Consider the following 116,688-nt stretch of genomic DNA (forward strand, 5'->3'; position numbering starts at 1 on the left):
GCTACTTAGTAACGCTACTTAGTAACGCTACTTAGTAATGCTACTTAGTAATGCTACTTAATAACGCTACTTAGTAACGCTACTTAGTAATGCTACTTAGTAACGCTACTTAGTATCGCTACTTAGTAATGCTACTTAGTATCGCTACTTAGTAATGCTACTTAGTATCGCTACTTAGTAACGCTACTTAGTAACGCTACTTAGTAACGCTACTTAGTAATGCTACTTAGTATCGCTACTTAGTAACGCTACTTAGTAACGCTACTTAGTAACGCTACTTAGTAATGCTACTTAGTAATGCTACTTAGTAACGCTACTTAGTAACGCTACTTAGTAACGCTACTTAGTAACGCTACTTAGTAACGCTACTTAGTAACGCTACTTAGTAATGCTACTTAGTAATGCTACTTAGTAATGCTACTTAGTAATGCTACTTAGTAACGCTACTTAGTAACGCGTTACTGTAGTCGGACTCGTTACTTTTTTCAGTAACGAGTAGTCTAACGCAACTACTATTTCAAAACTAGTAGGCAGAATGAAGTTACTTATCTAAAACATCGTGCGTTAGTATTTCTGCATTTCGGGGGAACGTATACCCCGTAGCGGCCGTCGACAGCCGTCCTTTATTCTCCTGTAACGGCCGCCGCCGGCCGGCATGTTATAGTGACCATACAGAAGCTAACATGTTATTTCTGAATGTTACTTACAAGCCCAATACATATATTTGACTTGTAAACATATATTCATGATTATAACCATACATTTGTATTGAAATAATTTGGGATAATTTCGTTTTCTTATGAGTTATATCAGTGTCCGCGACGGGAGCGGGTTCGCCTGAAGTCACTCGTTGTTTTACATCTACCTACCCAGTAAAAGTGATCTGTCCCACTAACATGTGAAACACCAGCGATATCATTTGTTACATTTTACTCACTTTCCCTAATCATTTTAAATAAATACACCAATCTAAACCACAGTTTTCATCAGTGCCCGTCACAGACGATAGTTGATGGGTTTAGCTATTCGTGCTAACTTTATAACATATAGCCTACGTTTCAGGCGGTGCTATGGAGAGGGCTAGCTAGCTGTTTATCTTACCTGGTCGCAATTGATGACTCAAAGATGACTTGTTTACGTCTTTGTACTGTATTACATCTTCTAGTACCTACATACGATATCTGAATGAGTGTACGGGTGTTTATCTATATGTATACTTCGTCAGTTGTAGCTTTGGGTAATCCAGTAACAGCTGCAGTCAGGGGCGTCGCACCCGTGGGGGATGGGGGTGTTTCGACACCCCCACTTTTACAGCAAGGTGATTTCATCCCCCCCACATTTTCCAAAGGTAAACCCGTTTGCCCACCATCGTAGTGCACCAACATACGAAAAAAGGAGCGCACCTCAGCTCCCTTACGCTGCACGAAAAGGCATTGGTCAAACTGAACGGACATTCACCCAATCACAGACTGTTGTCTGCGACACGGCCCGGGAAATTTGATATTACGTCAGAGACGAACAGCCGGAGCTAGTGATGGGAAGCTCGGCTCCCAAAGAAGAGCCGGCTCCCGAACGGCCACCTCTGGAACCTGATTGGACACCTCAGGTGTCACTCCAGTTGATTGACAGGCAAGTCTCGCTGAAAGATGAGTGAGAAACGCGGCGTCTTTGAAATGAGTGGCAGGCATAGAGAGTGTCCTGTTGTACTGTCAGAGTGAACCTACTTTCCTGGAATACATCATTTTGAGTTAAGTTTGTATGTGATTTCCAAATGAGTCGTTGTTTTTAAAGACTGCACATTTAGAGAAGAGATTTTGTTGCCAATTGTTAGGCTAAACGAGTAGGCTAAAGTTATGAAAGGCTAATGTCACGTTAGCATGAAGCTATTATGTAGCACTTTAAAGTGGTACCTTGAGTTAAGAGTGTCCCGACATATGAGTTTTTTTAAGAGCCGTTATTCCGTCTATTTTTATTTCATGGAACGGATTAATGGCATTTCCATTCATTTCAATGGTGAATATTGATTGGACTACGAGCTATTTGACTTATGAGCTCTGTCACGGAACCAATTAAACTCGTAACTCAACGTACCACTGTTTTGGGATAGTGTGTGTGTGTGTGGGGGGGGGCCATGCGCGTAATTTGCACGGGGGTTACGGGGGTCATGACCCCCTCAAAAATCAGATCCAGCTCATTTAACCCCCCCAATATCATCAAATCAAATTATCAAAAAATATCATAAAATTCTGAATGAATAACTTTTGTTTGTTTTCTTTATTCATTCATTTCATTTCAAGATAGTATCATGTTTTAAATAATCTGTAATGTACCCCCCCTCCTCCCTCCCCCCAAACCGACTACTTGGTATTACCCAACCCGCTTTCTCTGGCGAAAGTTTGTTTAGGCTACTATTATGCGCAGCCGCTGGTGAGTGGTGCCAGAGGGTGCCAGGGATCACTGTGTAGAACCAATGTCACTGAACTGTATCTTAAGTTGCTGTTTGCTCCAATACAGTCACACTTTTTTGGGGTTTGTTGTGCTAAGAGGTGGATTAACGAGAGTTAAATTGATGGAAAAGGGCTGTGACGGCTGCTCAGAAAGTTCACAAAGCTAGCGCGAAAATCTTGAATGTTGTCTTGCACACACCAAGACGTTCACCTCATGTGTTCCTTATATGTGACCCTGCAAGGCAAACCAGTCGCTTTGGTAAAATTGACAAAACTAAGTTATTGTGCTCACATGAACGGCCATAAACTAAGCTTTCCAACGATATGTATATTGAGGCTATTGCTATCGCTAAGATAACTGCATCCAAAGTTGGCATGGTTCTCCTGTCAGGATAATGCTAGAAGAGGAGAAAATCACCTTTTTAAGTGGTGTTGACAACTGGAATGACTGCTAATGTGTTGAATCTTCACCGGGCTTAACAGTCAAAACATATGTTTCTCCGTGAAATTTGTTCAACCCGCCCAGTTTTCCAGGCGTTTCAGTAATATATTGTGGTCAACTGTATCAAATGCAGCACTGAGATCCAGTAAAACTAAGACTGACATTTTTCCACCGTCTGTATTCAGACATATGTTGTTAAACTCTTTGGTCAGAGCAGTCTCAGTGCTGTGGTTCTGTCTAAAACCTGACTGGAAGGTGTCATAGCAGTTATTTTGTTTTAAAAAGTAATTAAGTGGTTGAAAAACCACTTTTTCAATGATCTTACTTAAAAATGGGAGATTTGAGATAGGCCTGTGGTTGTTCATTTGTGTCTTGTCAAGATTGTCCTTTTTCAGCAGAGGTTTGATTACAGCTGTTTTTAGTGGCTCTGGAAACACACCCGACATTAAAGACAAGTTCACCATCAGTGACAGGTCTGAATGCAAGCTGCACTCCAGTGTGCCACCCTGTATGTGTGATGTATCGAGAGTTGCATTGTCCATAATACATTTGCTGCATGTAGGTGCCAATACAGTGATGAAATTGATTAATCTTTAAGTTCTTGTCAGCTGCCACTGTTGGCTAGTGCTTAAACACTGAATTTAACTACTGTGTCGTTATGGCATAAATAGTGAAGTGAACAGCTGCATTTACGTTAAGTAGCCTAAATCAGTAAAAGTATCACAATGTATTTCTAACACAGGAATGGCAAATTAGCGAGCAAGAAAATGAATACATAAATAAATACATAAATAAATATGCCGCGAGTTTAACCCCCCCAATGGTAGACCCAAAGTTACGCCCTTGGGGGGGGCATATCATTGTTGGTTTTCAGTAAGTGTATAATCAACACAGTTCATAAGGATTTCATAACTGTAACGTTAGATGAAACTGATGAAAAGCTTTTTTTTTATTAGAAAGGTCTAAAAGTGTAACTTTAGCCGGGGTACTTAAACTGACTGACCTACATGATCTGGTTTAATTTTATAGCAGCAAGGCTTGGAGTTGGTTTTAAAGTAAGTTAAAGCACAAGAATGGAGACAAATAGTTTAAGATTAACACAATATTGAGGTTTAACCAGGCTGTCTTATTTTGTGTAGGGATCTGTCCCTGGCCAGACCTGTGGACTGTCAAACAAAAAGAAGAATTTAAATCCAAGTTTTGTTGAATGATTTAAAATAACATTCATCCAAAAAAATGATATTCAATATTTGCAGTGATATTTATATACTGTATATCTAGTTTATCTGATTGGTTTTGATATCTGGAAGGGAATGATTTTTGGTGAAATATGAACAAGGATGCATTGTCACTGCACCTGATCAAGTCATAATAATTTTGTATTAGTGAGACCTGTTGGGGTCTAGAGGGTTATATTTATTTATTCTTATCTTAAACTCCACAGTTTCTCGCATAAATGCAACTAAAAGCCAAGTCATGAATGCAGATACGGGTTTTATTCTGATTTGTTTTGTAAAACCACTCCTTGCTGCTCTAATGCGGGACAACTACAGGTTCATTAAGATGTTCCATATAACTTAAGTGTTACCGTAATTCATATGGATACATGCAATCAGAGTTAAACGCAAGTCAAGAATGTCTATTGTATTTTGTTTTTTTTAAAGAAGTGTTTATGTTAAATTGAGTCAAGAAACGCTACTTTATTTTTTATAAGAAGTATTTAAGTTAGATTTAATGAAGTCAAAAAAGCATTTCATTTGTAATAAGTATTTCAGTAAAATGAAGTGAAGAAAGAGTATTTAGATTTTTTTTTTATACTGTTTTTGTTTCATAAAACCACTTCTTGCTGCTCTAATGTTAGACAACTACAGGCTCAATGGGATGTTCAGTATAGGCCGACATGTTCATTCATTTACACAGGCCTGAGTGCCGTTAGAGTCCGAGTATGTTATTTTATTGTTATAAGTATTTATGTTAAATGAAGTGAATTTTATTTCTGTTTTTTTTTTTGGGGGGGGGGATTATTATGTATTACTTTTTTACGTAAGAGGTTTTTTTTTATATTTTAAGTAAAGTCAAGAAAGACTGTCTTATTTATTTTTTATTTAAAAAAAAAAACCGTGTAAGCCTATTTCAAGAAAAAGTTTGCAAATGTCCCCACAAAAGCCGTGAATCGTCTTCAGTTTTGTTTTTACAGGTGTAGCAGCTGGTTGTCTGATTTTTCATTGTTTTCTATGTTTGTCTCTTCATGTTTCTCTTCCTTTTTTTCCCTTCTTCGCTCTCCCTCTCTCTCTGTCCCCCGGTCCGGTTCGGCACCATCACACCATCACATCATGTTAAGTATTGTAACAAAACTAAATAAATAAAAATAAGGAGTTAATGGGCATCAAGGGGAGCTTTACATTCATAAAGCTTCCCTTGGCATAGCAAATGTGTTTGGCATTAACGGTATTCAGATTACAATTCTGCTGCCATAATGCTGGGCAGGACAAGGGGTAAAAAAATAAGAAAATGAGACGGAGCGAGTTGCTTCTTTCAGACTGAGAGACCACACCTCAGATATCAGACACAAGAAGTTTTAATCACATCTGAGTTCAAACTTTACAATCAATGAGCCTCATTGTGAAGCCAGAGAGAAAAACAGTGAAGGCATCATTCAGAAGTAACTTCATATCTGAAGCAACACAACACATTCAATCATCTAAAGTCCAGAATGAGACAAAAATCTGCTTTTTTTAAGCACAACTCAGCAAAACATTTCCAAGATAAGAAGGTAAAATCCCTTTTTCCTGTATTTACATCATGTTATAGATTTTCTTCACTGTGTGACGACACAAACACAATCACTGCTGAGAAAGGCAACCAGAGACAAAAAAACTGCTTTTTTTCTGTGATTAAACAGTTTTGGTAAAGACGGTTGAAAGAAACTGAACCATCAACAGAACTACAAATCAAAAGATTCGGGAGATGAATCTAAATCACGTCGTCACCTTGAATCCAGACATTTGTTGTCAGCTGAGCGTCTGGACTCAACAGAAAGTCTTCCAACATGAAACTGAGCTGAAAGTCTTGGCTGTAAAAATCAGAACATAAAGAAATATCAGGGCCGTCGGTTTTAGTCAAAGAATATCGAGATATCCAACAAAAGAAAGTCGTCAACAGAACAACATCAACAAATCACTGATTCCCTGAAAGTCTCTGAACAGCTTAGAAATGACACCACGATGGGACTAAATGAGTCACAGAATGAGTCAAAATGAAAACTCACAGATTAAAACTCACTGCACCTTCAGCTGCTTCCTTTTTCAGCTGAGAAATTTGCAACTTGTTCCTGGAACTAACCAAGGAAACCAAACTCCAGCCCAGAGCGGCTGAGTGAATGTGGTCTGGACTCTGTGGAGGAGAGTCATGGTTCCAGAGACGCTGTAGAAGGACAGAATACCTGCTCTGTGATCCAGGTACACTCCCACTCTGGAGGCCCGAGGACCTGAGATGGAGGTTTCCTTGTTGTTGTACCTAAATGAATAACTGTTTTGGTCACATCTTAACGCCCAAGATTTGTCATTATAACCAAATACACATTCAATCCCTCCTGCTCTGCTGATGTTCTTGTATGCGACTGCTACATCAACTCTTCCTCCTCCTCCCGTCTCCACCTCCCAGTAACAACGTCCAGTCAGACTCTCTCTGCTCAGGACCTGCCACCAACAGCCAGTGAATCTGTCTGGATGATCAGAATAAGACTGAGGATGTTCCATATCTGTCACTTTTCTGTTCCCCTCTGACAGTAACAGATATGTGTTTGCTGTGTTTGGATCCAGTGTGATTTCACATGAATATCTTAAGAATCCAGCTCTGCTCTCTGGTTCTGGTTCTGGTTCTGGTTCAGGTTCAGGTTCTGGTCCTGGTTCTGGTCCTGGTTCTGGTTTTGGTTCTGGTTCAGGTTCTGGTCCTGGTTCTGGTTCTGGTCCTGGTCCTGGTCCTGGTTCAGGTTCTGGTTCTGGTTCTGGTTCTGGTTCTGGTTCTGGTTCTGGTCCTGGTTCTGGTTGTGGCAGTAAAACATCCACTTCAGCGACTCTCAGTGAGATGTTGGCCCATTCCTCTCTCAGGATGTCCTGTAGTTTATCTCTGAGCTCTGACACAGCTGCTGTCACATCCTCAAAGTGCCTCAGAGGACGGATCTGGATGCTGGATGAGTGTGTAGCCCCCCTGAGTGCTGCCACTGAGGGCCAGCTGTGCAGAAACTGGCTGTGATCCTCTGTGTGTGAGAGCTGCTGCAGCTCAGCATCTTTCCTCTTCAGCTCAGTGATCTCCTGCTCCAGCTTCTCCTGAAGCTCTTTGACTCGCCTCCCTTCGGCTTCCTGCTGGGATCTGATCTGCTGCTTCACATCGGAGCTTCTTTTCTGGAGGAGACGGATCAGCTGGCTGAAGATCTTCTGGCTGTGCTCCTCTGTTTTATCAGCAGAGCGATGGATGGCCTCCAGCTGCTGCTGAAGCAGCTTCACATCTTTCTCTGCGTCCTGGATTCTCTGCTGGATCTGCTGCCGACTCCCCTCCAGCTCTCTCTGCCTCTCAGTCCTTTCTGCTGCAGCTGACACTGTGTCGTGGCCTTTATGTTCCTCCACAGAGCAGAGATAACAGATGCACTTCTGATCCGTACGGCAGAACATCTTCATCACCTCATCGTGATCAGAGCAGATGTTCTCCTGCAGCTTCTTGGAGGGCTCCACCAGCTTGTGTTTCCTGAGTGGAGCTGAATCATAATGAGGCTGAAGGTGTTCCTCACAGTAAGAGGCCAGGCAGGATAAACAGGACTTGGTGGCTTTCAGCTTCCTCCCAGAGCAGACATCACAGGCCACATCTTCAGCTCCAGCATAGCAGTGGTCAGCAGGAGCAGCTTGGAGTCCAGTCTTCTTCAGCTGCTCCACTAAAGCTGCTAACATGGTGCTTTTCACAGGGACAGGCCTCGCTGTGAATGTCTGCCTGCACTGAGGGCAGCTGTGGATTCCCTTCTGATCCTCTCCATCCCAGAAGCCTTTAACACAGTGAAAGCAGTAGCTGTGTCCACAGGGAATAGTCACCGGATCCTTCAGCAGATCCAAACAGATCGAACACTGGAGCATTTCTCCTTCCAGCTGAACTCCTTTCTGCGCCATTTCACCGTTTAGCAGCAGCGACTGAGTGAGTTTCACTTCCTCAAAGCTGAAACTGCTCTGAGCTCTGAGCTATAAATGACGTGTCGGTGCAGAGAACAGAGCCGGTCGGTTCACTTCCTGTTGGTTACGCCCATCATGAGCTGCAGATCTGAAGGGGAGGGAACAAGGAAACATGTGGGCCGAGCAAGCTGCTGTGGGTGAGAGCAGGAGGAACAGGGAGGTTATCAGAGTTCAGTCCATTCAATTCTATCTGGGACTACTAATCAGTCCAAGACCAAAGATTAGTTTGAGCTCTTTTGAATCTCTGCTTCTCAGTTTTCCCCAAAGTGGAAACCACAGAAACCTCTTGTGTTTGTTGTTGTGTATCGTCCGCCTGGCCCTTATTCTGAGTTCCTGTCTGAGTTCTCAGAGTTTTTATCCCAGTTGGTGCTGAGTACAGATAAAGTCATTGTAGTGGGTGACTCTAATATTCATGTAGATGTTGGAAATGACAGCCTGAATATGAACTTTAATTCTATATGAGACTCTGTTGGATTTCCTCAGAGTGTTCACAGACCGACTCACTGCCTTAATCACACCCTTGATCTTGTGCTGACTTATGGCGGTGAGAGTGAACAGTTAACAGTGTTCCCTCATAACTCTCTCTTATCTGAACATTTCTTGATGACCTTTGAGTTTACAATACTTGACTAAACAGCTTCTGAGAAGGAATGTACATATTCTGACGTTATCTCACAAGTTAATATTATTAATTTAAAAATCCTAGAGGAAACAGTTCGGCATCTGAAATCAACAACTTGCATTCTGGACATAATACCATCCGACTTTTTAAAAACTGTTTTTACCTCAGTAGAAAGTTATCTCTACGAATAGTTAACAGCTCACAGGCATTTTTCCCAAGTCACTAAAGACAGCTGCCATTAAGCCACTCCTAAAGAAGAGAACTCCAGACGCCTCTATGATGAACAACTACAGACCTGTCTCTAATCTCTCTTTTATGTCCAAGATTATTGAGAAAGTGGTATTTAACCAGCTCAACGACCTTCTGAATGAAAGTGGAAGTCTTGATAACTTTCAATCAGGCTTCAGACGTCATCACAGCACTGAAACAGCTCTGGTCAAAGTGTTAAACGACATCAGGTTGAACACTGATTCTGGTAATGTTTCAGTCCTGGTTCTGTTGGACCTCAGCGCTGCGTTTGATACTGTAGATCACAGAATCCTGTTGCACAGGCTGGAAAACTGGGCTGGACTTTCTGGAGCGGTCCTTAACTGGTTCAGGTCCTACTTAGAAGGCCGGAGTTATTTTGTTACAGTTGGCAGCTATGAATCTGAGCGAGTGGCCATGACTCGTGGAGTCCCCCAGGGGTCAATTCTTGGACCTCTTCTGTTTAACTTGTATATCCTTTGGGTCAGATATTGCAGAACTTTAACATCAATTATCACAGTTATGCAGACGATACTGTAGCGATTTTACATGTGAAAATGGATTAATATGCTGGATATTAATAAAAGAAAGGGGCACCACCTGCCATATCCATAACCTTAATTTCGTTACAGTCCTGGGAGGAGAAACTGTTAAAAGTTATGAGGGAAAAGTCTCACTGAAGTCGAATTCTGTCTGAAGGGATATCCGACACTTAAGAATTTCTGTGACGCTCTGATCATTTACAAAACTTTTATTTAAACAGTCTTTCACAATTATATGCCAACAGTTGATAAAGAGGACAGAATAGAAATAATTTGCAGTCTTTATAATAAAATGCGGGTTAAGAGAGAGACGTAGCTTGGTTGGAATGGGATGAATGGGGAAAGTTTATTAAGTCTGGCCTCTCGCTACCCTGAGTTCAGTATCGGCTAATTAACTCTGACAGCATATTAAAGGGGCCAACACAGCACCATGTCTGAGAGGGAGAGACGAGACCTTACTTGGTGGCAGGGACCCGAAGCGCGTGATGTTTGTTCTTCTGGATAACCGTTTGTTATCGGAGGCTGGCGGGTTTCCATGGCAACAGCGGGCTGAAGTCGGGACGAGCTGTTATTCTCTGACCTGGGCTTCGATCAGGAGGAGTCCCACAGGCTTTTCTCTTCCCTTCTCTGCATGAAGGTGGTCTGAGCTTGGGCTGTCCAAGATTAACCAAACAACCGCGGGTGTCTGGACCTAAATAACAATAAGGGAAGTTCAAATTAAGAGGATGAATTGGAGTCAAGCGCGAAATTGCATTTTAAGTCAAAAAGGGAAAAAGGCTTGAAGTCATAAACGAAAGGCAAAATTTAAGAGAGCTAAGACAAAAGTAAGAGAACGCGGAGTTCAAAAAATAAGTTAAGAGGAAGTTATGAGTTAAGAGTTAAGACTCAAGCTAAGAGTAAGTCAAGAGTTTAAGTTAAGAGAGCCAACTGAGTGTCGCGCCTGTTCTTTTAAGCATGGTATGACGCTCAGATTTCAACCAATCAACGCTTAGTGACCAGTGATGCCGGTAACGCGTTACTTAGTAACGCTACTTAGTAACGCTACTCAGTAACGCTACTTAGTAACGCTACTTAGTAACGCTACTCAGTAACGCTACTTAGTAACGCTACTTAGTAACGCTACTTAGTAACGCTACTTAGTAACGCTACTTAGCATGCGCGTCGAGAGACCTGGTGATTCGGGGCTTCAGCCCCAAATCTCTCTGGACTGACATAAAGAAAAATATGTATAATAATAATAAGAAGAAGAACGAAGAAGAAGAAAAAGAAGGAGAGCTCCATCACGGGACCACACTTTGAGCGGTGATAGACTACCGCGGCGCTGCTGTCATCATGCAACTTTGTAACCAGCTCAGACCGCAGGATTCTGACATGCCCAAATATGGACATGTGTTGATTCATTTTGTCGCGAAAATAACAGCTCTGAGGAGGAGTGAGTGGGGTGGGGGCGGCGGGGGCGGGGGCAGCGCCAGCGCCAGACCAGCGATTTCTTCTCCTGCCTGGGGTTGAACGGAGGTTGATTTTACTCTATATCGCCACCTCCTGGCCAGAAAAACTGCCGGTCCGGCGCTATCAGTTAGCCTGCTAATTCTGCAGTAAAACTCAGCAATGCTGCGTATAAACTTTGGTTAGGACATGCCAGTAGGATTATTTCTGCACACTCTTATGGTATGTATAGGTGTTTTTTGTATGCAATACACTTCAAAATGACATAAAAATCGCACATTGTGCCTTTAATAGGAGTGTTTCACTTGACGTCACTTCCGTATTTTTCTACCCAGGTGGTGGGCAGCCTGAGCTGGAGCCCATTGAAAACACTGTGTTTTGTCGGCCACTTTTTGCCCAAAATACCTCAGTTTTGTGCCGTTTTTGGATGTAGCAATCGGTCTAACCGAGAGAAGGGAAAGGGTTACTATCGGGTACCGAAGGTAATCGCCCATAGAGGTGAGAAATGGAAAAAAACTCACAGAACAACGCCGCAAAAAGTGAATAGTTAACCTACGTTTACAGACTGGAGGAGCTGAATCTGCAAATGCTCGTGTCTGCGGTGACCACTTTTCAAAGGTATGTGGGAAATCTAACAGTTTTGTAGTAGTGCAGTAAAGTATTATGTTGCTAAATGCCAATCAACAGTAATGTAATACGGGCTACGTTTGGGCTTTGTTTTGAAGGCTGCCCCAGCGCGTTGTTGGCTACTGTCAGTGGACTGGGCTCCGACGGTCAAGCTGGGTTACCGAAACACAGAGCTAACACACCGTCATCGGTGTTTCATGCGATCTCTGAGAGTGGTTGATCTAAACAAAACAAATTTGTCACGTCGTCACAATCTTCACGTTTCAGTAGTATCCACGAAGTGCTTAAGTGCTAACAGCGCACATTAGCTCCCAGGTTCTTGACAACAGAATCGTTCGCTCTCTCTCTCTTGTGCATTAGGCTAACAAAGACACAATGTCAGCATTTGGATATATGGATCTCGGCATTTTATCAAAACATGAATGCCAACATTCACAGCTCGGCATTCAACATGTTAAGCAGCTGGTCATGAACTGTGTTAAATTTTCATTTTAACACCCCCTTTTTTTTTTAAAAATCCCGGGGGAAAAACCCCCTGACCCCCATTAAAAATTATTTTCATGTCTGGGCTACAGCCCCGAATGTTTGCTCAGGCTACAGACGCCCCTGCTACTTAGTAACGCGTTACTGTAGTCGGACTACTTTTTTCAGTAACGAGTAGTCTAACGCAACTACTATTTCAAAACTAGTAGTCAGATTGAAGTTACTTATCTAAAACATCGTGCGTTAGTATTTCTGCATTTCGGGGGAACGTATACCCCGTAGCGGCCGTCCTTTATTCTCCTGTAACGGCCGCCGCCGGCCGGCATGTTATAGTGACCAAACAGAAGCTAACATCTTATTTCTGAATGTTACTTACAAGCCCAATACATATATTTGACTTGTAAACATATATTCATGATTATAACCATACATTTGTATTGAAATAATTTGGGATAATTTCGTTTTCTTATGAGTTATATCAGTGTCCGCGACGGGAGCGGGTTCGCCTGAAGTCACTGGTTGTTTTACATCTACCTACCCAGTAAAAGTGATCTGTCCCACTAACATGTGAAACACCAGCGATATCATTTGTTACATTTTACTCACTTTCCCTAATCATTTTAAATAAATACACCAATCTAAACCACAGTTTTCATCAGTGCCCGTCACAGACGATAGTTGCTAGGTTTAGCTATTCGTGCTAACTTTATAACATATAGCCTACGTTTCAGGCAGTGCTATGGAGAGGGCTAGCTAGCTGTTTATCTTGCCTGGTCACAATTGATGACTCAAAGATGACTTGTTAACGTCTTTGTACTGTATTACATCTTCTAGCACCTATATACGATATCTGAATGAGTGTACGGGTGTTTATCTATATGTATACTTCGTCAGTTGTAGCTTTGGGTAATCCAGTAACAGCTGCAGTCAGGGGCGTTGCACCCGTGGGGGATGGGGGTGTTTCGACACCCCCACTTTTACAGCAAGGTGATTTCACCCCCCCCACGTTTTCCAAAGGTAAACCCGTTTGCCCACCCTCGTAGTGCACCAACATACGAAAAAAGGAGCGCACCTCAGCTCCCTTACGCTGCACGAAAAGGCATTGGTCAAACTGAACGGACATTCACCCAATCACAGACTGTTGTCCGCGACACGGCCCGGGAAATTTGATATTACGTCAGAGACAAACAGCCGGAGCTAGCGATGGGGAGCTCGGCTCTTTTGACTCGGCTCCCAAAGAAGAGCCGGCTCCCGAACGGCCACCTCTGGAACCTGATTGGACACCTCAGGTGTCACTCCAGTTGATTGACAGGCAAGTCTCGTTGAAAGATGAGTGAGAAACGCGGCGTCTTTGAAATGAGTGGCAGGCATAGAGAGTGTCCTGTTGTACTGTCAGAGTGAACCTACTTTCCTGGAATACATCATTTTGAGTTAAGTTTGAATGTGATTTCCAAATGAGTCAATAGGTGCGTTTATATGGACACGTTTCGTTTAAAGAGATTACATGTAATCGGTTTATTAGAATTCGACCGAACTGTATACATGAGCCACAAATAAAGAGATTAAATTTCTTCCGAGTTTACATGTTACAGCAATTTAATCCGATAGGACGATGTTTTAACAAATGTTGAAGTACTACAAATGTTGCAGTAAGTCTGAGCTGTTTCTTTGCTTTGTGTTACATGAAAAAATGAGGTGCTCTGTTTTTTTTTCTTTAAAAAAAATAAAATAACATTTAAAATCCCGACTAGAACTCGCACGCAAAGATGTCCATTTGGTCGCGCGAGGCTGTCGGTTTGTTTTTCTAACCGTTTTATACACTGGAGTACGGGAACCTATGAAGGAAGAAGAATGTGATGCTGATGCTGCCAGCCACGTATGACTCTGCCTGCCTGCCTGCCATTAATGTTAATGCCCTGTTTGATTTTAAATTGTGTTACACAACGCCTCTTCTTTACAAAACATAATACGCGTTAAAAATGACATCTGCCGAAGAAATGGATAAACTGAGAGGATTGTACACAACTGTTCAGTTGATGAGGATGCTAGCACGTCTGCAGTTGCTTCATCTTCGTAAACCAAGTGGATTAGTTTGACATAATTGTGAGCTTTCCTGTGACCGAGACACCGATTTCAGGTAGGACAGTTGGATTTAATGGGTTTGATTTTATTATTTGTATGGACAACTTAAAACATGTAGCGGGTTGTGGTGACACAGGCTAACTTCCACTCTTGGTCAGACAGGCTGTTATAGCCTACATACTGGTGCTACACACATGGAAAAAAGATCTTTGGCTACTTACTAGTAACATTTATCTCCTCCTCAAATCCGACATCGACACCATGGCTGACGTCCGAAAGGAGTCTGCCTCCCAGTATGTCGTCCATTTCCGTCTGGTACACGAAATTGGCCGGGCTTGATCCGTTTTTACCATTTTGCCTTTTGGCATTGGAGTAGGCGGCCTTCAGGGCTTTCCATCTTGACTTAATCTGGTCAACGGACCGGTCAAACCCTGCCTCTTTCAAGGCTGTGTGGACATCATTAAAGATTTCCGAGTTCCTCATCTTCCTCCCGTCCAGTTTTGACATTATATTTTGCTCTTGCAACGTTTTCAATAAAAACACTGTTTCCTCCCCCGACCAATTTTTGTTCTTCTTCACCGTCGCCGTCATTTTAACTTCGATATCTTCCGTTATCTGCCTTTTAACTAGAACTACACAGTCTTTATTAACTGTATCTCGCGCGCCCTTACACTTGCGCAGTAACATGAAACGTGTTCTAATAATCGTTTTATCCAGGTGCGCCTGTAAATATGGGGAGTTTCCTCCTTCAATCGGATTATATGAACGGTCCAAACCACCTATTGTAATCGGTTTAAATATTTAACCCGTTTATATTTAAAGAGATTATTTGACTGTTTACATGACGCATATTTAATCTCTTTGCACGTGTAATCGGTTTAAACGTGCATTTAATCAGATTAAACGTGTCCATATAAACGCACCTATTGTTTTTAAAGACTGCACATTTAGAGAAGAGATTTTGTTGCCAATTGTTAGGCTAAACGAGTAGGCTAAAGTTATGAAAGGCTAATGTCACGTTAGCATGAAGCTATTATGTAGCACTTTAAAGTGGTACCTTGAGTTAAGAGTGTCCCGACATATGAGTTTTTTTAAGAGCCGTTATTCCGTCTATTTTTATTTCATGGAACAGATTAATGGCATTTCCATTCATTTCAATGGTGAATATTGATTGGACTACGAGCTATTTGACTTATGAGCTCTGTCACGGAACCAATTAAACTCGTAACTCAACGTACCACTGTTTTGGGATAGTGTGTGTGTGGGGGGGGGGGCCATGCGCGTAATTTGCACGGGGGTTACGGGGGTCATGACCCCCTCAAAAATCAGATCCAGCTAATATAACCCCCCCAATATCATCAAATCAAATTATCAAAAAATATCATAAAATTCTGAATGAATAACTTTTGTTTGTTTTCTTTATTCATTCATTTCATTTCAAGATAGTATCATGTTTTAAATAATCTGTAATGTACCCCCCCTCCTCCCTCCCCCCAAACCGACTACTTGGTATTACCCAACCCGCTTTCTCTGGTGAAAGTTTGTTTAGGCTACTATTATGCGCAGCCGCTGGTGAGTGGTGCCAGAGGGTGCCAGGGATCACTGTGTGGAACCGATGTCACTGAACTGTATCTTAAGTTGCTGTTTGCTCCAATACAGTCACACGTTTTTGGGGTTTGTTGTGCTAAGAGGTGGATTAACGAGAGTTAAATTGATGGAAAAGGGCTGTGACGGCTGCTCAGAAAGTTCACAAAGCTAGCGCGAAAATCTTGAATGTTGTCTTGCACATACCAAGACGTTCACCTCATGTGTTCCTTATATGTGACCCTGCAAGGCGAAACCAGTCGCTTTGGTAAAATTGACAAAACTAAGTTATTGTGCTCACATGAACGGCCATAATCTAAGCTTTCCAACGATATGTATATTGAGGCTATTGCTATCGCTAAGATAACTGCATCCAAAGTTGGCATGGTTCTCCTGTCAGGATAATGCTAGAAGAGGAGAAAATCACCTTTTTAAGTGGCGTTGACAACTGGAATGACTGCTAATGTGTTGAATCTTCACCGGGCTTAACAGTCAAAACATATGTTTTTCCGTGAAATTTGTTCAACCCGCCCAGTTTTCCAGGCGTTTCAGTAATATTCAATTCAATTCATTTTTATTTATATAGCGCCAAATACAACAAATGTCATCTCAAGGCACTTAGATAGTAAGTCCAATTCAAGCCAATTGGAATTCAATTAATTAATAATAATCATAATTCATAAAATAATCCAATTCGTTCATATAGAGCCAATTCAAAAACAATTTCCCAGCTAAGAAAACCAACAGATTGCACTGAAAACTTTTTGTTTTTCGGTCCAATCTCCCGGCCTGAGCGGCGTGCCTGAGGCGACTGTGGAGAGGAACGACTCCCTTTTAACAGGAAGAAACCTCTGGCAGAACCAGACTCAGGAAGGGTGGCCATCCGCCTCCACCAGCTGGGGTTTGAGAAGACAGAAAGGGGGGGGGGGGCCGCAGCGGCGGCGGCACTGTAACACCATTCAAAGGATATCTGTTGGAACAGGGAAACACGAGTTAATGACCACAATAATGTCACATGTACATAAAGAGAGTAAAGTGAGGAAAGGTGTGACAGATGAGGCCTCCCAGCAGTCTAGGCCTATAGCAGCTTAACTATGGGATGTTTCAGGATTACCTGAGCCATCCCTATTCAAGGTAAACACAAGAAACTTGTGCTAACGAAAATAAATAAATAAATAAAGGACCAGACTCAGTGAGTAATTCCCTATACTCCCTATATAGATCCATATATAGAACCATCTTTTACAGCCACAAGCTACCTCAGCCTCTCACCAACTGCACACCAGTCACAGCGGGGTGGGGATCCAAACCCTGGTTCGGGTAGGGGGTAATGAAAGTATAGAGGGTGCCAGAGGTGGAGGCAGAACAAGACACACTAGCAGACACACTATCAGATTCAACAGACCTAACTATAAGCTTTATAAAAAAGGAAAGTTTTAAGCCTGGTCTTAAAAGTGGAAAGGGTGTCTGCTTCCCGGACATTTACTGGCAGCTTATTCCACAAGAGAGGGGCCTGATAACTGAAGGCTCTGCCTCCCATTCTACTTTTAGAAACTCTGGGAACCTCAAGTAAACCTGCAGTTTGGGAACGAAGTGCTCTGTTAGGAAAATATCTTACAATGAGATCTTTAAGATATGATGGAGCTCGGTCATTAAGAGCTTTATATGTGAGGAGAAGAATCTTAAAATCTATTCTGAATTTAACAGGGAGCCAATGAAGAGAGGCTAAAACTGGAGAAATATGATCTCTCCTGTTAGTTCTCATCAGAACTCTGGCTGCAGCACTTTGGATCAGCTGGAGGCTTTTCAGAGAATATGTGGGACAGCCCAATAATAAAGAATTACAGTAGTCCAATCTTGAAGTAACAAATGCATGGACTAGTTTTTCTGCATCACTCTGAGACAAGATGTTCCTGATTTTAACAATATTACGAAGATGAAAGAAGGCAGTCCTAGAAACCTGTTTTATATGCGAGTCAAATGATAAGTTCTGGTCAAAAATAACTCCAAGGTTCCTCACTGTAGAACTAGAAGCCAAGGAAATACCATCTAGAGTAACTATATAGCTAGACAATTTCTCCCTGAAACGCTCAGGTCCAAAGATAACGACTTCAGTTTTGTCTGAATTTAGAAGCAGACAGTTCTGAGTCATCCAGGTCTTTATGTCTTTAAGACATGCTTGTAGTCTGACCAACCTATTGGGTTCATCTGGTTTTATAGATAAGTACAGCTTATATAGTAATATATTGTGGTCAACTGTATCAAATGCAGCACTGAGATCCAGTAAAACTCAGACTGACATTTTTCCACCGTCTGTATTCAGACATATGTTGTTAAACTCTTTGGTCAGAGCAGTCTCAGTGCTGTGGTTCTGTCTAAAACCTGACTGGAAGGTGTCATAGCAGTTATTTTGTTTTAAAAAGTAATTAAGTGGTTGAAAAACCGCTTTTTCAATGATCTTACTTAAAAATGGGAGATTTGAGATAGGCCTGTGGTTGTTCATTTGTGTCTTGTCAAGATTGTCCTTTTTCAGCAGAGGTTTGATTACAGCTGTTTTTAGTGGCTCTGGAAACACACCCGACATTAAAGACAAGTTCACCATCAGTGACAGGTCTGAATGCAAGCTGCTCTCCAGTGTGCCACCCTGTATGTGTGATGTATCCAGAGTTGCATTGTCCATAATACATTTGCTGCATGTAGGTGCCAATACAGTGATGAAATTGATTAATCTTTAAGTTCTTGTCAGCTGCCACTGTTGGCTAGTGCTTAAACACTGAATTTAACTACTGTGTCGTTATGGCATAAATAGTCAAGTGAACAGCTGCATTTACGTTAAGTAGCCTAAATCAGTAAAAGTATCACAATGTATTTCTAACACAGGAATGGCAAATTAGCAAGCAAGAAAATGAATACATAAATAAATACATAAATAAAAATGCCGCGAGTTTAACCCCCCCAATGGTAGACCCAAAGTTACGCCCTTGGGGGGGGCATATCATTGTTGGTTTTCAGTAAGTGTATAATCAACACAGTTCATAAGGATTTCATAACTGTAACGTTAGATGAAACTGATGAAAAGCTTTTTTTTTTATTAGAAAGGTCTAATTTTGTGTAGGGATCTGTCCCTGGCCAGACCTGTGGACTGTCAAACAAAAAGAAGAATTTAAATCCAAGTTTTGTTGAATGATTTAAAATAACATTCATCCAAAAAAAATGATATTCAATATGTGCAGTGATATTTATATACTGTATATCTAGTTTATCTGATTGGTTTTGATATCTGGAAGGGAATGATTTTTGGTGAAATATGAACAAGGATGCATTGTCACTGCACCTGATCAAGTCATAATAATTTTGTATTAGTGAGACCTGTTGGGGTCTAGAGGGTTATATTTATTTATTCTTATCTTAAACTCCACAGTTTCTCGCATAAATGCAACTAAAAGCCAAGTCATGAATGCAGATACGGGTTTTGTTCTGATTTGTTTTGTAAAACCACTCCTTGCTGCTCTAATGCGGGACAACTACAGGTTCATTAAGATGTTCCATATAACTTAAGTGTTACCGTAATTCATATGGATAGATGCAATCAGAGTTAAATGCATGGAGTCAAGAATGTCTATTGTATTTTGTTTATTTAAAGAAGTGTTTATGTTAAATTGAGTCAAGAAACGCTACTTTATTTTTTATAAGAAGTATTTAAGTTAGATTTAATGAAGTCAAAAAAGCATTTCATTTGTAATAAGTATTTCAGTTAAATGAAGTGAAGAAAGAGTATTTTGATTTTTTTATACTGTTTTTGTTTCATTAAACCACTTCTTGCTGCTCTAATGTTAGACAACTACAGGTTCAATGGGATGTTCAGTATAGGCCTACATGTTCATTCATTTACACAGGCCTGAGTGCCGTTAGAGTCCGAGTATGTTATTTTATTGTTATAAGTATTTATGTTAAATGAAGTGAATTTTATTTCTGTTTTTTTGTTGTTGTTTTTTTTTGGGGGGGGGTATTATGTATTACTTTTTTACGTAAGAGGTTTTTTAATAATTTACGTAAAGTCAAGAAAGACTGTCTTGTTTATTTTTTATTTAAAAAAAAACGTGTAAGCCTATTTCAAGAAAAAGTTTGCAAATGTCCCCACAAAAGCCGTGAATCGTCTTCAGTTTTGTTTTTACAGGTGTAGCAGCTGGTTGTCTGATTTTTCATTGTTTTCTATGTTTGTCTCTTCATGTTTCTCTTCCTTTTTTTCCCTTCTTCGCTCTCCCTCTCTCTCTGTCCCCCGGTCCGGTTCGGCACCATCACACCATCACATCATGTTAAGTACTGTAACAAAACTAAATAAATAAAAATAAGGAGTTAATGGGCATCAAGGGGAGCTTTACATTCATAAAGCTTCCCTTGGCATAGCAAATGTGTTTGGCATTAACGGTATTCAGATTACAATTCTGCTGCCATAATGCTGGGCAGGACAAGGGGTAAAACAATAAGAAAATGAGACGGAGCGAGTTGCTTCTTTCAGACTGAGAGACCACACCTCAGATATCAGACACAAGAAGTTTTAATCACATCTGAGTTCAAACTTTACAATCAATGAGCCTCATTGTGAAGCCAGAGAGAAAAACAGTGAAGGCATCATTCAGAAGTAACTTCATATCTGAAGCAACACAACACATTCAATCATCTAAAGTCCAGAATGAGACAAAAATCTGCTTTTTTTAAGCACAACTCAGCAAAACATTTCCAAGATAAGAAGGTAAAATCCCTTTTTCCTGTATTTACATCATGTTATAGATTTTCTTCACTGTGTGACGACACAAACACAATCACTGCTGAGAAAGGCAACCAGAGACAAAGAAACTGCTTTTTTTCTGTGATTAAACAGTTTTGGTAAAGACGGTTGAAAGAAACTGAACCATCAACAGAACTACAAATCAAAAGATAAACTACTGCTGAATCACAGTTTGAATGACGGCCGATCTCTCTGCGGTTTAGAGATAAAACAATAATGAGCTCAAGGCAAAAGCTATGAAAGAAGTGCTCACTGCAGCTGGAGTTGCCTTTCTGTTTGATTTTATTTATTATTTATTTATTTATAAATAAGTTTTTATTTATTATCACCTTCGGGAGATGAATCTAAATCACGTCGTCACCTTGAATCCAGACATTTGTTGTCAGCTGAGCGTCTGGACTCAACAGAAAGTCTTCCAACATGAAACTGAGCTGAAAGTCTTGGCTGTAAAAATCAGAACATAAAGAAATATCAGGGCCGTCGGTTTTAGTCAAAGAATATCGAGATATCCAACAAAAGAAAGTCGTCAACAGAACAACATCAACAAATCACTGATTCCCTGAAAGTCTCTGAACAGCTTAGAAATGACACCACGATGGGACTAAATGAGTCACAGAATGAGTCAAAATGAAAACTCACAGATTAAAACTCACTGCACCTTCAGCTGCTTCCTTTTTCAGCTGACAAATTTGCAACTTATTCCTGGAACTAACACTAACAACCCAAGAATCCCAGGAATCCAAACTCCAGCCCAGAGCGGCTGAGTGAATGTGGTCTGGACTCTGTGGAGGAGAGTCATGGTTCCAGAGACGCTGTAGAAGGACAGAATACCTGCTCTGTGATCCAGGTACACTCCCACTCTGGAGGCCCGAGGACCTGAGATGGAGGTTTCCTTGTTGTTGTACCAAAATGAATATCTGCTTTGGTCACATCTTAACGCCCAAGATTTGTCATTAGAACCAAATACACATTCATTCCCTCCTCCTGCTCTGCTGATGTTCTTGTATGTGACTGCTACATAAACAACTCCTTCTCCCATCTCCACCTCCCAGTAACAACGTCCAGTCAGACTCTCTCTGCTCAGGACCTGATAACATCCAGTGAATCTGTCTGGATGAGCAGAATAAGACTGAGGATGACCCATATCTGTCACTTTTCTGTTCCCCTCTGACAGTATCAGCCCTCTGTGTGCTGTGTTTGGATCCAGTGTGATTTCACACGAATATCTTAAGAATCCAGCTCTGCTCTCAGGTTCAGGTTCTGGTCCTGGTTCTGGTTCAGGTTCTGGTTCTGGTTCTGGTTCTGGTTCTGGTTCTGGTTCTGGTTCTGGTTCTGGCTGTGACAGTAAAACATCCACTTCAGCGACTCTCAGTGAGATGTTGGCCCATTCCTCTCTCAGGATGTCCTGTAGTTTCTCTCTGAGCTCTGACACAGCTGCTGTCACATCCTCAAAGTGCCTCAGAGGACGGATCTGGATGCTGGATGAGTGTGTAGCCCCCCTGAGTGCTGCCACTGAGGGCCAGCTGTGCAGAAACTGGCTGTGATCCTCTGTGTGTGAGAGCTGCTGCAGCTCAGCATCTTTCCTCTTCAGCTCAGTGATCTCCTGCTCCAGCTTCTCCTGAAGCTCTTTGACTCGCCTCCCTTCGGCTTCCTGCTGGGATCTGATCTGCTGCTTCACATCAGAGCTTCTTTTCTGGAGGAGACGGATCAGCTGGCTGAAGATCTTCTGGCTGTGCTCCTCTGTTTTATCAGCAGAGCGATGGATGGCCTCCAGCTGCTGCTGAAGCAGCTTCACATCTTTCTCTGCGTCCTGGATTCTCTGCTGGATCTGCTGCCGACTCCCCTCCAGCTCTCTCTGCCTCTCAGTCCTTTCTGCTGCAGCTGACACTGTGTCGTGGCCTTTATGTTCCTCCACAGAGCAGAGATAACAGATGCACTTCTGATCCGTACGGCAGAACATCTTCATCACCTCATCGTGATCAGAGCAGATGTTCTCCTGGAGCTTCTTGGAGGGCTCCACCAGCTTGTGTTTCCTGAGTGGAGCTGAATCATAATGAGGCTGAAGGTGTTCCTCACAGTAAGAGGCCAGGCAGGATAAACAGGACTTAACGGCTTTCAGCTTCCTCCCAGAGCAGACATCACAGGCCACATCTTCAGCTCCAGCATAGCAGTGATCAGCAGGAGCAGCACGGAGTCCAGTCTTCTTCAGCTGCTCCACTAAAGCTGCTAACATGGTGCTTTTCCCCAGGACAGGCCTCGCTGTGAATGTCTGCCTGCACTGAGGGCAGCTGTGGACTCCCTTCTGATCCTCTCCATCCCAGAAGCCTTTAACACAGTGAAAGCAGTAGCTGTGTCCACAGGGAATAGTCACCGGATCCTTCAGCAGATCCAAACAGATCGAACAAGAGAAGATTTCTCGGTCCAGCTGAACTCCTTTCTGCGCCATTTCACCGTTTAGCAGCAGCGACTCAGTGAGTTTCACTTCCTCAAAGCTGAAACTGCTCTGAGCTCTGAGCTATAAATGACGTGTCGGTGCAGAGAACAGAGCCGGTCGGTTAACTTCCTGTTGGTTACGCCCATCATGAGCTGCAGATCTGAAGGGGAGGGAACAAGGAAACATGTGGGCCGAGCAGAGCCGCTGTGGGTGAGAGCAGGAGGAACAGGGAGGTTATCAGAGTTCAGTCCATTCAATTCTATCTGGGACTACTAATCAGTCCAAGAATAAAAGATTAGTTTGAGCTCTTTTGAATATCTGCTTCTCAGTTTTCCCCAAAGTGGAAACCACAGAAACCTCTTGTGTTTGTTGTTGTGTATCGTCCGCCTGGCCCTTATTCTGAGTTCCTGTCTGAGTTCTCAGAGTTTTTATCCCAGTTAGTGCTGAGTACAGATAAAGTCATTGTAGTGGGTGACTCTAATATTCATGTAGATGTTGGAAATGACGGCCTGAATATGAACTTTAATTCTATATGAGACTCTGTTGGATTTCCTCAGAGTGTTCACAGACCGACTCACTGCCTTAATCACACCCTTGATCTTGTGCTGACTTATGGCGGTGAGAGTGAACAGTTAACAGTGTTCCCTCATAACTCTCTCTTATCTGAACATTTCTTGATGACATTTGAGTTTACAATACTTAACTAAACAGCTTCTGAGAAGGAATGTACATATTCTGACGTTATCTCACAAGTTAATATTGTTAATTTTAAAATCCTAGAGGAAACAGTTCGGCATCTGAAATCAACAACTTGCACTCTGGACATAATACCATCCGACTTTTTAAAAACTGTTTTTACCTCAGTAGAAAGTGATCTCCTACGAATAGTTAACAGCTCACTGGCATCAGGCATTTTTCCCAAGTCACTAAAGACAGCTGCCATTAAGCCACTCCTAAAGAAGAGAACTCTAGACGCCTCTATGATGAACAGCTACAGACCTGTCTCTAATCTCTCTTTTATATCCAAGATTATTGAGAAAGTTGTATTTAACCAGCTCAACGACCTTCCGAATGAAAGTGGAAGTCTTGATAACTTTCAATCAGGCTTCAGACGTCATCACAGCACTGAAACGGCTCTGGTCAAAGTGTTAAACGACATCAGGTTGAACACTGATTCTGGTAATGTTTCAGTCCTGGTTCTGTTGGACCTCAGCGCTGCGTTTGATACTGTAGATCACAGAATCCTGTTGCACAGGCTGGAAAACTGGGCTGGACTTTCTGGAGCGGTCCATAACTGGTTCAGGTCCTACTTAGAAGGCCGGAGTTATTTTGTTACAATTGGCAGCTATGAATCTGAGCGAGTGGCCATGACTCGTGGAGTCCCCCAGGGGTCAATTCTTGGGCCTCTTCTGTTTAACTTGTATATGCTCCCTTTGGGTCAGATATTGCAGAACTTTAACATCAGTTATCACAGTTATGCAGACGATACTGTAGCGATTTTACACGTGAAAAAGGGAAAAGTCTCACTGAAGTCAAATTCTGTCTGAAGGGATATCCGACACTTAAGAATTTCTGTGACGCTCTGATCATTTACAAAACTTTGTTGCCTTGTTTACTCACCGACGCTACCAGTTTTCCCCAACATAAGTATTTATATATCCTATGCCATGCCAAGTGTTTTTGTTAGTTTTTTCCTCTGCTACGATTTTTTTATTCCGGCTCAGCCGCGTTTTATGTTGATACTTTGTTTTTGCTTTAATAAACCAAGCCTTCATTTTTTAAAAGTCCGCATCCGTGTCCTCCATCCTCACCCAACTTGACAAAAATGTGAAACAGCAGCGATATCATTTGTTAAATCTTAAAGAAGAGTTATTTGGTGTTCTTGATGGTTTGTGTCCAAGCTTGATGGAAATGTTCAAGAGGAAGACGGGTCGGATAGGCAAGCAGTTAGCTGACCTGTTACAACAGACAATGGTGGGTCTACATTTCGTTTTTTTCTTGTAATGATATTGATGGTTAGTTCATACATATTACAGAAACTAATACTTCTCCCACTTCCCCTTGTGGTATTTCTCTATATGAACAAATGAACTGATATATGATATATTTCTTGTGTTATATCTCTTTGCAGAGCACTGAGCCAACAGCCATCAGATGCCTTGTCCTGAGAGGACTGCCAGTGATTCTTGGGGATGATGCGTCTATGTTCTTTAAGAGCAGTTCGGTGAGTAAAGTTTTTTGATTGGTGATTGGTGTATTTCTAACATTGCCTTTAATGATCTACACACACTTATCCCAATAATAACTTGAATGGAGAATAAACTAAAAGGCTCAAATTAGGCCACTAATACTCAAAAAACTGTGTGCTTCTCCCTGGTCAGCAGCACACTTGAAGAGTAATTAAACCTTTCTCTATTCGTTATTTCTCTATCACATATCACATTGTCCCTAATACCACCTATTGTCAAAACATGGGATCTACACCACAACAGACACCTATACATGAACACACAAAAAATGCCTCTAATAGCTGGTTAAAACAACATTTTCTAAAATAAATCCACTGTGAATTATGAAAATCATAATATTTATGAAGACCACACAGCTGATTGCAGACAAATTGCTGTTAACCTGAATATCCTCCTTTTGTCTTGTTTCTTGCACTATAGAATCTTAATGAGGGAGACTCTGTGGACATTCCTGTGGGAATCCTCTGCTATGAGGACACCAGCGCTGCAAGCCCAGCATCGCCACAACTATTTCGCACAGCATCATTGTTAATACATATTTGTTGCTTTGATGTGTGTTTAAATAAAATGTACTGCATTGTGTGGTCATTGACAAAAGAATAATTTAATTGTAATTTATTATTCCATATATAAAATTTAATATAGTCATAGATTTAATAAAACTAAAATTTTAAGTGTATTAGACTTATGATATTAAGTTTTGACCATTGTACTTTTAAGTAGACTCCACTGTACTTTTCTATTGTGATTACTTAAACCATTTAAGTGTATGTAACTTTAAAAAACTATTTTACATTTAAGTTGACTATACTTAAACAGATTAAGTTTCTCTACTGTCAATAACTTAAACCATTTGAGGCAATCACTTGACACAAATGGTTTAAGTACAATCAACTTATCCGGGTTTACAGTGAAGTCAAGAAAGATTTATCTTTTATTTAAAAACATGTAATCCTGTTTCAAGAAAAAGTTTGCAAATGTCAGTGTCATTTTTGATGTTCCGGTTAAAATAAATGTCAATAAAGTGAGTATTGGCAGAACTGGTAGTCATTTTCATGTTATAGGGGCGGGGGATCAGCCTCTGCTGAGAGTAACTAAAAGTAATCTAACTTAGTTACTTTTAACAGCAAGTAGTCCGTAACTTAACTAAGTTACTTTTTAGAGAAGTAGTCAGATTACTGTTTCAAAGTAACTATGGCAACACTGCTGCTTCCAGGTGCTCCTGGTGCCTCTAAGGCTGGATTCCCCACAAAAGCCGTGAATCGTCTTCAGTTTTGTTTTTACAGGTGTAGCAGCTGGTTGTCTGATTTTTCATTGTTTTCTATGTTTGTCTCTTCATGTTTCTCTTCCTTTTTTTCCCTTCTTCGCTCTCCCTCTCTCTCTGTCCCCCGGTCCGGTTCGGCACCATCACACCATCACATCATGTTAAGTATTGTAACAAAACTAAATAAATAAAAATAAGGAGTTAATGGGCATCAAGGGGAGCTTTACATTCATAAAGCTTCCCTAGGCATAGCAAATGTGTTTGGCATTAACGGTATTCAGATTACAATTCTGCTGCCATAATGCTGGGCAGGACAAGGGTTAAAAAAATAAGAAAATGAGACGGAGCGAGTTGCTTCTTTCAGACTGAGAGACCACACCTCAGATATCAGACACAAGAAGTTTTAATCACATCTGAGTTCAAACTTTACAATCAATGAGCCTCATTGTGAAGCCAGAGAGAAAAACAGTGAAGGCATCATTCAGAAGTAACTTCATATCTGAAGCAACACAACACATTCAATCATCTAAAGTCCAGAATGAGACAAAAATCTGCTTTTTTTAAGCACAACTCAGCAAAACATTTTCAAGATAAGAAGGTAAAATCCCTTTTTCCTGTATTTACATCATGTTATAGATTTTCTTCACTGTGTGACGACACAAACACAATCACTGCTGAGAAAGGCAACCAGAGACAAAAAAACTGCTTTTTTTCTGTGATTAAACAGTTTTGGTAAAGACGGTTGAAAGAAACTGAACCATCAACAGAACTACAAATCAAAAGATTCGGGAGATGAATCTAAATCACGTCGTCACCTTGAATCCAGACATTTGTTGTCAGCTGAGCGTCTGGACTCAACAGAAAGTCTTCCAACATGAAACTGAGCTGAAAGTCTTGGCTGTAAAAATCAGAACATAAAGAAATATCAGGGCCGTCGGTTTTAGTCAAAGAATATCGAGATATCCAACAAAAGAAAGTCGTCAACAGAACAACATCAACAAATCACTGATTCCCTGAAAGTCTCTGAACAGCTTAGAAATGACACCACGATGGGACTAAATGAGTCACAGAATGAGTCAAAATGAAAACTCACAGATTAAAACTCACTGCACCTTCAGCTGCTTCCTTTTTCAGCTGAGAAATTTGCAACTTGTTCCTGGAACAAACACAAACAACCCAGGAAACCCAACTCCAGCCCAGAGCGGCTGAGTGAATGTGGTCTGGACTCTGTGGAGGAGAGTCATGGTTCCAGAGACGCTGTAGAAGGACAGAATACCTGCTCTGTGATCCAGGTACACTCCCACTCTGGAGGCCCGAGGACCTGAGATGGAGGTTTCCTTGCTGTTGTACCTAAATGAATATCTGTTTTGGTCACATCTTAACGCCCAAGATTTGTCATTAGAACCAAATACACATTCATTCCCCCATCCTGCTCTGCTGATGTTCTTGTATGCGACTGCTACATCAACTCCTCCTCCTCCCATCTCCACCTCCCAGTAACAACGTCCAGTCAGACTCTCTCTGCTCAGGACCTGAAACCTGTCAGTGAATCTGTCTGGATGATCAGAATAAGACTGAGGATGACCCATTCTTGTCACTTTTCTGTTCCCCTCTGACAGTAACAGCCATGTGTTTGCTGTGTTTGGATCCAGTGTGATTTCACATGAATATCTTAAGAATCCAGCTCTGCTCGTTGGTTCTGGTTCTGGTCCTGGTCCTGGTCCTGGTCCTGGTTCTGGTTCTGGTTCTGGTCCTGGTTCTGGTTCTGGTTCTGGTCCTGGTTCTGGTTCTGGTTCTGGTTCTGGTCCTGACAGTAAAACATCCACTTCAGCGACTCTCAGTGAGATGTTGGCCCATTCCTCTCTCAGGATGTCCTGTAGTTTATCTCTGAGCTCTGACACAGCTGCTGTCACATCCTCAAAGTGCCTCAGAGGACGGATCTGGATGCTGGATGAGTGTGTAGCCCCCCTGAGTGCTGCCACTGAGGGCCAGCTGTGCAGAAACTGGCTGTGATCCTCTGTGTGTGAGAGCTGCTTCAGCTCAGCATCTTTCCTCTTCAGCTCAGTGATCTCCTGCTCCAGCTTCTCCTGAAGCTCTTTGACTCGACTCCCTTCGGCTTCCTGCTGGGATCTGATCTGCTGCTTCACATCAGAGCTTCTTTTCTGGAGGAGACGGATCAGCTGGCTGAAGATCTTCTGGCTGTGCTCCTCTGTTTTATCAGCAGAGCGATGGATGGCCTCCAGCTGCTGCTGAAGCAGCTTCACATCTTTCTCTGCGTCCTGGATTCTCTGCTGGATCTGCTGCCGACTCCCCTCCAGCTCTCTCTGCCTCTCAGTCCTTTCTGCTGCAGCTGACACTGTGTCGTGGCCTTTATGTTCATCCACAGAGCAGAGATAACAGATGCACTTCTGATCCGTACGGCAGAACATCTTCATCACCTCATCGTGATCAGAGCAGATGTTCTCCTGGAGCTTCTTGGAGGGCTCCACCAGCTTGTGTTTCCTGAGTGGAGCTGAATCATAATGAGGCTGAAGGTGTTCCTCACAGTAAGAGGCCGGGCAGGATAAACAGGACTTGGTGGCTTTCAGCTTCCTCCCAGAGCAGACATCACAGGCCACATCTTCAGCTCCAGCATAGCAGTGATCAGCAGGAGCAGCTTGGAGTCCAGTCTTCTTCAGCTGCTCCACTAAAGCTGCTAACATGGTGCTTTTCCCCAGGACAGGCCTCGCTGTGAATGTCTGCCTGCACTGAGGGCAGCTGTGGATTCCCTTCTGATCCTCTCCATCCCAGAAGCCTTTAACACAGTGAAAGCAGTAGCTGTGTCCACAGGGAATAGTCACCGGATCCTTCAGCAGATCCAAACAGATCGAACAACAGAAGCTTTCTCGGTCCAGCTGAACTCCTTTCTGCGCCATTTCTCCTCTCAGATCAGCGACTGAGTCGTCTGTGTTCCTGCTATAAAGGACTCCTCACAGCTGGCGCTCTGAACACTTTGGACTTTAACGTGTGTCATCAGGCTCTAATCTTTCCAGGAGGAGGAGAAACTTGAGATAATATCCAGTAAGTAATAAAAACTGGGTGGTTTTATTCATCATAAAGACATAAAAACAGCTCAAAGTCCAACTCATCGAGTTGTTCGGATCTGATTTCAGAGAATGAACTGATGAACTTTTCTGAGATGATTAACAGACATTAAAGGTTTCTGCTGCATGTTTATTGTCTGTTTGGTTCTCTTCACTTTTTAGGCTTCAACGGTAATTTCTTTGTACTTTACCACCTGTTTGAGTCACAGAAAACGATCTTTAGAATGAAAAACCTTATAAAAAGGTTGCCTTTAGATCAACAAGGTTCAGTTATCAAAGTTAAAAAGATAAATTACAACTAACACATATCTTCTCTAAAAAAAGATATCTTGATAACTTTCAATCAGGCTTCAGACGTCATCACAGCACTGAAACAGCTCTGGTCAAAGTGTTAAACGACATCAGGTTGAACACTGATTCTGGTAATGTTTCAGTCCTGGTTCTGTTGGACCTCAGCGCTGCGTTTGATACTGTAGATCACAGAATCCTGTTGCACAGGCTGGAAAACTGGGCTGGACTTTCTGGAGCGGTCCTTAACTGGTTCAGGTCCTACTTAGAAGGCCGGAGTTATTTTGTTACTATTGGCAGCTATGAATCTGAGCGAGTGGCCATGACTCGTGGAGTCCCCCAGGGGTCAATTCTTGGGCCTCTTCTGTTTAACTTGTATATGCTCCCTTTGGGTCAGATATTGCAGAACTTTAACATCAGTTATCACAGTTATGCAGACGATACTGTAGCGATTTTACACGTGAAAATGGATTAATATGCTGGATATTAATAAAAGAAAGGGGCACCACCTGCCATATCCATAACCTTAATTTCGTTACAGTCCTGGGAGGAGAAACTGTTAAAAGTTATGAGGGAAAAGTCTCACTGAAGTCGAATTCTGTCTGAAGGGAAATCCGACACTTAAGAATTTCTGTGACGCTCTGATCATTTACAAAACTTTTATTTAAACAGTCTTTCACAATTATATGCCAACAGTTGATAAAGAGGACAGAATAGAAATAATTTGCAGTCTTTATAATAAAATACGGGTTAAGAGAGAGACGTAGCTAGGTTGGAATGGGGTGAATGGGGAAAGTTTATTAAGTCTGGCCTCTCGCCACCCTGAGTTCAGTATCGGCTAATTAACTCTGACAGCATATTAAAGGGGCCAACACAGCACCATGTCTGAGAAGGAGAGACGAGACCTTACTTGGTGGCAGGGACCCGAAGCACGTGATGTTTGTTCTTCTGGATAACCGTTTGTTATCGGAGGCTGGCGGGTTTCCATGGCAACAGCGGGCTGAAGTCGGGACGGGCTGTTATTCTCTGACCTGGGCTTCGATCAGGAGGAGTCCCACAGGCTTTTCTCTTCCCTTCTCTGCGTGAAGGTGGTCTGAGCTTGGGCTGTCCAAGATTAACCAAACAACCGCGGGTGTCTGGACCTAAATAACAATAAGGGAAGTTCAAATTAAGAGGATGAATTGGAGTCAAGCGCGAAATTGGATTTTAAGTCAAAAAGGGAAAAAGGCTTGAAGTCATAAACGAAAGGCAAAATTTAAGAGAGCTAAGACAAAAGTAAGAGAACACGGAGTCCAAAAAATAAGTTAAGAGGAAGTTAAGAGTTAAGACTCAAGCTGAGAGTAAGTCAAGAGTTTAAGTTAAGAGAGCCAACTGAGTGTCGCGCCTGTTCTTTTAAGCATGGTATGACGCTCAGATTTCACCCAATCAACGCTTAGTGACCAGTGATGCCGGTAACGCGTTACTGTAGTCGGACTACTTTTTTCAGTAACGAGTAGTCTAACGAAACTACTATTTCAAAACTAGTAGTCAGAATGAAGTTACTTATCTAAAACATTGTGCGTTACTATTTCTGCATTTCGGGGGAACGTATACCCCGTAGCGGCCGTCCTTTATTCTCCTGTAACGGCCGCCGCCGGCCGGCATGTTATAGTGACCATACAGAAGCTAACATGTTATTTCTGAATGTTACTTACAAGCCCAATACATATATTTTACTTGTAAACATATATTCATGATTATAACCATACATCTGTATTGAAATAATTTGGGATGATTTCGTTTTCTTATGAGTTATATCAGTGTCCACGACGGGAGCGGGTTCGCCTGAAGTCACTCGTTGTTTTACATCTACCTACCCAGTAAAAGTGATCTGTCCCACTAACATGTGAAACACCAGCGATATCATTTGTTACATTTTACTCACTTTCCCTAATCATTTTAAATAAATACACCAATCTAAACCACAGTTTTCATCAGTGCCCGTCACAGACGATAGTTGGTGGGTTTAGCTATTCGTGCTAACTTTATAACATATAGCCTACGTTTCAGGCGGTGCTATGGAGAGGGCTAGCTAGCTGTTTATCTTACCTGGTCGCAATTGATGACTCAAAGATGACTTGTTAACGTCTTTGTACTGTATTACATCTTCTAGTACCAATATACGATATCTGAATGAGTGTACGGGTGTTTATCTATATGTATACTTCGTCAGTTGTAGCTTTGGGTAATCCAGTAACAGCTGCAGTCAGGGGCGTCGCACCCGTGGGGGATGGGGGTGTTTCGACACCCCCACTTTTACAGCAAGGTGATTTCATCCCCCCCACATTTTCCAAAGGTAAACCCGTTTGCCCACCCTCGTAGTGCACCAACATACGAAAAAGGAGCGCACCTCAGCTCCCTTACGCTGCACGAAAAGGCATTGGTCAAACTGAACGGACATTCACCCAATCACAGACTGTTGTCCGCGACACGGCCCGGGAAATTTGATATTACGTCAGAGACGAACAGCCGGAGCTAGTGATGGGAAGCTCGGCTCCCAAAGAAGAGCCGGCTCCCGAACGGCCGCCTCTGGAACCTGATTGGACACCTCAGGTGTCACTCCAGTTGATTGACAGGCAAGTCTCGTTGAAAGATGAGTGAGAAACGCGGCGTCTTTGAAATGAGTGGCAGGCATAGAGAGTGTCCTGTTGTACTGTCAGAGTGAACCTACTTTCCTGGAATACATCATTTTGAGTTAAGTTTGAATGTGATTTCCAAATGAGTCAATAGGTGCGTTTATATGGACACGTTTCGTTTAAAGAGATTACATGTAATCGGTTTATTAGAATTCGACCGAACTGTATACATGAGCCACAAATAAAGAGATTAAATTTCTTCCGAGTTTACATGTTACAGCAATTTAATCCGATAGGACGATGTTTTAACAAATGTTGAAGTACTACAAATGAAGTATGTCTGAGCTGTTTCTTTGCTTTGTGTTACATGAAAAAATGAGGTGCTCTGTTTTTTTTTCTTTAAAAAAAATAAAATAACATTTAAAATCCCGACTAGAACTCGCACGCAAAGATGTCCATTTGGTCGCGCGAGGCTGTCGGTTTGTTTTTCTAACCGTTTTATACACTGGAGTACGGGAACCTATGAAGGAAGAAGAATGTGATGCTGATGCTGCCAGCCACGTATGACTCTGCCTGCCTGCCTGCCATTAATGTTAATGCCCTGTTTGATTTTAAATTATGTTACACAACGCCTCTTCTTTACAAAACATAATACGCGTTAAAAATGACATCTGCCGAAGAAACGGATAAACTGAGAGGATTGTACACAACTGTTCAGTTGATGAGGATGCTAGCACGTCTGCAGTTGCTTCATCTTCGTAAACCAAGTGGATTAGTTTGACATAATTGTGAGCTTTCCTGTGACCGAGACACCGATTTCAGGTAGGACAGTTGGATTTAATGGGTTTGATTTTATTAATTGTATGGACAACTTAAAACATGTAGCGGGTTGTGGTGACACAGGCTAACTTCCACTCTTGGTCAGACAGGCTGTTATAGCCTACATACTGGTGCTACACACATGGAAAAAAGATCTTTGGCTACTTACTAGTAACATTTATCTCCTCCTCAAATCCGACATCGACACCATGGCTGACGTCCGAAAGGAGTCTGCCTCCCAGTATGTCGTCCATTTCCGTCCGCGAAATTGGCCGGGCTTGATCCGCTTTTACCATTTTGCCTTTTGGCATTGGAGTAGGCGGCCTTCAGGGCTTCCATCTTGACTTAATCTGGTCAACGGAGCGGTCAAACCCTGCCTCTTTCAAGGCTGTGTGGACATCATTAAAGATTTCCGAGTTCCTCATCTTCCTCCCGTCCAGTTTTGACATTATATTTTGCTCTTGCAACGTTTTCAATAAAAACACCGTTTCCTCCCCCGACCGATTTTTGTTCTTCTTCACCGTCGCCGTCATTTTAACTTCGATATCTTCCGTTATCTGCCTTTTAACTAGAACTACACAGTCTTTATTAACTGTATCTCGCGCGCCCTTACACTTGCGCAGTAACATGAAACGTGTTCTAATAATCGTTTTATCCAGGTGCGCCTGTAAATATGGGGAGTTTGCTCCTTCAATCGGATTATATGAACGGTCCAAACCACCTATTGTAATCGGTTTAAATATTTAACTCGTTTATATTTAAAGAGATTATTTGACTGTTTACATGACGCATATTTAATCTCTTTGCACGTGTAATCGGTTTAAACGTGCATTTAATCAGATTAAACGTGTCCATATAAACGCACCTATTGTTTTTAAAGACTGCACATTTAGAGAAGAGATTTTGTTGCCAATTGTTAGGCTAAACGAGTGGGATAAAGTTATGAAAGGCTAATGTCACGTTAGCATGAAGCTATTATGTAGCACTTTAAAGTGGTACCTTGAGTTAAGAGTGTCCCGACATATGAGTTTTTTTAAGAGCCGTTATTCCGTCTATTTTTATTTCATGGAACGGATTAATGGCATTTCCATTCATTTCAATGGTGAATATTGATTGGACTACGAGCTATTTGACTTATGAGCTCTGTCACGGAACCAATTAAACTCTTAACTCAACGTACCACTGTTTTGGGATAGTGTGTGTGTGTGGGGGGGGGGGCCATGAGCGTAATTTGCACGGGGGTTACGGGGGTCATGACCCCCTCAAAAATCAGATCCAGCTCATTTAACCCCCCCAATATCATCAAATCAAATTATCAAAAAATATCATAAAATTCTGAATGAATAACTTTTGTTTGTTTTCTTTATTCATTTCATTTCAAGATAGTATCATGTTTTAAATAATCTGTAATGTACCCCCCCTCCTCCCTCCCCCCAAACCGACTACTTGGTATTACCCAACCCGCTTTCTCTGGCGAAAGTTTGTTTAGGCTACTATTATGCGCAGCCGCTGGTGAGTGGTGCCAGAGGGTGCCAGGGATCACTGTGTGGAACCGATGTCACTGAACTGTATCTTAAGTTGCTGTTTGCTCCAATACAGTCACACGTTTTTGGGGTTTGTTGTGCTAAGAGGTGGATTAACGAGAGTTAAATTGATGGAAAAGGGCTGTGACGGCTGCTCAGAAAGTTCACAAAGCTAGCGCGAAAATCTTGAATGTTGTCTTGCACACACCCAGACGTTCACCTCATGTGTTGCTTATATGTGACCCTGCAAGGCGAAACCAGTTGCTTTGGTAAAATTGACAAAACTAAGTTATTGTGCTCACATGAACGGCCATAAACTAAGTTTCCAACGATATGTATATTGAGGCTATTGCTATCGCTAAGATAACTGCATCCAAAGTTGGCATGGTTCTCCTGTCAGGATAATGCTAGAAGAGGAGAAAATCACCTTTTTAAGCGGCGTTGACAACTGGAATGACTGCTACTGTGTTGAATCTTCACCGGGCTTAACAGTCAAAACATATGTTTCTCCGTGAAATTTGTTCAACCCGCCCAGTTTTCCAGTCGTTTCAGTAATATATTGTGGTTAACTGTATCAAATGCAGCACTGAGATCCAGTAAAACTCAGACTGACATTTTTCCACCGTCTGTATTCAGACATATGTTGTTAAACTCTTTGGTCAGAGCAGTCTCAGTGCTGTGGTTCTGTCTAAAACCTGACTGGAAGGTGTCATAGCAGTTATTTTGTTTTAAAAAGTAATTAAGTGGTTGAAAAACCGCTTTTTCAATGATCTTACTTAAAAATGGGAGATTTGAGATAGGCCTGTGGTTGTTCATTTGTGTCTTGTCAAGATTGTCCTTTTTCAGCAGAGGTCTGATTACAGCTGTTTTTAGTGGCTCTGGAAACACACCCGACATTAAAGACATGTTCACCATCAGTGACAGGTCTGAATGCAAGCTGCTCTCCAGTGTGCCACCCTGTATGTGTGATGTATCCAGAGTTGCATTGTCCATAATACATTTGCTGCATGTAGGTGCCAATACAGTGATGAAATTGATTAATCTTTAAGTTCTTGTCAGCTGCCACTGTTGGCTAGTGCTTAAACACTGAATTTAACTACTGTGTCGTTATGGCATAAATAGTCAAGTGAACAGCTGCATTTACGTTAAGTAGCCTAAATCAGTAAAAGTATCACAATGTATTTCTAACACAGGAATGGCAAATTAGCAAGCAAGAAAATGAATACATAAATAAATACATAAATAAATATGCCGCGAGTTTAACCCCCCCAATGGTAGACCCAAAGTTACGCCCTTGGGGGGGGGCATATCATTGTTGGTTTTCAGTAAGTGTATAATCAACACAGTTCATAAGGATTTCATAACTGTAACGTTAGATGAAACTGATGAAAAGCTTTTTTTTTATTAGAAAGGTCTAAAAGTATAACTTTAGCCGGGGTACTTAAACTGACTGACCTACATGATCTGGTTTCATTTTATAGCAGCAAGGCTTGGAGTTGGTTTTAAAGTAAGTTAAAGCACAAGAATGGAGACAAATAGTTTAAGATTAACACAATATTGAGGTTTAACCAGGCTGTCTTATTTTGTGTAGGGATCTGTCCCTGGCCAGACCTGTGGACTGTCAAACAAAAAGAAGAATTTAAATCCAAGTTTTGTTGAATGATTTAAAATAACATTCATCCAAAAAAATGATATTCAATATTTGCAGTGATATTTATATACTGTATATCTAGTTTATCTGATTGGTTTTGATATCTGGAAGGGAATGATTTTTGGTGAAATATGAACAAGGATGCATTGTCACTGCACCTGATCAAGTCATAATAATTTTGTATTAGTGAGACCTGTTGGGGTCTAGAGGGTTATATTTATTTATTCTTATCTTAAACTCCACAGTTTCTCGCATAAATGCAACTAAAAGCCAAGTCATGAATGCAGATACGGGTTTTGTTCTGATTTGTTTTGTAAAACCACTCCTTGCTGCTCTAATGCGGGACAACTACAGGTTCATTAAGATGTTCCATATAACTTAAGTGTTACCGTAATTCATATGGATACATGCAATCAGAGTTAAATGCATGGAGTCAAGAATGTCTATTGTATTTTGTTTTTTTTAAAGAAGTGTTTATGTTAAATTGAGTCAAGAAACGCTACTTTATTTTTTATAAGAAGTATTTAAGTTAGATTTAATGAAGTCAAAAAAGCATTTCATTTGTAATAAGTATTTCAGTTAAATGAAGTGAAGAAAGAGTATTTTGATTTTTTTATACTGTTTTTGTTTCATTAAACCACTTCTTGCTGCTCTAATGTTAGACAACTACAGGTTCAATGTAGTATGTTATTTTATTGTTATAAGTATTTATGTTAAATGAAGTGAATTTTATTTCTGTTTTTTTGTTGTTGTTTTTTTTTTGGGGGGGGTATTATGTATTACTTTTTTACGTAAGAGGTTTTTTAATAATTTACGTAAAGTCAAGAAAGACTGTCTTATTTATTTTTTATTTAAAAAAAAACGTGTAAGCCTATTTCAAGAAAAAGTTTGCAAATGTCCCCACAAAAGCCGTGAATCGTCTTCAGTTTTGTTTCTACAGGTGTAGCAGCTGGTTGTCTGATTTTTCATTGTTTTCTATGTTTGTCTCTTCATGTTTCTCTTCCTTTTTTTCCCTTCTTCGCTCTCCCTCTCTCTCTGTCCCCCGGTCCGGTTCGGCACCATCACACCATCACATCATGTTAAGTACTGTAACTAAACTAAATAAATAAAAATAAGGAGTTAATGGGCATCAAGGGGAGCTTTACATTCATAAAGCTTCCCTTGGCATAGCAAATGTGTTTGGCATTAACGGTATTCAGATTACAATTCTGCTGCCATAATGCTGGGCAGGACAAGGGGTAAAAAAATAAGAAAATGAGACGGAGCGAGTTGCTTCTTTCAGACTGAGAGACCACACCTCAGATATCAGACACAAGAAGTTTTAATCACATCTGAGTTCAAACTTTACAATCAATGAGCCTCATTGTGAAGCCAGAGAGAAAAACAGTGAAGGCATCATTCAGAAGTAACTTCATATCTGAAGCAACACAACACATTCAATCATCTAAAGTCCAGAATGAGACAAAAATCTGCTTTTTTTAAGCACAACTCAGCAAAACATTTCCAAGATAAGAAGGTAAAATCCCTTTTTCCTGTATTTACATCATGTTATAGATTTTCTTCACTGTGTGACGACACAAACACAATCACTGCTGAGAAAGGCAACCAGAGGCAAAAAAACTGCTTTTTTTCTGTGATTAAACAGTTTTGGTAAAGACGGTTGAAAGAAACTGAACCATCAACAGAACTACAAATCAAAAGATTCGGGAGATGAATCTAAATCACGTCGTCACCTTGAATCCAGACATTTGTTGTCAGCTGAGCGTCTGGACTCAACAGAAAGTCTTCCAACATGAAACTGAGCTGAAAGTCTTGGCTGTAAAAATCAGAACATAAAGAAATATCAGGGCCGTCGGTTTTAGTCAAAGAATATCGAGATATCCAACAAAAGAAAGTCGTCAACAGAACAACATCAACAAATCACTGATTCCCTGAAAGTCTCTGAACAGCTTAGAAATGACACCACGATGGGACTAAATGAGTCACAGAATGAGTCAAAATGAAAACTCACAGATTAAAACTCACTGCACCTTCAGCTGCTTCCTTTTTCAGCTGAGAAATTTGCAACTTCTTCCTGAATCTAACGACCCAAAAATCCAAGGAAACCAAACTCCAGCCCAGAGCGGCTGAGTGAATGTGGTCTGGACTCTGTGGAGGAGAGTCATGGTTCCAGAGACGCTGTAGAAGGACAGAATACCTGCTCTGTGATCCAGGTACACTCCCACTCTGGAGGCCCGAGGACCTGAGATGGAGGTTTCCTTGTTGTTGTACCAAAATGAATAACTGCTTTGGTCACATCTTAACGCCCAAGATTTGTCATTAGAACCAAATCCACATTCATTCCCCCATCCTGCTCTGCTGATGTTCTTGTATGCGACTGCTACATAAACTCCTCCTCCCATCTCCACCTCCCAGTAACAACGTCCAGTCAGACTCTCTCTGCTCAGGACCTGAGACCTGTTAGTGAATCTGTCTGGATGATCAGAATAAGACTGAGGATGTTTCATTAATGTCACTTTTCTGTTCCCCTCTGACAGTAACAGATATCTGTGTGCTGTGTTTGGATCCAGTGTGATTTCACATGAATATCTTAAGAATCCAGCTCTGCTCTCTGGTCCTGTTTCAGGTTCTGGTTCTGGTTCTGGTTCTGGTTCTGGTTCTGGTTCTGGTTCTGGTTCTGGTTCTGGCTGTGACAGTAAAACATCCACTTCAGCGACTCTCAGTGAGATGTTGGCCCATTCCTCTCTCAGGATGTCCTGTAGTTTATCTCTGAGCTCTGACACAGCTGCTGTCACATCCTCAAAGTGCCTCAGAGGACGGATCTGGATGCTGGATGAGTGTGTAGCCCCCCTGAGTGCTGCCACTGAGGGCCAGCTGTGCAGAAACTGGCTGTGATCCTCTGTGTGTGAGAGCTGCTGCAGCTCAGCATCTTTCCTCTTCAGCTCAGTGATCTCCTGCTCCAGCTTCTCCTGAAGCTCTTTGACTCGCCTCCCTTCGGCTTCCTGCTGGGATCTGATCTGCTGCTTCACATCAGAGCTTCTTTTCTGGAGGAGACGGATCAGCTGGCTGAAGATCTTCTGGCTGTGCTCCTCTGTTTTATCAGCAGAGCGATGGATGGCCTCCAGCTCCTGCTGAAGCAGCTTCACATCTTTCTCTGCGTCCTGGATTCTCTGCTGGATCTGCTGCCGACTCCCCTCCAGCTCTCTCTGCCTCTCAGTCCTTTCTGCTGCAGCTGACACTGTGTCGTGGCCTTTATGTTCCTCCACAGAGCAGAGATAACAGATGCACTTCTGATCCGTACGGCAGAAAATCTTCATCACCTCATTGTGATCAGAGCAGATGTTCTCCTGGAGCTTCTTGGAGGGCTCCACCAGCTTGTGTTTCCTGAGTGGAGCTGAATCATAATGAGGCTGAAGGTGTTCCTCACAGTAAGAGGCCGGGCAGGATAAACAGGACTTGGTGGCTTTCAGCTTCCTCCCAGAGCAGACATCACAGGCCACATCTTCAGCTCCAGCATAGCAGTGATCAGCAGGAGCAGCTTGGAGTCCAGTCTTCTTCAGCTGCTCCACTAAAGCTGCTAACATGGTGCTTTTCCCCAGGACAGGCCTCGCTGTGAATGTCTGCCTGCACTGAGGGCAGCTGTGGATTCCCTTCTGATCCTCTCCATCCCAGAAGCCTTTAACACAGTGAAAGCAGTAGCTGTGTCCACAGGGAATAGTCACCGGATCCTTCAGCAGATCCAAACAGATCGAACAACAGAAGCTTTCTCGGTCCAGCTGAACTCCTTTCTGCGCCATTTCTCCTCTCAGATCAGCGACTGAGTCGTCTGTTCCTGCTATAAAGGACTCCTCACAGCTGGCGCTCTGAACACTTTGGACTTTAACGTGTGTCATCAGGCTCTAATCTTTCCAGGAGGAGGAGAAACTTGAGATAATATCCAGTAAGTAATAAAAACTGGGTGGTTTTATTCATCATAAAGACATAAAAACAGCTCAAAGTCCAACTCATCGAGTTGTTCGGATCTGATTTCAGAGAATGAACTGATGAACTTTTCTGAGATGATTAACAGACATTAAAGGTTTCTGCTGCATGTTTATTGTCTGTTTGGTTCTTGTTAAAATTGGCTTTGTTCTTAGACATTATGAATGAAGTAAGTCTCAGTACTTTTCCATATGACCTAAAGTGATCTTGAGCCTCCTACTAAAAGAACCGAATCTAACAAATTGGTGCCGTGACACGAGGTTCGAAGGCTCAAAGACCACCGTGCCATGCGACCGACCCCCATGCGAGGGAGGACGCCTCGAGGTGATTGGAGAGACAGCTTTTTTCAGACAATCAGGTGCCAAGAAAAAAGGTGAGCAGAACACCAATTAATGACTATTTGTGTAATTTCTGCATATTGAATAACCTAAATGAAGTTGTCTGAATGAAGTTGTCCTCTGGTCATGATAATTCGAGTGTTAATGTACTGTTTGTCTATTTGCATTGAATGGTGACACGTCCAGTATAAAAACACATACACACAGGGAAAGTATATAAGTGTCCTGTCAAGTCAATTCGGAAATTAAGACAAGTTAAATTCATTTTATAAATGAATATCCCATTTGTGGAGCTTGTCTTCAAAAATGTTTTGTCCGTGCACTGTTTGTAAGTGATACGAAGTAGTTTATAAAAGCCCATCTTGAATGGGTCAACTAATTGGGATTCCGAACCGGAAAGTCTCTCCTCTGACGAGGGTTAGAACGTGGGATTGAGAATTCCGCGGGTCGAAGAAGTCTGTAAAACCGAAATATAGTCGGGTTGACAAGAGTCAATTTATACTTGAAGGACACAGGGTCAGATTTTTAATTTTCATGCAACTGTGGGTTGGGGTTCGCCGCTCGAAGATATTTGACTGCGCCAGCAGATCTCGAGTGGTTTCTGTTCAATATTGGGGTTGGCATAGACAAAAAGGGGGTAAAACGAGTGACTGCGCGTGCTTATGCGGGTCGCTTTGTTTGGGGAAATCAGTATTTTTATGGTGTGACCCAAAGTTTTGGAATAAACAAATGCTTTGATAAGTGGGATTAACCCCGAGAGGTGGAGCGCACAGAACACAGCGTTCTGCGTAGAAGTTTCTTCACTACTTTCAGCATTTGGGCAATTACGCCTTCCATATACTTTGATTAACACGGGTATAACTTTTGAAGATGTCACAAAAATTGATTGACGACTGGAAAAAATGCAAATCCGGCTCGCTGGGGTCGGTGCTCGTTGACACGTTAGAAAGATGGAAGAAAAAGGTGTCGATGAGTGAGGAAAAACGAGCAACGGATAGGTTTGTGGATTGGTCCACAGAGATGCAGACTAGGGGAATGTTTGGATCACTGGCAGATGTTCCGCCTAAGTCTATAATGTTGGCAGTTTTTGCAAAGCAAGCGAAGATCAGTAAGGGACAGGCAGAACAGCAATGCCAGGGAGCGGGGGTAATGCAGAGACGCACAGCAGAGAGAGAATTAACAAAAGCCTCAATTTTTCTAGCAGATTGTGAATGTTTTCTCGGGGAATTACAATTTTCACTTCAAACACGGTCCACTGCACTTGTAGGACAAAGTAACACAGAGAAAAAATCTTCTCCAGTGAGCCATGAGAATGAGGAGCATAAGACACCTCAGAGCACAGATCCGAATGAGGAGCACAGGAGCGAATCGTTTCTGCATTCTCCTCCCCCTTATGCTGAAGCTGGCATGCTATTGGATGCCACACAAAAGCAGATGCCTCAAACAACGCCCACAGCTGCAGGCGGTCTGTGTGACCCTAGTGTAAGGAGCAAAATAGTAGTAAATAAAAATGGCTTACTGCAAACTGCACCCTTTCCAGGGGACTCGGACAGCCAAGCCCAAGCAGAAGATTACCTAAATGGAACAGCGCAAAACAGTACACATGTAACAACTAGTACTATATTGGAAGCACCCGCCTCCAGAGCTTCAGATTACACATTCGGATCACTGGATACGCGATCGTACGCAACACCCTCTGTAACAAATGTTGATCCATTAGTGCATGACTTAACAGCTTTGCTGCACAGACAAACACTTGGTAAGGGAATAAATCAAATTAACCAATCAGAAAATTACGATCTACCCCGCCCTCAAAATAATGGTAATATTCATGCATGCACTGACACCCGTCAGTTTAGGGAAGCGGTGGAAGCATCACTTTTTCCCTCTGGACAAAATATGTTGAGAAAACTGGTTGGATTAACAAACTTAACGTATGACTTGTGGGCGGCCCATGTCACCCAATATATTGATAATGAAATCGAAGAACGGGAACAAGAAAAAGCAGAATTAATTTCCCTGCAGACACAAGTGACAAAAATTACAGCTTAAACACATGAGGAACAAAGTAAATCAAAACAAGGCTAAAATTAAACAGATGTCTCAGCAGACTCCTCCTCGTCCTGTACAACCACAATATCCAGCTTCTTCATATGGGTCATACCCAGAACAGAACGGACCTCCGGTTAGAACTAATAGAAGAGGAAAACCCAGGCGACACTTCAACAGTAGAAAAAATGACATGTGTTATCTCTGCAAACGATATGGCCATTGGGCCTCTGACTCTCGCGAGGTTCCCTACTCAGTGCAATCAGGAGATGGGACGCGACCATATAAGTGTAATAAATACCCCCACAGTGCTCCTGGGGCGGCAGTTGTTTCTCAACAGGCTCCCCAACAGGGCCCGCATCAGGATTCTGCGTATGATGCCCCAGGCTCCCGTCAAATGCCCCAATAGGGAGGCACAGAAATAACGATGAGTGACTCATTGTGTTGTAGTGACTTGTTTCTTGACCGGCTGAATATTGGTTGGTGGCCGAGCGTGTGTGTGATCGACTCATTAGAGAGTTCTTCCACACTTTGTCACTCTGTCAACACCTGTTGCATGTTGGTGGGACTCTATTGCTTTTGATTGTTCATTTCTTCTTTCATCCTCTTGCCCGGTGAATCAAAACAAACGAGAGAATAAGAATCAAGCCATGCATATTACAGAAAGAATAGTATTGATATATGATATATTTGATCCCAAAGTTTGACAAAAGTTAATAATTTTGTTTCAGCATCAACACACTAATAAGACAAATATAAGGAAAAAATTAACAGATTTGGAGGCTTGACCTGAGGCCTGAAGTTACTAACTAAAGATCAGCTGTGCAGCAGCATTACAGGAATAAAGAATAATGTATAATGAAAAGCCTCAAACGCTTTTTGAGCCATAATATTCCCAAGTTAATTTTATAGTTGTTCTCTTTATTATTTATTATAAATGCGCACACCCTAACATTGTCTTTTCTTTCTCTCTCATTCAGCCCTGAGTGACAACAATCCAAACAGACTCTGAGTGATCATTGGCCTGAGTTTATAATGATATACTGCTTATAATAGAGGTTTAAGTTTGTATTAGAGCAAATAGGATTGATTCATCCATCTATTTTAAAATGCATATGATTAGGAAAGACACCAAAGTCTGTAGATAAACTGAAAACAGCTTTACAATGAAAAAATCACAGAGATGAGATAAAAAACAATAAATCCAGGAAGAACAGTGTTTGAGACGTTCATACAAATTGTTGCTGAAATAGGATTTAACAGCTCTCTTAAAGAGCTAGAGTCAAATACACAAGCAGAGTGTTTAGGAGATTTGCTCCTTTAATTAAAATATAATCTGAAAAAATGTTCTACAAAGTGAAATTTAATGATTCCACCTGAAACAGGACTGAGATCATGCAGTCAGACCATACGACATAAGTTAAAAAACCAGGATTTAGGATTTAATATCACGGCCAGACAGTCAGATGTCAAACAATTTGATATCATATTAAATTTATTGAGGCGTAGCCTTTATTCTTATTAGGAGATATTTATCTTGACTTTAAAATTTTAGCTGCTCGGAATTTCCTCTGCCTCAGATCACCAATTCAATAGTCAATAGTTATCACCAATATTTAGACTCAAACTAAACCATTTGACTATTTAACTAAATCATTTAACTAGTTAACTGCAGCAGATCTATGAAATAATTAATATGCTCCCTTAACAAAAAAAAGCAAATAGATTTAAATCCATTGGAAGAATACAGAAAGGACAGCTGCAGCAAAGACTGAGCCATAACAAGACAAGTCAAGGTTTGTTTTTATGGCGCATTTAAAAACAGTGAGCACAGGGCAGCTTAGAAAGCCAAAATAAAGATCTATGCAGACACAGACTTAACTTTGGCTGAAGCTATCCCTATTATGCATTATATTATGCAATATTGAACCTACTATTTTATATGATATATAATATATGAATGTTTTCAGGTTGTCCCACATGAGGCCTGGACGGGGAGAAAATACCCTGTCCATAGCTTCTTTGGGACACTATGAGGACTTGTGTGAATGTGAGAAAAAGGTTCGGTTGCCAAGCGACAGCCATGGTGAGTGGGGGCTGAGGAGATCCCAAAGGGGGAGTTCCCAAAGGGGGCACTAACGGCTTGGGGGACAAGGGCTACCTGAGGGAGGAGGAGAAGGACGCCAATAGGTGGCGTGATGGAAATTCAAACTGTGCTGAGTCAGTGCCTGTGGTTGAAAGAAAAAGGATATGAATGGGATGAATGAAATGTTCTGTAATTAGGTGTTTTGGGTCATCGGAAGACGTTCCATTAGAGATGACCAGAAAGTTTTAATCTAGTGCACTAAATCGATCAATCAATCAGACGTTATTTATATAGCACTTCTCATCCAAGAAAATATGGAACAAAGAGCTTTCAGATAAAACAAAGCAGTGAAACCCAAGAACACATACAGACACATACACACTCACATATAAAGCCACGCACACACACACACGCCACACATACTGGAAGGAAAATCAGGAGCAGGGACCACAACGTGATCCTCAAAGAAAAATAAAGGATGAATTATGATATATGAAGAAATAAAATGAACCTATGTTTTTCAGTTAGAACCGGAAAAAACTTAATGCTGATCCTGAACTGTCTGTGTACGGCTCAGCATCACGAAACAGCCACTGGTGAAAATTAAACAACATTATTACTAACTAACAAGTAAGAATAAAGCAGGTTATACTGAAATTTTATTTTTAACGATCTGACCTGAATTAAGAGAGGACAGACAATATTTATCCTAAACAAGTTAATCAGTTCGTCATTGAAAAGAAATGTCTGCTTTCTTGATGCTGTGCTGCTCCCAAGATGAGAACTAACTACAAATATTTCTGTCCTGCAGCAAACAACAACACAGGAGGAGAAACTGCAGTGGAGCAGTTCGGCAATTAATTAACAATTAATCATTCAAACTTCTCAAGTTTTCCCAAAAATTCTGTGTGTGTTTGTATCTTCTTTTGCATTAAGACGTCCCGGACCTGGAAAAGGAAGACATGGATCAAACTCATAATATGAAGACCACTGTTTGTTTACTTAGGCCTAAATGAAAACATGAGGGTTGCTTGAGCAAACCCAGAAATGCAATATATGTTTGTCATCTGTTGTCATCTGTTGTCATCTGTTGTCCTAACCTGTGTTGTCTGGTGTTGAGTGTTGTTTGTGTGTTGTCATGATCCCAAAACTGTCTAAAGGATTTTCCACAGCAGAATAAATGGATAATACAGAAGATCTCATGAATGCTGGACAGCAACTTGGTGAGAATTCTGGTGTTGTCCTATAAAGAAGGATTATACCAACTGTGTTGATGTTGATCGTGATGTGTGTTCCCTAGATAATTTGAATTTTTAAACAGCAAAATAAGGAGATGGTACTGGATTTCTCATTAAGGCTGCACAGCAGGTTGATGACTATTCTAGTTCCTTAAAGCAAGGGTTATACCAACTGGCCAGTTGTTTTGTTTTGGGTTCTGTTGATTTTGTTATTTCTTTGATTTTCTTTTGTTTTGTTTTGTTTATTTTGATTTTGTTTTGATTTGGGGTCCATATGAAAAATAAATAAATAATGAATGAATTGGGCATTGAAATTGAACCTATCAAAGAGAGATACCCTAGTATAGAAATACAGTGCAAATGACATTTTGCACTACTGCGCTGTGAGATTTGCTAATATTATTCCACAGATTCAGAACCACTACAGGACGTACGGCCGGAGGACTCATAAGCTTGAGTTCTGGGAGGCCTTGCCCATCATGCCAAGATGATGGTGGAGAACTACACAACGAAATTGTCACAAAAGAAAATTAGTTAGGGAGGGGATGCTGAATATCCCTCAAGGAAGCGATGTACTGGTGACCTCTCCTTCCAAGATTAGTTGCGGATCAGAGTACTGAACAGACGTTCAGCCATGAGGAGAACCGAGCACCGACAGGATTGGACCAGCAAAGACCACACGACTCGTCATGTGGTCATCTAAGAAAGATATAATCATTTAAAAGAAAAGTTAATCATAATTGTTCAAGAGGCTAATATACTCATATGGTCGAGCCTTGGTTAAATTTATATTTGTTGTGTTTCACTTTTTAAAGGGTTTAGCTAATTCCTCTTAAAGGTTGATAATGAATCATTTTTAGAATGTCAATTGCCAGTGGGGTGACTAGGCTGTTTGGAGCGGGACCTTATACTTTGAACGGTAATAAGTTGGTCGGTCGCCAAGTGGAACTGGGGCCATAGGTGAATTTTTCCCGGATACATCGGGTTTTCGCTCCTATTCGCTGCAAACGGTGGACGAACCTGCTGGTAATGTTAATTGCCTTATGCAATGTTTGAGTGTCAGTAGAATAGAAATAATGTGAATTTTTAATTAATCAATATTGTGTTGTTATGGTACTTATGGGGGAGCAAGGCCTTGCTAGCCATGTAAGGTTTTAGGCCATTATGAACAAAGAGTCCACACAGAGGATGGGTTCGGGGCCACATACACACAATACATATAGCAAATTATTATTTTCTACATATAATCTATTAAGAAATGTGCTCATTTGCGGAGTTATTATCAGTTGAGTGGGGAAGGTTTTAAACTTACTAGAAAAGAGTCTCTATTTCTAGAATCTTGATTAACGCTCCTGATATAGAAAGTTTTGCTAACGCATCACAATTATTTTCTAAATGTGCTTATTTGCAGAGTTATAATCAGTGACTTATGAAGGTCTTAACCCTCTCGGAAAGAGTTTCTGTTCCGAGTAAAATGATGGAATAGTCCGGATTTGAAGGTGTAGCTTAAGCATTAGAATTATGTTTACTATTTCCATGCCTGTGCAATGAAGATTTGCTTGCTGCTTTTAATTGCAAAGAAGAACAGCTTACACATGAGCTTACATAATAATATATGAAGTCACATCAAAAGGGGGATGACAGACGTCTCCTTGTGCTACATCTCAAAAGGTAAGTGGCTCTTGCAGTTTGGGGGGTGGCTGCTAAAGTCTTGCTACTGCTAATACAGATGTGACACAATACAGAAAATGACAGTCCTACCGCAGTTATTTGACTGAATTAGTTGAAATGATAAAATCACTTCAAAAGGGGGATTGTTAAAATTGGCTTTGTTCTTAAACATTAGGAATGAAATAAGTCTCAGTACTTTTCCATATGACCTAAAGTGATCCAGGAGTAGAAAGACAAAACAATTAGGAAAGCCTGGGAAAGCAAGGGCAGATTCACACACACATTATTTGGATTACTCAGAGACAGTATTTGGGTTAGTATGGTGATCCAATCAAATTGGATCAACAAGGGATCCACCGTGTGAAACTAAGAGACATATATACAAATTGTAACCGGAAATGGGGAGCTCGGTCTGACGGATTCCTGCGAGAGGTCTGTCAGACTGAGACCAGCGCTGAAATACTGCACTTATTGCCATATCAATAAACACTTCATTTTCACTTGAATTACTTCGGTCCGTTCTTGAGCCTCCTACTAAAAGAACCGAATCTAACAGTTCTCTTCACTTTTTAGGCTTCAACGGTAATTTTTTTGTACTTTACCAACTGTTTGAGTCACAGAAAACGATCTTTAGAATGAAAAACCTTATAAAAAGTTTGCCTTTAGATCAACAAGGTTCAGTTATCAAAGTTAAAAAGATAAATTACAACAAACACATATCTTCTCTAAAAAAAGATGAATCCTGTTGCACAGGCTGGAAAACTGGGTTGGACTTTCTGGAGCGGTCCTTAACTGGTTCAGGTCCTACTTAGAAGGCCGGAGTTATTTTGTTACAATTGGCAGCTATGAATCTGAGCGAGTGGCCATGACTCGTGGAGTCCCCCAGGGGTCAATTCTTGGACCTCTTCTGTTTAACTTGTATATGCTCCCTTTGGGTCAGATATTGCAGAACTTTAACATCAATTATCACAGTTTATGCAGACGATACTGTAGCGAATTTACACGTGAAAATGGATTAATATGCTGGATATTAATAAAAGAAAGGGGCACCACCTGCCATATCCATAACCTTAATTTCGTTACAGTCCTGGGAGGAGAAACTGTTAAAAGTTATGAGGGAAAAGTCTCACTGAAGTCAATTTCTGTCTGAAGGGATATCCGACACTTAAGAATTTCTGAAGCTCTGATCATTTCAAACTTTTATTTAAACAGTCTTTCACAATTATATGCCAACAGTTGATAAAGAGGACAGAATAGAGATAATTTGCAGTCTTTATAATAAAATACGGGTTAAGAGAGAGACGTAGCTAGGTTGGAATGGGATGAATGGGGAAATCCTAAAGTTTATTAAGTCTGGCCTCTCGCTACCCTGAGTTCAGTATCGGCTAATTAACTCTGACAGCATATTAAAGGGGCCAACACAGCACCATGTCTGAGAAGGAGAGACGAGACCTTACTTGGTGGCAGGGACCCGAAGCGCGTGATGTTTGTTCTTCTGGATAACCGTTTGTTATCGGAGGCTGGCGGGTTTCCATGGCAACAGCGGGCGGAAGTCGGGACGAGCTGTTATTCTCTGACCTGGGCTTCGATCAGGAGGAGTCCCACAGGCTTTTCTCTTCCCTTCTCTGCATGAAGGTGGTCTGCTTAGTAACGCTACTTAGTAACGCTACTTAGTAACGCTACTTAGTAACGCTACTTAGTAACGATACTTAGTAACGCTACTTAGTAACGCTACTTAGTAACGCTACTTAGTAATGCTACTTAGTAACGCTACTTAGTAACGCTACTTAGTAACGCTACTTAGTAACGCTACTTAGTAACGCTACTTAGTAACGCTACTTAGTAACGATACTTAGTAACGATACTTAGTAACGCTACTTAGTAAGGCTACTTAGTAACGCTACTTAGTAACGCTACTTAGTAACGCTACTTAGTAACGCTACTTAGTAACGCGTTACTGTAGTCGGACTACTTTTTTCAGTAACGAGTAGTCTAACGCACTACTATTTGAAAAGTAGTAGTCAGATTGAAGTTACTTATCTAAAACATCGTGCGTTACTATTTCTGTATTTCGGGGGAACGTATACCCCGTAGCGGCCGTCGACGGCCGTCCTTTATTCTCCTGTAACGGCCGCCGCCGGCCGGCATGTTATAGTGACCATACAGAAGCTAACATCTTATTTCTGAATGTTACTTACAAGCCCAATACATATATTTGACTTGTAAACATATATTCATGATTATAACCATACATTTGTATTGAAATAATTTGGGATGATTTCGTTTTCTTATGAGTTATATCAGTGTCCGCGACGGGAGCAGGTTCGCCTGAAGTCACTCGTTGTTTTACATCTACCTACCCAGTAAAAGTGATCTGTCCCACTAACATGTGAAACACCAGCGATATCATTTGTTACATTTGACTCACTTTCCCTAATCATTTTAAATAAATACACCAATCTAAACCACAGTTTTCATCAGTGCCCGTCACAGACGATAGTTGATGGGTTTAGCTATTCGTGCTAACTTTATAACATATAGCCTACGTTTCAGGCAGTGCTATGGAGAGGGCTAGCTAGAAGTTTATCTTACCAGGTCGCAATTGATGACTCAAAGATGACTTGTTAACGTCTTTGTACTGTATTACATCTTCTAGTACCTATATACGATATCTGAATGAGTGTACGGGTGTTTATCTATATGTATACTTCGTCAGTTGTAGCTTTGGGTAATCCAGTAACAGCTGCAGTCAGGGGCGTCGCACCCGTGGGGGATGGGGGTGTTTCGACACCCCCACTTTTACAGCAAGGTGATTTCATCCCCCCCACATTTTCCAAAGGTAAACCTGTTTGCCCACCCTCGTAGTGCACCAACATACGAAAAAAGGAGCGCACCTCAGCTCCCTTACGCTGCACGAAAAGGCATTGGTCAAACTGAACGGACATTCACCCAATCACAGACTGTTGTCCGCGACACGGCCCGGGAAATTTGATATTACGTCAGAGACGAACAGCCGGAGCTAGTGATGGGAAGCTCGGCTCTTTTGACTCGGCTCCCAAAGAAGAGCCGGCTCCCGAACGGCCACCTCTGGAACCTGATTGGACACCTCAGGTGTCACTCCAGTTGATTGACAGGCAAGTCTCGTTGAAAGATGAGTGAGAAACGCGGCGTCTTTGAAATGAGTGGCAGGCATAGAGAGTGTCCTGTTGTACTGTCAGAGTGAACCTACTTTCCTGGAATACATCATTTTGAGTTAAGTTTGAATGTGATTTCCAAATGAGTCAATAGGTGCGTTTATATGGACACGTTTCGTTTAAAGAGATTACATGTAATCGGTTTATTAGAATTCGACCGAACTGTATACATGAGCCACAAATAAAGAGATTAAATTTCTTCCGAGTTTACATGTTACAGCAATTTAATCCGATAGGACGATGTTTTAACAAATGTTGAAGTACTACAAATGAAGTATGTCTGAGCTGTTTCTTTGCTTTGTGTTACATGAAAAAATGAGGTGCTCTGTTTTTTTTTCTTTAAAAAAAATAAAATAACATTTAAAATCCCGACTCGCACGCAAAGATGTCCATTTGGTCGCGCGAGGCTGTCGGTTTGTTTTTCTAACCGTTTTATACACTGGAGTACGGGAACCTATGAAGGAAGAAGAATGTGATGCTGATGCTGCCAGCCACGTATGACTCTGCCTGCCTGCCTGCCATTAATGTTAATGCCCTGTTTGATTTTAAATTATGTTACACAACGCCTCTTCTTTACAAAACATAATACGCGTTAAAAATGACATCTGCCGAAGAAACGGATAAACTGAGAGGATTGTTCACAACTGTTCAGTTGATGAGGATGCTAGCACGTCTGCAGTTGCTTCATCTTCGTAAACCAAGTGGATTAGTTTGACATAATTGTGAGCTTTCCTGTGACCGAGACACCGATTTCAGGTAGGACAGTTGGATTTAATGGGTTTGATTTTATTAATTGTATGGACAACTTAAAACATGTAGCAGGTTGTGGTGACACAGGCTAACTTCCACTCTTGGTCAGACAGGCTGTTATAGCCTACATACTGGTGCTACACACATGGAAAAAAGATCTTTGGCTACTTACTAGTAACATTTATCTCCTCCTCAAATCCGACATCGACACCATGGCTGACGTCCGAAAGGGGTCTGCCTCCCAGTATGTCGTCCATTTCCGTCCGCGAAATTGGCCGGGCTTGATCCGCTTTTACCATTTTGCCTTTTGGCATTGGAGTAGGCGGCCTTCAGGGCTTTCCATCTTGACTTAATCTGGTCAACGGACCGGTCAAACCCTGCCTCTTTCAAGGCTGTGTGGACATCATTAAAGATTTCCGAGTTCCTCATCTTCCTCCCGTCCAGTTTTGACATTATATTTTGCTCTTGCAACGTTTTCAATAAAAACACCGTTTCCTCCCCCGACCAATTTTTGTTCTTCTTCACCGTCGCCGTCATTTTAACTTCGATATCTTCCGTTATCTGCCTTTTAACTAGAACTACACAGTCTTTATTAACTGTATCTCGCGCGCCCTTACACTTGCGCAGTAACATGAAACGTGTTCTAATAATCGTTTTATCCAGGTGCGCCTGTAAATATGGGGAGTTTCCTCCTTCAATCGGATTATATGAACGGTCCAAACCACCTATTGTAATCGGTTTAAATATTTAACCCGTTTATATTTAAAGAGATTATTTGACTGTTTACATGACGCATATTTAATCTCTTTGCACGTGTAATCGGTTTAAACGTGCATTTAATCAGATTAAACGTGTCCATATAAACGCACCTATTGTTTTTAAAGACTGCACATTTAGAGAAGAGATTTTGTTGCCAATTGTTAGGCTAAACGAGTAGGCTAAAGTTATGAAAGGCTAATGTCACGTTAGCATGAAGCTATTATGTAGCACTTTAAAGTGGTACCTTGAGTTAAGAGTGTCCCGACATATGAGTTTTTTTAAGAGCCGTTATTCCGTCTATTTTTATTTCATGGAACGGATTAATGGCATTTCCATTCATTTAATGGTGAATATTGATTGGACTACGAGCTATTTGACTTATGAGCTCTGTCACGGAACCAATTAAACTCGTAACTCAACGTACCACTGTTTTGGGATAGTGTGTGTGTGTGTGTGGGGGGGCCATGCGCGTAATTTGCACGGGGTTACGGGGGTCATGACCCCCTCAAAAATCAGATCCAGCTCATTTAACCCCCCCAATATCATCAAATCAAATTTTCAAAAAATATCATAAAATTCTGAATGAATAACTTTTGTTAGTTTTCTTTATTCATTCATTTCATTTCAAGATAGTATCATGTTTTAAATAATCTGTAATGTACCCCCCCTCCTCCCTCCCCCCAAACCGACTACTTGGTATTACCCAACCCGCTTTCTCTGGCGAAAGTTTGTTTAGGCTACTATTATGCGCAGCCGCTGGTGAGTGGTGCCAGAGGGTGCCAGGGATCACTGTGTGGAACCAATGTCACTGAACTGTATCTTAAGTTGCTGTTTGCTCCAATACAGTCACACGTTTTTGGGGTTTGTTGTGCTAAGAGGTGGATTAACGAGAGTTCAATTGATGGAAAAGGGCTGTGACGGCTGCTCAGAAAGTTCACAAAGCTAGCGCGAAAATCTTGAATGTTGTCTTGCACACACCAAGACGTTCACCTCATGTGTTCCTTATATGTGACCCTGCAAGGCGAAACCAGTCGCTTTGGTAAAATTTACAAAACTAAGTTATTGTGCTCACATGAACGGCCATAATCTAAGCTTTCCAACGATATGTATATTGAGGCTATTGCTATCGCTAAGATAACTGCATCCAAAGTTGGCATGGTTCTCCTGTCAGGATAACGCTAGAAGAGGAGAAAATCACCTTTTTAAGTGGCGTTGACAACTGAAATGACTGCTAATGTGTTGAATCTTCACCGGGCTTAACAGTCAAAACATATGTTTCTCCGTGAAATTTGTTCAACCCGCCCAGTTTTCCAGTCGTTTCAGTAATATTTTGTGGTCAACTGTATCAAATGCAGCACTGAGATCCAGTAAAACTCAGACTGACATTTTTCCACCGTCTGTATTCAGACATATGTTGTTAAACTCTTTGGTCAGAGCAGTCTCAGTGCTGTGGTTCTGTCTAAAACCTGACTGGAAGGTGTCATAGCAGTTATTTTGTTTTAAAAAGTAATTAAGTGGTTGAAAAACCGCTTTTTCAATGATCTTACTTAAAAATGGGAGATTTGAGATAGGCCTGTGGTTGTTCATTTGTGTCTTGTCAAGATTGTCCTTTTTCAGCAGAGGTTTGATTACAGCTGTTTTTAGTGGCTCTGGAAACACACCCGACATTAAAGACAAGTTCACCATCAGTGACAGGTCTGAATGCAAGCTGCTCTCCAGTGTGCCACCCTGTATGTGTGATGTATCCAGAGTTGCATTGTCCATAATACATTTGCTGCATGTAGGTGCCAATACAGTGATGAAATTGATTAATCTTTAAGTTCTTGTCAGCTGCCACTGTTGGCTAGTGCTTAAACACTGAATTTAACTACTGTGTCGTTATGGCATAAATAGTGAAGTGAACAGCTGCATTTACGTTAAGTAGCCTAAATCAGTAAAAGTATCACAATGTATTTCTAACACAGGAATGGCAAATTAGCGAGCAAGAAAATGAATACATAAATAAATACATAAATAAAAATGCCGCGAGTTTAACCCCCCCAATGGTAGACCCAAAGTTACGCCCTTGGGGGGGGGGGGGCATATCATTGTTGGTTTTCAGTAAGTGTATAATCAACACAGTTCATAAGGATTTCATAACTGTAACGTTAGATGAAACTGATGAAAAGCTTTTTTTTTTATTAGAAAGGTCTAAAAGTATAACTTTAGCCGGGGTACTTAAACTGACTGACCTACATGATCTGGTTTCATTTTATAGCAGCTCGGCTTGGAGTTGGTTTTAAAGTAAGTTAAAGCACAAGAATGGAGACAAATAGTTTAAGATTAACACAATATTGAGGTTTAACCAGGCTGTCTTATTTTGTGTAGGGATCTGTCCCTGGCCAGACCTGTGGACTGTCAAACAAAAAGAAGAATTTAAATCCAAGTTTTGTTGAATGATTTAAAATAACATTCATCCAAAAAAATGATATTCAATATTTGCAGTGATATTTATATACTGTATATCTAGTTTATCTGATTGGTTTTGATATCTGGAAGGGAATGATTTTTGGTGAAATATGAACAAGGATCCATTGTCACTGCACCTGATCAAGTCATAATAATTTTGTATTAGTGAGACCTGTTGGGGTCTAGAGGGTTATATTTATTTATTCTTATCTTAAACTCCACAGTTTCTCGCATAAATGCAACTAAAAGCCAAGTCATGGATACAGATACGGGTTTTGTTCTGATTTGTTTTGTAAAACCACTCCTTGCTGCTCTAATGCGGGACAACTACAGGTTCATTAAGATGTTCCATATAACTTAAGTGTTGCCGTAATTCATATGGATACATGCAATCAGAGTTAAATGCATGGAGTCAAGAATGTCTATTGTATTTTGTTTTTTTTAAAGAAGTGTTTATGTTAAATTGAGTCAAGAAACGCTACTTTATTTTTTATAAGAAGTATTTAAGTTAGATTTAATGAAGTCAAAAAAGCATTTAATTTGTAATAAGTATTTCAGTTAAATGAAGTGAAGAAAGAGTATTTAGATTTTTTTATACTGTTTTTGTTTCATTAAACCACTTCTTGCTGCTCTAATGTTAGACAACTACAGGTTCAATGGGATGTTCAGTATAGGCCGACATGTTCATTCATTTACACAGGCCTGAGTGCCGTTAGAGTCCGAGTATGTTATTTTATTGTTATAAGTATTTATGTTAAATGAAGTGAATTTTATTTCTGTTTTTTTTGTTGTTGTTTTTTTTGGGGGGGGGGGGGTATTATGTATTACTTTTTTACGTAAGAGTTTTTTTTTTTATATTTTACGTAAAGTCAAGAAAGACTGTCTTATTTATTTTTTATTTAAAAAAAAAAACGTGTAAGCCTATTTCAAGAAAAAGTTTGCAAATGTCCCCACAAAAGCCGTGAATCGTCTTCAGTTTTGTTTCTACAGGTGTAGCAGCTGGTTGTCTGATTTTTCATTGTTTTCTATGTTTGTCTCTTCATGTTTCTCTTTCTTTTTTTCCCTTCTTCGCTCTCCCTCTCTCTCTGTCCCCCGGTCCGGTTCGGCACCATCACACCATCACATCATGTTAAGTACTGTAACAAAACTAAATAAATAAAAATAAGGAGTTAATGGGCATCAAGGGGAGCTTTACATTCATAAAGCTTCCCTTGGCATAGCAAATGTGTTTGGCATTAACGGTATTCAGATTACAATTCTGCTGCCATAATGCTGGGCAGGACAAGCGGTAAAAAAATAAGCAAATGAGACGGAGCGAGTTGCTTCTTTCAGACTGAGAGACCACACCTCAGATATCAGACACAAGAAGTTTTAATCACATCTGAGTTCAAACTTTACAATCAATGAGCCTCATTGTGAAGCCAGAGAGAAAAACAGTGAAGGCATCATTCAGAAGTAACTTCATATCTGAAGCAACACAACACATTCAATCATCTAAAGTCCAGAATGAGACAAAAATCTGCTTTTTTTAAGCACAACTCAGCAAAACATTTCCAAGATAAGAAGGTAAAATCCCTTTTTCCTGTATTTACATCATGTTATAGATTTTCTTCACTGTGTGACGACACAAACACAATCACTGCTGAGAAAGGCAACCAGAGACAAAGAAACTGCTTTTTTTCTGTGATTAAACAGTTTTGGTAAAGACGGTTGAAAGAAACTGAACCATCAACAGAACTACAAATCAAAAGATTCGGGAGATGAATCTAAATCACGTCGTCACCTTGAATCCAGACATTTGTTGTCAGCTGAGCGTCTGGACTCAACAGAAAGTCTTCCAACATGAAACTGAGCTGAAAGTCTTGGCTGTAAAAATCAGAACATAAAGAAATATCAGGGCCGTCGGTTTTAGTCAAAGAATATCGAGATATCCAACAAAAGAAAGTCGTCAACAGAACAACATCAACAAATCACTGATTCCCTGAAAGTCTCTGAACAGCTTAGAAATGACACCACGATGGGACTAAATGAGTCACAGAATGAGTCAAAATGAAAACTCACAGATTAAAACTCACTGCACCTTCAGCTGCTTCCTTTTTCAGCTGAGAAATTTGCAACTTATTCCTGGAACTAACACTAACAACCCAAGAATCCCAGGAATCCAAACTCCAGCCCAGAGCGGCTGAGTGAATGTGGTCTGGACTCTGTGGAGGAGAGTCATGGTTCCAGAGACGCTGTAGAAGGACAGAATACCTGCTCTGTGATCCAGGTACACTCCCACTCTGGAGGCCCGAGGACCTGAGATGGAGGTTTCCTTGTTGTTGTACCTAAATGAATAACTGTTTTGGTCACATCTTAACACCCAAGATTTGTCATTATAACCAAATACACATTCAATCCCTCCTGCTCTGCTGATGTTCTTGTATGCGACTGCTACATAAACTTCTCCTCCTCCTCCCATCTCCACCTCCCAGTAACAACGTCCAGTCAGACTCTCTCTGCTCAGGACCTGAGACATGTTAGTGAATCTGTCTGGATGATCAGAATAAGACTGAGGATGACCCATTACTGTCACTTTTCTGTTCCCCTCTGACAGTAACAGATATGTGTATGCTGTGTTTGGATCCAGTGTGATTTCACATGAATATCTTAAGAATCCAGCTCTGCTCTCTGGTTCTGGCTGTGACAGTAAAACATCCACTTCAGCGACTCTCAGTGAGATGTTGGCCCATTCCTCTCTCAGGATGTCCTGTAGTTTATCTCTGAGCTCTGACACAGCTGCTGTCACATCCTCAAAGTGCCTCAGAGGACGGATCTGGATGCTGGATGAGTGTGTAGCCCCCCTGAGTGCTGCCACTGAGGGGCAGCTGTGCAGAAACTGGCTGTGATCCTCTGTGTGTGAGAGCTGCTGCAGCTCAGCATCTTTCCTCTTCAGCTCAGTGATCTCCTGCTCCAGCTTCTCCTGAAGCTCTTTGACTCGCCTCCCTTCGGCTTCCTGCTGGGATCTGATCTGCTGCTTCACATCAGAGCTTCTTTTCTGGAGGAGACGGATCAGCTGGCTGAAGATCTTCTGGCTGTGCTCCTCTGTTTTATCAGCAGAGCGATGGATGGCCTCCAGCTCCTGCTGAAGCAGCTTCACATCTTTCTCTGCGTCCTGGATTCTCTGCTGGATCTGCTGCCGACTCCCCTCCAGCTCTCTCTGCCTCTCAGTCCTTTCTGCTGCAGCTGACACTGTGTCGTGGCCTTTATGTTCCTCCACAGAGCAGAGATAACAGATGCACTTCTGATCCGTACGGCAGAAAATCTTCATCACCTCATCGTGATCAGAGCAGATGTTCTCCTGGAGCTTGTTGGAGGGCTCCACCAGCTTGTGTTTCCTGAGTGGAGCTGAATCATAATGAGGCTGAAGGTGTTCCTCACAGTAAGAGGCCGGGCAGGATAAACAGGACTTGGTGGCTTTCAGCTTCCTCCCAGAGCAGACATCACAGGCCACATCTTCAGCTCCAGCATAGCAGTGATCAGCAGGAGCAGCTTGGAGTCCAGTCTTCTTCAGCTGCTCCACTAAAGCTGCTAACATGGTGCTTTTCCCCAGGACAGGCCTCGCTGTGAATGTCTGCCTGCACTGAGGGCAGCTGTGGATTCCCTTCTGATCCTCTCCATCCCAGAAGCCTTTAACACAGTGAAAGCAGTAGCTGTGTCCACAGGGAATAGTCACCGGATCCTTCAGCAGATCCAAACAGATCGAACACTGGAGAATTTCTCCTTCCAGCTGAACTCCTTTCTGCGCCATTTCACCGTTTAGCAGCAGCGACTGAGTGAGTTTCACTTCCTCAAAGCTGAAACTGCTCTGAGCTCTGAGCTATAAATGACGTGTCGGTGCAGAGAACAGAGCCTATCAGCTCCCCTCCTGTTGGTTACGCCCATCATGAGCTGCAGATATGAAGGGGAGGGAACAAGGAAACATGTGGGCAGAGCGAGCTGCTGTGGGTGAGAGCAGGAGGAACAGGGAGGTTATCAGAGTTCAGTCCATTCAATTCTATCTGGGACTACTAATCAGTCCAAGACCAAAGATTAGTTTGAGCTCTTTTGAATATCTGCTTCTCAGTTTTCCCCAAAGTGGAAACCACAGAAACCTCTTGTGTTTGTTGTTGTGTATCGTCCACCTGGCCCTTATTCTGAGTTCCTGTCTGAGTTCTCAGAGTTTTTATCCCAGTTGGTGCTGAGTACAGATAAAGTCATTGTAGTGGGTGACTCTAATATTCATGTAGATGTTGGAAATGACAGCCTGAATATGAACTTTAATTCTATATGAGACTCTGTTGGATTTCCTCAGAGTGTTCACAGACCGACTCACTGCCTTAATCACACCCTTGATCTTGTGCTGACTTATGGCGGTGAGAGTGAACAGTTAACAGTGTTCCCTCATAACTCTTATCTGAACATTTCTTGATGACCTTTGAGTTTACAATACTTAACTAAACAGCTTCTGATAAGGAATGTACATATTCTGACGTTATCTCACAAGTTAATATTGTAGATTTTAAAATCCTAGAGGAAACAGTTCGGCATCTGAAATCAACAACTTGCACTCTGGACATAATACCATCCGACTTTTTAAAAACTGTTTTTACCTCAGTAGAAAGTGATCTCCTACGAATAGTTAACAGCTCACTGGCATCAGGCATTTTTCCCAAGTCACTAAAGACAGCTGCCATTAAGCCACTCCTAAAGAAGAGAACTCCAGACGCCTCTATGATGAACAGCTACAGACCTGTCTCTAATCTCTCTTTTATATCTAAAATTATTGAGAAAGTTGTATTTAACCAGCTCAACGACCTTCTGAATGAAAGTGGAAGTCTTGATAACTTTCAATCAGGCTTCAGACGTCCTCACAGCACTGAAACAGCTCTGGTCAAAGTGTTAAACGACATCAGGTTGAACACTGATTCTGGTAATGTTTCAGTCCTGGTTCTGTTGGACCTCAGCGCTGCGTTTGATACTGTAGATCACAGAATCCTGTTGCACAGGCTGGAAAACTGGGCTGGACTTTCTGGAGCGGTCCTTAACTGGTTCAGGTCCTACTTAGAAGGCCGAGTTATTTTGTTACAGTTGGCAGCTATGAATCTGAGCGAGTGGCCATGACTCGTGGAGTCCCCCAGGGGTCAATTCTTGGACCTCTTCTGTTTAACTTGTATATGCTCCCTTTGGGTCAGATATTGCAGAACTGTAACATCAATTATCACAGTTATGCAGACGATACTGTAGTGATTTTACACGTGAAAAAGGGAAAAGTCTCACTGAAGTCGAATTCTGTCTGAAGGGATATCCGACACTTAAGAATTTCTGTGACGCTCTGATCATTTACAAAACTTTTTTTTAAACAGTCTTTCACAATTATATGCCAAAAGTTGATAAAGAGGACAGAATAGAGATAATTTGCAGTCTTTATAATGAAATACGGGTTAAGAGAGAGACGTAGCTAGGTTGGAATGGGATGAATGGGGAAAGTTTATTAAGTCTGGCCTCTCGCCACCCTGAGTTCAGTATCGGCTAATTAACTCTGACAGCATATTAAAGGGGCCAACACAGCACCATGTCTGAGAAGGAGAGACGAGACCTTACTTGGTGGCAGGGACCCGAAGCACGGGATGTTTGTTCTTCTGGATAACCGTTTGTTATCGGAGGCTGGCGGGTTTCCATGGCAACAGCGGGCTGAAGTCCGGACGAGCTGTTATTCTCTGACCTGGGCTTCGATCAGGAGGAGTCCCACAGGCTTTTCTCTTCCCTTCTCTGCGTGAAGGTGGTCTGAGCTTGGGCTGTCCAAGATTAACCAAACAACCGCGGGTGTCTGGCCCTAAATAACAATAAGGGAAGTTCAAATTAAGAGGATGAATTGGAGTCAAGCGCGAAATTGGATTTTAAGTCAAAAAGGGAAAAAGGCTTGAAGTCATAAACGAAAGGCAAAATTTAAGAGAGCTAAGACAAAAGTAAGAGAACGCGGAGTTCAAAAAATAAGTTAAGAGGAAGTTATGAGTTAAGATTTAAGACTCAAGCTAAGAGTAAGTCAAGAGTTTAAGTTAAGAGAGCCAACTTCTTTTAAGCATGGTATGATGCTCAGATTTCAACCAATCAACGCTTAGTGACCAGTGATGCCGGTAACGCGTTACTGTAGTCGGACTACTTTTTTCAGTAACGAGTAGTCTAACGCAACTACTATTTCAAAACTAGTAGTCAGAATGAAGTTACTTATCTAAAACATCGTGCGTTAGTATTTCTGCATTTCGGGGGAACGTATACCCCGTAGCGGCCGCCGCCGGCCGGCATGTTATAGTGACCATACAGAAGCTAACATGTTATTTCTGAATGTTACTTACAAGCCCAATACATATATTTGACTTGTAAACATATATTCATGATTATAACCATACATTTGTACTGAAATAATTTGGGATAATTTTGTTTTCTTATGAGTTATATCAGTGTCCGCGACGGGAGCAGGTTCGCCTGAAGTCACTCGTTGTTTTACATCTACCTACCCAGTAAAAGTGATCTGTCCCACTAACATGTGAAACACCAGCGATATCATTTGTTACATTTTACTCACTTTCCCTAATCATTTTAAATAAATACACCAATCTAAACCACAGTTTTCATCAGTGCCCGTCACAGACGATAGTTGATGGGTTTAGCTATTCGTGCTAACTTTATAACATATAGCCTATGTTTCAGGCAGTGCTATGGAGAGGGGTAGCTAGCTGTTTATCTTACCTGGTCGCAATTGATGACTCAAAGATGACTTGTTAACGTCTTTGTACTGTATTACATCTTCTAGTACCTATATACGATATCTGGATGAGTGTACGGGTGTTTATCTATATGTATACTTCGTCAGTTGTAGCTTTGGGTAATCCAGTAACAGCTGCAGTTGTAGGCGACTAGCATACAAACATTTCTGCAAAGCGACGGGTCTGACGTTCAATCAGGTTTGTTTAAACTTTTATTGCTCAACGGGTGGATACAGCAAGATAAACGGGACATTTTTCGCTCAAAAACTTGACTGTCATACTGGCTTGGGCCCATAATTATCAGCAGGTTACGTGATATGACCGTCCGTTTGTCTGCATCGCTGCGAGTTAATGACTGATGGCGCAAGTCAAAGTGTCTAACCTCTGTAGGCCTATCATATGCCCTGCTTTGCTAACTGAACAAATTCTTTGAAATGTTTCTCAAATTGCCCATTTCTTTGGGAATTCCCAGGGATCTGGAGCATTGTTGTAAAATTCTGTTGGGGTCTAGAGGGTTATATTTATTTATTCTTATCTTAAACTCCACAGTTTCTCGCATAAATGCAACTAAAAGCCAAGTCATGAATACAGATACGGGTTTTGTTCTGATTTGTTTTGTAAAACCACTCCTTGCTGCTCTAATGCGGGACAACTACAGGTTCATTAAGATGTTCAATATAACTTAAGTGTTACCGTAATTCATATGGATACATGCAATCAGAGTTAAATGCATGGAGTCAAGAATGTCTATTGTATTTTGTTTTTTTAAAGAAGTGTTTATGTTAAATTGAGTCAAGAAACGCTACTTTATTTTTAATAAGAAGTATTTAAGTTAGATTTAATGAAGTCAAAAAAGCATTTCATTTGTAATAAGTATTTCAGTTAAATGAAGTGAAGAAAGAGTATTTTGATTTTTTTTATACTGTTTTTGTTTCATTAAACCACTTCTTGCTGCTCTAATGTTAGACAACTACAGGTTCAATGGGATGTTCAATATAGGCCTACATGTTCATTCATTTACACAGGCCTAAGTGCTGTTAGAGTCCGAGTATGTTATTTTATTGTTATAAGTATTTATGTTAAATGAAGTGAATTTTATTTCTGTTTTTTTTGGGGGGGGGGATTATTATGTATTACTTTTTCACGTAAGAGGTTTTTTTATATTTTAAGTAAAGTCAAGAAAAACTGTCTTATTTATTTTTTATTTAAAAAACATGTAAGCCTATTTCAAGAAAAAGTTTGCAAATGTCAGTGTCATTTTTGATGTTCCGGTTAAAATAAATGTCAATAAAGTGAGTATTGGCAGAACTGGTAGTCATTTTCATGTTATAGGGGCGGGGGATCAGCCTCTGCTGAGAGTAACTAAGAGTAATCTAACTTAGTTACTTTTAACAGCAAGTAGTCAGTAACTTAACTAAGTTACTTTTTCCATCAACGACATGATTCGCTTTAATTTGATGCGCATCAAGAAGTTAGTGCGATACATGTGATGGAAAAACGGTTAAATCGCTAGAACGCCTGTTTTGTCGCATTAAATCAATTCGCTCGAAATAGGTGGTTCAGGGCTAAGTTGTATTAGCCTGGGTGCAAACTTAGCCCCGCCCATAAAATTTTTGGTTGGGAAGTTCGGTCTGGCTCTGCTCAGTTGGGAAATCATTATGCCCGACCAAGAATCGGTCGACCCAATCAGATTGCCAGGGCGGGCTTTATACGATGATGGACAGATGATCAACAGGGACATTATCGACTACGTCACTAAAGAGCGCTTGGTTTGACTTCGTTTGAAACAAACATGGCTGCCGCTGGAGAGCTAGGGTGTGTAGATTCTGCCATCGAGTCTGTTCTACAGGATCTCCACATTGCATTCGTTTTGAAAGACGAACAGAGGAACGCGATAAAGGCTTTTATCGATAGAAAAGATGTTTTTGCCGTCCTTCCTACAACAAGTGTGTGTTGCTTAATCTACGTCACATACTACGTTGCTCTGATTGGTTGAAGGTCTATCCAATTGAGCCAAGAGGCATTTTTTCTCCTGGTTCGGTTGAAACACGCGGCCCCATACCAGAGAGTCTCTATTATGAGGAGAGGGAAAACTGGCGGCTTTTTCCGGGTGGTACTGCACTCTAGGGGCGCCAACGAAGCAGTGCAGAGCACGCCGAACTCTATGGTGGTACTATGAAATCCACCTTAGATGCAGCCATTGCTTTTGATAGAATTTTTTATATTTTTTCATTTTAATTTTCCTAAAGGCAGGATAAATTATCCTTTCAAACGGCACTTGGTTTGATTTTTTAGACTCACTAGATTTGTTTAAAATACACATTTATTGTCAGTATTGCATCCCAAGTGACGTCACGCATGTGGCATCACTTTACGGCATGGTCAGTCCTAGCGCTGAGCTAGCAGAGAGGTGTTAGCTCAAATAGTTACAGATTTCAGCACAGCCCTTTTACATACTCTCTGACTAGCCTCTGGTTTAGCTTTGGTTGTTGTTAGCAGCACCAGGTTAGCACTCTGGCACAGTGGACGAGTGCCGTAAAGCAGCCGGTCGTAATCAGCCGTGCGTTCTTCAGATTCCGTTAGCTAGATGCTAGCGGATACTGACTCGCAAATGCCTGACCTGTAAGAAAACAGAAAGCTATAACTCCCAGGTTATTGTACTTTCGATATAAATCCACATCCCTCTGTCAGAAATCACAGTATTATTTTCAGGTTTCAGCCGCTAGCGGGGACATTTTTTGAGTTATTAGCACCAGCCCTATGGAAAATGGTCATTCTGCACTCGCTCGCCAGCGCCCCCAGAGAAAATCAACTAAACTGCAGCCAAATTTTTTATAATGGGGCGAATAGGAAGTGGAACGGCTGTCTGTAAAAGGGCTGTGCCCATACTCAAAACTCTATCTAGCTGTATCAGACTCACATTCTGACTAGAATCGTGAGTATGACGTAGTCAGGCTAAAGTTGTATCGCTACAGAAGTGATGGAAAAGGTTAATGCGATTCAGACTAGCCACGCATGCGCAGATGGTATTGGTAAAGCGCGAGGATTCGAATGTTGTTGTTGAGCCGCTCAGCCGCCCCATTTCACCTATCCTGTTGGTATCAAAACAGCATTAACAACTGACAACGGAGTAAGAGGAATGGCGTCTTTGAGTCCTGGAGAGGAGGAAATGGAAAGTGCATCTGAAAGAGAAGGAGGATGGAATGAAGTAAGGAAAAAGACATCAAGAAAGAAGATAGATATGTCAAGTGACAGTCTCAGTGAATCTGATTCACAGAATGAAATGAAGAGAACAAAGAAAAGGATTGAGAAGGAAGAGTGGAAAGTGATTGTGGAGTTTGGTGAGCAATCCGCAGCTAAGCTACATCCAGTGGCCCTGACTAAAGCGATGCACAAAGAAATTGGAGCGATAAAGCAAGCAAGATTTCTGAGCAAAGGACGGATGTTGGTAGAAATGATAAATGCAAAACAACAGGAAAAGTTACTGAAAATGAAGACCTTGAATGAAGTTCAAATTAAATGCCATGTCCCTGGGGCAAATTGGAAAATACTTGGAGTTATCAGTGGAGTTCCGGTAGAAATCAGCATTGAAGATCTAAAGAAAGAAATTAAAGGGGGAAAGGTGTCTGTAGTTAAGCGTCTTCCTACTAGGTATCAGGGCAAGATAGTGGATAGTTTGTCTGTTCTTCTTCAGTTTGAAAAAACAATCCAACAGAAAATAATGATAGGTTGCATGAGCTTTCAAGTAAGAGAATTCATCCCTAAACCTCTGCGGTGCTTTAAATGCCAAAGGTTTGGGCATGTGGCAGATAAGTGCAAAGCAACTAAGCCCAGGTGTCCAACATGTGCAGGGGAACATGAATATGGTAGTTGTGATGCAGGGGCGAAGGTGAAATGTTGTAACTGTGGTGGGGAACATAGTGCTGCATATCAGGGCTGTGAAGTGCAGAAAAAGGCCAAGGAGGTGCAGAGATACAAAGTGCAAAATAAAGTCTCATATGCTGAAGCAACAGAAAAGGTATCATTAAACATAGCTAGGAAATCCCAAGTAGCAGCAAGTATATTCTCGTCAAAAGATTTTCCCAAACTCCCACAGGCAAAGGAAAGCCCCACAAAGTGTTCACATAAGTGTGTGATAGGAGAGGATGCATTGATTGTTAATAAGTACAAATTTGTGGCCTTTATTGGAAAAGTGGTGAATGTTGCTTTACAGCCAACAAAAAAGAGGTCAAGACTGAAAACAATAGTGGAAGCAGCAGGTGAATTTTTGGGGATAAAGGATATAACCGTTGAAATGATACATGATATGCTAGCCACCAATAATGATGAGTCACAGATAGGTGAGTAGATTAATGGTTTTTCTCATTCTGCAATGGAATGCTAGAAGCCTTATTGCAAATGGACAAGAATTCAAGACCTATATATACCAGTTAAAAGAAAAACCAGACGTTATTTGTATCCAAGAAACATGGCTGAAGACTCATTTGGACTTCAGTATTGGGGGATATAGTGCTATAAGACAAGATAGAAATAATGGTCAGGGAGGGGGATGTGCAATCTTTATCAAAGAAGTAATGTCTTATAGTAGGATAACATTTAAGAACAATTTTGATTTAGAAATAGTGGGTGTAGAAGTTTGGATTAATAAAAGGAAAACTAGTGTCCTGAATTTTTATAATCCATGTAAAAAACTCAAAATAGAGGAATTAGAAAGACTCAGTCAAGGAAATGAAGTAATATGGTGTGGTGATTTTAATGCACATAATACAATATGGGGAGGGAAATCAACAGATTACAATGGACAGGTAGTGGAGGAATTAATGGAGGCAATGGAATTAGTTTGTTTAAATAATGGGCAAGGTACAAGAATCAATTTTAGAGATGGAACAGAGTCTGCGATCGATCTAACTCTGGTAACAAGTGAATTAGCTTCTGGTAGCAGGTGGGAAATATTGGCAGATAACAGTATTGGGAGTGATCATCTTCCGATTATAGTCAAGTTTAATATAAGTAATGTGGTTGAGCTAGACGGTATCATGAGATGGACTTTTTCTAAATCAAATTGGGAGGTGTTTGCTAAGTTGTGTGATAGTGAATTTGTTAAGATAGATATGGCAGGAAGTATTGATGAAATAAATGAGCAATTTACGTCAAATATAATTAAAAGTGCTAATCAAACTATTGGGAATAAAACTGGTAAACTTAGTAAATGTGTTAAGATGGTACCTTGGTGGAACAAAGAATGTAATGATGCAATCCGAAGTAAAATCAGGCTGTTTGGAAAGTTAAGAAAAACACATTCAGTATACAATTTATTAGAATATAAAAAGGCACAGGCTCAGGTAAGGAAAATTGTTAAAAGAGCAAAAAGGGAGTGTTGGAGAGGATTCTGTTCAAGTATTGGGAGAACTACGCCATTAGTTAAAGTATGGGGAATGATTAAGAAGATGAGGGGAATTAGACAGCAGAGTAACCTGCCAGTGTTAGAGAAAGGAGGGGAAATTGCCACTGGTGCTATGGAGAAGGCAGAAATTCTAGCTAAGAATTTTGTCAAAGTTCATTCTTCGGAAAATTTGACAGAAGAAGGTAAGATCAGGAGACAGGAAGTGTTAGAGGAGCATCCTAATGTATATGAGGAAAGAAGTTTGTCACAGAGTGTTGTAAATGTACCTTTTTCTATTCAAGAGTTGAGAAGAGCACTAAGTAAGTGTAAAATGACTGCTCCTGGGAAGGATAATGTATGTTACATAATGTTGGCCAAATTAAGTGAATTTGCATTAGGAAAGCTGCTGGAGATGTACAATAAGATTTGGGAGAAAGGGAAGCTGCCAATAATATGGAAAGAGTCTGTCATTATTCCTATTAGAAAACCTGGGAAAGATCCAACCAGTCCAGACAGTTATAGACCTATAGCTCTGACATCGCACTTATGTAAAGTTATGGAAAGAATGATAACAGAAAGGCTGACATACTATGTTGAAAAAAATGAATTAATGACTCCTTATCAGAGTGGGTTTAGAAGAGGGCGGAGTACGTTAGATCCACTGTTGTGCCTGGAAACTGAAGTCAGGAAAGCCCAAGCGAACAAGGAGTGTGTTGTAGCTGTGTTCTTTGATGTGGAGAAAGCTTATGATATGATGTGGAAGGAAGGATTATTAATTAAACTGGATAATATGGGTCTGGGAGGTAACGTATATAATTGGATTAAGGATTTTTTGTTTGGCCGTGCTATCAGAGTCCGAGTTGTCAATTCATATTCTCGAAGGCATGAAGTTGAGAATGGAACCCCGCAGGGGAGTGTAATTAGTCCTCTTTTGTTTTCTATTATGATAAATGATATATATACACAAGTAGGATCTCATATTGGTAAGTCACTTTTTGCAGATGATGGAGCTATTTGGAAAAGGGGCAGAAATATAAATTATATTGTAGGTAAGATTCAGGAAGCCATCAAGGAAATTGAAAACTGGTCTCTGACATGGGGGTTTAGATTGTCGGTGGAAAAAACTGAAACGTTATTTTTTACGAGGAAAAGGATAGGTGAGGAGGTTAGGTTAAAACTTTATGGACAAGAACTAAAGAAAGTCAAGACATTTAAGTTTCTAGGAATATGGTTGGATGAGAGAGTCACATGGAGTATTCACATCGATAAAGTAGTAGATAAATGTAAAAAGGTTTTAAATGTTATGAGGTGCTTGGCAGGCACTAAGTGGGGGGCTGATAGAGCTGCGTTGAGGAACGTATACACAGCCTTAATTAGATCAGTCATAGAATACGGACTAATAGTGTATGGTTCAGCTGCATACTCGTCACTACAAAAATTAGATAGAATTCAGGCACAAGCACTAAGGATATGCTGTGGGGCAGTCAGATCTACACCAGTGTCGGCACTTCAGGTAGAGGTCGGAGAAATACCTATTTCATTAAGGAGAAAACAGTTAATTGTTAACTACTGGGCAAATCTACAGGGCCATAAAGATACTCACCCTACTAAACAAGCTGTAAAAACAAGTTGGGAAAGTAACAAAATTAAAAAAGAAAGTTTTTGTGGTTGTGTTTCGGAGTTATGTAAGGAATTCAAAGTTAAAGAATGGAATATTAGTCCGACGGTGGTGGTATCAGCTGTTCCACCATGGTTGCTACCTCAACCTATAGTAGATTTAGCATTATTAAAACAGGTACAGTCAATGAAAAATAAAATCAATGTGCAGGCTTATGTGAACACTGTTATACATGAACAATATGGGCAGTTTATACAAGTATTTACAGATGGATCCAAAAATCCAGAAAGTGGGCAAACTAGTTGTGCATTTTATGTTCCTGAATTAAAGGTGAAAGTGGGGAAGCGAACGAGTGATCACTTAGCAGTATACACAGTAGAGATGATGGCTATCTCACTAGCACTTCAGTGGATAGAGGAAGTACAGCCAATGCGAGTGGTCATTTGCTCTGACTCCAGCGCAGCTTTGGAGAGTATAAACAACTTCTCTTCAGAATGTCGGCAGGATATTTTACAGGAAATTATACACATCATGTTTAGGCTACTGCATTTGGGAATTATTGTTCAATTTGTGCGGGTTCCAGCGCATGTGGGAATTAGAGGGAATGAGATAGTGGATCAAATGGCAAAATGCGGCTTGAAAGAGAATCAGATTGATATAATGGTACCCATCAGTAGAGCAGAAATCAAATCGGTTACAAAAGCTGTCATCAAGCAACAATGGCAAAAGGGGTGGGACAGTAACACTAAAGGAAGACATTTACACCAGATACAAAGGGAAGTAGGAACGGAAAGCACTTGGGGGAGTAGTAGAGGAGAACAGAGCATTAACAGCAGGATAAAATTAGGACACACTGGGTTAAATTCAACAATGCATCTGATTGGAAAACATCCAACTGGCAAGTGCGATGGTTGCCAACAACCAGAGACAATACATCATGTATTTTTTAGCTGCCCGGAATATACAAGGCAAAGACTCATGCTGAAAACTGCACTGGAACACTTTAACATCAAGGACATGGACTTCAAGGCAATATATGAAAGTAAATCCAGAAAAGAAGTAAACAAGCTGATCTTCACGTTCCTCAAAAACACTGGTCTGAGGACAAGGATTTAAGGTGAACATCAAATAAAACAACAGTAGGTGGCGATATATGCTCCAAGGGGATGCGATTCGCCATTAAAGAAGAAGAAGAAGAAGAAGCATTAACAACTAGTAACAACTGGTAACAACAATGTCCGATGATAAAAGAAACAACTGGTCGAGAGCAGAGACTCTGCTTTTTATAAACACAATTCGGGAGGTCGACGTTGTTTGGGCCCTGGATGGGAAGAGGCAGAGAAACGCAGATGTCTTCAAAAAACTGTCCACCGTTTGGCACTAGAGAGGCGTTGAGAGGAATTGTGTGTGTGTGTGTGTGTGTGTGTGTGTGTGTGTGTGTGTGTGTGTGTGTGTGTGTGTGTGTGTGTGTGTGTGTGTGTGTGTGTGTGTGAGAGAGAGAGAGAGAGAGAGAGATTGGCCTGTTAGCTGTTTTTAGCAACGATATGACGTTAGCATCTTGCTGAGTGCTGGCCGAGGAGTAATTATTATATTATATAGTATTAACCGTGAGGTAGTAGTAAATCAGCCAGTCGAAGAGCATGCTCGTTCAATTGGCAAAACTCTTTGGCAGACCTGTGCAATGTAAATAGATGACTGGATAAGGGGCTCACCCCTGTCAAAAATAGCTTAATAATGTGAAAATGTTGACATGCTGTACTACAAGGACAAATGTTAAGTCATATGTGGAGAGGTGTGTTATTTATTAATCCATTTATTAGCTAAATGTACTAAATCCTATTATTAATGATTTCCAGTTACTCCAGTTTCTTCAAATGAAGACCCAGGCCCTGCCAACGCAGTGTTAGAGGACGATGATGATGATGATGATGATGATGGTAAATCAATCCATATCAGATTTCTAATCTTATGATACAATACAATACAACATGTATTTGTATAGCGCCGTATCACAACTATGAAGTTGACTCAAAGCGCTTTCAAAACACACACAACACACAGACACACACATTCCCACGTTCACACACCAGCACTGTTTGATAGAGTAATTATGAGAATTTTAGCCTGGGCTCGCTTGTATTAGACAGCAGATGGCTGTTGGACAAGGTTGACCAGTTTTCTAGGCTAGTGGAAGACTGCAGTTTATTTAATGGTACTGTTTTAGTAGCCTAATACTAATCTGTTGTCATTCTATATTTCTTTTTAAAGACGCTGCTATGGAGACTGATAGTGAGATGGACATCCCTGACACTCCTGCGTCCGTCACACCGGTTACCCCGGTAGGTAGCCTTTTCAGGAGGCCACTGAAGAGAAAGGTGACTCCAGCCCAGCAGCTTAATGACAAGCTGTCAGAGATGATGGAGCGGCACGAGAGACAGGAAGAGAGAGATAGAGACATGCTGAAATCAATTGTCTCTTCAGTCAACCGACTGGTTGACTGTATTGAGAAGCAGACAACCTCAGCTTCCTTCCAACCACCCTTTCCCTATCCCCACACCCAGCCTGGTCCCAACAGCTACCAGTCCTTTCTGTACATGCAGAATCAGCATCAACCACAACCACAGCAGCAGAGCTACGCAAACTCCATCTTAAATGGCAATATATACACCCAGCTCTGAACTGAGTAGGTTATGTAGGTAATGTAGGTTATTGACATATGGCAGTTTTTGTTCTTTCATATTGTCACATTTTTGCAAAGCAATCAATTTATTTCACTTTATATTAACTTAATATATATAACTTAATATAACTTTAACTCAATATGTATATATTACTATTAATGAACATGTATATTGTAATATATTATGTAATATAATATTTACATATATAGTGTATGCAAGTCTGCAGATCACACACACTATTCCAACAAATGGTAATAGTAACACTATTTACTATATAGTAGTGTTACTATTACCATTTGTTGGAATAGTGTGTGTGATCTTATGCTTAATGTTCATATGAATTACAGACTTGCATACACTATTACTGTTATTTATTTATTTATTTAAGTATGTATGCACCTACATGTATATTTATAGGTTCTTAATTGGTGCAGTTTTGTGTTTTTATGTTCATATGAACTGCTAAAGTTAAAACCTGAAGTTTTTTATTTACCTATATATTTATATTTAAAAAAATGTATAAAGGAATACAGTTCTTGCATGTCCATGTTCAAAAATATTTAATAAATGTTTAACATTTAACATTTAAAAAGGTTCTTGTGTACAATTTGTATGTAACACACTTAAAGGTGCATGTGATTTTGCACATGGTTAAGTATGGCTCCCCTCACCAAATGTGCATCATTTTTGTATTTTTTTTTTTTCGTATAGACTGGACTGTCTCAGCACAGCGGCATCGTGGCTGCTCCCAGGAATTCCAGCAAATATGTTTCGAAATAGTCCACGATCATCCACCACTGCCTGTAAGATCACAGAGGCCCAGCGCTTCCTGTTGATGTAGTCCCTGTATCCATCCAGGGGAGGGAGAATGGGGATATAGGACCCATCTATTGCTCCATAGATCTACAGAGAGGGGAGGAAAAATGTTCAATGTAATCCAATGCTCAACCCCTCCACAAGGTGGAGCTGATAGGCTAAAAACAGCAAGTGATCAGAATAACTGTAGGCCTACAGAAATGTAGACAAGCTCTCTTGCATTGTTCTATTTTGTTTATTAAATTACAGTTATTGAACTCCCTGTATGCATCTTTTACGACAAGCTAATTGCCTACTTCAAAAAGAAGACCCATCAGATGCAGAATGACATAACGAGTTTACATAACCTACCTGCGGGATGTGGTGTTTCGTGGCATTTCTGTAGGCGATCTGTTGAGCCTCGTCAGCCGACGGCATCTTTACACACAGATGAAGGAGGTCTGATGTGATGGCTCGGCACGTCGCGTATACACATCGGTGGACCGTTGTGATGCTGACCCCAAATTTCCCCGCCACCACCCTGTACTCACAACAGCTGGCCAACTTGTAAATCGCAATGGCGATCCTCTTGTTGTGAGGTACGGGTGGCCTACGGCTGGATGGGTTCGGCCGAAGTGATGGCAAGTTGTCACAAAGACGCTCAAACGTCTGCCTCATCATACGGAACGACGTCAACCATTCACGGTCCGTGAAATGTGCCAGGACATCATTTTCCCACCATAGGCTAGATCTTGTTCGCTGCCATGGTTGTGGTGATGCCCTCTGAGGAGCTATGGCAAGGTGGTCCTGAAGCAGCATAATTAATTCTCGCCTCGCTCTCATCCTCCTTCTTAAATTTCTGACGGCTATTATAAGCCGGCTATTATATATCGCAACAAAGTAATGCGATATAACTTTTAATTCGCTACAGAATCTGATGGAAAAAGGGCTTAAGTTACTTTTTAAAGAAGTAGTCAGTAGTCAGATTACTGTTTCAAAGTAACTATGGCAACACTGCTGCTTCCAGGTGCTGCTGGTGCCTCTAAGGCTGGATTCCCCACAAAAGCCGTGAATCGTCTTCAGTTTTGTTTTTACAGGTGTAGCAGCTGGTTGTCTGATTTTTCATTGTTTTCTATGTTTGTCTCTTCATGTTTCTCTTCCTTTTTTTCCCTTCTTCGCTCTCCCTCTCTCTCTGTCCCCCGGTCCGGTTCGGCACCATCACACCATCACATCATGGTAAGTACTGTAACAAAACTAAATAAATAAAAATAAGGAGTTAATGGGCATCAAGGGGAGCTTTACATTCATAAAGCTTCCCTTGGCATAGCAAATGTGTTTGGCATTAACGGTATTCAGATTACAATTCTGCTGCCATAATGCTGGGCAGGACAAGGGGTAAAAAAATAAGAAAATGAGACGGAGCGAGTTGCTTCTTTCAGACTGAGAGACCACACCTCAGATATCAGACACAAGAAGTTTTAATCACATCTGAGTTCAAACTTTACAATCAATGAGCCTCATTGTGAAGCCAGAGAGAAAAACAGTGAAGGCATCATTCAGAAGTAACTTCCTATCTGAAGCAACACAACACATTCAATCATCTAAAGTCCAGAATGAGACAAAAATCTGCTTTTTTTAAGCACAACTCAGCAAAACATTTTCAAGATAAGAAGGTAAAATCCCTTTTTCCTGTATTTACATCATGTTATAGATTTTCTTCACTGTGTGACGACACAAACACAATCACTGCTGAGAAAGGCAACCAGAGACAAAAAAACTGCTTTTTTTCTGTGATTAAACAGTTTTGGTAAAGACGGTTGAAAGAAACTGAACCATCAACAGAAGTACAAATCAAAAGATTCGGGAGATGAATCTAAATCACGTCGTCACCTTGAATCCAGACATTTGTTGTCAGCTGAGCGTCTGGACTCAACAGAAAGTCTTCAAACATGAAACTGAGCTGAAAGTCTTGGCTGTAAAAATCAGAACATAAAGAAATATCAGGGCCGTCGGTTTTAGTCAAAGAATATCGAGATATCCAACAAAAGAAAGTCGTCAACAGAACAACATCAACAAATCACTGATTCCCTGAAAGTCTCTGAACAGCTTAGAAATGACACCACGATGGGACTAAATGAGTCCCAGAATGAGTCAAAATGAAAACTCACAGATTAAAACTCACTGCACCTTCAGCTGCTTCCTTTTTCAGGGGAGAAATTTGCAACTTGCTCCTGAATCAAACAACCCAGGAAACCCAACTCCAGCCCAGAGCGGCTGAGTGAATGTGGTCTGGACTCTGTGGAGGAGAGTCATGGTTCCAGAGACGCTGTAGAAGGACAGAATACCTGCTCTGTGATCCAGGTACACTCCCACTCTGGAGGCCCGAGGACCTGAGATGGAGGTTTCCTTGTTGTTGTAACAAAATGTATAACTGTTTTGGTCACAACTTAACGCCCAAGATTTGTCATTACGACCAAATGCACATTCACATCCTGCTCTGCTGATGTTCTTGTATGCGACTGCTACATCAACTTCTCCTCCCATCTCCACCTCCCAGTAACAACGTCCAGTCAGACTCTCTCTGCTCAGGACCTGAGGCCAGTTAGTGAATCTGTCTGGATGAGCAGAATAAGACTGATGTTGACCCATATCTGTCACTTTTCTGTTCCCCTCTGACAGTAACAGCTCTCTGTGTGCTGTGTTTGGATCCAGTGTGATTTCACATGAATATCTTAAGAATCCAGCTCTGCTCTCTGGTTCAGGTTCTGGTTCTGGTTCTGGTTCTGGTCCTGGTTCTGGTCCTGGTCCTGGTTCTGGTTCTGGTTCTGGTTCTGGTTCTGGTTCTGGTTCTGGCTGTGACAGTAAAACATCCACTTCAGCGACTCTCAGTGAGATGTTGGCCCATTCCTCTCTCAGGATGTCCTGTAGTTTATCTCTGAGCTCTGACACAGCTGCTGTCACATCCTCAAAGTGCCTCAGAGGACGGATCTGGATGCTGGATGAGTGTGTAGCCCCCCTGAGTGCTGCCACTGAGGGGCAGCTGTGCAGAAACTGGCTGTGATCCTCTGTGTGTGAGAGCTGCTGCAGCTCAGCATCTTTCCTCTGCAGCTCAGTGATCTCCTGCTCCAGCTTCTCCTGAAGCTCTTTGACTCGCCTCCCTTCGGCTTCCTGCTGGGATCTGATCTGCTGCTTCACATCAGAGCTTCTTTTCTGGAGGAGACGGATCAGCTGGCTGAAGATCTTCTGGCTGTGCTCCTCTGTTTTATCAGCAGAGCGATGGATGGCCTCCAGCTGCTGCTGAAGCAGCTTCACATCTTTCTCTGCGTCCTGGATTCTCTGCTGGATCTGCTGCCGACTCCCCTCCAGCTCTCTCTGCCTCTCAGTCCTTTCTGCTGCAGCTGACACTGTGTTGTGGCCTTTATGTTCCTCCACAGAGCAGAGATAACAGATGCACTTCTGATCCGTACGGCAGAAAATCTTCATCACCTCATCGTGATCAGAGCAGATGTTCTCCTGGAGCTTCTTGGAGGGCTCCACCAGCTTGTGTTTCCTGAGTGGAGCTGAATCATAATGAGGCTGAAGGTGTTCCTCACAGTAAGAGGCCAGGCAGGATAAACAGGACTTGGTGGCTTTCAGCTTCCTCCCAGAGCAGACATCACAGGCCACATCTTCAGCTCCAGCATAGCAGTGATCAGCAGGAGCAGCTTGGAGTCCAGTCTTCTTCAGCTGCTCCACTAAAGCTGCTAACATGGTGCTTTTCCCCAGGACAGGCCTCGCTGTGAATGTCTGCCTGCACTGAGGGCAGCTGTGGACTCCCTTCTGATCCTCTCCATCCCAGAAGCCTTTAACACAGTGAAAGCAGTAGCTGTGTCCACAGGGAATAGTCACCGGATCCTTCAGCAGATCCAAACAGATCGAACACTGGAGCATTTCTCCTTCCAGCTGAACTCCTTTCTGCGCCATTTCACCGTTTAGCAGCAGCGACTGAGTGAGTTTCACTTCCTCAAAGCTGAAACTGCTCTGAGCTCTGAGCTATAAATGACGTGTCGGTGCAGAGAACAGAGCCTATCAGCTCCCCTCCTGTTGGTTACGCCCATCATGAGCTGCAGATCTGAAGGGGAGGGAACAAGGAAAAGTGTGGACAGAGCGGAGCTGCTGTGGGTGAGAGCAGGAGGAACAGGGAGGTTATCACAGTTCAGTCCATTCAATTCTATCTGGGACTACTAATCAGTCCAAGACCAAAGATTAGTTTGAGCTCTTTTGAATATCTGCTTCTCAGTTTTCCCCAAAGTGGAAACCACAGAAACCTCTTGTGTTTGTTGTTGTGTATCGTCCGCCTGGCCCTTATTCTGAGTTCCTGTCTGAGTTCTCAGAGTTTTTATCCCAGTTGGTGCTGAGTACAGATAAAGTCATTGTAGTGGGTGACTCTAATATTCATGTAGATGTTGGAAATGACAGCCTGAATATGAACTTTAATTCTATATGAGACTCTGTTGGATTTCCTCAGAGTGTTCACAGACCGACTAACTGCCTTAATCACACCCTTGATCTTGTGCTGACTTATGGCATTGAGAGTGAACAGTTAACAGTGTTCCCTCATAACTCTCTCTTATCTGAACATTTATTGATGACCTTTGAGTTTACAATACTTGACTAAACAGCTTCTGAGAAGGAATGTACATATTCTGACGTTATCTCACAATTTAATATTGTTGATTTTAAAATCCTAGAGGAAACAGTTCGGCATCTGAAATCAACAACTTGCACTCTGGACATAATACCATCCGACTTTTTAAAAACTGTTTTTACCTCAGTAGAAAGTGATCTCCTACGAATAGTTAACAGCTCACTGGCATCAGGCATTTTTCCCAAGTCACTAAAGACAGCTGCCATTAAGCCACTCCTAAAGAAGAGAACTCTAGACGCCTCTATGATGAACAGCTACAGATCTGTCTCTAATCTCTCTTTTATATCTAAGATTATTGAGAAAGTTGTATTTAACCAGCTCAACGACTTTCTGAATGAAAGTGGAAGTCTTGATAACTTTCAATCAGGCTTCAGACGTCCTCACAGCACTGAAACAGCTCTGGTCAAAGTGTTAAACGACATCAGGTTGAACACTGAATCTGGTAATGTTTCAGTCCTGGTTCTGTTGGACCTCAGCGCTGCGTTTGATACTGTAGATCACAGAATCCTGTTGCACAGGCTGGAAAACTGGGTTGGACTTTCTGGAGCGGTCCTTAACTGGTTCAGGTCCTACTTAGAAGGCCGGAGTTATTTTGTTACAGTTGGCAGCTGTGAATCTGAGCGAGTGGCCATGACTTGTGGAGTCCCCCAGGGGTCAATTCTTGGACCTCTTCTGTTTAACTTGTATATGCTCCCTTTGGGTCAGATATTGCAGAACTTTAACATCAATTATCACAGTTATGCAGACGATACTGTAGCGATTTTACATGTGAAAATGGATTAATATGCTGGATATTAATAAAAGAAAGGGGCACCACCTGCCATATCATTAACCTTAATTTTGTTACAGTCCTGGGAGGAGAAACTGTTAAAAGTTATGAGGGAAAAGTCTCACTGAAGTCGAATTCTGTCTGAAGGGATATCCGACACTTAAGAATTTCTGTGACGCTCTGATCATTTACAAAACTTTTATTTAAACAGTCTTTCACAATTATATGCCAACAGTTGATAAAGAGGACAGAATAGAGATAATTTGCAGTCTTTATAATAAAATGCGGGTTAAGAGAGAGACGTAGCTAGGTTGGAATGGGATGAATGGGGAAAGTTTATTAAGTCTGGCCTCTCGCTACCCTGAGTTCAGTATCGGCTAATTAACTCTGACAGCATATTAAAGGGGCCAACACAGCACCAGGGCTCCGAACCGGTTCAAGGAACGGAAACGGAAACAAAATGGTCTTCAACTGTTCCGGAACACAAACGTTATTCTGAAATCCACAAAACCGGTTAATAACGGTTTTTTTTCCGTTCTCTGTATATTTTATAAAATTTCACAAAAGCGTAGCCTTTGTCAGGGGAAAACAAAGACTGCTTCCGGTTGTGCGTTCACTTCGCTGCCCGCTAGGCTCAATGCAGGAAGCTGTGAAGACTGGCCAACCCCGGGAAAGCTCGTGCCGTGACGTCACCTCGTTCCAGCGTTAGCCCCACCAGCCTGTTTTTGACACTGATAAGTAAAATCTTACCCGTCGTAGTTTTTTTGTGATCAAAAGTTGTTTTAGTTGTTTTATGCAGTAGGATGTTATGACCAAACAGCAGATGAATCGTTACTTTAATGAATCCGAAAGTATGAAATGTTAACGTTGTCAGGTTTACTGACCAAAAGGATTTAAGTGTCAGTAGGAGGACGCTGTCGGGACGAATGAAACGCTTGTTTCAATCGTCACCCACGCCTTAATGCTGGGTCAAAGTATAACAGGAGGATCCACTATAAATTCTGAAACAGGGCTCAAGTAAGTAGCCTCAAGTAATAATAGAATAAGTGAATTAGATTAAATATTGTCTTCAGAATGGCAGAAAAAAAGCTCAACAGAAATTTGGATCTCGCGCATTGGCGCACGTGTTTCATTCGTCCCGGCTCTCCCCCACTTATCCAGACATGTTTTTGATAAGAAATGATTTATCATAGAACAGGCCTATAGGCTACAGTAAGCTTTGTGGGATGGATAGCCCATCTGAATGTTTTTGGATGCTGCCGGTGATTTATTATTTTTGGGCATAGAGCTACGGTGTAAATCAAGGGCAAATACTAATGAGTACGTCTATTTTAAGGTAAAGACCACGCACGTAGACTTGATAGGCCCGCCAAACACTGCCGGAACGATAAGAACGAGCGATATTTTGCGTTCCGAACCGGTTCAGGAACGATATGTTGGTGGCGGAACGCAAGAACGAAAACGTTAACATGCCTGAACCGTTCGGAACGGAACGATTGAAAAATAATTTCGTTTTCAAGCCCTGCACAGCACCATGTCTGAGAAGGAGAGACGAGACCTTACTTGGTGGCAGGGACCCGAAGCACGTGATGTTTGTTCTTCTGGATAACCGTTTGTTATCGGAGGCTGGCGGGTTTCCTTGGCAACAGCGGGCTGAGCGCAGGGCCGTATTAAGTCAATGTGGTGCCCCTGGGCACTAAACCTCAAGTGCCCCTAGGCTACATTTTCAAACGTATTCATTCAAAATCAGTAAATGTGTATCAATTCGAAGAGCATTTGTCTATATTGAAATATATTATCAATTCAAAGAGCATCCACCTATGCAGCACTAACAACACTCCTATTATCCAGGGGGACGTCATTGCCACAGCCGTCCCAGAGCACCATAAGTTGTCTCCCCGGAATGCCAAACCACGCACACTTAAAAACTTAATCAGGGTGCTCGCTCTTTTTCCAAATCAAAATTCCAGACTTTTTCCAGACTTTTTTAAAACTGAGACTTTTTTCCCCCAAGACCTTAACTTTATGTACTTGTAACTTGTGTGCCTACTGCCTACTTCAGATTGTACCAACTGTGTTTATTAGAAATGTTAATTTTTATAGGCTAGTATTCAATGAACAAATGCATTATTTACAGTAAATTATGCTTTTACTGATGAAAACGTTTCAAAACATGAAAATCACGAGTACATGAATTTCACATCAAACAACTGTCACAAAAACTATCTATAAAAAAGATAAATGGATGGATGATTGTATGTAGAATTCAGTCTCTTCACTCACATCTCATCCCATTAGGCTAATACAGTAAGTGACCAGTTAGTAAAATGATAGTTTTATAGCCCACCTTCCTATTTCTCATTTCACAATGCCTTTCACCATACTGTAAAACTCTACCATACATTTATTTTCCATACTTTATTAAGACTTTCACACAAAATCCAAGACTTTTCAAGGTCTGGAAAACAGTTCTTCAAAATTCCATACTTATTAAGACTTTCAAGACTTGCGCAAGCATCCTGTTAATCACGGCCACAATGCGTCGCAACACCTCTCTCCAATACTTCGCCGCATCCTCTTTTTGTTGTCTGAGAACAACATCAACCGTACACGCATTCCGTGACCTCCTGAGAAGTGCGAGCAGACACTCGCGGTGGCTTGCGCTCTTCTCGTGGGCTGTGACTCTGTCCGGGTGTTTCCAGTCACTGTACCCCTCGGTAAAAGCATTTTGCTGCCTGGCCAGGCATTTACATGCAAAACAATACACCATGCCGGTTGAAGGGGAATAGATTAGCCAATCTCTAGACACTGACTGTTTGTTCGGCAGCTGGCATTGGAAGAGATCATTTGTAAGAAACCTGGTTTTCTTACCGTCGTGCCGTGCTGATGCTGCATATTTAGCCGCCCGGTTGTGGTAGATGGTGGGACCGTTAGCAATAGCCAGCTGGTTGTCAGCAACTGTCGATGTTTTTATAAAGAAACGATCTAACACTGCAACATTTTTAATTGCCGCTAAACGCCTGGAGTCTTTTTATTTTTTTATTTTTCTCTTCGCACAACCACTCAATTGATGTCTATCCATTTATTTTTATTTTTACCGCGTTTTTTAAAAAACATGCATTTCACCATAGGTGGACTGGCTCAACTGAAAGGGTGAGGGAGGGGGGTTAATGTTCACATTAGGCCACTATTGCTCAGAATTATGATATTTCGTTGCTGTTCTTATCACATTAGTTTTAATAATGAATTTTATATGAAGATTTATGTCAAGTGTAATCCTTTTAAGTGTACAAACATTCATGAAAAAACTATTTTTAAAGTTTGTCGTGTGGTGCCCCCCCACTGGCTGTGAATGGTTGGTGCCCCTGGGCACTGTGCCGCAGGCCCATATAGTTAATCCGGCCTTGGATGAGCGGGACGAGCTGTTATTCTCTGACCTGGGCTTCGATCAGGAGGAGTCCCACAGGCTTTTCTCTTCCCTTCTCTGCGTGAAGGTGGTCTGAGCTTGGGCTGTCCAAGATTAACCAAACAACCGCGGGTGTCTGGACCTAAATAACAATAAGGGAAGTTCAAATTAAGAGGATGAATTGGAGTCAAGCGCGAAATTGGATTTTAAGTCAAAAAGGGAAAAAGGCTTGAAGTCAAAAACGAAAGGCAAAATTTAAGAGAGCTAAGACAAAAGTAAGAGAACGCGGAGTCAAAAAAATAAGTTAAGAGGAAGTTATGAGTTAAGAGTTAAGACTCAAGCTGAGAGTAAGTCAAGAGTTTAAGTTAAGAGAGCCAACTGAGTGTCGCGCCTGTTCTTTTAAGCATGGTATGATGCTCAGATTTCACCCAATCAACGCTTAGTGACCAGTGATGCCGGTAACGCGTTACTGTAGTCGGACTACTTTTTTCAGTAACGAGTAGTCTAACGCAACTACTGTTTCAAAACTAGTAGTCAGATTGAAGTTACTTATCTAAAACATCGTGCGTTAGTATTTCTGCATTTCGGGGGAACGTATACCCCGTAGCGGCCGTCCTTTATTCTCCTGTAACGGCCGCCGCCGGCCGGCATGTTATAGTGACCATACAAAAGCTAACATGTTATTTCTGAATGTTACTTACAAGCCCAATACATATATTTGACTTGTAAACATATATTAATGATTATAACCATACATTTGTATTGAAATAATTTGGGATGATTTCGTTTTCTTATGAGTTATATCAGTGTCCGCGACGGGAGCAGGTTCGCCTGAAGTCACTCGTTGTTTTACATCTACCTACCCAGTAAAAGTGATCTGTCCCACTAACATGTGAAACACCAGCGATATCATTTGTTACATTTTACTCACTTTCCCTAATCATTTTAAATAAATACACCAATCTAAACCACAGTTTTCATCAGTGCCCGTCACAGACGATAGTTGATAGGTTTAGCTATTCGTGCTAACTTTATAACATATAGCCTATGTTTCAGGCAGTGCTATGGAGAGGGCTAGCTAGCTGTTTATCTTACCTGGTCGCAATTGATGACTCAAAGATGACTTGTTAACGTCTTTGTACTGTATTACATCTTCTAGTACCTACATACGATATCTGAATGAGTGTACGGGTGTTTATCTATATGTATACTTCGTCAGTTGTAGCTTTGGGTAATCCAGTAACAGCTGCAGTTGTAGGCGACTAGCATACAAACATTTCTGCAAAGCGACGGGTCTGACGATCAATCAGGTTTGTTTAAACTTTTATTGGTCAACGGGTGGATACAGCAAGATAAACGGGACATTTTTCGCTCAAAAACTTGACTGTCATACTGGCTTGGGCCCATAATTCTCAGCAGGTTACGTGATATGACCGCCCGTTTGTCTGCATCGCTGCGAGTGAATGACTGATGGCGCAAGTCAAAGTGTCTAACCTCTGTAGGCCTATCATATGCCCTGCTTTGCTAACTGAACACATTCTTTGAAATGTTTCTCAAATTGCCCATTTCTTTGGGAATTCCCAGGGATCTGGAGCATTGTTGTAAAATTCTGTTGGGGTCTAGAGGGTTATATTTATTTATTCTTATCTTAAACTCCACAGTTTCTCGCATAAATGCAACTAAAAGCCAAGTCATGAATACAGATACGGGTTTTGTTCTGATTTGTTTTGTAAAACCACTCCTTGCTGCTCTAATGCGGGACAACTACAGGTTCATTAAGATGTTACATATAACTTAAGTGTTACCGTAATTCATATGGATAGATGCAATCAGAGTTAAATGCATGGAGTCAAGAATGTCTATTGTATTTTGTTTTTTTAAAGAAGTGTTTATGTTAAATTGAGTCAAGAAACGCTACTTTATTTTTTATAAGAAGTATTTAAGTTAGATTTAATGAAGTCAAAAAAGCATTTCATTTGTAATAAGTATTTCAGTTAAATGAAGTGAAGAAAGAGTATTTTGATTTTTTTATACTGTTTTTGTTTCATTAAACCACTTCTTGCTGCTCTAATGTTAGACAACTACAGGTTCAATGGGATGTTCAATATAGGCCTACATGTTCATTCATTTACACAGGCCTGAGTGCCGTTAGATTCTGAGTATGTTATTTTATTGTTATAAGTATTTATGTTAAATGAAGTGAATTTTATTTCTGTTTTTTTTTTTTTTTTGGGGGGGGGGGGTATTATGTATTACTTTTTTACGTAAGAGGTTTTTTTATATTTTAAGTAAAGTCAAGAAAAACTTTTCTTTTTTATTTTTTATTTAAAAAAAAAACATGTAAGCCTATTTCAAGAAAAAGTTTGCAAATGTCCACACAAAAGCCGTGAATGGTCTTCAGTTTTGTTTTTACAGGTGTAGCAGCTGGTTGTCTGATTTTTCATTGTTTTCTATGTTTGTCTCTTCATGTTTCTCTTCCTTTTTTTCCCTTCTTCGCTCTCCCTCTCTCTCTGTCCCCCGGTCCGGTTCGGCACCATCACACCATCACATCATGTTAAGTACTGTAACTAAACTAAATAAATAAAAATAAGGAGTTAATGGGCATCAAGGGGAGCTTTACATTCATAAAGCTTCCCTTGGCATAGCAAATGTGTTTGGCATCAACGGTATTCAGATTACAATTCTGCTGCCATAATGCTGGGCAGGACAAGGGGTAAAAAAATAAGAAAATGAGACGGAGCGAGTTGCTTCTTTCAGACTGAGAGACCACACCTCAGATATCAGACACAAGAAGTTTTAATCACATCTGAGTTCAAACTTTACAATCAATGAGCCTCATTGTGAAGCCAGAGAGAAAAACAGTGAAGGCATCATTCAGAAGTAACTTCATATCTGAAGCAACACAACACATTCAATCATCTAAAGTCCAGAATGAGACAAAAATCTGCTTTTTTTAAGCACAACTCAGCAAAACATTTTCAAGATAAGAAGGTAAAATCCCTTTTTCCTGTATTTACATCATGTTATAGATTTTCTTCACTGTGTGACGACACAAACACAATCACTGCTGAGAAAGGCAACCAGAGACAAAAAAACTGCTTTTTTTCTGTGATTAAACAGTTTTGGTAAAGACGGTTGAAAGAAACTGAACCATCAACAGAAGTACAAATCAAAAGATTCGGGAGATGAATCTAAATCACGTCGTCACCTTGAATCCAGACATTTGTTGTCAGCTGAGCGTCTGGACTCAACAGAAAGTCTTCAAACATGAAACTGAGCTGAAAGTCTTGGCTGTAAAAATCAGAACATAAAGAAATATCAGGGCCGTCGGTTTTAGTCAAAGAATATCGAGATATCCAACAAAAGAAAGTCGTCAACAGAACAACATCAACAAATCACTGATTCCCTGAAAGTCTCTGAACAGCTTAGAAATGACACCACGATGGGACTAAATGAGTCACAGAATGAGTCAAAATGAAAACTCACAGATTAAAACTCACTGCACCTTCAGCTGCTTCCTTTTTCAGGTGACAAATTTGCAACTTGCTCCTGGAACTAACCCAGGAAACCAAACTCCAGCCCAGAGCGGCTGAGTGAATGTGGTCTGGACTCTGTGGAGGAGAGTCATGGTTCCAGAGACGCTGTAGAAGGACAGAATACCTGCTCTGTGATCCAGGTACACTCCCACTCTGGAGGCCCGAGGACCTGAGATGGAGGTTTCCTTGTTGTTGTACCAAAATGAATAACTGCTTTGGTCACATCTTAACGCCCAAGATTTGTCATTATAACCAAATCCACATTCATTCCCCCATCCTGCTCTGCTGATGTTCTTGTATGCGACTGCTACATAAACTCTTCCTCCCATCTCCACCTCCCAGTAACAACGTCCAGTCAGACTCTCTCTGCTCAGGACCTGAGACCTGTTAGTGAATCTGTCTGGATGATCAGAATAAGACTGAGGTTGATCCATTAATGTCACTTTTCTGTTCCCCTCTGACAGTAACAGATATGTGTTTGCTGTGTTTGGATCCAGTGTGATTTCACATGAATATCTTAAGAATCCAGCTCTGCTCTCTGGTCCTGTTTCTGGTTCTGGTTCTGGTTCTGGTTCTGGTCCTGACAGTAAAACATCCACTTCAGCGACTCTCAGTGAGATGTTGGCCCATTCCTCTCTCAGGATGTCCTGTAGTTTATCTCTGAGCTCTGACACAGCTGCTGTCACATCCTCAAAGTGCCTCAGAGGACGGATCTGGATGCTGGATGAGTGTGTAGCCCCCCTGAGTGCTGCCACTGAGGGGCAGCTGTGCAGAAACTGGCTGTGATCCTCTGTGTGTGAGAGCTGCTGCAGCTCAGCATCTTTCCTCTTCAGCTCAGTGATCTCCTGCTCCAGCTTCTCCTGAAGCTCTTTGACTCGCCTCCCTTCGGCTTCCTGCTGGGATCTGATCTGCTGCTTCACATCAGAGCTTCTTTTCTGGAGGAGACGGATCAGCTGGCTGAAGATCTTCTGGCTGTGCTCCTCTGTTTTATCAGCAGAGCGATGGATGGCCTCCAGCTGCTGCTGAAGCAGCTTCACATCTTTCTCTGCGTCCTGGATTCTCTGCTGGATCTGCTGCCGACTCCCCTCCAGCTCTCTCTGCCTCTCAGTCCTTTCTGCTGCAGCTGACACTGTGTCGTGGCCTTTATGTTCCTCCACAGAGCAGAGATAACAGATGCACTTCTGATCCGTACGGCAGAACATCTTCATCACCTCATCGTGATCAGAGCAGATGTTCTCCTGGAGCTTCTTGGAGGGCTCCACCAGCTTGTGTTTCCTGAGTGGAGCTGAATCATAATGAGGCTGAAGGTGTTCCTCACAGTAAGAGGCCGGGCAGGATAAACAGGACTTGGTGGCTTTCAGCTTCCTCCCAGAGCAGACATCACAGGCCACATCTTCAGCTCCAGCATAGCAGTGATCAGCAGGAGCAGCTTGGAGTCCAGTCTTCTTCAGCTGCTCCACTAAAGCTGCTAACATGGTGCTTTTCCCCAGGACAGGCCTCGCTGTGAATGTCTGCCTGCACTGAGGGCAGCTGTGGACTCCCTTCTGATCCTCTCCATCCCAGAAGCCTTTAACACAGTGAAAGCAGTAGCTGTGTCCACAGGGAATAGTCACCGGATCCTTCAGCAGATCCAAACAGATCGAACAACAGAAGCTTTCTCGGTCCAGCTGAACTCCTTTCTGCGCCATTTCTCCTCTCAGATCAGCGACTGAGCCGTCTGTGTTCCTGCTATAAAGGACTCCTCACAGCTGGCGCTCTGAACACTTTGGACTTTAACGTGTGTCATCAGGCTCTAATCTTTCCAGGAGGAGGAGAAACTTGAGATAATATCCAGTAAGTAATAAAAACTGGGTGGTTTTATTCATCATAAAGACATAAAAACAGCTCAAAGTCCAACTCATCGAGTTGTTCGGATCTGATTTCAGAGAATGAACTGATGAACTTTTCTGAGATGATTAACAGACATTAAAGGTTTCTGCTGCATGTTTATTGTCTGTTTGGTTCTTGTTAAAATTGGCTTTGTTCTTAGACATTATGAATGAAGTAAGTCTCAGTACTTTTCCATATGACCTAAAGTGATCTTGAGCCTCCTACTAAAAGAACCGAATCTAACAAATTGGTGCCGTGACCCGGGGTTCGAAGGCTAAAGGACCACCGTGCCGTGCGACCGACCCCCGTCCGAGGGAGGACGCCTCGAGGTGATTGGAGAGACAGCTTTTTTCAGACAATCAGGTGCCAAGAAAAAAGGTGAGCAGAACACCAATTAATGACTATTTGTGTAATTTCTGCATATTGAATAACCTAAATGAAGTTGTCTGAATGAAGTTGTCCTCTGGTCATGATAATTCGAGTGTTAATGTACTGTTTGTCTATTTGCATTGAATGGTGACACGTCCAGTATAAAAACACATACACACAGGGAAAGTATATAAGTGTCCTGTCAAGTCAATTCGGAAATTAAGACAAGTTAAATTCATTTTATAAATGAATATCCCATTTGTGGAGCTTGTCTTCAAAAATGTTTTGTCCGTGCACTGTTTGTAAGTGATACGAAGTAGTTTATAAAAGCCCATCTTGAATGGGTCAACTAATTGGGATTCCGAACCGGAAAGTCTCTCCTCTGACGAGGGTTAGAACGTGGGATTGAGAATTCCGCGGGTCGAAGAAGTCTGTAAAACCGAAATATAGTCGGGTTGACAAGAGTCAATTTATACTTGAAGGACACAGGGTCAGATTTTTAATTTTCATGCAACTGTGGGGTGGGGTTCGCCGCTCGAAGATATTTGACTGCGCCAGCAGATCTCGAGTGGTTTCTGTTCAATATTGGGGTTGGCATAGACAAAAAGGGGGTAAAACGAGTGACTGCGCGTGCTTATGCGGGTCGCTTTGTTTGGGGAAATCAGTATTTTTATGGTGTGACCCAAAGTTTTGGAATAAACAAATGCTTTGATAAGTGGGATTAACCCCGAGAGGTGGAGCGCACAGAACACAGCGTTCTGCGTAGAAGTTTCTTCACTACTTTCAGCATTTGGGCAATTACGCCTTCCATATACTTTGATTAACACGGGTATAACTTTTGAAGATGTCACAAAAATTGATTGACGACTACAAAAAATGCAAATCCGGCTCGCTGGGGTCGGTGCTCGTTGACACGTTAGAAAGATGGAAGAAAAAGGTGTCGATGAGTGAGGAAAAAAGAGCAACGGATAGGTTTGTGGATTGGTCCACAGAGATGCAGACTAGGGGAATGTTTGGATCACTGGCAGATGTTCCGCCTAAGTCTATAATGTTGGCAGTTTTTGCAAAGCAAGCGAAGATCAGTAAGGGACAGGCAGAACAGCAATGCCAGGGAGCGGGGATAATGCAGAGAGGCAGAGCAGACAGAGAATTAACAAAAGCCTCAATTTTTCTAGCAGATTGTGAATGTTTTCTCGGGGAATTACAATTTTCAATTCAAACACGGTCCACTGCACTTGTAGGACAAAGTAACACAGAGAAAAAATCTTCTCCAGTGAGCCATGAGAATGAGGAGCATAAGACACCTCAGAGCACAGATCCGAATGAGGAGCACAGGAGCGAATCGTTTCTGCATGCTCCTCCCCCTTATGCTGAAGCTGGCATGCTATTGGATGCCACACAAAAGCAGATGCCTCAAACAACGCCCACAGCTGCAGGCGGTCTGTGTGACCCTAGTGTAAGGAGCAAAATAGTAGTAAATAAAAATGGCTTACTGCAAACTGCACCCTTTCCAGGGGACTCGGACAGCCAAGCCCAAGCAGAAGATTACATAAATGTAACAGCGCAAAACAGTACACATGTAACAACTAGTACTATATTGGAAGCACCCGCCTCCAGAGCTTCAGATTACACATTCGGATCACTGGATACGCGATCGTACGCAACACCCTCTGTAACAAATGTTGATCCATTAGTGCATGACTTAACAGCTTTGCTGCACAGACAAACACTTGGTAAGGGAATAAATCAAATTAACCAATCAGAAAATTACGATCTACCCCGCCCTCAAAATAATGGTAATATTCATGCATGCACTGACACCCGTCAGTTTAGGGAAGCGGTGGAAGCATCACTTTTTCCCTCTGGACAAAATATGTTGAGAAAACTGGTTGGATTAACAAACTTAACGTATGACTTGTGGGCGGCCCATGTCACCCAATATATTGATAATGAAATCGAAGAACGGGAACAAGAAAAAGCAGAATTAATTTCCCTGCAGACACAAGTGACAAAAATTACAGCTTAAACACATGAGGAACAAAGTAAATCAAAACAAGGCTAAAATTAAACAGATGTCTCAGCAGACTCCTCCTCGTCCTGTACAACCACAATATCCAGCTTCTTCATATGGGTCATACCCAGAACAGAACGGACCTCCGGTTAGAACTAATAGAAGAGGAAAACCCAGGCACACTTCAACAGTAGAAAAAATGACATGTGTTATCTCTGCAAACGATATGGCCATTGGGCCTCTGACTCTCGCGAGGTTCCCTACTCAGTGCAATCAGGAGATGGGACGCGACCATATAAGTGTAATAAATACCCCCACAGTGCTCCTGGGGCGGCAGTTGTTTCTCAACAGGCTCCCCAACAGGGCCCGCATCAGGATTCTGCGTATGATTCCCCAGGCTCCCGTCAAATGCCCCAATAGGGAGGCACAGAAATAACGATGAGTGACTCATTGTGTTGTAGTGACTTGTTTCTTGACCGGCTGAATATTGGTTGGTGGCCGAGCGTGTGTGTGATCGACTCATTAGAGAGTTCTTCCACACTTTGTCACTCTGTCAACACCTGTTGCATGTTGGTGGGACTGTATTGCTTTTGATTGTTCATTTCTTCTTTCATCCTCTTGCCCGGTGAATCAAAACAAACGAGAGAATAAGAATCAAGCACATGCATATTACAGAAAGAATAGTATTGATATATGATATATTTGATCCCAAAGTTTGACAAAAGTTAATAATTTTGTTTCAGCATCAACACACTAATAAGACAAATATAAGGAAAAAATTAACAGATTTGGAGGCTTGACCTGAGGCCTGAAGTTACTAACTAAAGATCAGCTGTGCAGCATAATTACAGGAATAAAGAATAATGAATAATGAAAAGCCTCAAACGCTTTTTGAGCCATAATATTCCCAAGTTAATTTTATAGTTGTTCTCTTTATTATTCATTATAAATGCGCACACCCTAAAGCCTGGTTTATAGTCGGTAACGCAAGACGCAAAGCAAGACGCAAGAAGAAACGCAAGCCCTTGCGCGGTTGCAAGCCCCCCATTGCGAGCTTGCGTGTGTCACCTCAATTTTCTAAACTTTACGCAAGAAAAGACGCAAGCCTACTACTTGAAAACAGCATACTCATCGATCTGACAGTATGCAGAGCGTTTACACACAGTGCACTTCACTCCTGCCCGAGCCGAAATCAGCCGGCCTGAAAAGCTGATTTCCCTTAAGCTATAAACTCTGTAAATATATAACTTTAGCAACATTTGAAACATTTTCAGGCAAGAAAGTAGTCGTTTAGACCGCCAAGGTGTTGAAAATCTGACAAAATACCGGCTATTTACAAGAAGAAGAAGCATGACTCCACTTGAAGAGGTCCTGGCGGTGAATTTCCTTTCATCGTAGTAGGCTTGTCATTGAAAAAACCCGCTACTCCACCTACTGTCCTGGCGGTGAATCGCCACGCAGCACACGCAAGCGCCGGCAAAGCTAAATGAAGCATAAACGTCTCGAGCCATTTACATAAACGCAAGAAGAAAGCGCAAGGGCAGTAAAAGGAAGTATAACTCAGCCTTAACATTGTCTTTTCTTTCTCTCTCATTCAGCCCTGAGTGACAACAATCCAAACAGACTCTGAGTGATCATTGGCCTTTATAATGTTTATAATGATATACTGCTTATAATAGAGATTTAAGTTTGTATTAGAGCAAATAGGATTGATTCATCCATCTATTTTAAAATGCATATGATTAGGAAAGACACCAAAGTATGTAGATAAACTGAAAACAGCTTTACAATGGAAAAAATCGCAGAGATGAGATAAAAAACAATAAATCCAGGAAGAACAGTGTTTGAGACATTCATACAAATTGTTGCTGAAATAGGATTTAACATCTCTCTTAAAGAGCTAGAGTCAAATACACAAGCAGAGTGTTTAGGAGATTTGCTCCTTTAATTAAAATATAATCTGAAAAAATGTTCTACAAAGTGAAACTTTATGATTCCACCTGAAACAGGACTGAGATCAGGCAGTCAGACCATACGACATAAGTTAAAAAACCAGGATTTAGGATTTAATATCACGGCCAGACAGTCAGATGTCAAACAATTTGATATCATATTAAATTTATTGAGGCGTAGCCTTTATTCTTATTAGGAGATATTTATCTTGACTTTAAAATTTTAGCTGCTCGGAATTTCCTCTGCCTCAGGTCACCAATTCTGAGTCAATAGTTATCACCAATATTTAGACTCAAACTAAACCATTTGACTATTTAACTAAATCATTTAACTAGTTAACTGCAGCAGATCTATGAAATAATTAATATGCTCCCTTAACAAAAAAAAGCAAATAGATTTAAATCCATTGGAAGAATACAGAAAGGACAGCTGCAGCAAAGACTGAGCCATAACAAGACAAGTCAAGGTTTGTTTTTATGGCGCATTTAAAAACAGTGAGCACAGGGCAGCTTAGAAAGCCAAAATAAAGATCTATGCAGACACAGACTTAACTTTGGCTGAAGCTATCCCTATTATGCATTATATTATGCAATATTTAACCTACTATTTTATATGATATATAATATATGACCTATATATGAATGTTTTCAGGTGGTCCCACATGAGGCCTGGACGGGGAGAAAATACCCTGTCCATAGCTTTTTTGGGACACTATGAGGACTTGTGTGAATGTGAGAAAAAGGTTCGGTCGCCAAGCGACAGCCATGGTGAGTGGGGGCTGAGGAGATCCCAAAGGGGGAGTTCCCAAAGGGGGCACTAACGGCTTGGGGGACAAGGGCTACCTGAGGGAGAAGGAGAAGGACGCCAATAGGTGGCGTGATGGAAATTCAAACTGTGCTGAGTCAGTGCCTGTGGTTGAAAGAAAAAGGATATGAATGGGATGAATGAAATGTTCTGTAATTAGGTGTTTTGGGTCATCGGAAGACGTTCCATTAGAGATGACCAGAAAGTTTTTAATCTAGTGCACTAAATCGATCAATCAATCAGACGTTATTTATATAGCACTTCTCATCCAAGAAAATATGGAACAAAGAGCTTTCAGATCAAACGAAGCAGTGAAACCCAAGAACACATACAGACACATGCACACTCACATATAAAGCCACGCACACACACACACACACACATGCCACACATACTGGAAGGAAAATCAGAAGCAGGGACCACAACGTGATCCTCAAAGAAAAATAAAGGATGAATTATGATATATGAAGAAATAAAATGAACCTATGTTTTTCAGTTAGAACCGGAAAAAACTTAATGCTGATCCTGAACTGTCTGTGTACGGCTCAGCATCACGAAACACAGCCACTTGTAAAAATTAAACAACGTTATTACTAACTAACAAGTAAGAATAAAGCAGATTATGCTGAAATTTTATTTTATTATTTTTTTTTTTTTTCAATTATATATTTATTCAGGTTTTTTACATAAGGTAAAACAATACAGAAAAGAGGGGGGAAAAAAACACAGCAACACACACACAAAACAACAACAACAACAAAAAAAACAAACAAACAAAAAAAAAAACTAACAAAACAGCGCTGGGTGAGTATGAAAAGTAACAATACAGATGTGCATCACAAGTATCAATATATTTACACACAAAAAAAGGAGGTAAGCGGTACACTTAAGCTTGACTGCAATCATCCTGGGTAAGGTGGTCTAGAATGGGCTGCCAGATCCTATGAAATGTTTTCAGTCTGTTTAACATGTCGTATCTGAGTCTCTCCAGATGTAATACACCAGTCATTTCTGACAGCCAATCCTTAAATGTAGGCACAGATTCTGATTTCCACAGTCTTAATATCAATCTTTTAGCAATAATCATACCGTACATGAGAGTATTTTGAACAGAGAGGCTTTGGTCCAGTAGTAAGAGAGAGTAACCAAAAAGTGCAATTCGAGGATCTGGCTTAAATTCTTTATCATATATTTCAGAGAACCATTTGAAAATCTCACACCAGAAATTATACAGGTTAGGGCATGTCCAAAACAGATGGGCAAGAGAGCCCTCGGCAGACTTACATCGATCACATAAGGGAGAGATACTAGGATAGATTCTATGCAACTTGGTTTTTGAATAATGAAGCCTATGTATTACCTTAAATTGAATTAGCTGATGTCTTGCATTAACCGAACATGCCTGGATCCTGTTGAGGCCCTCATCCCAAGTAATATCATCGATTTGTAGTCCCAGTTCCGCCTCCCATGATGTCTTAATAAATTGTGTGTCAACATTAAACTGTTCCAAAAATATTTTGACAAAATCAGAAACCAAGTGTTTAGAGTCAGGACGGCCCAACAAGAGTGTGTAGCACCTTTGTTCTTCAGGAAGCTGCTCAAAGTTAGATATATTCTGACGGGTATAATTCCTTATTTGTAAATACCTAAAAAAATTTATTGATGGAATAGAAAACTTTTCTTGTAATTGAGAGAAACTAGCGAATTGTTTATTAATATATAGATCTTTTAAAGTAACAATGCCTATTTTCCTCCATTCATCAAAGACCCTGTCAGAAATAGATGGGAGGAAGGCATGATTATGATGAACTGGAGTATATATGATGGTATTGGGGAGTTTACAATTCTTCCTGATTTGCTGCCAAATTTTCACACTGTTCAGAACCATTCTATTGTGCAGCTTTGTGTTTGCAGGGAGACCAGGAGCTGAAAAGAGGAGTGCTGGCAAAGAGCTATTTGTAACACTATTTTTTTCAATAGCAACCCAAGCAGGGGTATCTTCTGAGACATCCATAGAATAACCATACTGCCAGTATACCAAGGCTCTTAGATTAGCTGCCCAATAGTAGTGCAGAAAACATGGTAAACCTAGCCCACCCTTCTCTCTGGATTTATGTAAATGAGTTTTTGATATTCTGTGGGATTTGAAATTCCAAATAAAAGGAACGATTAAAGAATCTATGGTTTTAAAAAAAGATTTTGTGAGAAAAACAGGAAGACTTTGAAAGAGATATAAGAATCGTGGCAAGGTGACCATTTTTATTGCATTTACACGACCTATCATAGAGATGGGAAGATTGTGCCATCTACCTATGTCTTCCTTCATCTTTTCTAACTTAGCAAGAAAATTGAGCTTGAAGATTAATTTAGGGTCTTTTGGTAAAACAACCCCTAGATACTTAAATTTATCTGTGATTTTAAAAGGTAAATTGAACAGAAAGTTAGCATCCAGGTCCTTATGCAATGGCATGAATTCACTTTTCTGCCAATTAATTGTATAGCCAGAAACCTCACCAAATGACTTTATAAGATCCAATAGCACAGGGATGGTCTGCACAGGTTGAGACATAAAAATGGCCACATCATCTGCATACAGTGAAAGATGATGGTCCACATTCCCAAGACGTATTGGTTTGAGAGCTGGGTGTTGCCTGATACTAATAGCAAGGGGTTCAATCGCAATTGCAAAGAGTAAGGGGCTTAGAGGGCAGCCCTGACGTGTCCCTCTATGTAGTGAGAAAGGAGTGGACCGATCTTGATTAGTTAGAATACATGACGAAGGATTAGCATACAGTATTTCAATCCACGAGATAAACTTGTTGCCAAATCCAAATTGCTCCAGCACTTTCCACATATATTTATATTCCACCTGATCAAAAGCCCGTTGTGCGTCTAAACAGAGTGCAGCTACCTCCTGGCCCTTCTCATATTTATGATACAGTATGTTCATTAACCTTCTTACATTAAAAAATGAAAATCTACCTGGAATAAATCCAGTCTGGTCCGCGTGAATGATAGTGGTAATGTACTTGTTTAACCTATTTGCTAAGATTTTAGTAAAAATCTTCACATCTGTATTTAGCAATGCGATGGGACGAAATGATGTGAGATCCATCTCATCCCTCCCTTCTTTTAATAATAATGAGATATAGAACCTGGGAATTTCTGAACTTCGAATGAGTGATTAAACATTCTTAGCAAGAGGGGGGCAAACTGTCCTGGAAATTTCTTATACAATTCTATACCATACCCATCTGGGCCTGCACTCTTACCATTGGGAAATGACTTTATAGCATCTAAAATCTCCTGAATGGTAATGTCAGCATCTATCGCCTCCCTTGCTTCATTGTTCAATTTAGGAATGTCTAAACGTGCCATCCAGTCAGCAATATTTCCCTTGGCTTTTGATTCATATAGTTCTTGGTAATATTCCCTAAAGGACTCATTTATGCTCTTAGGGTCTGTTATAATCTCTCCAGTTTCTGATCTGATTTGATGTATGGCCCTGTCGGCCTGCAAACTCCGCAGTTGTCTAGCGAGAAGTCTTTGGGGTTTATCTCCTAATTCAAAATATCTTTGTTTCAGTTTCAGTAACTGGTGCTTAACTTGATCAGATAAAATATTATTATATTCATACTTAAGCTTAAGAATCTTTTGCAAAATGGAAGAGTCAGTAGTGGCAGATTTATAAATGGCTTCCAGTTGTGTTAAGTCCCTTTCAATGTCCTTAAGCTGTTTTTGCTTTTCCCTTTTCATTGAGGATTCAAAAGAAATTATATGTCCCCTGAGCACAACCTTAAACGTCTCCCATAAAATGGAGTCTGTTACTTCTGCATTGTCATTAGTGTTCATGAACTCAGAAATTTTAGAGACAATAAACACCTCAAATGAGGGATCAGAAAGCAGTGAAGGGTGAAAGCGCCATCTGTAGTGATGCTGTTTATGATTGAGATTCAGAACTAGTGAAACAGGAGCGTGGTCAGAAATGAGAATATTATGATATTTGGAGGAAAGCACATTCACAATTAGATTAGAGTCTAATAAAAAGTAATCAATTCTTGAGAATGATGCATGTCTCTGAGAAAAAAATGAGTAGTCCCTGTCTGTGGGGTGTTGCAGCCTCCATATATCTACCAAGTTCAAGGAGGTTGCTAGACTCTGCAAAACCTTAGATGCAGCTGAAGGAGACTGACTTGTCTGGGCCGACCTATCCAAAAAATAATCTAGCACACAATTGAAATCACCGCCTATAATTAGGTGTGTATCAGAAACACTGGGGATCAAATTAAACAATTTAGAAAAAAAATCAGGGTCATCAAAATTTGGACCATAAATATTCAAAAGAGTAATATGAAATGAGTATAAATGGCCGGTTACCAGTATATATCTGCCATTTGGGTCACACACAGTGGAAATATGTCTGAATGGTATAGTTTTACGGATCAGAATTGCCACGCCCCTGGAATTACTAGAAAAAGTTGACTGAAATATCTGGTTAACCCAACTACACCTCAGCAATTTCGCTCCAGAGGGCCTTATGTGAGTTTCCTGTAAGAATAAAATATCTGCAGCTAAAGATTTTAAATGTGAAAAAACTTTGGCACGTTTAACAACATGACCCAATCCACGGACATTCCAACTGACAAATGTAATGCCGCTACCTCGCAGAGAAGTATTAGGATGCATCAATAATCAAAATGATAGCAAATTGTGCACATGACTCACCCAGCAAAATAATAAAAAAACCATACACAAAACATTCGAAATGAAACATTAAGAAACCCCCCCACCCCCCTTCCCACTTTCCCAAACAAAGTGAGAGACTGATCCCCACAAGCACACAGAGAGGCAGCTGGACCATAATGCTACAATAAAGGCCACTAATCTAAGTCCCTCTCCAACAGTTCAAAATTAAGCATTTCGGTTATAAGAATGTCCTGAAAAATCGGTTAAAGTAACATACCATGCAATCAAAGAGTATCCCCAGTGGGCTTTATATTGAAGGTATAGCAGTCTTTGCGAAATCCCTTGCTTCTTGAGGTGTCACGCATATCTTCTCTTCTCCGTTCAGCGTGATCCGCAACCGAGCCGGGTAAAGAAAGCCAACCCTCGCACCAGCATCTTTGAGCTTGTCCCGGATATCGTCGAATGCTTGCCTTTTCTTCATTACCTCCGCTGGCAGGTCGGGGAAGATGTGAATCGCCTTGTCCCTGTAGCTCAGTGGAAACTGCTGACGTGCAAGCTGCAAAATCTTTTCTTTCGTTTGATAATGGTGAATCCGGGCAATCATTACACGGGGTCGAACTTGAGCCCTCTCCCTCTCGTCAGCGGGCAGGCTCCCAAGACGGTGAGCCCGATCAACAACGATTGGCCCAGGGAAGTTATTCACCCCAAGCAGACCAGGCAAAAACTCTGTCAAAAATTCACATGAACGTCCATTCTCAATCTTTTCGGGCAGACCAACGATTTTAATATTCTGTCGCCTTGAACGCGCTTCCAGATCTACCACTTTAACGCGGAGTTTGTCATTCTCTGCTTTCAACTCAGTGCATATCTGCTCAAGATGAGAGAGGCGAGCCTCCACATTTGAGGTAGCATCTTCCACGTCGGTCAAACGATTCCCCAGACTCTGCAGGGACGTCTGGGTAGATGCTAAAGTTTCCTCTAACACGTCGAAGCGATCAGTCATAGTCTTGCTCAGATTTTGAATAGTCTTGCTCATAGTTTGAATGGCCGCGAGGATATTTGTTGGGTCTGAAGACTCGGCCGAGTCCAGAGATGCCTCATGCGCAGCTAGCTCCGAGCTAGCTCCAACGGCTTCAGGACCCTTTTCCTGCTGTCCTCCACGTTCTGACTTTGCTGATGCATTGGTTTTCTGCGTTCTCCCCATCCTCAATCCTTCAATAAGTGGCAACAATCACAAATTATCGAAAAAACTGTCAACTATTAAAGTAAAGACCGAATTATTTCAGATGTTGGAGAGGAGCTGAAAGTCACGTCTATTCCATTCGGTGCTCACTAGCGCCCCCCGAAATTTTATTTTTAACGATCTGACCTGAATTAAGAGAGGACAGACAATATTTATCCTAAACAAGTTAATCAGTTCGTCATTGAAAAGAAATGTCTGCTTTCTTGATGCTGTGCTGCTCCCAAGATGAGAACTAACTACAAATATTTCTGTCCTGCAGCACACAACAACACAGGAGGAGAAACTGCAGTGGAGCAGTTCAGCAAATAATTATCAATTAATCATTGAAACTTCTCAAGTTTTCCCAAAAATTCTGTGTGTGTTTCTGTCTTCTTTTGCATTAAGACTTCCAGGACCTGGAAAAGGAAGACATGGATCAAACTCATAATATGAAGACCACTGTTTGTTTACTTAGGCCTAAATGAAAACATGATGTTTGCTTGAGCAAACCCAGAAATGCAATATATGTTTGTCATCTGTTGTCCTAACCTGTGGTGTCAGTGTTGAGTGTTGTTTGTGTGTTGTCATGATCCCAAAACTGTCTAAATGATTTTCCACAGCAGAATAAATGGATAATACAGAAGATCTCATGAATGCTGGACAGCAACTTGGTGAGAATTCTGGTGTTGTCCTATAAAGAAGGATTATACCAACTGTGTTGATGTTGATCGTGAGGATGTGTTCCCTAGATAATTTGAATTTTTAAACAGCAAAATAAGGAGATGGTACTGGATTTCTCATTAAGGCTGCACAGCAGGTTGATGACTATTCTAGTTCCTTAAAGCAAGGGTTATACCAACTGGCCAGTTGTTTTGTTTTGGGTTCTGTTGATTTTGTTATTTCTTTGATTTTCTTTTGTTTTGTTTTGTTTATTTTGATTTTGTTTTGATTTGGGGTCCATATGAAAAATAAATAAATAATGAATGAATTGGGCATTGAAATTGAACCTATCAAAGAGAGATACCCTAGTATAGAAATACAGTGCAAATGACATTTTGCACTACTGCGCTGTGAGATTTGCTAATATTATTCCACAGATTCAGAACCACTACAGGACGTACGGCCGGAGGACTCATAAGCTTGAGTTCTGGGAGGCCTTTCCCATCATGCCAAGATGATGGTGGAGAACTACACAACGAAATTGTCACAAAAGAAAATTAGTTAGGGAGGGGATGCTGAATATCCCTCAAGGAAGCGATGTACTGGTGACCTCTCCTTCCAAGATTAGTTCCGGATCAGAACGCTGAACAGACGTTCAGCCAAGAGGAGAACCGAGCACCGACAGGATTGGACCACAAGAGACCTCACGACTCGTCATGTGGTCATCTAAGAAAGATATAATCATTTAAAAGAAAAGTTAATCATAATTGTTCAAGAGGCTAATATACTCATATGGTCGAGCCTTGGTTAAATTTATATTTGTTGTGTTTCACTTTTTAAAGGGTTTAGCTAATTCCTCTTAAAGGTTGATAATGAATCATTTTTAGAATGTCAATTGCCAGTGGGGTGACTCAGCTGTTTGGAGCGGGACCTAGGTTGGTCGGTCGCCAAGTGGAATTGGGGCCATAGGTGAATTTTTCCCGGATACATCGGGTTTTCGCTCCTATTCGCTGCAAACGGTGGACGAACCTGCTGGTAATGTTAATTGCCTTATGCAATGTTTGAGTGTCAGTAGAATAGAAATAATGTGAATTTTTAATTAATCAATATTGTGTTGTTATGGTACTTATGGGGGAGCAAGGCCTTGCTAACCACATAAGGTTTTAGGCCATTATGAACAAAGAGTCCACACAGAGGATGGGTTCGGGGCCACATACACACAATACATATAGCAAATTATTATTTTCTACATATAATCTATTAAGAAATGTGCTCATTTGCGGAGTTATTATCAGTTGAGTGGGGAAGGTTTTAAACTTACTAGAAAAGAGTCTCTATTTCTAGAATCTTGATTAACGCTCCTGATATAGAAAGTTTTGCTAACGCATCACAATTATTTTCTAAATGTGCCCATTTGCAGAGTTATAATCAGTGACTTATGAAGGTCTTAACCCTCTCGGAAAGAGTTTCTGTTCCGAGTAAAATGATGGAATAGTCCTGATTTGAAGGTGTAGCTTAAGCATTAGAATTATGTTTACTAGTTCCATGCCTGTGCAATGAAGATTTGCTTGCTGCTTTTAATTGCAATGATGAACAGCTTTCACATGAGCTTACATAATAACACATGAAATCACATCAAAAGAGGGATGACAGACGTCTCCTAACTGGTTGTGCTACATCTCAAAAGGTAAGTGGCTCTTGCAGTTTGGGGGGTGACTGCTAAAGTCTTGCTACTGCTAATACAGATGTGACACAATACAGAATATTACATTCCTACCGCAGTTATTTGACTGAATTAGTTGAAATGATAAAATCACTTCAAAAGGGGGATTGTTAAAATTGGCTTTGTTCTTAGACATTAGGAATGAAGTAAGTCTCAGTACTTTTCCATATGACCTTAAGTGATGCAGGAGTAGACAGACAAAACAATCAGGAAAGCCTGGGAAAGCAGGTGCAAATTCACACAAACATTATTTGGATTACTCAGAGACAGTATTTGGGTTAGTATGGTGATCCAATCAAATTGGATCAACAAGGGATCCACCGTGTGAAACTAAGAGACATATATACAAATTGTAACCGGAAATGGGGAGCTCGGTCTGACGGATTCCTGCGAGAGGTCTGTCAGACTGAGACCAGCGCTGAAATACTGCACTTATTGCCATATCAATAAAGACTTCATTTTCACTTGAATTACTTCGGTCCGTTCTTGAGCCTCCTACTAAAAGAACCGAATCTAACAGTTCTCTTCACTTTTTAGGCTTCAACGGTAATTTTTTTGTACTTTACCACCTGTTTGAGTCACAGAAAACGATCTTTAGAATGAAAAACCTTATAAAAAGTTTGCCTTTAGATCAACAAGGTTCAGTTATCAAAGTTAAAAAGATAAATTACAACAAACACATATCTTCTCTAAAAAAAGATGAATCCTGTTGCACAGGCTGGAAAACTGGGTTGGACTTTCTGGAGCGGTCCTTAACTGGTTCAGGTCCTACTTAGAAGGCCGGAGTTATTTTGTTACAATTGGCAGCTATGAATCTGAGCGAGTGGCCATGACTCGTGGAGTCCCCCAGGGGTCAATTCTTGGACCACTTCTGTTTAACTTGTATATGCTCCCTTTGGGTCAGATATTGCAGAACTTTAACATCAATTATCACAGTTATGCAGACGATACTGTAGCGATTTTACACGTGAAAATGGATTAATATGCTGGATATTAATAAAAGAAAGGGGCACCACCTGCCATATCCATAACCTTAATTTCGTTACAGTCCTGTGAGGAGAAACTGTTAAAAGTTATGAGGGAAAAGTCTCACTGAAGTCGAATTCTGTCTGAAGGGATATCCGACACTTAAGAATTTCTGTGACGCTCTGATCATTTACAAAACTTTTATTTAAACAGTCTTTCACAATTATATGCCAACAGTTGATAAAGAGGACAGAATAGAGATAATTTGCAGTCTTTATGATAAAATACGGGTTAAGAGAGAGACGTAGCTAGGTTGGAATGGGATGAATGGGGAAATCCTAAAGTTTATTAAGTCTGGCCTCTCGCTACCCTGAGTTCAGTATCGGCTAATTAACTCTGACAGCATATTAAAGGGGCCAACACAGCACCATGTCTGAGAAGGAGAGACGAGACCTTACTTGGTGGCAGGGACCCGAAGCACGTGATGTTTGTTCTTCTGGATAACCGTTTGTTATCGGAGGCTGGTGGGTTTCCATGGCAACAGCGGGCTGAAGTCGGGACGAGCTGTTATTCTCTGACCTGGGCTTCGATCAGGAGGAGTCCCACAGGCTTTTCTCTTCCCTTCTCTGCGTGAAGGTGGTCTGAGCTTGGGCTGTCCAAGATTAACCAAACAACCGCGGGTGTCTGGACCTAAATAACAATAAGGGAAGTTCAAATTAAGAGGATGAATTGGAGTCAAGCGCGAAATTGGATTTTAAGTCAAAAAGGGAAAAAGGCTTGAAGTCATAAACGAAAGGCAAAATTTAAGAGAGCTAAGACAAAAGTAAGAGAACGCGGAGTCCAAAAAATAAGTTAAGAGGAAGTTATGAGTTAAGAGTTAAGACTCAAGCTGAGAGTAAGTCAAGAGTTTAAGTTAAGAGAGCCAACTGAGTGTCGCGCCTGTTCTTTTAAGCATGGTATGATGCTCAGATTTCAACCAATCAACGCTTAGTGACCAGTGATGCCGGTAACGCGTTACTGTAGTCGGACTACTTTTTTCAGTAACGAGTAGTCTAACGCAACAACTATTTCAAAACTAGTAGTCAGATTGAAGTTACTTATCTAAAACATCGTGCGTTAGTATTTCTGCATTTCGGGGGAACGTATACCCCGTAGCGGCCGTCCTTTATTCTCCTGTAACGGCCGCCGCCGGCCGGCATGTTATAGTGACCATACAGAAGCTAACATGTTATTTCTGAATGTTACTTACAAGCCCAATACATATATTTGACTTGTAAACATATATTCATGATTATAACCATACATTTGTATTGAAATAATTTGGGATAATTTCGTTTTCTTATGAGTTATATCAGTGTCCGCGACGGGAGCGGGTTCGCCTGAAGTCACTCGTTGTTTTACATCTACCTACCCAGTAAAAGTGATCTGTCCCACTAACATGTGAAACACCAGCGATATCATTTGTTACATTTGACTCACTTTCCCTAATCATTTTAAATAAATACACCAATCTAAACCACAGTTTTCATCAGCAGGCCCGGTCCTAACCAATTTGGCGCCCTAGGCAAGATTTTAGGTGGCGCCCCCTTGTATCGCATTACATTTCACTGCTAGTGTACATATGCTCACAAGACACTGAATAGCTTTGTCTTGAACATTCTTTTATTTAAATAAAGCAATTGCACATTCAAAATACTTCAAGTATTAGATTTAAATATTCCCAAAATAAAAAGTGTAAACAAATTACATTAACTTAAGAATACAGTATAAATAAGACACTGTGCAAAATAAGATATGAACAAAACCAGTAGGCACAAAAAATAACAAGGATTTATTTTTATTTTTTTTTAAACGATCTTACAAAGACCTCTAGTGGTGTTTTTGGTACTACTGCCTTAACTTGAATGACTACTAAATAATAACTAAACTACCACACAACCTTCTACAGGTTCACTCTCCTGGTTTTTCTTGCAGCAAAGTAATCCACAACATCATCATATGACAACTGATTTGAGACCACATGGTTTATGCTTATGATGGCAAGTCCAGTGAGAGGTTCTTGCATCATAGTAGATCTCAGGTAAGCTTTAATCAGTTTGAGCTTAGAGAAGCTTCTTTCTCCTGCAGCCACTGTAACAGGAAGAGTGGCAGAGATTCTCAAAGCAACCCACATGTTGGGGTAAATTTCTGCCAGCTTCTTCTCATGCAGGAAGGTCAAAAGTTCCATGTTTGTCATATTCTTTGATGGCAATGGTGGAAAATTCTGCATTTCCTTTGCAAGTTCTATGCCATCAATGTCTGGCTGGCTGTCATGGGTCAGAGCAGTACTTAGGGTTTGACACTTCTGTAGAAGAATCAGTAAACTGCAGTTTAATATAATGAACTGTAACACAGCAAACAGCTTGCCTAGCTGAGCTAGGCTTACAACTATGGAAAATTAATAGCATTTTGATTGACAAGCTAGGAAAACGTGAGATGTCAATGCAATTAACCATGTCAGTGCATGACATTATAACACCAGTTGAATAGATCTAATATTTACACATTTGCCCGAGGAAGGTAAGATGGGGGTAGTTACATTACTATTTTCCATTACAAGTTAAGCCCTTCCATAACATTAACTGACCTTAAAACTAACAGATAGCGCCGGCTATCTGTTCATTAGCAAACCATGTTATGCTAACGATTAATGACGTTATCAATCATCGTTCTGCAACAGCAAAATAATATCATTGACATCATCTTTACTGTAACATTACCTCTGTCTTTGTCCCGTTTTTCCTCCTCTTCTTTTCTTTTTTTCCTCCCCTGGGCACCAGACATTTTATTTGGACGTTTCGACATGTTGACGTGTTCACAGTCTAGTTGCGTTTGACCCATCAAAAAACACAACCACGTAACAGGTAGGCGCCTAAAGTCTGAATAGTCGGGAGGGGTGAAATGTAGGCGCCCACCTAGTATTATTACTACTATTACTTAGTAGGCTTTGCTATGCAGTTAAATTAATGTGGGCTTATTCTTTTCTTATTAAGAAATAATTGTAATGGCGAGACATACACACCGAGTATCAGTCAGAACCTTAACTGCAGATTTTTTTTCCCCTCCATTTGTGGCGCCCCCTGGAAGTGCGGCGCACTTAGCATTTGCCTATACCACCTATGCCACGGGCCGGCCTTGTTCATCAGTGCCCGTCACAGACGATAGTTGGTGGGTTTAGCTATTCGTGCTAACTTTATAACATATAGCCTACGTTTCAGGCAGTGCTATGGAGAGGGCTAGCTAGCTGTTTATCTTACCTGCTCGCAATTGATGACTCAAAGATGACTTGTTAACGTCTTTGTACTGTATTACATCTTCTAGCACCTATATACGATATCTGAATGAGTGTACGGGTGTTTATCTATATGTATACTTCGTCAGGTGTAGCTTTGGGTAATCCAGTAACAGCTGCAGTTGTAGGCGACTAGCATACAAACATTTCTGCAAAGCGACGGGTCTGACGATCAATCAGGTTTGTTTAAACTTTTATTGATCAACGGGTGGATACAGCAAGATAAACGGGACATTTTTCGCTCAAAAACTTGACTGTCATACTGGCTTGGGCCCATAATTATCAGCAGGTTACGTGATATGACCGTCCGTTTGTCTGCATCGCTGCGAGTGAATGACTGATGGCGCAAGTCAAAGTGTCTAACCTCTGTAGGCCTATCATATGCCGTGCTTTGCTAACTGAACAAATTCTTTGAAATGTTTCTCAAATTGCCCATTTCTTTGGGAATTCCCAGGGATCTGGAGCATTGTTGTAAAATTCTGTTGGGGTCCAGAGGGTTATATTTATTTATTCTTATCTTAAACTCCACAGTTTCTCGCATAAATGCAACTAAAAGCCAAGTCATGGATACAGATACGGGTTTTGTTCTGATTTGTTTTGTAAAACCACTCCTTGCTGCTCTAATGCGGGACAACTACAGGTTCATTAAGATGTTCCATATAACTTAAGTGTTACCGTAATTCATATGGATACATGCAATCAGAGTTAAATGCATGGAGTCAAGAATGTCTGTTGTATTTTGTTTTTTTAAAGAAGTGTTTATGTTAAATTGAGTCAAGAAACGCTACTTTATTTTTTATAAGAAGTATTTAAGTTAGATTTAATGAAGTAAAAAAAGCATTTAATTTGTAATAAGTATTTCAGTTAAATGAAGTGAAGAAAGAGTATTTTGATTTTTTTATACTGTTTTTGTTTCATTAAACCACTTCTTGCTGCTCTAATGTTAGACAACTACAGGTTCAATGGGATGTTCAGTATAGGCCTACATGTTCATTCATTTACACAGGCCTGAGTGCCGTTAGAGTCCGAGTATGTTATTTTATTGTTATAAGTATTTATGTTAAATGAAGTGAATTTTATTTCTGTTTTTTTGGGGGGGGGGGGGATTATTATGTATTACTTTTTTACGTAAGAGGTTTTTTTATATTTTAAGTAAAGTCAAGAAAAACTGTCTTAATTATTTTTTATTTAAAAAACATGTAAGCCTATTTCAAGAAAAAGTGTGCAAATGTCAGTGTCATTTTTGATGTTCCGGTTAAAATAAATGTCAATAAAGTGAGTATTGGCAGAACTGGTAGTCATTTTCATGTTATAGGGGCGGGGGATCAGCCTCTGCTGAGAGTAACTAAGAGTAATCTAACTTAGTTACTTTTAACAGCAAGTAGTCAGTAACTTAACTAAAGCCCTTTTTCCATCAACGACATGATTCGCTTTAATTTGATGCGCATCAAGAAGTTAGTGCGATACATGTGATGGAAAAACGGTTAAATCGCTAGAACGCCTGTTTTGTCGCATTAAATCAATTCGCTGGAAATAGGTGGTTCAGGGCTAAGTTGTATCGCTACAGAAGTGATGGAAGAGGTTAATTCGATTCAGACTAGCCACGCATGCGCAGATGGTATTGGTAAAGCGCGAGGATTCGAATGTTGCCGCTCAGCCGTAACCTGGTTGTCACGCAGATGGATGTTTCTCATCCATCTGGAATTTTGTCGGTTGCCTAGCTGTTCTCTGCTGTGAGTAGGCGGGGATTGTATTCAAAAACCTCTCGAACCTGATTGGAGAATTCAATGTGTGTGTCACGTACTACTTCGACCAATCATATCGAAAGCGGACGTGACGCGTTGGAGCGCGACCGGTCTTTCGGTCTGTGGTGGAAAATAAACAAAACACAACAGCAGCGAGCAAAGCAGGAGCTAGCAGCAGCTAATCGTCCGGCAATGGCTGTGTTTGACCACAGATTCTATAATAGGACAGATACGCCACTCACGGTGCATTTCCGGTTTCCAACGAGGCGATTTTGGTTGCAGTTCCACCCTTTTTCCACGTGGGGCGCTCAATTTTGGAGACCAGAATGAATGGAGTCCTATGGAGCTATACGCCCTATCGTGCTCTTATCTCAAGATATAATTTTTTCTCTAGTAATTCGAATGTTGTTTTCGAAAGAGGATGTTTAGAAAATACCCATGGCTGAGTTTTAGATTTTTAGAGCCACTCATTTGCTTAAAAAAAGGATTTGAAGTGTATATGACGTCATACATAGCTTACGACCAGAAATGCCACTTTACGGCAACAATCCTGCTTGTTGTTGGTCTTAAAGGCAGCAGCTTTTTCAAGGAAGAGCTGTAGTAAGAGAGAATCTGTGGTAAAATCACAGATTCTTAGGCTGTGGTAACATAAGCGGAAAAAGTCCATCTTAATTCTGTTGTCGCTTGGTATGGAGCCAGCCGTCAAGCGGTGCCTCTGGTCGTAATTCTGGTCGAGCGCTGTCATTAGCACAATGCTAGTGCGTGGTGGACAACAAGAAGCCAACCTGTAAGAAATCAAAGGGATATATGTACTCGTTCAGTAGATTTTTGACTTGAAACCCATGTTGAGCTCTCAGAAACTACATTCAAACCTGAGCGCTCTTGAGGAGACTTAGGTGAAACTGACCATTTGTAGCATCTAGCTCCATTGGGCCCCATTCATTCTGGTCTCCACCGACGCCCCCAGTGGAATTCTGGTGGAACTGCAGCCAAAAAGCCGGTACAATGGGGCTTAATAGAGAGTGGCAAGGCTGTTCGTTATAATGGCTGTGGTTTGACTGTGTTCGTTGTCGCGCCGGATGCTACGTCATACCTGTTAACACCCCGCCCCACGATTATGATTGGCCCGGTTATGGGGTAACCGAAGACTTCGGGCTCAACAAGGCGAGCCCAGACCCTAGTGCGAGCTCACGAAGTGTAACGAAGATGCACGAAGCACGAAGGGTCTGCGTGAGAGCCAGGCTAGCTCAGCCGCCCCATTTCACCTATCCTGTCGGTATCAAAACAGCAGCAACAACTAGTAACAACAATGTCCGATGATAAAAGAAACAACTGGTCGAGAGCAGAGACTCTGCTTTTTATAAACACAATTCGGAAGGTCGACGTTGTTTGGGCCCTGGATGGGAAGAGGCAGAGAAACGCAGATGTCTTCAAAAAACTGTCCACCGTTTGGCACTAGAGAGGCGTTGAGAGGAATTGGGAGGCCCTACGAAACAAATGGAAGAGCATGAAGGGGAAATATCTGGCAGAGAAGAGGGCTAGTGGGAAGAGTGTAGCCGAGGGGAAAATAAATTATGAATATTTTGAGGAAATCGACTTAATTTTGGGCAGTCGGCCCCGTGGTCACCGCCGCGAAGGAAGCCACGGTTGACAGCGGTACCGGTAAGTGTGTGCCTGTATTCTTCCAAATGTGTCCCAAATTTTTTGAAGTGTGTGTGTGTGTGTGTGTGTGTGTGTGTGTGTGTGTGTGTGTGTGTGTGTGAGAGAGAGAGCGAAAGAGAGAGAAAGAGAGAGATTGGCCTGTTAGCTGTTTTTAGCAACGATATGACGTTAGCATCTTGCTGAGTGCTGGACAAGGAGTAATTATTATATTAGATAGTATTAACCGTGAGGTAGTAGTAAATCAGCCAGTCGAAGAGCATGCTCGTTCAATTGGCAAAACTCTTTGGCAGACCTGTGCAATGTAAATAGATGACTGGATAAGGGGCTCACCCCTGTCAAAAATAGCTTAATAATGTGAAAATGTTGACATGCTGTACTACAAGGACAAATGTTAAGTCATATGTGGAGAGGTGTGTTATTTATTAATCCATTTATTAGCTAAATGTACTAAATCCTATTATTAATGATTTCCAGTTACTCCAGTTTCTTCAAATGAAGACCCAGGCCCTGCCAACGCAGTGTTAGAGGACGATGATGATGATGATGATGATGATGGTAAATCAATCCATATCAGATTTCTAATCTTATGATACAATACAATACAACATGTATTTGTATAGCGCCGTATCACAACTATGAAGTTGACTCAAAGCGCTTTCAAAACACACACAACACACAGACACACACATTCCCACGTTCACACACCAGCACTGTTTGATAGAGTAATTATGAGAATTTTAGCCTGGGCTCGCTTGTATTAGACAGCAGATGGCTGTTGGACAAGGTTGACCAGTTTTCTAGGCTAGTAGAAGACTGCAGTTTATTTAATGGTACTGTTTTAGTAGCCTAATACTAATCTGTTGTCATTCTATATTTCTTTTTAAAGATGCTGCTATGGAGACTGATAGTGAGATGGACATCCCTGACACTCCTGCGTCCGTCACACCGGTTACCCCGGTAGGTAGCCTTTTCAGGAGGCCACTGAAGAGAAAGGTGACTCCAGCCCAGCAGCTTAATGACAAGCTGTCAGAGATGATGGAGCGGCACGAGAGACAGGAAGAGAGAGATAGAGACATGCTGAAATCAATTGTCTCTTCAGTCAACCGACTGGTTGACTGTATTGAGAAGCAGACAACCTCAGCTTCCTTCCAACCACCCTTTCCCTATCCCCACACCCAGCCTGGTCCCAACAGCTACCAGTCCTTTCTGTACATGCAGAATCAGCATCAACCACAACCACAACCACAGCAGCAGAGCTACGCAAACTCCATCTTAAATGGCAATATATACACCCAGCTCTGAACTGAGTAGGTTATGTAGGTAATGTAGGTTATTGACATATGGCAGTTTTTGTTCTTTCATATTGTCACATTTTTGCAAAGCAATCAATTTATTTAACTTTATATTAACTTAATATATATAACTTAATATAACTTTAACTCAATATGTATATATTACTATTAATGAACATGTATATTGTAATATATTATGTAATATAATATTTACATATATAGTGTATGCAAGTCTGCAGATCACACACACTATTCCAACAAATGGTAATAGTAACACTATTTACTATATAGTAGTGTTACTATTACCATTTGTTGGAATAGTGTGTGTGATCTTATGCTTAATGTTCATATGAATTACAGACTTGCATACACTATTACTGTTATTTATTTATTTATTTAAGTATGTATGCACCTACATGTATATTTATAGGTTCTTAATTGGTGCAGTTTTGTGTTTTTATGTTCATATGAACTGCTAAAGTTAAAACCTGAAGTTTTTTTTTTTACCTATATATTTATATTTAAAAAAATGTTTAAGGAATACAGTTCTTGCATGTCCATGTTCAAAAATATTTAATAAATGTTTAACATTTAACATTTAAAAAGGTTCTTGTGTACAATTTGTATGTAACACACTTAAAGGTGCATGTGATTTTGCACATGGTTAAGTATGGCTCCCCTCACCAAATGTGCATCATTTTTGTATTTTTTTTTTTTTCGTATAGACTGGACTGTCTCAGCACAGCGGCATCGTGGCTGCTCCCAGGAATTCCAGCAAATATGTTTCGAAATAGTCCACGATCATCCACCACTGCCTGTAAGATCACAGAGGCCCAGCGCTTCCTGTTGATGTAGTCCCTGTATCCATCCAGGGGAGGGAGAATGGGGATATAGGACCCATCTATTGCTCCATAGATCTACAGAGAGGGGAGGAAAAATGTTCAATGTAATCCAATGCTCAACCCCTCCACAAGGTGGAGCTGATAGGCTAAAAACAGCAAGTGATCAGAATAACTGGAGGCCTACAGAAATGTAGACAAGCTCTCTTGCATTGTTCTATTTTGTTTATTAAATTACAGTTATTGAACTCCCTGTATGCATCTTTTACGACAAGCTAATTGCCTACTTCAAAAAGAAGACCCATCAGATGCAGAATGACATAACGAGTTTACATAACCTACCTGCGGGATGTGGTGTTTCGTGGCATTTCTGTAGGCGATCTGTTGAGCCTCGTCAGCCGACGGCATCTTTACATACAGATGAAGGAGGTCTGATGTGATGTGACGGAACGACGTCAACCATTCACGGTCCGTGAAATGTGCCAGGACATCATTTTCCCACCATAGGCTAGATCTTGTTTGCTGCCATGGTTGTGGTGATGCCCTCTGAGGAGCTATGGCAAGGTGGTCCTGAAGCAGCATAATTAATTCTCGCCTCGCTCTCATCCTCCTTCTTAAATTTCTGACGGCTATTATAAGCCGGCTATTATATATCGCAACAAAGTAATGCGATATAACTTTTAATTCGCTACAGAATCTGATGGAAAAAGGGCTTAAGTTACTTTTTAAAGAAGTAGTCAGGAGTCAGATTACTGTTTCAAAGTAACTATGGCAACACTGCTGCTTCCAGGGGCTCCTGGTGCCTCTAAGGCTGGATTCCCCACAAAAGCCGTGAATCGTCTTCAGTTTTGTTTCTACAGGTGTAGCAGCTGGTTGTCTGATTTTTCATTGTTTTCTATGTTTGTCTCTTCATGTTTCTCTTCCTTTTTTTCCCTTCTTCGCTCTCCCTCTCTCTCTGTCCCCCGGTCCGGTTCGGCACCATCACACCATCACATCATGTTAAGTACTGTAACAAAACTAAATAAATAAAAATAAGGAGTTAATGGGCATCAAGGGGAGCTTTACATTCATAAAGCTTCCCTTGGCATAGCAAATGTGTTTGGCATTAACGGTATTCAGATTACAATTCTGCTGCCATAATGCTGGGCAGGACAAGGGGTAAAAAAATAAGAAAATGAGACGGAGCGAGTTGCTTCTTTCAGACTGAGAGACCACACCTCAGATATCAGACACAAGAAGTTTTAATCACATCTGAGTTCAAACTTTACAATCAATGAGCCTCATTGTGAAGCCAGAGAGAAAAACAGTGAAGGCATCATTCAGAAGTAACTTCATATCTGAAGCAACACAACACATTCAATCATCTAAAGTCCAGAATGAGACAAAAATCTGCTTTTTTTAAGCACAACTCAGCAAAACATTTCCAAGATAAGAAGGTAAAATCCCTTTTTCCTGTATTTACATCATGTTATAGATTTTCTTCACTGTGTGACGACACAAACACAATCACTGCTGAGAAAGGCAACCAGAGACAAAAAACTGCTTTTTTTCTGTGATTAAACAGTTTTGGTAAAGACGGTTGAAAGAAACTGAACCATCAACAGAAGTACAAATCAAAAGATAAACTACTGCTGAATCACAGTTTGAATGACGGCCGATCTCTCTGCGTTTTACAGATAAAACAATAATGAGCTCAAGGCAAAAGCTATGAAAGAAGTGCTCACTGCAGCTGGAGTTGCCTTTCTGTTTGATTTTATTTATTATTTATTTATTTATTAATAAGTTTTTATTTATTATTTATTATCACCTTCGGGAGATGAATCTAAATCACGTCGTCACCTTGAATCCAGACATTTGTTGTCAGCTGAGCGTCTGGACTCAACAGAAAGTCTTCCAACATGAAACTGAGCTGAAAGTCTTGGCTGTAAAAATCAGAACATAAAGAAATATCAGGGCCGTCGGTTTTAGTCAAAGAATATCGAGATATCCAACAAAAGAAAGTCGTCAACAGAACAACATCAACAAATCACTGATTCCCTGAAAGTCTCTGAACAGCTTAGAAATGACACCACGATGGGACTAAATGAGTCACAGAATGAGTCAAAATGAAAACTCACAGATTAAAACTCACTGCACCTTCAGCTGCTTCCTTTTTCAGGTGACAAATTTGCAACTTCTTCCTGAAACAAACATCCCAGGAAACCTAACTCCAGCCCAGAGCGGCTGAGTGAATGTGGTCTGGACTCTGTGGAGGAGAGTCATGGTTCCAGAGACGCTGTAGAAGGACAGAATACCTGCTCTGTGATCCAGGTACACTCCCACTCTGGAGGCCCGAGGACCTGAGATGGAGGTTTTTATGTTGTTGTACCTAAATGAATAACTGTTTTGGTCACATCTTAACGCCCAAGATTTGTCATTATAACCAAATACACATTCAATCCCTCCTGCTCTGCTGATGTTCTTGTATGCGACTGCTACATCAACTCTTCCTCCTCCTCCCGTCTCCACCTCCCAGTAACAACGTCCAGTCAGACTCTCTCTGCTCAGGACCTGCCACCAACAGCCAGTGAATCTGTCTGGATGATCAGAATAAGACTGAGGATGTTCCATATCTGTCACTTTTCTGTTCCCCTCTGACAGTAACAGATATGTGTTTGCTGTGTTTGGATCCAGTGTGATTTCACATGAATATCTTAAGAATCCAGCTCTGCTCTCTGGTTCTGGTTCTGGTTCTGGTTCAGGTTCAGGTTCTGGTCCTGGTTCTGGTCCTGGTTCTGGTTTTGGTTCTGGTTCAGGTTCTGGTCCTGGTTCTGGTTCTGGTCCTGGTCCTGGTCCTGGTTCAGGTTCTGGTTCTGGTTCTGGTTCTGGTTCTGGTTCTGGTCCTGGTTCTGGTTCTGGCTGTGACAGTAAAACATCCCCTTCAGCGACTCTCAGTGAGATGTTGGCCCATTCCTCTCTCAGGATGTCCTGTAGTTTATCTCTGAGCTCTGACACAGCTGCTGTCACATCCTCAAAGTGCCTCAGAGGACGGATCTGGATGCTGGATGAGTGTGTAGCCCCCCTGAGTGCTGCCACTGAGGGCCAGCTGTGCAGAAACTGGCTGTGATCCTCTGTGTGTGAGAGCTGCTGCAGCTCAGCATCTTTCCTCTTCAGCTCAGTGATCTCCTGCTCCAGCTTCTCCTGAAGCTCTTTGACTCGCCTCCCTTCGGCTTCCTGCTGGGATCTGATCTGCTGCTTCACATCAGAGCTTCTTTTCTGGAGGAGACGGATCAGCTGGCTGAAGATCTTCTGGCTGTGCTCCTCTGTTTTATCAGCAGAGCGATGGATGGCCTCCAGCTCCTGCTGAAGCAGCTTCACATCTTTCTCTGCGTCCTGGATTCTCTGCTGGATCTGCTGCCGACTCCCCTCCAGCTCTCTCTGCCTCTCAGTCCTTTCTGCTGCAGCTGACACTGTGTCGTGGCCTTTATGTTCCTCCACAGAGCAGAGATAACAGATGCACTTCTGATCCGTACGGCAGAACATCTTCATCACCTCATCGTGATCAGAGCATATGTTCTCCTGCAGCTTCTTGGAGGGCTCCACCAGCTTGTGTTTCCTGAGTGGAGCTGAATCATAATGAGGCTGAAGGTGTTCCTCACAGTAAGAGGCCAGGCAGGATAAACAGGACTTGGTGGCTTTCAGCTTCCTCCCAGAGCAGACATCACAGGCCACATCTTCAGCTCCAGCATAGCAGTGGTCAGCAGGAGCAGCTTGGAGTCCAGTCTTCTTCAGCTGCTCCACTAAAGCTGCTAACATGGTGCTTTTCACAGGGACAGGCCTCGCTGTGAATGTCTGCCTGCACTGAGGGCAGCTGTGGATTCCCTTCTGATCCTCTCCATCCCAGAAGCCTTTAACACAGTGAAAGCAGTAGCTGTGTCCACAGGGAATAGTCACCGGATCCTTCAGCAGATCCAAACAGATCGAACACTGGAGCATTTCTCCTTCCAGCTGAACTCCTTTCTGCGCCATTTCACCGTTTAGCAGCAGCGACTGAGTGAGTTTCACTTCCTCAAAGCTGAAACTGCTCTGAGCTCTGAGCTATAAATGACGTGTCGGTGCAGAGAACAGAGCCGGTCGGTTCACTTCCTGTTGGTTACGCCCATCATGAGCTGCAGATCTGAAGGGGAGGGAACAAGGAAAGGTGTGGACAGAGCGGAGCTGCTGTGGGTGAGAGCAGGAGGAACAGGGAGGTTATCAGAGTTCAGTCCATTCAATTCTATCTGGGACTACTAATCAGTCCAAGACCAAAGATTAGTTTGAGCTCTTTTGAATATCTGCTTCTCAGTTTTCCCCAAAGTGGAAACCACAGAAACCTCTTGTGTTTGTTGTTGTGTATCGTCCACCTGGCCCTTATTCTGAGTTCCTGTCTGAGTTCTCAGAGTTTTTATCCCAGTTGGTGCTGAGTACAGATAAAGTCATTGTAGTGGGTGACTCTAATATTCATGTAGATGTTGGAAATGACAGCCTGAATATGAACTTTAATTCTATATGAGACTCTGTTGGATTTCCTCAGAGTGTTCACAGACCGACTCACTGCCTTAATCACACCCTTGATCTTGTGCTGACTTATGGCGGTGAGAGTGAACAGTTAACAGTGTTCCCTCATAACTCTCTCTTATCTGAACATTTATTGATGACCTTTGAGTTTACAATACTTGACTAAACAACTTCTGAGAAGGAATGTACATATTCTGACGTTATCTCACAAGTTAATATTGTTGATTTTAAAATCCTAGAGGAAACAGTTCGGCATCTGAAATCAACAACTTGCACTCTGGACATAATACCATCCGACTTTTTAAAAACTGTTTTTACCTCAGTAGAAAGTGATCTCCTACGAATAGTTAACAGCTCACTGGCATCAGGCATTTTTCCCAAGTCACTAAAGACAGCTGCCATTAAGCCACTCCTAAAGAAGAGAACTCTAGACGCCTCTATGATGAACAGCTACAGACCTGTCTCTAATCTCTCTTTTATATCTAAAATTATTGAGAAAGTTGTATTTAACCAGCTCAATGACTTTCTGAATGAAAGTGGAGGTCTTGATAACTTTCAATCAGGCATCAGACGTCATCACGGCACTGAAACAGCTCTGGTCAAAGTGTTAAACGACATTAGGTTGAATACTGATTCTGGTAATGTTTCAGTCCTGGTTCTGTTGGACCTCAGCGCTGCGTTTGATACTGTAGATCACAGAATCCTGTTGCACAGGCTGGAAAACTGGGCTGGACTTTCTGGAGCGGTCCTTAACTGGTTCAGGTCCTACTTAGAAGGCCGGAGTTATTTTGTTACAGTTGGCAGCTATGAATCTGAGCGAGTGGCCATGACTTGTGGAGTCCCCCAGGGGTCAATTCTTGGACCTCTTCTGTTTAACTTGTATATGCTCCCTTTGGGTCAGATATTGCAGAACTTTAACATCAATTATCACAGTTATGCAGACGATACTGTAGCGAATTTACACGTCAAAATGGATTAATATGCTGGATATTAATAAAAGAAAGGGGCACCACCTGCCATATCATTAACCTTAATTTCGTTACAGTCCTGGGAGGAGAAACTGTTAAAAGTTATGAGGGAAAAGTCTCACTGAAGTCGAATTCTGTCTGAAGGGATATCCGACGCTTAAGAATTTCTGTGACGCTCTGATCATTTACAAAACTTTTATTTAAACAGTCTTTCACAATTATATGCCAACAGTTGATAAAGAGGACAGAATAGAGATAATTTGCAGTCTTTATAATCAGTGCCGTAACCAGCATTGAGGACACACAGGTCATGACCTCGGTATTTTCCCCGGTGTTTTTTCATTTTTTTTAAAAAAAAATTTTTTATTCAGAGAAATGTCAAATTAATATATGATGAAAATCGTTCTGACTTTGATTGGTGGAAAGATCAGCATGCATTCTCATTTGTTTTTCTGAAAATAAAGTCCACAGAATCCTTTTATTATCACGTTATATTTTAAAACTGAGCGGAAAAACGCCACCCAACATTGGAAACATGTTTATCATATTAGGCAGCTTCGACGCGAAAGTCAGCTAGGAAATGGAAGCAAGATGAAGAAATCTACTAAACAAACTAAACTCAGCTTTGGAAAGCCAACTGGCCAGGGGAAAAGAAAGAGAGGAGGAGGTGAGTTCATTTCGCCAATCGCCAGTGAGAATGAGTGACAGTTCATAATGTTCGTATGCGTTCAAAGCGCGGCTAGGAATAGGAGGATGCTAGATCATTGTTCTCAGCATTTCAAGCAACAGTCACAGAGCCCCTTGGTTAGGAATTCGTTTTCCAGTCGGCACAAACACACTGCACACAAATCTCTCTCTCAATTCGATTTTCCAAAAAAAAAAAGTAGCGACCTGTAATGAAATTATTGGGAATCGTGACACGGCTTGGGCTGTTAAGCTTACTTTTTTTTTAATCAGGGCTTGACAGTTTTGTGGCTAGTGGTCATTCAGCCTCACTAGCTACAGTTTTGTTCAGTGCTATATGGCTTCCTACATGTAAATAAAGCAGACTAATAGAAACTGGGTCAGAAACTTATATTTTTCTTTTACTTAAAACTATTGATGATGCACATGGGGCAAAATAACAGAATGAAATACCCCGTGTACTCTCTCATATGACACAGTCTTGAGGTTAGTTGTGCTGCTCATGGTGCATTATGAAGCCAAGTTTTACCAGCATTTAGCTAGTTGTCAGGCCCAGCATGATACCTCTGTCTTCTCTGTGTTGAGTGAATGGATTGAATTGAGACTATACATCTAAAATACAGCCAACATCTTGTGGTCTGTTTGGCACATTCCACGATGTTAATTTAGTGGGTGGATTCAACCAGTTACTTAGGTAAAATGATTTTATTTTTCCTAATGAACCATTTGGATTTTATTGCAA

General features: G+C 41.3%; 8 protein-coding genes across 8 annotated transcripts; all 8 read right to left on the bottom strand.

The window, feature by feature from the left end:
- Nucleotides 1–6,164: 6,164 nt before the first annotated feature.
- Nucleotides 6,165–8,045, bottom strand: LOC142366121 (tripartite motif-containing protein 16-like). Its single transcript, XM_075447924.1, has 2 exons — nucleotides 6,940–8,045; nucleotides 6,165–6,762 (listed from the first exon to the last, which is right to left on the bottom strand). Exons 1-2 carry the CDS (start codon nucleotides 8,043–8,045, stop codon nucleotides 6,195–6,197), a joined length of 1,674 nt encoding a protein of 557 aa, XP_075304039.1. The 3' UTR covers nucleotides 6,165–6,194.
- A 13,157-nt stretch (nucleotides 8,046–21,202) lies between these two features.
- On the bottom strand, nucleotides 21,203–22,972 carry LOC142366625 (tripartite motif-containing protein 16-like). The gene is made up of 2 exons (XM_075448580.1): nucleotides 21,870–22,972; nucleotides 21,203–21,788 (listed from the first exon to the last, which is right to left on the bottom strand). Exons 1-2 carry the CDS (start codon nucleotides 22,970–22,972, stop codon nucleotides 21,203–21,205), a joined length of 1,689 nt encoding a protein of 562 aa, XP_075304695.1.
- A 4,631-nt stretch (nucleotides 22,973–27,603) lies between these two features.
- Nucleotides 27,604–29,388, bottom strand: LOC142366626 (tripartite motif-containing protein 16-like). Its single transcript, XM_075448581.1, has 2 exons — nucleotides 28,286–29,388; nucleotides 27,604–28,180 (listed from the first exon to the last, which is right to left on the bottom strand). The coding sequence occupies exons 1-2, from the start codon at nucleotides 29,386–29,388 to the stop codon at nucleotides 27,604–27,606; spliced, it is 1,680 nt and encodes a 559-aa protein (XP_075304696.1).
- Nucleotides 29,389–38,500: 9,112 nt separating this feature from the next.
- Nucleotides 38,501–40,249, bottom strand: LOC142366627 (tripartite motif-containing protein 16-like). Its single transcript, XM_075448582.1, has one exon. It carries the CDS (start codon nucleotides 40,247–40,249, stop codon nucleotides 38,501–38,503), a length of 1,749 nt encoding a protein of 582 aa, XP_075304697.1.
- Nucleotides 40,250–57,064: 16,815 nt separating this feature from the next.
- Nucleotides 57,065–58,756, bottom strand: LOC142366631 (tripartite motif-containing protein 16-like). The gene has a single exon (XM_075448592.1). It carries the CDS (start codon nucleotides 58,754–58,756, stop codon nucleotides 57,065–57,067), a length of 1,692 nt encoding a protein of 563 aa, XP_075304707.1.
- A 15,677-nt stretch (nucleotides 58,757–74,433) lies between these two features.
- Nucleotides 74,434–76,191, bottom strand: LOC142366632 (tripartite motif-containing protein 16-like). Its single transcript, XM_075448593.1, has one exon. It carries the CDS (start codon nucleotides 76,189–76,191, stop codon nucleotides 74,434–74,436), a length of 1,758 nt encoding a protein of 585 aa, XP_075304708.1.
- Nucleotides 76,192–84,613: 8,422 nt separating this feature from the next.
- LOC142366633 (tripartite motif-containing protein 16-like) lies at nucleotides 84,614–86,314 on the bottom strand. Its single transcript, XM_075448594.1, has one exon. The coding sequence runs from the start codon at nucleotides 86,312–86,314 to the stop codon at nucleotides 84,614–84,616; it is 1,701 nt and encodes a 566-aa protein (XP_075304709.1).
- A 25,598-nt stretch (nucleotides 86,315–111,912) lies between these two features.
- LOC142366635 (tripartite motif-containing protein 16-like) lies at nucleotides 111,913–113,766 on the bottom strand. The gene is made up of 2 exons (XM_075448595.1): nucleotides 112,664–113,766; nucleotides 111,913–112,486 (listed from the first exon to the last, which is right to left on the bottom strand). Exons 1-2 carry the CDS (start codon nucleotides 113,764–113,766, stop codon nucleotides 111,913–111,915), a joined length of 1,677 nt encoding a protein of 558 aa, XP_075304710.1.
- Nucleotides 113,767–116,688: the final 2,922 nt, after the last annotated feature.

Source organism: Odontesthes bonariensis, chromosome 17, assembly GCF_027942865.1.
Source record: "Odontesthes bonariensis isolate fOdoBon6 chromosome 17, fOdoBon6.hap1, whole genome shotgun sequence".
NCBI lineage: Eukaryota > Metazoa > Chordata > Actinopteri > Atheriniformes > Atherinopsidae > Odontesthes > Odontesthes bonariensis.

Excerpts from the sequence above, each read along its gene's own strand:
- LOC142366626 (XM_075448581.1), bottom strand. The coding sequence starts at position 29,388 with ATGGCGCAGAAAGGAGTTCAGCTGGACCGAGAAAGCTTCTGTTGTTCG. Across the intron at positions 28,181-28,285 it reads GCTGAAGTGGATGTTTTACT|AGAACCAGAACCAACGAGCA; the intron begins GTCAGGACCAGA and ends AGGACCAGGACC.
- LOC142366627 (XM_075448582.1), bottom strand. The coding sequence starts at position 40,249 with ATGGCGCAGAAAGGAGTTCAGCTGGACCGAGAAAGCTTCTGTTGTTCG.
- LOC142366633 (XM_075448594.1), bottom strand. The coding sequence starts at position 86,314 with ATGGCGCAGAAAGGAGTTCAGCTGGACCGAGAAAGCTTCTGTTGTTCG.
- LOC142366625 (XM_075448580.1), bottom strand. The coding sequence starts at position 22,972 with ATGGCGCAGAAAGGAGTTCAGCTGGACCGAGAAATCTTCTCTTGTTCG. Across the intron at positions 21,789-21,869 it reads GCTGAAGTGGATGTTTTACT|AGAACCTGAACCTGAGAGCA; the intron begins GTCACAGCCAGA and ends AGAACCAGGACC.
- LOC142366631 (XM_075448592.1), bottom strand. The coding sequence starts at position 58,756 with ATGGCGCAGAAAGGAGTTCAGCTGGAAGGAGAAATTCTCCAGTGTTCG.
- LOC142366121 (XM_075447924.1), bottom strand. The coding sequence starts at position 8,045 with ATGGCGCAGAAAGGAGTTCAGCTGGAAGGAGAAATGCTCCAGTGTTCG. Across the intron at positions 6,763-6,939 it reads GAAGTGGATGTTTTACTGCC|ACCAGAACCAGAGAGCAGAG; the intron begins ACAACCAGAACC and ends ACCAGAACCAGA.
- LOC142366632 (XM_075448593.1), bottom strand. The coding sequence starts at position 76,191 with ATGGCGCAGAAAGGAGTTCAGCTGGAAGGAGAAATGCTCCAGTGTTCG.
- LOC142366635 (XM_075448595.1), bottom strand. The coding sequence starts at position 113,766 with ATGGCGCAGAAAGGAGTTCAGCTGGAAGGAGAAATGCTCCAGTGTTCG. Across the intron at positions 112,487-112,663 it reads GCTGAAGGGGATGTTTTACT|AGAACCAGAACCAGAGAGCA; the intron begins GTCACAGCCAGA and ends TGAACCAGAACC.